Source organism: Cheilinus undulatus, linkage group 3, assembly GCF_018320785.1.
Source record: "Cheilinus undulatus linkage group 3, ASM1832078v1, whole genome shotgun sequence".
In the NCBI taxonomy this organism is placed as follows: Eukaryota; Metazoa; Chordata; class Actinopteri; order Labriformes; family Labridae; genus Cheilinus; species Cheilinus undulatus.
Window position 1 is genome coordinate 35240447 of NC_054867.1, and position 121744 is coordinate 35362190.

The 121744-nt window shown below is 39.3% G+C and overlaps 3 protein-coding genes across 4 annotated transcripts; all 3 read right to left on the reverse strand.

Moving 5' to 3' along the window:
* Positions 1-12992: 12992 nt before the first annotated feature.
* trim62.1 (tripartite motif containing 62, tandem duplicate 1) lies at positions 12993-70776 on the reverse strand. 2 transcript variants are annotated; one of them, XM_041783752.1, is made up of 6 exons: positions 70753-70776; positions 67981-68528; positions 32744-32839; positions 26884-27140; positions 24322-24437; positions 12993-15224 (listed from the first exon to the last, which is right to left on the reverse strand). In XM_041783752.1, exons 2-6 carry the CDS (start codon positions 68386-68388, stop codon positions 14674-14676), a joined length of 1428 nt encoding a protein of 475 aa, XP_041639686.1. In that variant the 5' UTR covers positions 68389-68528; positions 70753-70776; the 3' UTR covers positions 12993-14673. The 2 variants fall into 2 exon arrangements, with proteins under 2 accessions (XP_041639686.1, XP_041639685.1); XM_041783751.1 differs by having other exon boundaries at positions 67981-68532.
* A 1522-nt stretch (positions 70777-72298) lies between these two features.
* Positions 72299-85098, reverse strand: tnfrsf1b (tumor necrosis factor receptor superfamily, member 1B). The gene is made up of 9 exons (XM_041783894.1): positions 84911-85098; positions 83342-83447; positions 77714-77839; positions 76998-77156; positions 75358-75451; positions 74990-75276; positions 74814-74900; positions 74566-74624; positions 72299-74471 (listed from the first exon to the last, which is right to left on the reverse strand). The coding sequence occupies exons 1-9, from the start codon at positions 84959-84961 to the stop codon at positions 73962-73964; spliced, it is 1479 nt and encodes a 492-aa protein (XP_041639828.1). The 5' UTR covers positions 84962-85098; the 3' UTR covers positions 72299-73961.
* A 7836-nt stretch (positions 85099-92934) lies between these two features.
* Positions 92935-101109, reverse strand: LOC121504210 (migration and invasion inhibitory protein). The gene is made up of 9 exons (XM_041778890.1): positions 100769-101109; positions 99593-99795; positions 96492-96597; positions 96288-96399; positions 96124-96203; positions 95900-96026; positions 94578-94674; positions 94353-94460; positions 92935-93133 (listed from the first exon to the last, which is right to left on the reverse strand). The coding sequence occupies exons 1-9, from the start codon at positions 101001-101003 to the stop codon at positions 92999-93001; spliced, it is 1203 nt and encodes a 400-aa protein (XP_041634824.1). The 5' UTR covers positions 101004-101109; the 3' UTR covers positions 92935-92998.
* Positions 101110-121744: the final 20635 nt, after the last annotated feature.

A 121744-nucleotide genomic window follows, 5' to 3' on the forward strand; every position in this document is an offset into this window, starting at 1 on the left:
TAACTTTTTCCACTGAGTCCCACTTAAAGAAACACAATACACTTCACCTTCAAGATATTGATGTCAAAACTAATCCAATGTAAGTTAAGACATGCTTAGTGATTGGCAATCTAATGGCTGACAAGGCAAATACCCAATCATTTTAAGGATTTGGGGTAGGCTAATCAGCATGGAGGCCCTGGTTGGCCCCGGCCATTACTGCCTCCACCCCTGTCCTTGACATAAGAAAATACTGTTGCCATTTCTCTGTGACTAGGGATGCCTAATGTAAAATTTTTGCGGGTGTCCAAAATTTACAAATTAATTCTACCAGATTACGATTGTTAAATGTAGTTCAGGCTTTAGCCGTTACTAGTCCTTAATACACGCGATGTGAAGTTTTCTCAAAACAAACTTTAAAGTGTAAGGTTTGATGATTATGAAGAAAAAGACTTGGGCTGATGTATGTCTATTAGTTCAGCTTAAAACTCTACTAACTCATTTGTTTGTCCGACCAATATTTATGGCTGATTGTGGCAGATTTTTTGCAGCCAAAATATCTGTTGTAAATATCTGCAGCAATGTTCATATCTGCCAATACCAATATCCTGCTGATAATTTGTCCCGGGTCTTAACCGAGCTGCTGACGCTGGAGGAGGGGTTCATGTCTTTGGAGTGTTCAATGAAGCAGTAGTTGGCTCTGTAGTACATTCAGATGTCTGTTAATCAACATAGTGGAGCAACTGTATGTGTGTGTAAGCATACAGAAAGTTCTGTAGCAAGTCTAGTTAGGGCAAGCTTGGCTATGTCCGCCATTGCCATGGGACCAAAGTCAGTGCATTGCCCACCAGTGACATAAAACAAAGGAGAAACTGGTGCACTGTTTGACGTTCCAGGCTAAATCTCACTTTCCACTTTCCCATTTACACTGAACACTGCAAACAGAGCTTCTAAAAGTTATCACCCTAGAGGGTGTGTTTTCAGTGACCTAAAAACCTGTTTTTTTTTTTTAATACCCACCTACTGGACAAGGCCTAAGACCAACATAAGCACAATAAGACTGGCACGGTTCTGGTTCTGGCTCTGTTCTGGAGCCTCAGAACCTTGGTGCTTTCTGGCAAACCAGCCAGCATTCACACCAGTTTAAGCGGAACCAGTGGGAGGATGTTACTCCACGTTAATCAGGCAGTTTCTTGAGTTTATTAAGTATTTGGGTGGACTCAGCCTTTGTTATCTCTTCCGCAAGTTCAGCCTATAACTTGCTTTTCCTTGTGCTATTCTCCAGCTTCACCTGAATTCTTTCCACGCACCGATTGCAACCAACCAAACATCTTGTCTCCTCAGAAGACCACACATTTTTGTGTTTTTAGGTTTCAGTTTAGGTTATAATGACCACAATGTATGTATAGGCCCACCTTGTTTACATAAAATAATCATTATAACAACAATAATATAAAAAGCTGATAGGCCTGAAGAAAGTGTCACAGTGCACATGACCAGTCTTTAAATTATTTTTTTGTTTTTGTTTTGATTGACCTTCAGAGGTGCTATTTCAACTTTACATGGTGTTTAAAGGTGCGCTTATGAAAAATGACATTTTACCATGAGCTCATACATGTGGGTTTGTGATAAAAATTTAAATTTCCCCTTGAAAATATGGTCACCCTGTGCACATGTCAACGTATTTTTAGAATTTGCTGTGGGCCAATCAAAAAAAGGCCACCTTTCTTTGTCTAGGGATTTTAACCTGCTGCCTAGCAACCAAACTGAACAGAGGAAGGTACTGCACCAGCTAAAATATCTAGCTCAGCAAACATATCTCCAAAACTGTCTTGTTCTTCTTAGTTTCCATTTGTTTATGTAACGTTTATATAAAAGTAATATAAGTTGTTTAAATGTATATTTAAGGGTGGTGCTTATAAAATTTGGGCAGAGACACTCATCAGTATTTGTCCTGAGGCATTCTAGCTGTCTGGTTTTAGCATTAGCTTGCTCCATTAGGCACAAATAGAGATTAATGTTAGTAGCTAATGTTCTAATGTCACTGAATTAAAGTTTAATCACTTTTGTCAAGTAAAATCTACAAATTCAATCTGTAACTTAAAACTAAAAATAATATATGTAGAGAACGGTTCTGTACTCAGGGACGGCAAATACCTCTGTTTTCACCTGAATAGGCCGCAGTTTGTGGATTTTTCCACAGATGGGCACATGTCACCACAAGAGGGCACTCTGGTACAACAACAACAAAGTAGAGCAACTGACACACTGGTAGGACCTTGAAGCAGCTGAACTGTAGTGGGTAAGATTAAGCAGAAGAATGCAGTGGATTGAGAAATCAAATGTTGTCATGTTTAGCTTATCTTACCTGCGTACATGTCTTCTAATGCAGACCTGTGTAGACTCAAACTTCTCAGAGATAAAATCAGAAGGCCATGCTCCTGTGAGTGTGTATTGATGCCATCTTTGGACACGTGGAGACATTGTTATAATCCTGATGTATTCAGAGGCAAATTATTGCTTCATAACTGTAAGACCTTTTCTCCTGAAATAGTGTGAAAAGACAAAAGGTTAATGGGTGTGCATGATGAAATTAAGAGGTAACATTTTAGTTACTGTAGGTTTCCTCAGTCGTCAAGTTGTCTCTTCGATGCAAGAATAATAGTCTGTAGGAAATATCAAGAAGCTGTATGATACAACGAGAGTAGAGATCATTTCTATCCTGAGTTTCATTTTATTTCTTTAACAGGACACCCACAAGTGATTTAGCTGCTCCCAGTCTGATGAGTAATCCTCTGATTCACCTCCATGTGAATGCTTTCTTCTCAGCCCTCTGATGCTGGATGAGTCCCATTTGGAGATCCAAAATCGCATTTGGGAGGTATTATCCATTCAGGAGGATTTCAGGTGCTCAAAATAAAAAGGCCAATAGATCATAAGTGGATATTTTTGCAATGATTTAAAAATTTGGGCATTTCAAAGAAGAAAAGGGAAAGAATGTCATTTGATATCTCAGCCATCACACTGTCAGGGCCCAGTTTGAATAGACTAGCAGTGCAAAGCTCTCTTTCACAGTAAACATAATAAATTATCCTTCAAGTTACAGTGGATAGTTTAAAATTTGGCAAAACCTAGAGAAGCAGTTAGTTACAGGAAAATGTATGACATCTCAAATGGACTTATATTTGCAGCCAGGCCTGCCCACAGATAAGGCTGGACCCCTGAAAAACCAAGAGAATGGGCCCACACAAGTAGTGATTAATGGACAGTCTGTTTATCATGCATGCATGCTGATTCAGTAGCATTGATGCTAGTCTTGGTGCCACTGTTGACCCCCCCCCCCCACCACCACATATTTTTTTACCTCTTTGAACCCATTTTTGCAACTTTTAATTCTATTAATCCACTTTTACTGCACATTTTTGTCTCTTTAAATCCAAATTTGTGAATTGTAACCCATTTTCACCACTTTTTACATCAGTTTTTGCCCACAATCAACCTATTGTTGCCTCTTTTTTGCCACTTTTAACCCGTTTGCACCAATCTTTATTCCCCTCTTTCGCTAATTTTGATCATGTTTGACTATTTTCATGGCCATTTTTGCCACTTTAAATCCATTTGCTACTTATTATCCCCTTCTTCCAGTTGTTCTGCCTGTTTTTCTAATTTTAGAACAATTTTTGCCACTTTCTTACTTTGTTGCTCCTGTTGTCTCATTTTTGCTCTTGAATTTTCCTTTTTGCCACTTTTTAATCCAAGTTTGCCTCTTTTTCTGCCTGTTTTAGCAACTTTTAACCAGTTGTTGCTTCTTTTCTCCCTAGTTTTCCCTCTTTTTTGCAAAGTTTAATCTCTCTTAATCACTTTTTCGCCCAATTTTTGCAACATTAACCCCCTTTATTGCCACTTTCAATCTATGCTTTACCTTTTTTATCCCATTATTGCAATTTTTACACTTAACAGCACTTTTTAATGTCATTGCACCACCTTTTCTGATCATGTTTGCAGTTTCAAACCAATTTTTGCCACTTTTCCAATTTTAACCAATTTTGCTGCTTTTAAACCATTTTAATTCTGCTTTGAGAAAAGGGGCTTACACTCTGAGGAAGGTTTCAGTGCTTTCAGAAAGTATTCAGACCCCCTTCACTTTTTTGCTTTTGTTATGTTATAGCATAATGCTACAGTTGAAAAAAAAAAACACATTTTTTTCTTATTAATCTACGCTCAGTGCCACATATGATGCAGTAAAAACAGATTTCTAATATTTGAACCTGAGCTAAAGTTCAATGGTTGTTGCAAAGGGTCTGAATACTCCAACCGCACAGTGAGAGGCAAACAGTGGACAAAGTTGAAGAGAAAATCTAGATCTTTATTTTTCAAAAATTAGATTTTCCAGAACACTGTTTATTAATTAAATGGATTTCCTGTCCTAAGATAGACAATGTGTTCATGCTACTGGCTACAGAGCTTGCTCATTAGTGTGCTTGATGGCAAAAGTGAGCCCTACTTTGTGCTTTTTACTCTCATAAGAGATTAAAACCTCACACTCTGGGCGTGCATACGGTTGAGGGGTTTATGGTGCACACCATGTACGTGGGCCGCCCGGGTTCAAATCCGGCCTGCGGCCCTTACTGCATGTCTCTCCCCACTCTCTTTCCCTGTTTCTGAGTCTATCCACTGTCCTCCTCTATCTATTAAAGGCACAGAAAGGCCCAAAAATAAAATCTTAAAAAAAAAAAAACAAAAACAAAAACCTCACACTCTGGCTCCAGGATGTCCACAAACGACTGGAATCAGATACGCGTCCCTCAAAGGACAGCTCAGTGACTTTTTAATGGAGACTTTCCCCTCATGTCTATAAAAGGGTGGACACCTTCTTGTGGGATAAAAATGTCTCTATCACCAGAGTGAGATTACAGACTGAAAGCTGAGGATATGAAGCCACGTGTCCTGAGGGTCTGCCGTGAACAGACAGCACTCTGCTTCAAACTGCATACTCCATGTTGTGAAACCGCTGAAATCATGATGCAACAAGACTCAATAGCTTTGGAGTGTAAAAGAATAAAGCAGCAGGGTAAAAAGTTGCACATAAAAAGCACAACTTTCTGGCTCTGTGACGCAGAGTTTGACTCAGATCTTAACTTGCAATCACGATTTCAAGCTGTATGACAAATTTCTTCTCTGCAGTTTAACAACCGCTCACTCAAAGGCGTCACAGATGGCAAACGAGGAGGACGATAAAAGGAACACCGAACCCATGCAGGCATTTTTTTATTCATCATATCACGTCTGCCTGAGCCAAAATAGGGAACGGTAATAAAAAGAGTTCACAACCTCCCACCTCCCTGCTGGAAGGCTCAGCCGTGCCGACAGCTTGGCACATTTCAACTGAAATGTCTGGCATGAAACTCTGACTGTAGCAGGTATTGACAAGCTGAGGAAAAGCCTGCCTACGTTTAAAGAAGATTAATCTGCCTTCCAGATATGTTTCATTTTGAGGGTTTCAATTACATCTGTAGATAGTCTTGCTTAAAGTACTGTGATGGGTCATGCTCGCTCTTTGAATGAAAACTAGAAACATTAAACCAGGTTTAGTATCAAATAAATTAACATGCATGACCTCTTTAGCTGCAGCTTTCAGCCCTTTAGCTAGTTACCCTTTAAAAATGAGGCAAATTAACCTTTGACTCTTAGAAAAGTTACATTTTCTATGAGTGGTGAGCACTTGGAACAACAGGGTTTAGCCAACCAAAAAAGTATGAGGATCCATTAACAAATCTGACTAAAATATCTCATTGACCACTGGATGGTCTATAATGAAGAAATGGTTCTTTGGAGATTGTTAAGTGCAACCAGAGGTCATAGTTTCCAGAACTTTTGACCTTGATTCTGCGCCTCTTCAGTGCTAATTGGCAAAGATTAGCATGGCATCACAATGAATTAATGTGCATATCAATATGGCCTTTAACATTAGCGGGTGGTATGTGAGGTATCACATTTTATAGTGAACTAACCAGCCTTGAAAAAACATGACCATTGTTTTATTGAATAGTGCTGCGTATAGAGATGTGCTTCCCACTCTGTACATCCCTGGACGCCTTAGGGATCGTGGTTTTTCATCTACCGAAATCTGACATTAAACATGCTTTTATTCTATTTTCAGTGCAAATGCAGCAAGTAGCATTTGCATCTTAAATTCTGGAGTTACAAAACTAATTCACTGCACTCTAACAGTTAAGTTTAGAGCAAGATGTGGTTTAATAACTAGTTTTTATGAATTGGACGCAGTATTAGATAGGGGATTTGCAGTGTATCTGCTATTGATTTATGCTATGGTAGTATTTTTTGACAAGGCCAGAGGTCAGCATGCGATAAAGTTCCCCCTAGGACAACTTTCTGGTGACAAAATGCTCTCTATGATGCCATTTGATTGACAAAGTTACCTCTAGGAAGCCTTTCTTGTGACAAAGTGCCCCTTTTGACACCCTATCAGAGACAAAGTACCCTGTGAGGTGCCCTTCAAGTGACAAAGTGCTCTCTATGATGCCATTTGACTGGCAAAGGGCAGTCTATGGTGCTATTCGAGTGGCAAATTGCCCTCGTGGACATCACTTCACTGACAAAAAAGCCTTCTGTGGTGTGTTACAGGGACAAAGTGTCCTTTAGGGTGGACTTCCAGTGACATGATGCCCGTGAGGGTGCATTTAAAATGCCCTCTATGTGACTTTTTGAGTGGCAAATTGCTCTCTTAAGTGCCTTTTGGTGACAAAGGGTGATTTAGAGTGCCCTTCTGGTGATAAAGTGCCCTTCTAGTGTGCCCTTTCATTGACAAAGTGCCCTCTATGATGCCTTTTATTTGGCAGAGTGACCTCTAGGATGCCTTTCCAGGGACAAGGTGCCTTCTGGGGGTGTGCTTCCAGTGACTTCAAGGTTGCCCTTCAGACAAATTGCTCTCTCTGATGCCATATGAGTGGCAAAGTGACCTTTAGGATGCCTTTCCTGTGACCAAGTGCCCTCTTGGACACCCTTCCAGCAACAAACTGCCCCGTTGGGTGTCCTTCCAATGAGAAATTGCCCTTTAGGATGCCCTGCCAGTTGCCAAGTCACTTTTTAATACCATTTGAGTGGTAAATGACCTCTAGGATGCCTTTCCTGTGAGAAAATGCCTTCTTTGACACCCCATCAGGAACAGTGCCCTGTAGGGTGTAGGAATAATCAGAGTTTTTATCTCCTTTCTCTTTTTCCAACTACAAACAGAACATGTGTAATAACATCATTACTCTCTCTTTTGGCCCCTTTCAGGATACTAAAGGTCACCTTGAAAAAAAAACAACAAAAGCAGCTCAATATCACAACCTAAATAAATAATATGCTATAGAAGGCAACCATATACAGTATAATAAAAGAGAGAATGAACTGCAATAAAATGGCAGAAAAGGGATGGTTACAGGCAATCCTAAGAGTAGAAAGAGTCAGAGACATGGATGGCTTGTGGGAGAGAGTTCCAGAGACAGGGGGCTGCAGATCAGAGAGGTATAGAGGTGATAGGTTATAGAGAGCCTTGAATTTATAAAGGTGACTTATGCAGCCTCCCCCAAAGTTAAGAATGCCCTGGCCCAGTTCGAAACCTGAAAATCTTCTGGGGCCCACCAAAACCTTCATCCCACCTTAAGATGTCACCTAAAGCATTCTTATTTCATAAACTAAGAATTTCACTGCGAATGCTTAACATTACAAGTTAAGTGTTTGCAAAGACGAGCCACCGTGGATTATTTTGTTTGGATCAGGCATCTACAGAGCCACCTATACTGTACATGCTTCTCTAATAATCATGTACTTTAAATGTACTTTGTGACTCTTTCCTGTTGACAGTGTATCAGAGGAAAGAAGCAATGTAATTAATGTTTCATTAGTTAATTTAACACCAATTAAACTATGACACTGGTTCTCTAAAACAGATATGATTGAAAAGGGATATTTAAGTTAAATGTTCTGGCTGTGTTTTGTTTGTTCTGAGACTTTAATTGAAGAACTGTACATATGAACATGTATTAACTACAATTTATGGGTTTTATTTTCTGTAGATGACCTCTTGTGGCCCACCTGGATGCTGCAGCCCACACTTTGCCTGTTACAGTCAGTGCACTATTTGACAGTGAAGCTGTTGGAGGACAAGGGTGATGTGTTTAATGGAAGAGTGATGGTTATGAGCCTGCAGCTGAAACTCATGGAGGAGCCTGTGAGGGACAGCAGAGAAGAGTGTTACAGTGAGTATTGGTAAGAAGTATTGGCTTACTGGTGATGACTATCATGAAGTATTTTCAAACTAGTTCCACCCCTTTAAATACACAGACATCCAGGTTTGAAACCATGGATGCAACAATCTAAGCTTATCAGTATCGAGCACCATCCCAGGTCTTATTGAAATGGTGGCCATGACATCACCCCATCTACTTTAAATACTATACTATAAGATAATTTCATTTCTATCAACTTTGCACAAAAAGAAAGGAAATTTGTGTTTGGTAGATTATTTCTTTGTTGTAACAATATACCATAGGAAAGCCTGTTTATTTCCCTTTTTAAATGGCGCCACATTTGTAAGGAACATGCATTTGTGGGATGAGCAGCAGAGCTAAGCTGATCTGCATAGGGCCTGTGCGATAGGGCAACTTCAAGCTGGTGTTCCACAAAACCAAGCTGCAGCAATATTTGGAGTAAGCCCCAATATCTTGCCACAAAGCAGGCCTTCCAGGAAGACAACACCCCAAGAGGACCATTTCTTCACCCTGTCAGCAGTTAGGAACCGTAGGCTGTCTTCTACAATTTTGCAGGAGGTCGCCATGACTGCCTTTCATCGGTGAAGTCAATGTCAGAATAAGCTGTTTGGCATTGGCATGGAAGATTTGACAAATTTTTCATGGGTGCAAATCACATACTCAGCTCTGCTGCTCATCCCACAATTGCATATTCTTTACAAATGTGGCACCATTTAAAAGGGAAAGAGACAGGCTTTTCCCTGGTATAAGATTTATTTCCAAGGAGCATTGTTACAACAAAGAAGTTTTTGACCAAAACAAAAATTTCCCAACTTTGCTCTTTTACACTGCAGGTGTAAAACTCATTCACAGACAGATGGCTGCTATCTGAAGTGTCTATCAGTAACTAATCCAATTCATTCTCATTTGCACAGTTAGCTTAAAGCATCGGGAGCAATTTAGGGTGAGAAATCTTGCCCAAGAGCCCTTCCACAGGTGGCATCAACCCCTGACCTTGTGATTGAAGGATAAGCAACCCTTCCCCTAAATTTCTAGCCCACGTTATTAACATAAAATGGTTCCAGTCATCTACACACAGAGTGATGTACAGTTTCAATTTGAAGAAACAGTGCAGTAATTAGTAAGTCTGAATCTGGGTTTGATATTGGCATGTGGCACAGAGTAAAAGAGAGCAGCTGATTTTTGCAGTGTTTTATTGTACATTAAAACATTTTTCACAAACCTCCAGCAGCAAAAGCACACAGGAAGTGTGTTCACACAATGATGGGTGCACAGCTGCTATCACCAAAGGACACAATCATCATTATAACCATTAAAAGTGTCGTAGTTATCATCGTTATATTCATTTAAACCATTAGCATCATTACCACCACCATCAGGAACCCAACACCACATCACAATAATCTCCTTAAGATTCAAACAGGCACAGACTCCACTGAAGTCTGCAACAAAGCAAACTGGGGTCAAATGTAGAGATGTTTAACCTGCATGAAGCACCTGCTCAGGGAGATTTTTTTCCTCAGGGAAACTTTAGATAAAGGGTAAATAAAACACAGTTGTGATTGTCTAAACCTTAGACATTATTATATTTCAGTACAACTGTAAAAAACTCATTTCACAAGGATAGTTTTTAAGAAAGTTCCAGGACTTATCCTGCATCATTTAGCAAACTTCTGCCCCACGTAGGTCTATTCTGGTTTAAACAAAGCTCATGAATAACTCACAGGTGTCACAATTTGACCCCAGTTTGCATCATACTGCAAATACCGGAATTATATCCTACAAAAACAAGGGCACTGCCCCGATTTTCTTTTAAATCGACACAGACAACACTCATACAAATGCAAAGAAGTACAGTGGCAAATGAAGGGTGTGGTGACTGTTTTTGTTTTGTTTTGTGGTTGAAGACTAACCCAAAGAAATCCCTGTCAAGTTAAACCCAAAGTATTTTGTAATAAACACTTTTGGCTGCTGCTTGGGTGTGCCTGGATGGCCAGATGGACTTTATTGAGCAGCACTAAAGCTGGATTTAAAATTATAGCTGCACAAACACACCCGCCCACCCACGCAGACACACACACACTGTATCTTAGTATGCTGGACTTGGCTGAGCGACAGGAGCCGATTCTCCAGGACTTGTGTACAACTGCTGATAAACAAGAGCACTTGAGGCACGTGTGGGTGAAGATACACATGGGAGCAGCCTCAGGGGAATTATCTGTGATTTTGTTATTACATAACACAGCAACAGCCTCGGGAGTCCCACTGTCCCACAGGGATAGCACATAAGTGCTAATCAGTCCATGTTTTCATCAGGATTCATATTATAATTGCCATTTACCGAGATGCAAAGCTTGACTTAACGTACATGTACGATGTGATTTAAAGAAAAAGAAAAAAGGTGGTTTTTGTGACACCTCTTACATCTTTAGATTTTAAATATGATAAGTTAAATATTAACACTGTGAGGTCTAAGCCTCAGGATGTGATCAACTTTGACAAAAATATTCAATGATCTTTTTATTATAAGACAAAATGATCAAACAACATGACCGGAAGCAGAAATATCCTTAGTTGTACTTAAAAGAGCCCCAAAAGGCCAGCATACTTAATAACTGAATGAGACTTTCTCTTTAACCCTTGATTCTATAAATAAACACATCCAGGTTCTTATCCCTCGGTAGCAGCATATTTCCATGCAATCTGACTCAAAACAGACTTCCTAGCACATGTGCAGGACCTGGAAGTGGACAGGATTGGCATCCTATGATCTAGTGTTTTCTGTGTCATAGATAATCGCTGGTGCACAAACAACAGCTTTTCTCACAAAGGTGAAGACTGAACTCACACATGTGGATGAGACCTGCAGAAGGAACCAAAATAGCAATCAAACACAGAAGTAAAACGGACTTGACAAGTTCAGGGTGGCTAAACACAAGCAGAAAAAGGGAGCCGAGTGCCGTCAGTCACATTCCACACACGAAGCAAAGCCAGCTGTACAGCACAGAGGAGACAAGTGACCAGTCTGCAGCGTTCACTGAGAGACAAAGAGAGAGAGAGAGAACGTCCACTCTGACAGGCCTGGAGCTTGACGAGGAGAGCAGTGCCCCCTGGGAGTGTGCAAGGTGGGCCTGGGACAGTCACTTAAACAGGGGAGATAACATTATTTTACATCACTGCCACAGACCCCAGAGGAGCCCAGGGGTCCCTCTGTCTCCGTTTAGTGTCATCTTTTCAGTTTAAGATGCAGGACGAGGCTCAAGTGCAGGCCATTATTGTACTGTCATTTCAAGTCACATAAACAGCACATTTGAAGAGCAACATCAAGCAAGACTCAGAACTGATATGAAATAAATCAACATTTCAAACATCCTGGTGAAAGGTTCATTTGGAATTTTTAAAGTGAGATTGTTGGTGTATGAGGTAACAATAACCAGCCAGAGTAAAGCAGAGTAGATGGTGACCAGCACTGCACCTCCTCCTGGAGGTCGTCTGTAGTGCAGACACAGAAGCTTTGCACTGCTGTACTCAGGGCTGTAGCAAAGCATTCTTACACACTCAAAAAAAACACTAAGCTCTACATGAAAATGGTATTATGTTAAGCGTAAGATATAAACTTAAAGCAAGAAGTTAGGCAATTTGTCTTTGGTACATTATTTCTTTGTTGTAACAATGTTGTAACAAATCTTATACCATTGGAAAGCCTGTTTATTACCCTTTTAAATGATGCCACATTTGTAAGGATCATGCATTTGTGGGATGGGCAGCAGAGCTGAGTATGTGGGTTGCGCCCATGAAAAATGTGCCAGATCTTCTCTGCCAATGCCAAAAAGCTTATTTTGCTGTTGCTACTGACTATTGTTTTGAGCTTCTGGTACCCCCAGGTGCTGCCAATCAGGTGCCTGATTGGCTGCACCTGAAAGCATGGGCCCTGCTACAGTGGTCAGTAGATGTCTGCTTCAAGAATCGGCATGCCACATTTGACTGATCTGGAAAGGGCCCGTCAGTTGGGCAACTGCAAGCTGGTGTTCCGCAAAACCAAGTTGCAACATTGAAGTGAACCCTTGTACCATCTCCAAACTGTACGCCAAGTTCCAAAAAACGGGGAATGTCAAAGACAGGCTGCGAAGTGGGCGTCCCAAGAAAAGAACACCCCAATAATACTGTTTTCTCACCCTGTCAGCAAGCAGAACTCTATCCTCCAAGATGACAATGCTCACCCCCCACAGAGCAGGGTTCATCAGAGACTACCTCCAGAATTTGGGAGTGGAGAGGATGGAATGGCCTGCCAGCAGTCCTGACCTTAACCCCATTGAACACTTGTGGGATCAGCTTAGGCATGCTGTTTGTGCCAGAGTGACCAACACAACCACGTTGGCTGACTTGCGACAAATGCTGGTTGAAGAATGGCATGCCATCTCACAGCAGTGTGTGACCAGGCTGGTGACCAGCATGAGGAGGAGGTGCCAGGCTGTTGTGGCTGTGTATGGTTCTTCCACACACTACTGAGGCTTCAGTTTGTTAAATGAATAAATTGTTAAATTGTCAATATGTCTTGTTTCTTCAAACTTCAATGATCCAACCCACCAAACACGAGTCAATAGCAAGAGCAAAATAAGCTTTTTGGCAGTGGCAGAGAAGATCTGACACATTTCTCATGGGCGCAACCCATATACTCAGCTCTGCTGCTCATCCCACAAATGCATGACCCGTACAAATGTGGCATCATTTAAAAGGGTAATAAACAGGCTTTCCAATGGTATAAAATATATTACAAAGAAGCGCTGTTACAACAAAGACATACTGTACCAAACACAAATTGCCTTACCTTTTGTTTTAAGTTTATTTTTGCCCTTTGCAATTGATCTAGGACAATCATGTCTTTTGGCACTATGTTTTCTCATACAGCAGCACTTTTTTTCTACTAATGCAGTGCATGGAAATTAAACAGCTGCTGGGGTTGGCATTTATAGAAAACAACGAAAAATGGAAAAAAACAGTGATGGAAACAGTCATCGCGTGCTTGTTTGATCCCCAAATTTCAGTTCCCATACAATTAAATGCAAATCATGACTGTGTCATCTAGCTGTCTAGTCAAAAGTCAACTAAATACATTTTGTTAAACTTCACGCTGTAACAATGGTAGTTGGTTTACAGGATATGGTTAATCATAGCAGTGCTAGCGCTGCCCGCCTTCAGTCGTCTTTGCAGGTTAATGTCCACATTCCTGAGCTGAATGTCATCACTCGATGCTTCAGTTGTGAGTATAACCTGACACAGCCTCTAAACAACTTTATTCTCTTTTTCTAAATCATAATAGAGCTAAACCGTGCCGTCCTATGATGTACTATTGGTGCTGTCGGTTAGCAGATTGCAGAGATTTGTGGCAGCAAGGCAGAAATCATTAGGAACAACTACAGTGGCTACTAGTGACGGGCAGCTGCATTACAGTTAATTTATTTTTTGGGCATTTTTGTCTTTATTTGAGAGATTGGACAGTGATTACAACCAGAAACAGGGACGAGAGTGGTGGTAAAAGAGCCACAGACCGGATGGGAACCCAGGCCGCCTGAGTACATGAGGCAGAATGTAACCACCAGGACATCTGTGCCCCAGCACTACGGTTCAGATTGAACATTTGACCAGGATTACGGGTCTGAACTGATAAAAAAGCTAGTTTATCCAACTCATTATTAAGGAGTCAACTACAAAGGAATCCAAATTCAATCATTTCACTGGCTAATTTTCAAGCATCCCTACTCTGTACAGTGTTCAAGAACGGTTCACTTCCCTGGGACGGATGCACAAAGTGAACATGAGGTCAAATTGATGTGACTGCTCCACTAGACAATGATTTCATATAAGGACATGGTACTAGATATGTTTTGGATTTTTTTATGCCTTTTATAGAGAGGAGGCAAGTGGATAGAGTCTGAGTGAGATGTGGTAAAAGAGCCACAGGCTTAACTTGAACCCGGGTCACCCCAGTAAATGGGGCGCAACCTATATGCTAGGCCATCTGCCCTAGTAATGACAGACTATTAGAAGGCCATATCTGGCCAAAATGTTCAAAAAAGTAAAATAAAGAGTAAAATTACCATCATTTTGTCTGTAGCAGGGTACTGGGGAGGGGAGACAATCACGCCTAAGCACAGCAGGGACAAACTGAGCTGTTGTTAGAGTGCCGTTGATAGTGTTTTTCTACAGCCATGTCCAGAGAGAAGTAAAGCATGCTGACCATCATCCAGTGCAGATATTACACTGTCTAATTATAAATACCTCATACATCCCAACAACAAAATCAAAGCTATCTCTTTAAGCATTTTTTAAATTAATTTGTTGAACATCTTAATGAGTCATCTGAATTCGCCATCATATCATCTGTCAGGGCATCCACGACCACAGATGTACGTAGCTCTTAAAGGCGTACAGTATTGATCCTCAGAGGCTGCACGTTCTTGCCGTTGGCGTGGCTCTGACCTGGGCTGAAGTAGGGGAAGAGCTTGGCAGGGAATTTCTCCCTGTAGGTGTAGAGCCAGGACATGTCGTCTGCATTGTAGAAGATGAGCAGACCTCTGGGGTAGTCTAGGTAGACCCCCACCTTCTCCAGCTTGCTCTTAACGTTCAGGCGGGTCCAGGGCTCGGTGCAGGCGCTGTACTGGTTTCCGTCATGCATGACGATGCAGTAGAAGCCACGGCTGGGCTGGATCTGGATGCTGCCCTTGCGGTTGACAGTCTCATTAGCTACCCCAATCATCCACTGGGTCTTCTCAGACACCATCACCTCCCAGTAGTGCACGCCCGACACAAAGCCCTCTGCACCTAGGACAGAAACCTCAACGTCAAAGCGGCGCGGGGAGTCCTGCAGCGGCTGCGGATGGAGATTCCCATAGGCCACTATGGTACAGTCGTCCGAGAGGATCAGTCTTTGGTGGGCTGTGATGGGGTCAAGGGTCAATGCTGCTGGGACTGGGGGGAAGAGAAGAGAGACAAGTCAGCATTTATTTCAAAGAGATTTACCACTGTGGAGAGAAAACAGAAAAAAACTGCCTGAATCAGGGCAGTCATGGATATGAGCAAGAAAAGAAAAACACAAAAAACAAACAGGCAAACACATGAGTATGTTATGACTCAGCTTGGCCAAACAGTAGAGAGCTGCAGTGTCACTCTCAGAGCCTTGTTTTTCTTTATCATACAGACACTGTGTGAAGCTAAAACAGAGTAAATACATCCAAGCAGCTCGGCCTCTTACAGGAGAGGTGAGGTCAAGGTTTTGAACTATTTTTTTCTCTAAACGGTCTCAGAGGAGAGACTCACCACAGGCAGTGGATTAAAAACAAAACAAAAACATTTTGTTTTGACCAAGAGGTTACTGTAAATGGTTTGTTTCCCCCCTTAGGATTTCACAGTGATAACTGAAGTTTCCTGCCTTCACTGTAAATAGGGAAACCCACTCAAAAGTGTTTTTGACGTCCATCACTTGTGACTCATGGAACAGATGCAGTTCTTTCTTACCGAGGGCGTTGATACTGGCTTCCTGGGAAATAAATGAAAGAATAATGATGCTGCTTTCTTCCTGTCTACTCCTTGTAGAGTCTACCTGGGAACTATTTTTGTCCACTAAATTCTGCTGTCAGTTAGCTGTCCTGTCCAGGACTGCAGGAGCTGTAGTGCTCAGATAAAGCATCAGCGTTCCAGTCAAATGTGTACAAGGAATACCAAAAACCATGAGTCAACTGATCATCTTGGTGGAATACTGGGGCTGATATTCTGAATATGCATTTTATTTTACTGTTCTGTGATTAAAGCAAGGTTAAAATAAATTTAGATTTGTTATTAGTTTTTATTTTCATTTTATTTTTTCGTTCTAAATTTCAGTTTAGTTTTTATTTGGTTTTTCTTCTGATTTGTTCATTTAGTCTAGTTTTTATTCTACAAAAATGCTTCGTTTTATTATAGTTTTTATTAGTTAGAGACCCAAAAGGGCTCTTCACTTTTCTCTTTATTTATTAAACTTTAATGTTTGTATACAACTCAAGACCAAAAATTACCACTGTATAAAGTATTTCCAATCAAAATCAGATGATTCAACAGTCCAGCCTTGGGTGTCCATGTCAGTCAGTCCGCTGCTGTCAAAGACTAAAACTAAACAGACTTTGTCTTTAATTTAATTTAATTTTAGTTCGTTTTCTCAGCACATAACCTAAGTTTCTAATAACTTTGGTATCAAGCAACAACATTTATCCTGTTAAAGCAGTCAAATAAAGCTCCGGCTAAGTATCAGCTACCTTTAAGTTAATGAGAGCAAATTACTTATTATTAAAACAATATGTTGACTTTAGGAGGGACATGAAGAATAGTAGCTAGACAAGAACTGAGTCATAGATAATATGTTCTTTCAATATTTATTTATTGCACTTCATTTTGTCATACAAATATTGACTACAGTAATCATACATCATATAAATTCATTATTTCATGCAGGCTCAATCTGTGCATTCAAAGACATACTGTTTTTATTAGTTTTATTGTCAATAAAGTAGCTCATAAAGAGGCATCAGGCATGATATCACTCCCTTTCATAACCCAGGGCTTTCCACAGACTTTCAGGGTGTTTATACACCTGAAAGTCCAGACTAAGTTTCAGACCAAGGTGTGTGTTTTTGTTACATTGTATATATTTGGTTTGACTGGTTTTGGTTTCACTCTGTAATCACTGCAAAAGAACTAACAGACTTAATCTGTCAGTCGTCAACTACTTTGGCTGTGTGTCTCTATAGCTTACATTGGGTTGGTTAAATTTCCAGGAGGCGTCTGACATCAGCATGTTGAATAATGTGAGTAGCTTTTATGTGGGAAAAAAAAAGAATAAAATAATCCTTTCTACCTTCATATTATTGTTGATTTTACTACTACCAACAGCGCAAGCTCGAAGAGCAGTACATAAGGCCAGCCAATTACGAGCTTCCTCATTAGACGATAACTTTATCATCATGGAGAGGAGAGAAGACCATATGCAATCCTGTGAGCCATGGCAATGCTTACTTGGAAGTGATTTCTTGGAAGCATCACCTTTTCACAGAGTATTGTGTACCTTTATGAACTGCTGCCACAGTTTCTTCATCTCCAGGTGGCACTGTTCTCCTGTCCTCTCCTACCTTCTTTTTCATTCTCTCAGAAAACAGTAGGAAAGTTTCTGTAATTTTATGTTTTTCCCATTTGGCTTCTAATAACATTGTACAACACTTAGACATTAATACAGAGATCGGAACCTTTCAAAATAAAGCTTTCACATTGGGAATTTATCCAGACTGTGGTTCAGTTTTGTTTGGACTGAGACTGACACTTTTGGTTGGACTAAGGTCTGGCTGTTTGGGGCAGGGAGGTTCAAACCTGTCATGGAGATTTGGCTCAAACTGAAAAGACTGGTTGAAAAATTGAGAACTCTGAGAACTTTTATTTTCTTCAATGGATATTAAGTTTATACTATTAATATAATACTGGTAACTGGCTGTTTAGTAGGAAAAACTACAGCAGATTTCAAGAACATCTGTCATTTTTACTCTCCAAATCTCCACCAGAGAATGTTGAGTGTCAAACTTCTGTCCTCTGCGCTATTCTCCTTTAAACTGTATGTTGGAAATGTCTTCATATGTGTCTAAAATTAATCAAAATATCTGTTTAAATAATAGATGACTTATATTTCGTGCATGAAGCTCACATTTAGACAACTGTAATGTCTGATGTCTAATATTAGAAGCAAAAAAATCACTGTTTAGTTGAATTCTCTTTGACTCCTAAGTGATCAGTTACAGACTTTTATCCTTTTGTCTCTGTTTCTCACTGCCTCAGTGAACTGATTCAAAGTTTCAGAGTTTCTCTCGTCTTTTATATCTGTTAATTATCGATATATAGCAAATCATAATACTAAGGTATCTAAGGTTTTAATAAGGTTTCGATTATGCGCACATTTGCGGAGGTTTTATCATTTAGATCACCCTCAACAAAGAAAGAATATAAATGGAGTATTAATCGAACAATATTCAGACACACTGCCTGCCCTGGCTCGCACAAGCGACAGAGACACACAGCAGGAGCACACACACAAATGGCATGGACGCGCTGATCCTCCATGGACAGACAGGCACTTTAGAGCAGAAGGAGAAAGTTCAGGTCTGAGTTTATCCTCAACATTCTGAAACATTTTCCCTAAACAGATAGAAACCTTCAGTCTACATTACCAGCACATTAGCGTGTGCGTGTGTGTCAGTAAATCTGTGAGTGTTGCATTTGTGTGTGTCATACAGCATCAAAGCCCTTGTCGCTGGGAAAAAACGCACGAATGGATGAAGAGACCAGCCACTTTCCAGGTATTCTGGAGGGAAATTTGAGCCTTTATGTGCCGAACGGCCTCTGTAACAAACCTAAATCACAATGGCTAACAGACAAGCATGGTCAGAGTGAAGCATTAGTTGAGACACTGATAAATTCAACTCGCCATCGTGGCGGTTAGAGTCATGCTGCTACCCGCCATGGCCGAAATCCACCCGCATTTGGCTAGTTGGCGGGTGTTAATGTCACGCCCTTTAAACAATGTAGGTGCGAAAGCACACCTAGAGGTCTTCAATTATTTTAAGTTGATACACTGTTGTAATGAATAAAAAATGTACAGAAAAACAACTTAATCTATTGTAATTTAATTTGTATGTCATGAAGTGAGTAGTTGGCTCTTTGGCTGACAGCTGCTGCTAATGGAAAACCCTGATTATGTGTAAAAAAGCTCTTCACATGAGTTAAAAAGAGGCCCTTTTAATTCCATCAGTCTTCTTTTTTGGGTTATTTTCCATAAAAGACACAGATACAGGAATAGTGTGGAAAAGAGGTGGAGAAATTGAGGAGGGTCACTCAGAAACGGTCTTTTGCAAGATTTGTATTAGGGTTGAAATGGTTTGATTAAGTGCGCCTTACACCGGTAGACCACAGGCTGCAAAGCCTATTAGTATCTTTTAAGAAGCACTCATGATGAGCCTTGTTCCAAGGGGAATATTGCTTATGAAGGGAAATGAAGTTGTATTCAACAGGATAACAATCTGTTTTCCCTCTCTTAGTGTGGAGCATTAAGTCTAGAGGATGAAAGTCAGATGTCTCCAAAGCTGAATAAATTAAACCAAACTATTTCATACCAGAGGTAAGTGTGTCTCAGTAAAATGGGAAAAATTGACCCCAAAAGACTAACACCTTGGTGAAGACATGACAGTTTATATTGTAGATCATCCTGCCAGAGTCTGAGGAGATGATCAGAGCGATGCCCTGAGGTTAAAGATGACTGATGGCTTGTTATTTCACCATGAACCTCACTGCTGCTCCACTCTCTGCTTCAGGAAGATGCAACATTGAGTTGTGCAACCAGTGTAACTGTGTACACCACCATAAATATTTTAAAATGTGTTTTTACCTTCATGCATAAACTATAGTCTTTGAATCTCCAGACAGAGTCTGTTTGGGTAGCTCAATTTGAGCAACATCATACTGTGCTGGAAGTGCAAACAATACAGTGAGGCAGTCGTGGCGATGGTGGAGCTGCTCCAGCTCTCTCCACATGCTCCATGTCTGTAGGAGGCTGTTTTCGCTGTACAGTTATGTGGTTTTGGGGCGGGTGAATCTGCAAACATGTCTGCTTATTAGGGAACCATATCAGGCTGAAGAATAACAGATTGTTCTCTTGGCTCTCTGTCACAAAAAGCAGACTCAGGAAACAGTGGGAAAGGCAGCTTTCCAGCTCCTCTGTGTTATATCAGCTGGGATAAATGGAGGTGAAATATCTGGCGTCTAGCCAGTGGCCGGGACACTGCATCCTCTAGTCAATGACATCGTCAGTGTTTGTTACAATCAAGTCATTAAAATTTCATAACCTTAGTGCCTCTTTGTATCACAGATAGAAAGCTGCAATCATCCACACATCAGCCAAGGAACTATTTTTCCTGCCGAGTATGAGAGGGGGAGAGAACAGCATGGCGTCTGGTAGTTAGTCCCGCTAACCAATCAGTGGCAGTATGGGATGAGGGATAAGGGATGATGGGAGGAATGTCTTTATTTTGTCTCTGGCAACTGCTGGTGATGGATCGTAACCAATTGTTCCATTTGGCAGCCAGTCAAGGGAGGCCAGAAAACTGCCTGGCCTCCCTGCAGCAGGCTGAAATGAGAGAATTGATTGAGGGAGGAAGAAATTCCTCAGCACATTATTTTAAATAATCTCCAGTGTGTGAGTGATGGCTGTAGGGCAGAGGGAGTGGAGCTTCTCTCAGCACTGTCAAACAGAAGGGCATTGCTGCCCTGCAGGCCCGACCACCATTTCTCATCTGAGGAGGAAAAAAAGGCTCAAAGCATCTGAGAAATCCTTATGAAAGGAAGGACTAGTTTCACTTTTCATGTTTCTGAGTCAAACACTCAGCTACCAAACAAAAAAATACACCATTCATTCTGTTACATGTTTGAAAAGATGACTTATCCCTGCCCACAGACAATGCTAGCATGGCTTAGCTTAGAGAAACAAGTGCCTGCATGTTATCCAAAGGTCACAGACTGTCCTTGACAGCCCTTTTATCACTTGCTTATTAACACATTACATCTCACATTTAAAGCCTATACAAAAAAGTAAACAGGTCAGTCACGCACTACTCCTGGTGTAAGCACACACAAAAAACAGATGCATTTGACATAACTCCCTAATTAGTAAGCTTAGATAAAGGGGACTCTGTTAGTGTCTGACAGAAATAGGTGAGCTTTTCCAGCATTCATGCTAAGCTCAGCTAACCGGCTATACAACAAAGACTCATATTTCTCCTTTTTATCTTATGCTTAGAAAAAAGAAACACAAGTAAACCACTTGTTTAACACTTGCAGAGCCCTACACAAGATGAAAACCCCAACTGAAACTACAAATAAAAGTCTTACTTTTATTATGAATGTTATAAAGCTCATTTAAATCTTACAGCTACTCAACTTTGACAGCTACAATACTGTCAGTCCTGCCCTGAATATTATCACTATAATTGCATGCTTATCTGAGACCTGCTAACCTTAACTACTGTAAATATTAGGATCAGTAGTTGTCATTACTTTGCTGTTCCTGATAATAATTACATCAGTCTTTACAAGGATTATTGGCCACATTTTAGCCATTATCTGCTTTGTTACTGCTGCTGCCCTGTTTGTTTCTATCCACTCTCCCTCTCTTCTCCTTTCCTAACCCACAAACGGCCAACATAGTCACAGCAGCTCACTGTTTAATTTGAATCTGGTTCTGCTTGAGGGTTCTGCCTGTTAAAAGGCATTTTTTCATGCTGCTGTAATTTTGCTCAGCTGTGCCAAGTGCTGGCTCATGTCAGGTTTTTGTAAATAGTATATTAGAAAGTATAGTACAAAACCAGCTCTTATGTGATGTGTCAAACAGTGCTGTCAAGTGGTTTAAAATAATGTAATCAGTTAGGGGTGGTGTTACCGGAGATGCACGTCTGGCTAGGGCTGTTCCATTATGGAAAAAATCATAATCATGACTATTTTAATTGGTACTGAGATCATGATTATGAAACATGATTACAAGGATTCCTTCACATGTTCAAATTTAATTTAAGACTTCTCAGAGCTGAACTGAGAAAAATTTAGACCACTTTTTGCACAGTAAATGGACATGTGATTTCTTGGTACACCAGACAAGGGACTAAACTTTCTGATTTAATGTATTATACATAGCATGTCAAATGGTGCAGGGCAAAATATATCTTTTGTTTTAAAGGCCCAAATTGGAAGATTTCTGGTACATTTAATGCTTCTTTTATGTCAATGTGTCATTCACTGATATTTATCATAACACATATTTGCAGGTGTGCTGAGCTGGTTCTAAACAAATCTAAACAGTGAATGAAATTAAAGCTTGATTAATTAACAAGCCCTATGTATGGCTAAAACAAAAACAAAGCTACTCATCACAAAAACAACACCATATCTGCAGCATGATGGTGGCAGCATCATGCTTTAAGGCTGCTTTTGTTCACCTGGAACCTGGGTTTTACTTAAGGTTGAGGTAATTAAGAGTTGTTTAAAATACCAGTCAGTTTTGGCACAAAACCTTCAGCTATCTGCTAGAAAGCTGAAAGAAGACAAATTTCACCTTCCAGTGTGACCTGAAGCAGTGGTTCTCAACTGGTGGGTCGGGACCCAAAAGTGGGTTGCAAAGCTTTTTTCAGTGGGTCGCGGATGTGTGCCTGGGAAAAAAATTGCGCCAAATTGTCTATGAGACTATAAAACATGCATGATTTGTCCTATTTCATTGTTTTGTTGCACCTTTTGTACAGTCCTAGGTCCAAGCTCTAGTATTTTTTAATAAAATGCATCTGATTGACCAAAAAAATCTCCAAAATTTGGTTCACAATTCTCCTTGAGAAGTTGATGGTGGGTCCCGTGACTCAACCAGTTGGGAACATCTGGCCTAAAGTATACACCCAAATCTACAAAAGAAAGGCTTCATCAGAAGAGAATAGAAGTTCTGGGACAATTCAGCAAGAGCCAAGACCTGAATCCTGCAGAAAATCTGTGGGGTGACCTGTGCACAGGAAATGATCTTATAATCTGACAGATTTTTCATAGAAGGGATAGGTTATGCTAATAGACTCCTTCCAAAAATGACCAACTGCTGTAAGAAAATCAAACGGTTCTTCAAAGAAGTATTGGTCTAGGAGTATGCATATTTATACAGAAGTGTTTTCTGTTACTCTTTATTTTTCACGAATTTCTCCTGAAAGATTTTGGTTATTCTAAATTTAGTTGAACTGTAGTTGTTAAAAGTTATATTACGGGTGGAAAAAGTTCTAAAATGATTTATCTTTACATTATTCTCTTACACTATAGAAATGCAGCACTTTAACAGGGGTTTGTAGACTTTTTATAGCCACTGTAGATACTGTTCAGATGTATGAATGTGTGCTTGTACAACTGTCTGGGTACAGTCTTTAGTGTATGAGTTTTTATTGAATATGTGCATGATGGCAAGTCTTCAAACTACCTCTAAATAACAACTGAACATTACACATAGATTAATTTTATGCAATTACACTCTATATATATCTTATACAAGGATACTTCAGGGACAGGCACTGGAAATTTGCAATTATGTGATAACTGAATAGTAATAGCTATTAGCTTTAAAAGCTGAAGGGCAGTGCATTAGGGTAAAGCTCAGTTCTCTAGTTATGCTGCATCTATCCCCGCCTAATAAACTAGTGCTGATTACCCATAGCAGCTGTAAGTTCAATAACGATCAATAAAGTTTTATATGACCTTTTTTTTAATAACACCAGAACCTGTGACAGGCTTTGAAACAGTAACAGGTGTAGACTTACATGAGGAAAGGTTGTCCCTTAATGGATGCATTTATTCTTGTTAGGATGCACCCGAGCAAACCTTTATTTGTCATTTTTGGTTAATACATTTGGGATTTTCACATCATGTGCAGGGAGGGGACATATTTAGGGATTTTCAGAGATCTTTCTCTCAGGAAAGGATCAGAATCTTCTAAAGATTTTCAGTGGATTCTTTCTTTCCTTCACAGGCAAATCCTTGGAAGAAACTGGAGCTCACAAGTAAATTTTTGCAATTTAATAAGGTGCAAAAGACAAACGTTTTGATGCACACCGTCTTCATCAAAGTCAAACCAGATGAAGATAGTGCAGTGCGCAGTGAAACGTTAATCCTTTGCACTTTATTTAACTGCAGAAAGTGACTTGTGTGTTCCAGTTTCTTCTTTAGATTCACCTTTAAGAAATAACACATTGAAAATCTCTAAACAGTTTCTGTGTACATTTGTATAGGTGAAGTTTGATGTAGGAATGCTATTATTCTTTTTTCTTACTAACACCTTTTTTTCTGTGATTGATTGAAATTATCCTGTTTCTTTGATATTCTTAGTCTTGACATAATGTTTACCAAAAATAAATATTGGCTGATAATTTATTGAGTGAATAAACACTGTATATTTAAAAACAAGCATCATCCATCTCATCTTACATACCTGGCGAGATGTCCTGGAAAAGCAGCTTCCATATCGTGTACTGTAAGGGCCCCATATACTTGGATGTCGGGAAGTCCTCATACGTCAGATTGGTCTCATGTATCTTCCCTTTAATCCTGGCACAGAAAAAAAAATAGATCAATAACAGTATAAATCTAATTTGCTTCTTTTTCCAAATAATAAAGTAGCTTATTCAAGCCACAGCGTTGATTCTTAAAGTAATTATTCTTGTTTGTGTCTCTGAAATGGGCCTTTATTGATATATAACAGCTGACAAACTGCTTCATGGATCTCCAGCAGCAGAGATGAATGTATCAGTGAGACGGAGGAGGGTTTGGCTGTAATGCCATTACATTATGATTCAATATGAACCTCCGCATGAATCACTCAGAGCACTCCTACATGTGGTCAACAGGTCAGGAAAGAAACTGTGTGGGTTACTTATCAAATTTAATATTTGAAATACCAGCATGTTGACAAATGAACCTTTTTATTTGAGCAGAAATTTCAGGTTATTCAGAGTGTATTGTCTGAGGAGTGGCTCAGCTCACTTTTTTATTTAGTGGTAAAAAATGCGATTTTCAGTCCTTTTACAACCTCATTAAAATACACATGTTAACATCAATAACAGTGTGCTGCAGACAGACAGAGAGCAGAGGAGAGACAGCCACATCTCCTGGTCCCTGGAAGTTTGTTTTCAAGCCCTGACCTGCTGATTTATCATCAGTTCACCACAGTAAATACACAAAATATGGGCTAAAGTATTTGGTCACACCTATTAATCATTTAATAGGTGTTTCAATCAGACCTGTTGCCCCAAGAGTATAAAATCAAGCACCTAGCCACGCAGTCTCCATTTGTGATAAAAATGGAAGGATGCTACCTTTGCAATAAGACAGTTCATTAAATTTCATCCCTGCTGGATATTCAATTGAAGTGATATTCTTAGAAAGTGGAAGTGTTCAGGAACAACAGCAACTCAGCCAAGAAGCAGAATACCACGTAAAATTACAGAGTGAGGACTGCTGAAGTGCTCTGTGCTGAAGCTGGCATTATGTAAGCACAAGAACTGTGCAGAGGGAGCTTCTGGAATGGGTTTCCATGGTTGAGCTGCTCCATGCAAGCCCCACATCAACAAGTCCAATGCCAAGCACTGACACTGGACTGTGGGGCAGTGGAAATGGCAATCAAATGGTAACGTCTGGGTTTGGTGGAGAACATCATGTACCTGACTGTACTGTACCAGCTATGAAGTTTGGTGGAGGAGAGGTAACGGTATGGGGCTGTTTTTCAGGGTTTGGTCTAGACCCCTTATCTCCAGTGAGAGTCAAACTTAATGCTTCAGCATACCAAGACAGTTTGAACAATGCTATGCTTACAACTTTGTCACACCAGTTCGGGGAAGATCCTTTTCTATTACAACATGACTGTGTCCCAGTGCACAAAGCAAGGACTATAAAGACATGGCTTTGTGAGTTCTGTGTGGAAAAACTTGGCTGCCCCACACAGAGCAATGACCTCAACCCCATCAAGCATCTTTGGGATGAACTGGAACCGAGATTGCAAGTCAGGCCTTCTCGTCCAACGTCAGTGCTGGACCTAATAAATGTTTTACAGAATGAATGAGCACAGAAACACTCAAAATCTTGTGGAAAGCCTTCCAAGAAGAGGGTAGGATGTAATAGCTGCAAATGGTGGGCAATTTAAGGCAAGTTTTTTTTTTTTTGTTTTTTGTTTTTTGTTGACTTCAAGCCTAAAAGAAACTGTCCAATCATTCAATACAATATACAGATGGTGTGAAATGATGCTCAATAAAATGTAATAAAGACATCAGAAGTTTATACAGGCTCCTAATTATTGAAAAATACGTGCATAAATAATTGCTTCTTCTGTGTACAGCCACAATCCAATATCAGATATCTTATTTAATGTGTATTTAATGATTAACTAACTTATACTTGAACAAAAAAGATGTTGCTATATTAATGTTGTAGTATTTCATTAAAGATGAAATACTGCCTGATTTGTCACTGTCACTTCTTCATTAATCTACTCTTAGGTATCAAACTGTTCAATTAAATTGCCCTTAATCCTCCCTGCCAAGATCAAAAATTGCAGCTGCTTTCTTCCAGGCCTAATGCACCATCTGTTCAAGGATTAGATAATGCTGTTGCTCAAATCTTTCTCTTTTTTCAAAATTCAAGCAACCTTTACTGAATGAAAAGTGAGATTATCGTCAGTAAGCAGCGCTGTAAACAGCCGTGGGACTACATGTTATTGGCTGTTCACAGAAGTTTGAAGGAAGCATAGAAAAATTTGCAGGACTGCAGGGAATTTATGGATTTCAGGCAGTTTCACAAACCTGAGACTCTTGGCAGTGACGCCTCAGACCCTTACATTTCAGCATTAAAAAAAATGCTGCCAGGATTATTTTAACAGTTTTTACAGCAAACACAAATATTTTACTTTATGACTTTTTGAAATGTCTTTGATTTTTGTATACTTATTTTAACTATACTGAGGATATAGCAGCTATGTGAGCAAACAGTGCAGGTGAATCACCTCTCAGACGTGACTGCCACTCCCTCCAGGAAGTCATGTCTTCCTGTCTCGTTGAGGCGCTCCTGCAGGATCTGGATGCCCTCCTTGACATCGCGCAGCTGCTGGCTGTAGCGCTGGATCTTATGCTCGATGTCGGCCAGCTTGCGGGCTGTGTCCATCTCCAGCTCCTCCAGCATGCTCTTCTGACGCTCACGTAGGAAGCGGTGAAGGCGCTCGAATGCATCGCCGATGGTTGCACGCAGACTCTTGGCAGAGGACTGAGAACAGAAGAAAAAAAAAAAAAAAAAAAGAAGGTGATTTAGTTAAGAAATCCCTCAGCTGGGATATTTATAACTGGCAATAGGGGGCCGTGGAGTAGACTTTTTACTGTAGTTAGCTGGGTTTGTGGAGTGTTTTGATCCCAGAGGCCTGACTCTTAATTAGACGTGGGTCAGTAATTCAAGGGCTTATGAAGAGCTCTAAATTGTGTTAATATTACATTAACATTCATTCATTGATTCAGCTTGTGCATGCATTGATTTCAAGTGGCCCTGTGAGAAGAGCAGCCTTCCACTGAGAAAATGAAGCAGCTTCTGCTGAGGTAGAACAAAGAAGATTCATCTGCAAACATTAATAAATTACTTGATGAAATTAAATCCCTGAAGATGCGCAAATTGGTTGGTTCTATCAACTTAAATGTAAGATATGCTGCTTGTATTTAAGAAAAATCTTAGTCGTCTGAAATTGTTTGTTGGTCAAAGGAAGCTATGTGAAGATGTTACTTTGGGATGTGGAGAATAATTCTAAGTTGTAGACATAAAAGAAGAGTTCCCTTGGACTGTAGTAAAGCAGATAAAACAGACTGAGAGGAGGTGTCAAAGGACACCCTGACCTGTGTGAGGACATCTGATAACAAGTCAAGCATGAGAGCTGAAGCTATTACAGACAGACAAGCAGTTTGCAGGAGATGGCAGATTGGGAGATGGAGAGTTTTAAGAAAAAGATTTGTAGCTGAAGAGCAAAGATGGGAAGCTGGACTTCAAAGGGAATGAATCATCTGAACATTAGCAGTCATCAGAGGCGTAGAACAAAGGAATGTGATGTGAAAAGCCTGCAAAACTCGCAAAGAGAAGCAAGGGGAGCCTTCTAATTTGTCGTTCTAGAGAGAAACAAAGACTGGACCAAATTCGGACATTTTTTTTTCCTGTCTGACCATAAAAATCACGACTAAGTACTCAATAAATCCAAACACCTAGCAATCAAAGCTCCAGAGGAGAAAATGTATAATGACCGACTCTTTGAAAATTTGGAATAAAACTTGTTTATTTTCTCTGTTGGGAATTCAAACCAGGTCTCTGATCTTTTCAGGAGGAGCTGCATTTAAGATGTGATGTGAGGTTTAATTACACAGCAGGAATGTTCCTCTTGTTCATCCACAAAATCTCACTCTGCCTGTGGGAACATATTCTGACAACAATTTCTCTGCAAGTATGAGAGCTATGACATTAAGGTGGGCCCTCCTGCCTGCCTCGAACACTGATGGTATGGAGGAGGAGGAGGAGGAAGATTGCAGCAGCTGAAATATCATTCTTTCAGTGACGTGTCTGCCGCTTTGACCCAGCAGGCTGCGATGGCACTGAGAGGCAGACTGCAGCCCTTGGAGACAGGAGGCTGGCTACCTATCAGGGAGGCATGCGATTATGAAGTGAATCCCCCGGTGGGCATATGAAAGGGACACAATGTTTATCCTTCAGGAGGAGAAACACGCGATGCCAAAGGACTCAAATTGGAGTGCAAGGCAGGTGCATTCACTCAGAGTGGGAATGAGAGCCGGGCTACCGCAGTGATCACTCCTCAAGAACTAACACAGAGCGAAGTCTGTTTACTGTTTACATACAGAGGGGGCTGCAAGAAATTTGACAAATAATCTAGAGTGATGCCGCTTGAGTCAACACTGGTTGGGACTGAAGAGTATAACTTTTAAAGGGAACAGATCAGGAGCTGCCATTAAAAGTATCTAAACTCTGCCTCATCTTTTCTGAATATCTGCTATGGGCAAAATACCCCTATAATTTTACAGGTTTAACCTCCTGAGACCTGAGATTTTGTTTGGAATGCACTTATAGTTTCAACCACTTAAGTCAACACGTTCTGATAAAAGACTTCCCAAAAATTCTAATAACAAGAGTCCCCAATTCTCTAGGCCAATTCCCAAAATTTATTTTAAAATTTCCCAGAATTTACAGATATATTCCAAAAAATTACATGACAAATTACAAAAAAAGGTCAAAGCAAATTCCCTGAAATTTCCATGAAAATTCTTTAAAATTGAAAGCAAATTTCCCCAAAACTTCCAATGAAACTCTCAAAAATATGCAAACAGATCAACAAATTGTCCATGTAAATACTTGAAAATTCAAAAACATATTACAGCCAAATTTCCCAAATTCCCATGAATAAGCAAAAAAAAAAAAAAATCATGAAAAATTTCAGCTAAGCTCTTGAAGTATACAAACACATCCCCTAACTTTCCCTTAAAATACTTAAAAATTCCAAACTAAATTCCCAAAAAATTACACAAAATATTCCCAAATTTTCATGAAAATGACCCCCTAATTTTTTTTTCTTTCACAGACAAATTCCCATAAAAAGGCAAAAAATAAGGCAAATTTCACAAAAAAAAAAATCAACCAAGCTCTAAAAAATATACAAAACATAGCTCTTAAATTTCCATATAAATTCCTAAAAATTCACATGCAAATTCACCGTAATTTCCAAATGGCAAATTCTCCAAACATTTCAAGAAAATTACTAAAACATCAGTGGACATTCTGGACTATTATTAAAAAATTTCTAACATCAGAATTGGTTTCTATGTTGCAGGAAAGCCAAAGTGTAATGTCCTCATATGTACATGCTGGGTCTTAGGAGGTTAAACACGGACTTCTAAAAAGCAATGTATCAAACCCAGCTGGCTTTACAGATGTGTTTGTCTCTGTAAAATGACAGGCATGATGTGGAGAATTATGGACTTGGTTTGTCAGTCTTTCAAAACTTTCAGCCGTTGTTGTCTCTGCTGCTGTGATGACTGTCACACCCCTCTTTCCACTGCCTCTGTATATATGCACATATGTGCCATGTTAATTTTTGAGGACATCCAACACGTTGAACTAACACAAAGGGTGCATGCAACAGCCACACATGTCCAGCCTGAGGCACTTCCAGGCCAGATGGGATATACTGTCTCTACAGTGAGCTTTGGGTCTACCATGGGGTCTCCTCTCAGCTCGATGTGGCTAAAAAAGCTCCAAAGGCAGGCATGGGGTGGCAGTAGCTCAGCCTTGAAGTAGTTCGGCTGGAAGGAATTGGGCCGCAGAGCATAAGGTCGCTGGTTCAAGTCCCGGTGGGAGCAGCGCCTGACCTTGGCCTGGTAGCTGGAGATGTTCCATCATGTCCTGAGCACTGCCGAAGTGCCCTTGAGCAAGGCACTGAACCCCCCAACAGCTCACGGCAACACTTAGCAATGAGCAGCAAGGCCATCACTGTATATGTGTGTAATATGTAAAAGCAACTAAACAGTGTAAACTATGAATTTCCCCTTCGGGGATGAATTTACTTTATTTAAAAGGCATCCTTATCCTTAGCACAAACAACCTCCACTGCATCCTTCTTTTGATATGAAGGAATAGCAGCTCTGCTTCAGGCTTCTTCATCTGAGCTCTTTAACCTCTCTTAGGCTGAGACCTTCAGACAAAAATCATTTCAGCCACCTATCCATGACCTGATTCTTTCAGTCACTACCCAAAGCTCATAACCCATGGAAAATAAAAAAGCTGTTATTTTAAGTTTTGCTGCATTGTGTTTTTCAGTGTCTATAAGTTCAACATTGTTATGGTCTTGCAAAGCTTCTATGTCGGTGCACTTTTCTTTCCTTAAAAAAGTATGATGCAGAGAATAACGCCAGGCCAACTCAAGTTAAGTGAAATGACGAGATACAGGGAGACATTTCATTGTCAGCTATCTAAATGCATCAGAGATCAATGAGGTCACAGCGTGGCTCTCTTCCAGTCAAAGCACTCTGTGCAAATGGATGTAAATCTAATGAGATCAGCCCATTTCCACGAGGAGCTGGGGCGGCTGAAAGGCCTATATCTAGCAGGCAGAGTGAGTCGATACACAGCCTGAAATGGACAGCGAAGGGTGCTGCAGTGTAGGGAGTACAAAGAAAAATGAGTGATGCTGGGACATCAGACAGCAGGTACAAAAACAGGAGAAAGGAGACCGTGTCCCCCAGATGACAAATAACGCTGACGGCTGCGACATCGTCCCTGCCAAAGACCCCTCCCTACTCGATAGACGTGACGGGGGAGAGAGGAGAGGGGTGTGTGGGGATGTGGGAGGGAGGTTCAGGGACTGGCATATCGAGTAGATGTTCATGGTTTGCTGATTAAAACAAGGTGTCGAGATTGCACAGCTCAATAAACCAATTTACTTGTCAGGGTTGTTAGACATTTGACATTTTTGAAATGACTTGGCGTACTAAATGACTATCATTGTCAATAACTGGCTGTTTAAGATGCAAACAAGGACGTCTTGTTTCAGCAAAGATGTTCACAGTCTGTTATGAAAAACTTTTAATGCCTTTGTTTGTATATAATTATTCATATTCACTGCTTAAATCAGACTACACGTCCTCATGCTAATCATGATATCTTTATATTTACTTTTGCTAAACTTGGATATGATCAGACTGAATTTATCATAGTGTATTTACAAGAATGACGTAGCCAGTTATTTAGGATTATTGATGTCTGGCTACTTTGTTTTCATTTGGCATCATTTTACATCTTCTAATTTTGACTAACACACTCGATGGCTCAACACTTTGGAGCCTGAATGGTACAATATATATTATATTATTGTTAGGGCTATCAATAGATAAACAACTAAAATAAATCAGATTTTGATGGTTTGCCAGCTTATTAAGGACAGCAGCGATTCAGGTTTGGATAAGGTTTAACCAGAATCAGTAGTACTTACTAATTTCCTATTGCAGCATCTTGGTTGACTGTTTTTTTTTTTTTTTTTTAAATTTGGCGTTTATTTACAGTTCCAATTGATCATTTTAGTAAGTTATGTTTTCTCCAAATACTTTCACTTTCAAGCAGGAGCTGAGTGGGGATGGGAGAGGGGTAAATGGAGACGTGATCAGACCAGCTAACAGTCAAAAGTCAATATAAAAGGTCAGCGCAGCTGTAGAGGTGGTTCATAGTGGATGTAAATAAATGAATAAATCATAATGGCCCAAAAGTGCGTCAGTCCACCAGGAAATTCCCGGTATGCTAGATAGCGAGCCCATCCCTCCTTCCAGAGTTGTCTAAGCATCTCCGCTGTAAACACTCCGGCATGGCTAAGGGGGTGGCTCTCCACATTAGCGGTGTGCTCACAGAGCTATAATAACTTCAGTTTTATCTGACATGGTCTGAAAGCTGAACCTGCAAAAGTCTCTGTCCTGTATCAATTTCTACTCGCTTGCACTGCATCCCGACGCCGCAGCTTCCTGATCTCGCAAACTACAGGATGGGTCGAGGGTCACACAGAGTGCGCAATGCCTTAATCATGTGACAAAAAAAATAGTGGCGTGAAGTAATTTGAGTAATTGCAACATTAACACGTTAACTATGACAGCCCTAATTATTGTAAGCACAATATGTTTATATTGTTCCTCTAAAAGAGCATCACTTCCCTGTTTGATGTGATGTGTTTAGGCTTTTAATTACATCAACTAGAAGTCTGTTACTTGCACTTTTCAGGTTGATTTCTGCAGGTTGAGCTTTAAATAGGAGAAAACTTGCTTTATCATTGTTTTAAGTTACGTTACCTTGGTCTCAGTAAGCTGTCTCTGCAGGAGCTGCAGGGCCTCAGTGTGTCCCTTCTCACTGTCCTGCAGGGTGGCCAGCTGCTCCTTCATCTCCCTCTGCAACACAACAACACAAAAAGCATGCAGTTATTAGGGAGAAAATGTAACACAAATATAGAAAACACTCATATATGTATGTGATCCTCTAGTGTAAAACTCCCTGTGTATGAACACTATATAACACCTTCTAAACTGCATAAAAAAGGAAACGTACTCAGGTACAAAGATATGTTTGCATGCCTTCACATTAGTCTAATTGTTTTATCTGCTCTCTGGTTGTGCATGAAGCAGCAAAGATTTCGGCCTTGGCTATAAAACAAGCAGGGCAGATGGAGAGTGAAATAAAATAGAAATAAAATAAAATCTCTGGAGATGTTGAGCTGTGTCAGAGAAAAACTGGGTCTCATCTCTCGTCAGGCACACGCTGGCAGAACCTGCACCACTCAGCCACCTCTGAGTCTCCCTACGGCAGCAGAGAGGCTCTGTGGGAGCTGACTGGGGTGGCTGCTGTCACGAATAGTGCAGTTTTTATGCTGGTCTCAAGTGCCAACAACACCGGCGCACTCAGATTAAGCTTTTAGGACAGAAGTGGTTCAGCAGACGTCCTCCCTGAAGTAGAGGCTTATGTATTCAAATGTACAAAGACGGCATGGTACAGTTCTGCAGTTTATTCATCTGTACCTACTGTTAGTTTCCATGAAAGTTTAATGAATGAACAAAGGTAGAATCAGCACTCCTACTTTCTTTCTGTACAGGATTTTTGTCAAGATGAGGTTCTGGCAGAGTGATTGTTTGGGGTGTGTGTAATTTTGCTGCCCTTATATCTGTGGGTTGAGAATCGAAGGACCCTAAGGTTTAAAACATAAAGCCCTGTTTGCAGGAAATGGCTAACCTGACACGTCAGATTGACTCATATCCATTGCATGAATATATGTGACATTCATCTGGGAATGTTCCCATATGGGGCTTTTCCATTACAAGGCATGGCTCAGCTCTACTTGGTTTGATTCGGCACGGGAGAGAAAATCTATATCTATTTCATAACACAGTTTTCCTGCAGTTTTTTGGTTCACACAACCATGCCATGACCACTAAAATTCTGCCATAACAGCAGTATTACACACTACTGCTTTGCTCTTACTCGAAACACTACATGCATGCATACTCAAAATCCCCATGCTTTAGGGGTGATTTGTAGCAAGTATGGTGCTCATCAACTAAATTTAGCATTCTTGTCACTGAATGGACAGCAGTTTTATCTGTTTTGCGAGTATTAAAAGTAAAGAATTACAGCACTCTAACGTTTGAAAGCACTGGTTTACTTACTTTTTAAAAGTTTTTGCCAATATTGACAGGGTAAGCTAGAAAGGAGAGCGTGGGCGATGGCAGCAGAGGGCTGAGGGTCAGAGTTGAGCCCTAGGCTGCTGGGTTGAGATTCATGTCGTTATGAAAGTTGGAGATATAAACCGATTTCAGCAAAAGACACTGAAGGCTATGGAGCAAAGTAGAGATACATCTGATTGGCCAAAGATAATTCCCTGTTGAAAAAACTCATTTGTGGATCAAGCCACAGCAGAAGAGTCTGAAAAACTCACACAAATGGAGTAAAGTTCATGACACTAAACAACAACATCCAAAAAATCTTTTGATGCACATTGCCAATATTTATAATTTCCTTTATAAACACAAGAAATATTCTAATTTTGCTGCTTTACACCCATTTTTGCCAGTTCTACAAGCCACTTGTTGATCTTTTTTTTCTACTTTTTGCCAATTTTACCACTTTTATCATAATTTAGTTGCATGTTCCCCATTTCTTCCCCCATTTATTGGCACCATTTTTGATATTTGTTGCCAATTTTGCCAACCCCAACCCCCTCATTTTTGTAACTTTTTGATGTTTCATGCCACTCTTACCCCATTTCGGTGGTTTTTGGCCATTTTTGCTTTTTTTTTTGTTTCTTTTTCGAAATTTATTTTTCAAGCTTTTGCCCATACTTGTCACTTTTTTTTACATTTTCCCCCACTTTTGCCACTTCTTTTTGCCACTTTTGCCCATTTCTACTGATTTTGTCCATTTTGCCACTTCTTTTTGCTACTTTTGCCCATTTCTACCACTTTTAACCCATTTTGCCCTGCAGTTGCCAATTTTTGCCTGACCAATTTTTGCCAGACATCGCCACCTCCTTCTACTACTAGTTAACCATTTTTTTCTGCTTTTTGCCATTTTATGCCACCTTGAAACCCAAATGGTTCTTTTCCCCATTATTGCCACATTTTTGCCACTTCTTTTTGCTACTTCTTTTTGCCACTTCTTTTTGTCCACATTTGAATCATTGTTCTAGGCGGTCGACACTGCAGCTGTGGGTGACAGTGGACCTCAGTCATGTTGGCACACTTGGAAAAGCCGCTCTGTTTATCGCTGTGAACATAAAATGGCATTTAAAGCTCTGGATCAATGATGACCCCACTTTATCAGGTGCTTTTCCAATGTATATTTAGGCAAATAGTGCAAATCAGATAATATGTTTGTGAATCCTTTTCATGTGCATTTATTCTTTGAACACATATGACAGGAAACCAGGTGTAAACTTTAGCAAATAAAACATGGTGTGGGACGAGCTGTGCAATACATTTAACTGTCGGACCTGACCCACTAAAATCTCACAACTATGACCTCAGATTATTATGTAGCATGCTCTGTTGATGGGTTTGGTTAAATAACGTTTAACAAAGCAAGCATAAGAGTGGTTTCTCTGTTTTTATAATGCAGTAAAAGCGAGCAGAAATGGATACAGGACAGACTTTTGAAAGGCAGGTTCAACTTTCAGACCATGTCAGATAAAACTGAAGTTATTTGCTCCTACTGTCGACATGAACTGAGTTACCAGGAGTTTGTAGAGTCTTAAATAGCTCTATGGGCAAATTTAAATTTAAAAATATTAAAAAAAAAAAAAAACAATCAAGATGCTGCAAAAGTGTAAAAGACTCTGCAGTCCCTATAGGAGACGGTCTGACGCTGGTTAATATACAGCTGCATCATGAGGAGGAGGAGGAGACAGAGCAGGTGAGCAGAGGTGTTACAGGTGAGCCTGAAAGTGAAGCATTGAATGAGCTCTGCAGAGTACCATAATATAAGCTATAAAGCATTATTTGACTGTGGGTCCCCTTTATTTATGAAGAAAAAATGGTTTAAGATTAAATCTGTAGCTCTTCTATGATCTGAAGAATGAAAAGATAGTTAAGTCCTCTTACTACACCTTGAAAGTTCTCCATTGAGACTTCTTTTACTTTGTGTGTTCATGAGTTTTGAAAAGCAGCTTCAAATGTGTGTTTATTAACATTACTCCAGTAAATCTACTGGACCGATGGCAGTAATTTGTTACTGTCAGCATTTATTTTACAATTGGGCACTTTTTAGTTTTAAAATAAAAAAATGATAAATAATAGCAGACATTTTTTTTAAATAATTACTTGCTTTTTCTCTTGAGTGGGCAGATGTGTCCACTTTACTCACCTTTGACCACATCAGAACAGTGAAATACCATTAGATGTGTCTGTGCCTTACTGCTGAGCTCTCAGTGGAGACTTGACTTCTCTCCCGGTAATCTGTACTGTAATTCTCTAAATGTATTGAGTGTCTTCATTTTTATATCATCCTCTTGTGAGTCCTCTTGGTGGTAAAGGGATGTTTCTGTGAGCCTATATTTCCCCCATGTGAGGCTGAAATTCTCTGCTTTAGTGTGAAGGATCAGGAATGAGTTTTAAGTGGTTTTCACTTCACTGACCATGTTCCCTAACCCTAACCAAAGTAAGGTTTATGCCACAGCTGCCCTAAATTAACAGCATTGGTAATTACCAAAATCAGTTTTTATGTTTCTGCAATGGTTAATACACCAATATGTAGAAGCTCTTTAACCCAAATGATATTTTTAATGCTCAAATATAATTATTATTGTTTTCCATGAATTTTCAAATTTACTGATTTACAAAAAAACTGAAGAAATAGTAAAGCACATTAATATTTCTTGATTAAAATGTCAAATTATAGTTATTTACTTGCATTCCTGAACAGAAAAATTAGTTTTAGTGGTTGAATGTTATGCTTGATTAATTTCAGAGAAGCCCAGTGAGCCAGCTCAAATTTGGGTGAATTCAGTTTGAAATTCCTCATTCCTGTTCAAAATGGTAAAATGTGGAGAGCTCACTGAAAATGAAAGAGTCCGCATTAAAGCACTTCATGATGCTGGATGGTCTTTGAGGCAAATATGACAGGTGGTCTAATAAATTTGTAAAGCACTGTACATCTGCCATGATGAGATCTGCTTCTCTGTGTTAAGAGAAGTCTAAAGTTTGACTCTACATCATGGTATTATTCAGTAATGCATTAAGGTCAGTATCTCCATCTGTTGTCCTTGTTGGTCTTGAGTTTACCATGTTATGCTCTCAGCAGATTTTTGGAGCATTCAGTATCTTTGAGCTTAATCTAGAGAATTTTTGGACATTATCTGTCATTGTTGTTGGTTGTTGAAATGAACAGACATTTGCATAAAGAAAGCATTTTTGTCCACTTGTGTTGATAAGGTTATTCAAATCTTGATAATCTTGATAATCCTGTATGGTATTCAGAACACATTTAAAAAAGTGTAATTGATTTGCGATTAATCTCAAGTAAACTATAAAATCTGTGAGATTATTTGCGATTAAAAATTTTAATCTATTGACAGCCCTAGTTTATTTCTGAGTCATCTATCGCTTTCAGTCTTATTTATGTCTTTTCTCATTCCTATTTGTATGTATAAGAGCAACTGTGGGTCCAAATTTCCTTCATGAAAGTACTAAGTACTACTGATTTTGGTTAAACCTCATCCAAACCTGAATCACTGCTGTCCTTAATAAGCTGGCAAACTATCAAAATCTGATTTATTTTAGTTGTTGATAAAAAGAGAAGCTTTCACATTTCATGAACAAATAAAAAATCCCAAAATATAAACTGTTATATACAACACAGCTTCAAATTAAACAGAAAACGAGAACTGGACAAAACCTCAGACTAAAAATGAGAATATATCGCACATGTAGCAGGAAAAATTTGCCTTCCTCTGTCCTTTCATTTCCTTGGATTCAGAGGAAAATGAAAAATTGAATCAAAGGGAACAACATGGCACAAGCCTAATTTATTTCAAACCCCCTGTTAAGCCACCCCTACTGCTGGTCTCTCTTCTCATATAACCTGCGTGTCACCTTCTCTGAACACCAGCAGAAATTCGACAAATGGAGCTGTCAGCTTAGCGGGCAGAGAAAACAACCATCACTCTGCTGCGGGGCTGAAATAAAAATGAGAGCAGATCTCCAGTGACACGAATGTATAATAATTCAACCACCTATTAAATGTGGGAAAAAGGGTTACTATACCGCCAAGCCATGCACTAGTTTGTGATGTAGGTTATATGAAAAACTTTGACCTTGATTATTAGCTGCTTAAATCTAAAAAGAGGAGGAACTGTGGGCTGTTGTAGATGAAGCTTGTTTCTTCTCAAGGGCAGAAACAGTGGAAAACAATGACTGGTGCAGAGGGAGAGCGTGACTCTCCATGCTAATGATAAAGAGTGCGGCAGGCTCGGCAGCCTCATCACTACGCGCTCGTCTGCAGCAGGTCAAAGGCTGCTCCCACACACTGAGACAGACCAACACTGACAGACTGGCAGAGAAAACATGCTCCTCCACTCTCCCCTGCTGCACACAGCCTGACCAACCAGGCAAACAAGGGCAACTGTTAGTGCTCTCACGCCAACCTCTGCAGAAGGTTTCCTTTAATAAACACAAAGTTCACTACAACTTTTGCATGGTCTTTTTCAATACAATAGAGTAAAAAGGTACATTTTCAGCAAGTTGTGGTCACATAGAGCTCGTCGCTAACACTGAATGGAGATTGTGTGCATGCAGGGCTTAAGAAGGCAAAGCTGCGTTTTAGAAAACAGCAAAAAACAAGTCTGGTGAAATCATCTTTATACACTCCAAGGCCCTAAAAGCTCCTCCATAACGTGCAATTACATAATCCTCTTTAATCTTCCTGGAAGCAAAAAGCGTCCTTTGAGCATCCTACAGATGGAGATTTGTGCTGAAACAGAGAAAAAGGCACAGCTGTAGTGTCAGTTACCACACATGAGCGAGGAATTATAGATCAGAATTTGATTCAACTCCCTTCAGAGAAAACATGATGGCGAGAAAACAATTTGAAATGACAGCAGAGGGAAAAACTGCAGGTGAATGAATGCTGGTATCAGCAGGGACTCTGACACGGAGGTTTTGCGTGTGCACACAGCATGTGAGTGTGTTTCTGTGTCATGTGTGGAGGTGTCTCTCCTGCCCATCTCATCTGGCCAACACAAGTGACATGACATTTCCCCAGGACGTCAAAACGCAGGAAATGGGGGTCACGGCTGGGGGATTATAAATCTAAAACTCATTTCATCCTGCTGTCATTCCCCTCTTCTTCCTTTCCTGCCATGTTAGCAGCTCTGGCAGATATTTACAAGCAAATAAATGGATCAAATCATAGAATACTAGTCTTATTTTTTTTTTTTGTGTGTACGAAAATGTGCTCATGGCTCGAAATCTCTCGTACTTTGTCTAAAAAATGTGAGCTCGATTACATTCAGCAGCTTTTTCAGGATTTAAAGAGAGTTATTGGCTTCAAACTGTCAGCTCAATGAAGTGGCGAACAAAACAAAATGCGGTGTCACAGCATGAATAATAAAAAGCCTACAGGGTGGATAACTTCCACTCACACACAAAGAGAAGACTAGCTTTCTGTGATTTCATTCAACTGCACCAAAAAAAGGACAAAACAAAAAAAAAAAAACGGGGTAACTGTAGCAGAATGATCCACAGTATTCAGAGCCAACATGCTGCATAGACTTACCATGACAGTGGGATTTTATCATCTGTTTATAATTTCAGTCTAACTGTAGTCCACAAAAACTCAAATCATTAGCAGTCATTACTGTTAGTCAAAATGTTTCCACAATTTAAACTGAATTAACAGCTAAATGGAAAAATTAACATAATTGAATGTGACTCATATTGACCCAGTGAGGGTGCTGGGGCTATGTTGTGGCTTTTGGGGTAATTTTTGTTTTCTTTTTATTATTTTGACTGTGTTAATGCAAACAACATACATTTTGGAGGGTTATTTTTTCAATGAACTTCTGAAATTTTAATATCAGAACCTGTAATGGGTTAATAATAAGTGCTGCATACTTTTTGAATACACTTAGGGTGCTCTTGACTAAAAAAAGCCCCATTGAATCCCATTAAAAACACCAATTTCTGATCCCAAAAATCAACCAAAAAAATAATTAAATGATGTTAGGCTTTCATTCTCCATGCTCTTCTTCAAATTTGCAGTTTTACCTGTTCATCACAAAATTGTATTTTCTCGTATTTGGCATGAGGGGAAATTGCATGCTTTTTTCCTGGTTACATAGGGGCGCTATTGTAACAATTTATTAAAATCTTTAAATGAAAAAAAAAAAACATACTAATGCTTAATAAAAATCAGATTTTTTTTTTCTCAGTATTAACATATTCAAGGCGTTAATAATCCCCTTCAAGAGAATGTAGCACAGGGTATATGAAAAATATTTCATTTTTGGTATTTTGCATTGCATAAATTGATACGTATGATCAAGTTTGATCTTGATTTACAATTATAGAAAAAATGGAACTTTCTTAAAGATTTTTTTTTTTACTGTTTTTTTATGTACAATGTCCTTAGTCCTGTACTTAGTGTAACAATTTATATTAAAAAAAGTATAAAATCACAGTTTCTGCTCATATTAACATATTCAAGGCTGTGATAATCCCCTTCAAGGAAATACAATTTGTTTTGCAGTCTACTGGTGTATGAAAAAATATTTGTTTTACATTTCAAAATACAGCATTTTTTGCACTTAAATTGGAATTTTAAGTATCAAAAAACATCAATATAAATATGATCAAGTGTGATCTTACTTAAAAATGTATGCAAAAAAAATAGACATTTTTAAAGGCAATTTTTTAAATGCTTTTTATGTGTGGCTTCCAATTTTGGTCACCTGAACCCTTAGTGCAATTAATCAATGCAAAAAAGTGGACCTTTCTTAAATGCAAAGAACTTTTTTGCTGTTTATTATGTATAGTGTCCATTTTTGGTCACTTACCCGCGTAGTGTGACAATTTATTTCAAAAGAAAGCATAAAAATCAAAGTTGTTGTAAGTTTTAACATATTTAAGGCAATTTGCATGTCACCATGTTTGTGTTTTTTACATTAAAAACATCAGGGTTTTCTACTTAAAGCTGGCATTTAAAGGATTAAATTCCCATTAAATAATTAAAATCTTATATCTATGGTTAGGTCTGATCTTGGTGAGAAAAAAAAAACTAATGCCAAAGTAGTTGGAAAAATATCAATGTTTGATATTTTTATTGTTATGCATGTACAGTGCACCAATTGAGCTGAGGGTTAATCACAATTAAAACTTAAATCCATTTGGAATTTATTTATTAATTATACTAAACTATATACTATACTATACTATACACTGAATGATCAAACCAATCAAAAAAGATGTCTACTTTTAGGAGGACTTTCTTTTTCTTTATGTTATAAGACCACAAGAGAGTTAAATCAGGCTCAAAACAAAGGTTTTCAGTTATTTCTATACTTGGATAATCTTAAATCATTCAAAAACACAGGACATGTCTTGCATAGTGTCATTAAACTAACAGCTTAGAGAATGAGCAAAATTAGATTTTAGATTTCATTAGATTTTACCAGTATCATATCTAACTTTAAAATTCTATCACTGTGTAAACCCTAGTTTATCTACAGAAACTTTAAACAGAGTATTACTGTATTTATGTGGTAATTGGTGCACAGCCTATGAGCACACTTGTGTGTTGCTTCCTTTGTAATATATTAGCAGAAATCCTTGAACTGACAGTGTGTTGTTGCCCTCTGTAACTCGGTACCTGGGTGTGGACAACATATTTCAGACCCTTCCCACATTAAATGAGAACAAACTCATAAAAGTCACCGTCCTGCTGTAAGGGCTGCAGCGTGTTCTCCGCTTTGTTGTTGCTGGTGTTGCAGATTCTGTCGAACAGATGGGGTCGATTTAGTCAACAGAAAATAAAATGAAAAGTGTTAATCAAAGACCTTTTACCCATGACAAGATGATAACAAGCTCTTATTTCTAGGTATTTGCATCTGGATCTGATACACAACTTAGAAGACAGCATTATTTCTAACAGAGCACATTTTAGGTGAGCAAAAGTAGTGGAACAGATACACTTAAAATACATTGACTTGAATTAGACTTAATATCTGGTTACAAATTGTTTGCTTGCAATAACTGAATCAAGCATTTGACCCACTGACATCACTAAACTTTTACATTACTCTTTTGTGATGCTTTTCCAAGTTTTCACTGCTGCTTCATTTTGTTGTTGTTTGTTTTGGGGGGTTACTCCCTTCAGTCTTCTCTCTAGCAGGTAAAATGCTAAAGGTTTAAGTCTAGAGATTGACTTGGCCAGTGAAAAACCTTCCACTTCCTGCCTCTGGTAAACTCCTCTGTTGTATTGTCAGTGTGTTTTGGGTCATTATCTTGCTGCATGATGAAAGATCTCCCAATCAGTTTGGTTGCATCTTTCTTGAATTTGTCAAAAAAATGTCTCTGTAGATTTCTGAGTTCATTTCTGCTGCCATCATGTGTTACATCATCAGTGAAGAATAATGGGCCTGTCCCAGAAGAAGCCATGCAAGCCCAAGCCATGTAATTACCTCCACTGTGTTTCACAGATGAGCTTGTATGTTTGGTATCATAAGTAGAGCCTTTTTTCTCCAAACTTTAGCCTTTTCATCACTTTGATAAAGGTTCATCTTTGTCTCATCAGTCCATAAAACTTTTTGGAAAATTCCAACCTGGTCTTCCTATTCTTCTTGCTAATGAGTGGTTTGCATCTTCTGGTGTAGCCTCTGTACTTTAGTTCATGAAGTCTTCTGTGAAGAGTTAACCTTGTAAAGCAGATGGATACGCCCATTTCCTTGTTTTTTAATGGCGAATCCATCTTGTTAAGCTCCCATCTAAACCGTTTGGGCCTGGTTACAAAGTGACAGGAACAATCAGCGACGAGAGGCAGTACCTTCAGGCACAGCAGAGTCATGACGTAAACAAGCAGCAGCAAGAGGCTGGTGCAAATATGGCGGAAGAGCTTAGCATGGATGCTGCTAAAGCGTACGTTTTATCAGAACTTGACAACATTGCTTGTTAAAAGAAGAACAAAGAACAGCAATGAGTTGTTTTCTTTTCAAAATGACAAAATTCGAGTACTTACATGTCTATAGTCGCCATGTTTCACATTGTTCCTAGTGATATTGATTGATAGCTGCTACGTCATGTGTTTTGTTGCTGTTATTGGCCCGTAGAGATGTGACAGACAGAAAATTCATCCAATCACACTCTGAGTTTTTTTCAAAGCCTCTGCCTTTTCTCAAACATTTCCTATTGAAGCTTTCCCAGATCGATGTGTGAAACAAATCCATCCGGCGTGTCAGGTTAGTGAACAGTAGATGGCGATACCTTCACTCCTGCCCTCTGGAGGTTGTTGCTGATGTTACTAACAGTTGTTTTAGGGTCTTTCTTTACAGCTCTCACAATGTTTCTGTCGTCAACTGATGCTGTTTTCCCTGGTCTACTCATTCACAACTGTTACTGAGTACACCAGTGGTTTCTTTCTTCTTCAGGACATTCCAAATGGTTGTGTTGGCTATGGCCAATGTTTGTGCAATGATTTTCCATTCTCTCTCAGCTTTACTGTTGCATGTGTTCCACCCACAGACAGTTCTCTGGTTTTCATGTTGCTTACACCTCTAACTATAAATACTGTCTGCACAGACAAAACCCAAATCTGAAACTGAGAGTAGACATTCAGCGCTATTTATTGTGTGAATAATCAACATAATGGGACACACCTGGGCAACAAAACACACCTGTCAGTCACAATGTCCAATATTTTTGCTCACATGATAAAATAGGTGGGTTCAAACAAAAGGTGCTATCTTCTAAGTTTTGTATCAGATCCAGATGTAAAAACCTGGAAATAAAAGCAGAAATATGGATTTCATGTCTCTCATATTCATCTTTTAATGTCAAACCCAAATGTTTTCAGTCTACAGCAAAAATAAAGGAATATTTTGGAGGACTTTTATTATTGCCTTTACAGCATTGTACATTTAAGCAGCTATTTTAAATTTGGTGTTTAGATATAAACTTATTTAATGGATTTAATTATCACATTAATCTAAATGCAAAACTATCATATCTATTCATTACCAATGCCTATATTGATTTAAAATACACAAATGAGAATACTCATATATCTACCTTCTATGCACAGTGGAGAAATGTTATGGATTTTAAATTTCCAACAGTGTAGCCCATTTAGCCTCCTTGAAAAAACACTAAACTTACTTTTATCAGAGTTTTTATCATAGATTTATTTTTAGCTCGTCTTAGTCTCATCTTCCCCATGGACAAATGTAAAATTTCTGCTCATAATCACATCTTTCAATGATGGTGTCTTTGTGATACCAGCTGACAAAAACAGGGTTTAAACATTTAAATCAAAGGAATTTTAAGTTCCTTATGCAGATATATCTAGACTGTGAGAGATTCTACCATGACATCCTTACAGCAACTATAAATAAAACTTCAAAACTAAGCTTACAGAAATCCTTTTTTAGCTGCAGAGTAATATTCTATTTATTCTACCTGTACATTTTCCTTTCCGTGGCTCCTCTCCCAGACTCTTTTATACCAACATCATTAGCCAACAAGTGTTTGTCAAAAAGACAGCCTGGCATGTTTCTAAAGCATTAACAAAATCCACAGTTTCTTTTCTACGTCCATTCTGAGACGCTAGGAGACAACAAAACTATGACAGAGTGATGTTTTCATTCCAGATCTGAAAAGATTTGTCTCTCAGGAGTTATTGTTTGGATGACCGTGCACTGTGCAGGCTGTCTCTCTGAGATGTGATGAAAAGAGACTTCACTGCCAAACTGAGTACAGCCTGAAGACGCTGACAGTGAAGGAGCTAACAGCAAAGCTCCACAAGCTAGCGGCTACCAGTGATGTCAAAACCACAGAAAAACCTGCTGTGATATTTTGTGTTTTTCCACTCTGACACCGTGTTCTTAAAGAAGTGCCATTCAGAGAAATATCAACCTGCAGAACAAAGACCTCTGGGAATACAACACATTCTCTAATCAGGCAGCTCTTCAAAACATGCCTCTATGTATCATACAAGTCATGCTGATTTATTTCAGCAAAGTTATGACAAGCTGCAGGCCAAAGGATCATAAAAATGTTTCACCCGTCTGTCTGGTGTGACGGCTGACCCCTCCCCTCGCCTTTCCTCCCCTGCAACCAAAACAAAAACTTGTGAAAGCAAACAAAAAAAAGCAGAGCAACAGAAAAATGCTGTCTCAGGCCTAAAGCTCTGGTAGAAATGTTCCAAGACATCAAACTGAGCTCTAGCTGTGCTTTACATCCCTGAGCCTTGTTTCCTCCAGCATCAGCAGAGCTCGCAGCCTCTCTGGGGGTGCAGCACGTCCCCGCAGCCTGAGCTCAGCCAGCGGAGCAGACAGAGGCCAGCTGAGCTGACTGTGCACGGCCCGCTCATAAAGCTGCGGGACAGAGACACACTATTCCTCTCCAACATCTGTCCTAGTGAGACAGAGACAGAGAGAAGCAGGAACAGTCTGTACAGGAGGGGCTGTGTGAGCGAATGCACAGGACAGTGGGAGTACTGCTGAACAGATGATGCTATTCTACAGACTGAATGTCACTCAGCCCTCTGTTAGAAGAGATAGCTTTGTTCAGTGACAGTTTATAGACTGTAATGAGACATAAATTTAAAGGGCAGCTAAAGATAATCTCAATTCTAAAACCCAGTTTGACTTTTTAGCTTAAAGTAAAAGTTAAAAGAGAACAAGCAATACAAAACAGGCTATAAAGGTTGATGGACAAATACTCAGCTTGTTTTATTATTAGTTGATTGCTTTATGGTGATTTCAAGAAAAAATGCTTATACTGATTGCATCTTTTCAAAACATAAAAACTGCAGTGTCTGAAGGTTTGTATAAAAATATTATTTGAAATATAAACAAGAATACATTAGGACTTTTGACCACAGAATAGGCCCACATCAGTAACAGATTCTTAAACTTCAAACAACACTGCTAACAATTGGATTTCACAGCAACAAAAATACAAGTCATGGGCATCCATTTAGGGTATTTCTTTGGTTTAGAGGGATATTTCTGTATTTTTTAAATTGAACTGAACAAGGTACTTGGCAACCGGATGTGCTTGGGGAAGCTGGGCTATAGGATAAGAGATACTTACACATTCTCCATGCAATTTAGTGAGTTTTATATAAAAATGGGGCAAAAACATTTTTTACTGGTGCAAATGACAGTTTATAGTTAAATGTTCACCCTTTTAGGCTCTCAGGCTGGACCTAAATTCAGAATCCGGCCCCTGCTGTGATTGAGTTTGACACCCCTGTTCCAGAGGGTTCAATGTTACACCCATCCTTGTGTATTTGCGCTGGGTCCCTGTCTAGTTTTATAGTTTAGTAGTAGACTACTTTAGCCTATTTTGAGGTTCTAAAGCCTGCTGGACTCATAGATCTTCTGATTAGGGTTCCTCCCTTGTGGGGAGGAACTGTCTCCCAATGGAGCTATAGACACAGTGGACATTTCTGAAAGACACTGAAGACCCAACTGTTGAGAATTGCCTTGCTCAACCTTTCTATATTTTGTTTGGAAGCCATTGACTGTCTGCTCTTAAAAGTTGCTGTATAGACTTTATATACTATCGAATGTATTTATGTTGTTTGGACAGTGTGCTCTCTCCTACTAAAGGTCATGCTTAAAAGGTTAAAAACATGACTCTTATTACTCTTACTTTTACTCTTGATCATTGGTAGAAGACAGAGTTTTCTTTTTAGAAGCCCCTAGTATTAAAAGAATCAATAATCTTGACAACATTACAATAGACCAAATTTAGTCTGAGCAGTATCCAATAAAGTCTGTCTGAAAATGGCTTTCCTTCAAACAAACTGACAATTGGGATGATAATGTGCAAAGGAATACCTAAAAGATTTTTAAAAAGATACAGCAACGGGGCTGAGGCTTGTATCCTCAATGGTGACAACCTCCATCTGCTCTAATGTTGCTAATGTTGAGTAAAAACTGTTAGCATTACTGAAGCTTTCAGCTAATAAAATCATCAATCAGCTTGTGCAAAAGTAGAAAAGAATCAAACATTATTCTTTCACCAGCCCTTACATTAATTTGTACACTAATTAGAAAATAAGAGAGGATTTGAAGTGAAACCATCAAAGGTGATGTTGCACACCCTGTAAGTTTCACCACAGGCTAGTATAAATGTGCTCAAGATGTGTTAAAATCTGTGATTATGACACCCAACAGCTGTGGTCAGGTGTCTTTATAGGAAGCCTGATGTCGCTCTGGATCCATCATCTATGGAGTCCCTTATGATCTGGGAAGCAGCAAAATTACAGTTTATCAGATGCTGTATGACTTATAATCAAAAAAACATTAACTACTGTAACAAAGACAAGAAGGGGGGGAAATGTGACTATTATCTAATTTGCAAAGCATAAATTTTAAAAAATCCTCTGGATAAAGTGAACCTAAAGAAATCTGCATTTTTGTAGTATTTGGATGACATTCAGATTACTTAAATCAGCATTAATTAATGCAATTAAAACAAGGCTATGGTTATCAAAAATGTCTGACTGCAATTCAAGCAGACTCGCCCTAATTGTCTAATATTTGAGGGAAATTTCCACATAACAGCCTCCTTTACAGATGAAAAAATGTCTGCTGTGACTGATCACGCTTCACAGAATCAGATCACAAATGACCCTCGAGTGTAAAACTTCAATTTTACAAGAAACATTTGGTTAAAGCAGAGGGGCTGTGTGGAAGTGCTGATGCTGGCGGGCCTCTCTTCTCCTGTGAATATAGGCCACGTCATGTAAATGATGAATGCTCAGAGGCTGCTGCTCCACTTCCTGGAGCAAGGAAGGGCACAGAGTATGCAAATGTATTATCCCAGTGTGGAAGCACAACACTGCACGTCAGTTTTAATAACTTTATCCTCAAAATGAAAAAGATTCATGATGTTTGAATAGCTGAGGAGGGTTGGCAGAGCCTACACACTGAGCTGAGGGAGCGGTGAGCAAAGAATGTGTGGCAGGAAAGCAGCGGAAGGTTTTTAGAAAGACAAACAGGTCTCTAAGCTATCAGTGTTTTCGTCTGATAATCTACACAGTGCAGGACGAGCCGTTTAAGAGGAACAGGGAGTTTGTCTTTGGCACTGAAGTGGAAATCTGAGAAGTGCAGAACGATAAGAGCAAGCCTGCTGCTTGACAGAAGCCGCTCAGTGCTTCACAATCAGTCCTGAGGCTGTTATACTTCTGCTGCCTGCTAAGCAAAACTAGCTTCCAGAGCTATTTCAACAAGCAATCCAGGATATATTCACAATTTTCACAGCTGAAGTCTGAATCTTGGTTGACAGACAGATGGTTTAAATGCTTTCTGCCCCTTGTATGAAATATTCTCCCTACAGCAACCAGTTTCAGCCAATCTCTGAAGAGCTATCAATCAGCTCTGCCAAGAGCAAGATGCTAATCTCGGAGAGGGCTATACATCATCTCTACAGGCAGCTGATGAAAAAAAGAAGCCATTACCAATGGAAAAAATTTACTTCCTGCAGGCCTGTGAGATTGCATACAATCCCAAAACAAGCCACAAGCTACCATGAATCACCAACAACAGCTACAATCATTTCCAAAGATAGGAATCACTGGTAAATTGGTCTGAAGCTAGATGCTGCATGTGAAGCTCCGCCTGGCTGCTAAATTCTCAGACATTTCCAATTTTTTAATGTTTTTGTGTAGCGAAGAAATGTAAAACTAGAATTCTTGTTTCTGTTTAAGATTTTCTAAAGATATTTCAGGGGTTTTAGCCTTTAGATTGATGAACAGAGAGTGAATAGAGAAAAAAAAATCAGGGAGCAAGGGAGAGGAATGACATGCAGGAAAGGGACATGTAACCTTGCAAAGCAGATAAACTACCCTGATTCCATGTCTGAAACAAGCCCTATCTGAAACAATTATACCTGGTTTGAGAAAGGACGGACCGGTGAGCATCACTGGTGGAGACTGAGGCTGGGTTTAGCTTTATTGCAAGCCTGTAAACACAGTGGCCAGCATAGCAGTTAACTTGGATGTAACTATAGTGGCAGTTTTTATCAGGATTTGACCACATTTCTTTATCACAAGAAAAGCAAAGAATGGTACTGACAGAGACAAAAGACGATATTGCTCTACTCATGACCGGCCTCAGCATAAGGTTCTTTCGTCAACAGGCTCCACTAAAAGGTCAAAAATAGTGGCTATTATTAATGTCTTATTAATCCGATTGGCCCATATGTGACAGACAGAATGTTTGACCAATCACCCACTAAGATTTTTTCAAAGGTTCTCTCCTCCCCAAATGCAGACTATGGGCTCTTGCCCAGATGGATGTGAGACAAATCCCATGCAATGGACATGTGGAACAAGGAACCACAGATTGGATTTGTACCCGGGCTGCCCACTCACAGGACTTTAGTCTCTAGGGATGCACTGATAGCATGTTTTTTCAGACCAAGTACAAGTATTACATCTGAATACTCACCAACACTGAGTACAAACATGAGTACTTTATAATACCATTAAGTTCTTACTTCATTTTCTTTCTATCAGATGTCCTTCATCCCACCTCTTGACAGCTTATCAGTGCATCATTTTCATTTTCTTCTACTTTGTCATCCTCATTTATGCTAAATATCACAAAACTGCAGACATAGCTCCCATGTTGACTAAATACCAGCATAATGAGAGACTAACAACACGCTTTAAGATGATAGCGATTACAGAATCTGTAATTCTTTATGAGTACTTAGGCTTGGTATCAGCATCAATACCAGGTAGTATAGGTATCTGTGCATCCCTACTAGCCTGTAGATGAGGTGTGACCCAACGAGTAAGACACCTGAACGCCTTTTCAAGAAATCCTAACAAAAAATTCAAAAAATATTCAAAAGAAGAATAGACATAATTTTGTGATTTTCCCAATTTTTTTCAGATTAAATGGGATTACTGATGAATTAGTCTATACAATTTATAGATCATTTCTGTTATCCACTGGCCTTAAAGGAATATATACAATTTCCAAGGATTCAGACCACCATAGAGGTGGCGTAAAAAAACTGATTCACGTCAGAATTGCATAGACTAATTTCTATGATTCTGAATCAATTCAAAATTTACAAGAATCAATATTTTTTTATTTACTTTATCACCCCCTGAGTGCATTTTTGTCATTAGAAACACTGCTGGTAATTTCCTGTTTGCTGTCTCAGCTGCAGGAGGATGTGTGCCTCTATGCTGCACTGTCCAATTTCAACAAGAAGAGTTTTAAGACTCACAGTAGATTCTATAATCCCAGGTAAGAAGAAGTCTGACCTGATGTGTTTTCTAAAAGTACTAAACTTGTGTAGATTTTTCAGGAACGGTTTATAAAGCAGAGATCACATCATACAGACACATTCACCCAGAGTAAAAAAAAATCACAACAACAGCCAACACCTGCTTACTAGCACGGCTATAAAAGTAGCCATGTTCTCTTTTTTGACCGGTGTTATGGTTTAATGAGTGACCATGTTAATTGGGGACTACATGTCAAAAGCGCCTGTAAACCACTAAGCTATCCAACAAGTCCAGTTGATGAATCATTGGCCTCAATTAATGGTATCTGGATAAAAAATAAACAGTGTTTTAAACAGATACCCCAGCCAATTTGACTTTCTTTGTCACTACTTAAGTAGTCCTCACAGTGGCCCTTACAATGTTACAATGTCATTCAGGAGACGCTTTTTTCCAAAGCGTTTGGGACAGGTGTTTAGGACCTTGCCCAAGGGCCCACACTGGATGCTCAATGTACCCTGACCAGGGTTATAACCCCCAAACTCATTACAAAGTCAATGATGTAACCACTGAGCTATCCAGACACTTGATGACATGAATGAGGGTGATATAAATAAAAGTTAACTGGCTGAAGGAGAAGAAGATGAGCGATGGAAGAAACAGAAGTCAAAGAAGAAGAACTGAAAAGAAAAAGGCATAGCCAAAGACGAAGATGACGAAGAAGACCACAGTGGGAGAATGTCAGACAGCAGTGAAGAGAAGATAAAGGATGAAGCCTGATAACATTGGTTATAAATATATAATTCAGCGCAGAATGGTGTATCAGGATATTATTGGTATCACTGACCATCTATTGAACATCATATTGTGTTGCATCATATGAGATTGTGTCATGTTGTGCTGTATTGTATCATATCTTTAGTTACTCTACATTTGCCACCCTCAGACCATCAGGGGTTAAGGAACGTGGCTTGAAGGAAGAGGTCAATCGTGGTGTTGAGCTCCGGCATGTTCTGGACAGCTGTTTTGACACACAGCTAAAGAACAATAGATAAACAACTTCAGACTTGTGTTAACAGCTACATTTAGAAGTTCCACCTGACTGATGAAGGCATAAAACCCCCCTCACAGGGACTTCCCTCTGAGGTCCCACTGGGTAAACACACCCTGGAAATGACCCTTGGATACATCTGACTGCCAGCAGATTTTCTCCACAGCCAAATGCATGCTCGTGTCATCTTTTAGAAAAAAGCCTCTTAGGATTAGCAAAACCTCTAATAGTCAGCATGTTGTTAATATAAAAGCGTGTAGTATGTGTCAGGAAAATAAATCTTGTGCAAAAACATGATGCGGTTGCATGCAAGCCAAAAGCATGGCACGGACCCGACAGGAATAACAAAACTGATGTTATCCTGTGCTTCATCTTTCAGGCATGGCTGCAGCTTTAAGCTATTCTGCTGGAGCTGGTGCGCGTGAACTACACAGACTGCTGCACCTCACCTGCAACTTAAATCGAACAAGCAGATGGATTGTGTGTCTGCTGATTTTTTAATCAATCCTCTGACATGGAAAAAATATTTGGGGTGTTTTCCTCTTTTGGCAAATCAAACTTCAAACTAACTGAATTTATCTGCAGACACTTGTAATACAGTTCCATGAATTTTAAGTATAGCCTTCAGTTAGGACTACATGTTACCAAATCCCTTATGATTTCCTCTGATCTACATATTATAGCCTAGATCATCAAAAATAAACAAACAAATGAATAAATAAAAATAAATTAAAATCTAAGGCTCTGTTTGAGCACAAAACAGGAAAAATTATCTGTTTGCATGTAATTTATGCATTTTTTAAACCAGTTTCCACCCACACAGGTCTTCATCAGGCTTCCTAAACTTTACAAAATGAATATGATTAAGATCAGTACACAGGGACACACTAGCTGTCACAAATTAATGCAAAAATACAGAGCAAAGTTATAATAACCCTCTCTAACACACACCCATTACTAAAGATGTGAGTCACATTTAAAAAAGAAACATTCAACCTGCTCTGGTCAGATTTACACAGTTGGGATCCCAAATCAGCTGAAACATGGAGTTGCTGTTAAGATTTAAGCATTAAGGAGAGATAACAGATGGGAGCTTTAGTTCTTCTGTGTGTTTAAATGATGAAGAATGATGATGCTCAGAAGTAATAACCACAGAAGAAGACACTAATTTAGATGGAAATGTGGACAGCAAATCTAAATCTCTCTGATTCAGCTTTTCAGACAAACTGACTAGGCAAACACCTCCAACACACTTGAAGAAGTTAGTCTTGAACAAAAGCCAACCAGAAACTACGCCAGCAATTCTCCCTTCAATCCCAATTCCCGAGAAAACCCTCATCTCTTATCAAACACAGCTGCTGAAATCTCTCATCCATCCATCCACTATCTTCCTCTTTTTATCACCAAGTTCCAATGGCAACAAGCTAAGCAGGTTGATCCAGATTTCCCTCTTCAGAGCAACATTTTTCAACTCCTCAAGGAGGATCCCAGGACTCCCCAGGCTAGATGTGATGTCTAATCTCTCTAGTCTGTTCTGGGTCTACCTGGGGTCTTTTAACTGTATGGTTTGCCCTGAAAACCTACAAAGGAAGATGCCCAGGAGGCATCCTGATAAGATTCTGTTCCGCTGCTGAAACTATATTATTCTGAAGTGAAACACTGTTTATATGTGATGGACTGTGGTATTTTCAGGTAATTTTGTCTGAGGATCTTTGGCTTCAGGTTAATGTCATGGCAATAAAAAAGTAGCTCAGTGTTGTCTGTGCCTATTCCTTTCAGTAAACAAAAAACATTCAATTTCAGAAGCTAGTGAGTAAAACTGAATTCATTCTGCTCCTGCTTTCTATGATAACCTTCAAACGCAGCTCAACTCATGCTGTAAAACCTAAATTAAAAGCCCTGGCTTTTATTTACTCCAGTCTTTAAATTATGCTGCCTTTATTTGGATTTGAGACATACTTCTCCTTCCTATGTCTTCATTCAACTAGGTCAGTGGATAGAGTCAGAGATGATTGGGAATAACATGCAGGAAAGGAGCCATGGGCTGGACTTGATCCCAAGCTACCCCCTTTGAGGATAACTGCTAAAGGTGCACCAAGACAGTAATTCAAATAAAACTTGTGCACAGCAAAGATGGGAAAGATCATAACATTGTAAATTTACACCACAAAGATGATATAATTTGGTATTAATGAAGGATATCAACAAACAAAAATATCAAATTAAAAATCTCTGCTGTTCTGGTTTTATAAGAAAACCCGGTGCCCTGTGGTGGAGAGATGAGACTAGGAATGCAGTGATTCTCTATTGAACCTTGGCACCCATGGGTCATAACACATGTATGAATTGCTTTTTCCCAGTTTTGCATTTAACTACCTTTCATTTATTACACATTTCTTTGACTTGGCTCTGTGAAAAACCCATTGCCATGGTTAAACACTCAAACCAGGGTCTGAACTTTACACCACTCAAGTGCCAAAGGAAGGAAGATTATTCAGTGGAGTATATGCCACATGGTGGGTGGATGTCCATACCAAAATACACTCAACAACAATATAAACGCACGAACCTAAAATGGTGAACAAAAATAGACTTAAATGAAATATGCTCAGATTTATGATGTATTTGTTTATTAATTGACTTGTTTTGCTCAAACCCAGTGGTCCAGTTTCACTTGGCCACTCCCAGTGACTGTAATCCCAGGTTGAGTTTTTTAACCTATGAGAGTCATGGAGCATGCCAGAGTGGTGGTTAATACGCGTGACCAGTACACAGACACTCCTTACGGTCTAGTCAATAAAAGGGCACACCAAAATGTGCATGTTTGTCACTTGTCAACATGCCACAGATGTCGCAAATGATGAGGGAGCGTGCCATTGGCATGCTCAATGCTGGGTTATCCTTTACAGCAGTGGCAGCACAACTAAATGTGCATCATTCAACTGTCAGCCGCCTGAAGACTCGCTTCAGAGAGACTGGTACCATAGTGAACGGCGCACATGCCCGCCGGCCACATGTGACCTCGCCCGCTCAGGACCGGTACATGCGGCTCCATCACCTACATGATTGGGTCCGCCCAGCAACCAGAACTGCTGATGAGACTGTCGGTCTTCACAACAGGCGAATTTCAGGCCAGACAGTCAGGAACCACCTGCACGAGGCTAATGGTGGACACGCGTTACTGACGTCTGTGAACTTGGACCATCGACCCCCAGTGTACTCTTGATGCCATTACGCTGGGACTATTGCTTTAAAATTGATTGCAATGCTCGCAAATGAAAGCTCATTTGTTAAGAAAAATGTACTGTTATTTTGGGATATATACTATTTCTTATGACAGAAAAATAACTAAAAATATTTTTTGTGCATTTATATTTTTGTTGAGTGTAGTCATGTATGAAAAATCTATGCTGAGTTTAAAGCACATTTGATGCTGCTCTATATCTGTTATCATAAGCCCCCCTCGTCTCTCATGCACTGTTGACGTTAACACGACAGAACCACACTCAAAATGCATGTATTAAATATATACATGTGCATTTAATGAATTTATTTTCTCCTTAACCTCTTTCTGCTCCTGCCAAATTCACCTAAAACACTTAAGAAAAACCTAAAAACACTCAGACGGCCCATGCCATTAGAACCAAACCAAACTTAAGTGACCAAAAAATAGAGGGATGTATTGAAACATGAGCTAGCAACCATTACTTACATTAGGCTCAGATGAAGGCAAAAGATGCTTTTTTTAACTACCTAGATCATTAAAAACACCAACAACTCTCCTGTTTGAAAGGTTGAATCAAGCTTTCAGAAGCCCATAATACACAGGAAAGGTTTACTTTTTGAGGATCAAACCAATGAATTCACTTGTCTGTTCCTTTTATTAAATCGGCTCAACTTTTCACAACCCTTTTAAACAACCTAAACAAGCTGACAGCTTAGACTTTCATGTTTGATGAATGCTCACTTGTTGTTTGACAGCTGCAGTTATTGTAAGTCACAGTGGCAAAGAGCTGCAGCTAAATGCCTAAACCATAAACAGCTGCTGGAGCAGGAAGCTCGTGTTAATGTGCAGACGGAGAGCGATGATGAGCAGAGGAAGCGGGGTGAGGACAGACTATACAGCTGGCTGCACCCTGCTGATTAGCCTGACCCCGGAGCACCCTGAATGCATTAAAGGAATAAAATCAAGCTGCAAGAATGCCTGGACAGAGAAAACTGGAACTGGCTATACATCACACTGACAAGGAATTTAGAAGTTGTGGTGTTTAAAATAGCTAATGAGGAAATCAATTAATACACAGGCTGGACCAGAGCGTCCATGCAAAACATTTAAATCCCTTTCAATGGGCTGTTTTTTTATTCCACACATTATCCCTAAATCTGATTATTTATTTAAAAGGCCTCTTTTTTCTTGCACACTGATGATCACACAATGTTTTGCAAAGAGCTGTTTTGTCAAAATCCTACAGCTCAGACTAGACTGAGCACGTGCAAGCTCTCTCCGCACACGTCAACCTATCAGTCAGCTCCTGTCCCTCAACACCCAGACTGTGGTGAGAGCTGCAGGTTTGTGGGTAAACAGCAAAACTTTCTCATTTAGACAAAAGAGGCATTAAAGTGGGTAAATATCCTCAGGCTTCTTTTCTCTCTCAGCCCTATCTGGCTCGCTCAGATAGGGGGTCATGTCTGAGTCTGGGGCTGATTGGAGGCTATGAAAGAGGACTTTTTTATCAGTGAAGAGTCTAATTAAATAATCTGCAGCAAATCAGAGACACAGGGCATTACAAGAGATTACAGCATGGTCCAGCCCTGTCCATACCCCTGAGAACAATGGTCTGTAATCTGTCTTAATTCCCCTGCTAATCAAGCAACGTAGGCTCATGGCTGCAGCCGTGTAGTATTTTATATCAAAGCAACCAAGACAAAAAGAGAGGAAAGCCTAAAAATCTGCTCTGCAATCATTCCACACAGGAATTTTTAACTTTCACCGAGATCTGCAATTTTCTCAGCTGAAAAACATCTCCCTCAAACTCTCGTTTCACATTTATCGCTTTTTAAAAAGATATTCTATTTCAGAGCAAGTCGGAGAAAAAGTACCCACTTATGCAACATTTCTCAGTGCCTGGTCTTTTTCATTTAATGAAATCTTTATGGCGGTGTCACCGGTGTGCAGCCTGCTCTCCCTGCTGATCTGCCTCACATTAGGGAGTCCCGGGCTCAGCATTAAGCCTCACTTTAAGCTGCAAAACTTTCAGGACAGCACATCCCCTTTCACTTGGTAAGATGGCCAGTAAATCCGTCCTTCTAGCTGATGATCCACTCTCTCCCTCTCTCTGCAGGTCCAGTTACAGCTTGCAGCTCAGTCTTGTCACCTCCATGACATATGCATGTTTAGACATAGTGATGCTGTATGTTGGATGCATTGATGTCAGATAAATCAGCAGGATATCTGGAGTCATAAAAGGGAGTTTGTGCATTGTCACAGACAATGATTTACTCTTTAAAGGAACAAAGCTGTCATAAAGTGGCTATTTTTGATCTTCTATGTTATTAAGCTCTACAAGTATACACTCAGCTTAAAGTTTACTCAGTAAATTACCTACTTCCCCTTGCAATAAATCCTACCTTTATGAGAGTGATGGTGTTGTTTATTTGGCTCTGTCCTAGTCTGAAGCCTCCTCCCTTATGAGAGGTGTTTCTAATATTTTTTGTATTGATTTTAGAAACACATCCTCACATAGTTTAGCAGTACTGTAAGTGCATCCGTCAAACTGATGTTTCATGGAATCAAGCATGTATTTAACTATCTAAGCTGAACCAGACCATCATAAATTTCTCAAAGGTGCAGAACTGCACCTTATTACCATGATATCTACTGATCATGCAGCAATGTTTAAGGCAACTTAAAGTGCATAGTTTTGCTATATTAGTATAATGCCTACTGTAAAGAAGGCAAATGGCAAAGCAACAAAAGCATCATGAATACAGAATAAAGTCTGACACAGAGTTTCACTAGCTAAAGCATTTATACAGAAGGCCAGAAAGATGATGACACATGATGGTGACATGCATTAACGGTCTGCTTGCAAGGTATAGTTGAGTTTCATAATCCCTTTTGTTGTGGAATACACACACAATCCACTCTTGTTCTACAAACCCCAATTCCAAAAAAGTTGGGATAGTGAGCAAAATGTGAGTAAAAACCAAATGCAGCAATTTGCAAATCATTTTCAGCTTAAAATCAATTGAATACAGCACAAAGACAAGATATTTAAGGTTCAAATGGAAAAAAGTTTATTTTTTATCTATACACAAGTATTCTGAATTTGATGCCTATATATGTTGCTTCAAAACTTGTATATACCTCTCTGTATTAATTGTGCCTTCACAGGTGTACAGGTCACCCAACATGGGCACTAATACACCCTGCATCACAGATGCTGACTTTTGAACTTTGGTCCTTTTCCTCTTTAGCCTGGAGGAGTCCACAACCCTCAGATCCATAACAATCTGAAATGTGGACTTATCAGATCATTTTTCTACTTTCCTTCAGTCCATCTCAGATTAGCTCTGGCCCAGAGAAGTCAGCAGCACTTCTGGATGTTGTTGATAAATGGCTTTCACTTAACATAGTAGAGAATGAACTTCCATTTGTAGATGCAGTGACGTGCAATATGGGGTTTTATATGCAGATTTCTCCAGACTCTCCAAATCTTTTGATGTTTTTATTGATTGTAGATGGTGAAATTTATAAAATCCTTACAACTGTGCAGCAAGGAGTGCTGTTCATCATATCCCTATCCTTTCGCTATCCTGACAACCCATCCTATCCTGTCCTATTGCATCATATCGTACCATATTGTATTGTATCGTATCATATAACATATCATATCGTATCATATCGTGTTGTATCCTTTCCTGTCATGTCCTATCCCATCCTTTCCTATCCTATCCTATCCTATCCTATCCCATCCTTTCCTGTCCTATCAACCCATCCTATCCTATCCTTTTCACATCATGTTCTGCCTCCTGGACACCAGGCTGCCCTCCACTCTAACAGATAAATTCTCACACTGGGATGTTCTTGTGGACTTGTAAGCCTGTAAGACTTAAGGGGGAGGCCTGTCCCTAAAGTTCTAGAAAAATTCAGATGCTGCTGGCAGCTGCAGTGCATTTGAAATAGCTTGCATTTATTTTGACAAATTTAAAGGAGTGTATTTGTGAAAAAAGGCTTTGCAAACTTAGTTTGGCTCCTCCAGCAGATACTTCCTGCAAAGCTCTTGATGCTTACAAACAAGCAGAGGGTACTTGTTAGCATACAACAGGTTCTAAAAGTATTTCCCCCAGGTAAAAAAAAACTCATTCGTATTAGTAAAATATATCTTACATTCATCTTATCCTCCAAATATTTTTGCTCTTGTAACTTTGTACCTTCAGATCTGTAAATATTTTTCACCAGCCGGTTTCCAGCCCTCCATTAAAACAAGCCAGACTGCCTTTTTTCCTGCTTGAAAACATATGGCAAATTAGAGTACAGCCTCCTCTGCGCAGAAGGCAGACATGAATACTACTAATGCACAACAGATGTAGAGTCATCTGACTCACTTAACTTAAGAGCTTGCTATAGTAATCATCAAAACCAGACAAAATGTACTGTGTGATTGACGTCCCACCAGCTCTGCTTTCTCCAATCATAGCAGCCCCTCATCTGTTAATCTGAAGTAAACATGCATCCCAAGCTCTGCTTGGCCTTCAGCAGCATCAGTGGGATCAGTAATGAGTGCAGGAGAGGCCACTGCTGCTCTCTGGATGAGGAGAATATGCCAGCACTCTACTAATAGAACATGACTGCTCTGTCTTACCCCATAGCTCCATTTCCGCATGAACGCAGCCTCTCTGCCACACTGCCCTGACTGACCGCCAAGCTGGACTAACTCATTTGTTTGAGATGGGTGGGTGGTGGGAAATTAGCAGGGCGGGTACTCAGGAACCAGCTTCTTCCGAAGAGTATGTTACCAATCAAGATGTGTGGCACTAAATAAAGCACATACCTTCAAAAACAAGGAGAAGATTACAGAGAAAGCACAGGAGGGAAAATACAAAGACAGAGAGGTGGAGCTGCTACAGGAAAAAGGAGAGCAGGCTGAGATGAGCCACAGGGGTGATGGCAGCCGTGGGTGCCCTTGAAATTGCCTGACTCATTACTGCAGCAGCACGGCCGTGCGTGGTGATGGCAGCTCAGAGAGAGAGCGAGCAAGTGAGAGATGAGGGAGAGAGAGCTCTCAACTTGGCTCTGACAGCAGGAGAGTGAAAGACAGGCCTGTTTTTAAACCATCAGAGAGACACTTCAAAGGCTGGTGTGCTCATTCTGTGCTACAAACAACACACACAAGAACCTTTCTGCGATTAAAAGAGCGTTAACTTGGTAAAAGAAAGGATTATCTAAGGACGGCACACAGGTGCGTCTGCAGACTTTGAGTGACAGGTTTGTGTGGGTGACTCACACCTAGTAATCATTTCATTCTTCAGCTGCATGGGCTTCAGTTGAACTCAGACCAGCATCGCTACACGGCCGCCTGCCACTTTACCATCTACAGGATCTATATGATGAGGAGCAAAATTAAGCGCCTAAATATGCATGATAACCAGGGGCTGCAGTTTTATTCCCTTCTTATCTGGTCTTACCGCACGGTCAACTAGAGCGGAAACACGTCCCCAGGGCGAGCAGACAGCAGGAAGAGTCTGCCCGCTGACAGCCCCCATCATCACAATTAAGACACAGTGGCTGCTGTGGCTTCAACTTTGTCCTCCATCGGAGTTTACTGCCAACTTCAGACCACAGCCGGGTTGTAATAAGTGCACAGCTTCGTCCCAGCTCCAATCAGGTCTGCAGCAATCCAGCCAACCTCTAATTCAAGATGGCGCCAAGTGTAGCTCAGCTGAGGGAGGGGACTGTAATCTCATCGCCATTAAACATGGAGCCTAAAATAAAAGGCATTAATTCACAGAACATAAAGCACACAGTTTACAAGCTGAGGGATGTGGCTCTGTAGAGAAGAATGACTGGCTTTATGGTTTTGACCTTGTTTAATTAGCTAAAGTAAGAAAAACACAACAGGATACTTGGTTTTTACTGGAAATGTAGAGATGTTCTGTGCTGATAGTGACTAACTTTAATGCTTATTTTAACAAGTTTGAGATGGTTTTGCAGTAGGAGTGCTTTCTGACAGGGATGCACTGATGCATCAGCATTAACCAGTGGTGCCCCTTTGACAAACATTATCTTGCTGGCAAAGTATGAGGCATAAACGGATGTAAGGGGGTAATGTCTATCTGTTGTGTCATGTCATTTTAATGCAGGCAGCTAGTAAACCTTACTAGTGATTCAGAGAAGAGGTTTTATCCTGGGCAGAGGAAGCCATCTTTTGGGCCAACGCTGGACTGAATTAACAACCAAAGTGAGGGAAAAATTATGCATTAGCTCTGTTGGTGGAGTAGGAACTCATATGAGGTCATATTTCCTGTCTCTTTTCAACTGTACAATCAAATAAAGGTAACCCACCCCCAAAAATAATATTTAAAAACCTCTGTATTGGTCCTGATTTTCAAAACTGGCACATACCTACTATTTGCTTTTGGACATTCTGTTTAAACAGGGTTATGGCAATGTGCCTTTTTTAATACTGTTTAAAACAAAACCAAAGAAAAATTACTTCTAATTTGGGACGTCAACATGTCAGTGCTTTCTGAATTTCATCGACGACTGCTCTTTGGATTTTAGATTACTACTAGCACTGTCAACATGTTTGATTAATCACAATCACACGGGTAAAAAACTGGATTAAAAATGTATCCTGATAAATCATACTCTGATGCCATCACACAACCAGATGAAGTAGCGTTGCAACTTCTATTGGAATACATGTAAAAATTCAGTGTTCTTATTGTTTTTTTAAGTTTCATGGATAAAATCCATATCCTACACATAACACCATCCTAGATTGACTTGTAAGTGGACAATCTTGCATTGGGCTCCACGTTTTCTGTTTCAAAAGCTAGTGAAAAGTTTTCGTGCCATTCAGAAACATTTTCTTCTGATTGTTTAGTTTCCAGTAAAGCAATCTTTCTCAAATTATTGACATGCAATTAATTGCGATTAATTACAAAGCTAAAATTAATTTGACTAGTTTTTCAAATGACTGACAAAACAACTTGCCAACCATTCCTCGTATCTTTCATCTTAATGCTAAGTTTCCTTGAACTTGCTTTTCCCATCTAACCTTCCTGCACAGATGGATTCGCTAGTCTGTCATCAGGTAAATCCATCTTGCAAAGGTCCAGTCCACACAGTTTGTGCTGCACCAAACACGGTTGGGACCAATCAGCGTCATTTGAGGAGAACGAGGCAGTAGCTGTTAGGGTTTAGCTGCCCTGACAGCAGACAGCAATGGCTTCTTCTTAATTTAGCAATCAGCTCAGATGTATGTTATGTCCATGCACCCCTTAAAGAGAGGGTGTAGTCCTAAACCCAGATGGCCCGGGTTCCAGTCTGGCTTGTGGCTCCTGTCCCACATTTCATTCTTCACTCTCTCTCTCCCCAGTTACCGACTATCCACTGTTTTATCCTCTAAATAAAGGATATCCTAAAAATGCAAACAAAACAGTCCCTATAAAATCACAGCTTCCTGCATTGCTGCAGACAAATCCTCCTCCATCCCACCTTCATGTCTTTTGTGTTGAGGAAGCAATTATGTGTTTGAAGAATGCTTGCCTGATGTATGTACGTCACCCTGCTAAATGTGTTTGTGCACTTCAGATTTGGCTGCAGGAGCGTTTCACAGAGGAGGGGGAGCGAGGATGCAAATCAGCAGGAGGTAAAGCTCTCGCCGTAGCAACAGGACTCTGGGCCTGAGGTCAGCGCAGCAACATGCCAGGCTAAGGAGATTATAGCCGGCCACAGACCGACCACAGGCTGCCCTCATCAGCAGACACCAGCCCGCTAAACACGCTGTCAACACAGAGCGACAGGGCGGTGGTGTCGTGACATAACAGGAGTGTGATGCTGATCTGAACCCTCTGGGGATGATGAGTGTTTGAGAATATTTGAAGACTGAAATGTGATGTAACACCAAGTTAAGGCTTGTGGAAGTGTTCTCGTGAGATTATGTTTACACAGTGCAAGCACTCCTTATTACATGTGGCACCAAAATTAGGGTTTATTTATTCACAGAGTCTCTTTAAGATTCAGATCTATTTGAAAAGAGAGACCTAACAGCGAACTCACGCAGCAGATTCTGTGTCGACAGACTGTTTTTCATGTTTTTGGGTTTCAGAGTGTCTGCTGTAGATGTAAATTCTGCTCTGATTGTGAAACACAAATCATGAGAGCGTTGTTGGTCTTGCAGACAGCTGGGTTGACAATAACAAGGTGATGGAGGGCATGTGTGTGTCTGTGTCATCCTGCTGACACAGACGCAGATGAGATGAGGATGACGTAACCAAAAAGTAAACACCGCTGAGAAAATAGGGAGCAATAATGAACCATCAGTAAGGTTTTGTTTTGTTTTTTGCTGAGAATAATATCACGACTTTGCACTGTATTTATGGTCACGCACGTTCTCCACCCCCTCTCCAACCACACAAATGATGAGTTATGTCACACCAGGAGGAGTGACTAGCAGAGAAACAAAAGCATGAGCAGTTCAAGCTAAATCCCAAATCACATGTGCCAAAGTGTTGAACAATTCAACACAAAAAGGCCAAGCTCTGGCTCTCGACCTACCAAATCCTTTCCCCTTTTCTTCAAACTTTCCCACAAAAAAACGAGGTTTATTTTAAAGAGGCCACTGAGCTGGCACGACACAGGAGCTGATTGCGGCTTCGCCTTAACACATCCTCAGCATGTTGTTTTGGCACTCAAGTTAAGCATTGTTGAGCCTCATGCTAAAAGTGAAGTTTGTGGCTGCAGGCAGAGCTCTGCACATTTATTTGTATCAGAAACATAGCTCCTGCTTTCTCACTGGAAGGACAAATAAACCACAAGTAAAGCTGTAAGCTACATGTCAAACCAGGCAAACCATACTCGTAATAAAATCTTTTCATGATCTTAAAAGGAGTGTTTGCATGAGAAGGATGACACATTAAGACGTAAATCAGCCCACTTGTAGTTCTTAAAAGGTGAGCATGCCAAACTCATCATCGAACGTGGCTGTTTTGCAAGGGGGCCTCTGTGTACTCATGCTCTTGTTCTGCATTGTAGATCTGGGAAGCCTCCAAAGCTCCTGGCAGAATACAAAATGCCAGATCGCCTCCTTGAAAAGAGCTCCAAGCAGAGGGACAAGTTGGTGTCCAAGAAAAGAGAAACATCTTGTGCTGGGCCTAATTACTTCTGCTCCAAGATTACACAGTTTTGACCTTTCTCAGGCTTCCAGGGTAGAGGCTGATTGGAGACGAAAGAAGACAGTGTTGATGTTGGTAATTCAGTTTAATGCTGAACACAGCAGACCACAGCTGTACAGCTCTGTTTTTATTTGAGCCATTAATTTAATCATTGTACTTGCCTTATAGTTCATGTTTTAATACTTAACTGTCTCCGCTCAGCTGTCTCAGTGGAGATAATTTTTTATCATCCTATTAAAACTTTCAGGGTTTTAATCCCTTAAACTGATGAAAATTTAAAGAAACACATAACGAGCCTTAATTAGGCTGAATGCTGCCTTTTCCTTCGGTTGGTGGGTATTATTTTACTCTATCAGAATCAGTTTTTATTTATAAAGTATACATCTGTAAGGGATCTCTTTCCCTGACAGAAGATTCAGAAAAGATAATAAAGGAATAAAGCACCAATAATGTGGAAAACAAGACTAGACTAGACTAGAATTTAAAAAAAAATAGAACAACTTGTTGCAAATGTGATTTGATTTAAAATTGGTTCAATTATGAGTATTTTTATAAAAACCTTTGTGGCTGTGAGACCACATCCAAATTTCCCTACTTTGCTACTTCTAGCAAGAGATGCACAGATCATAGCTATCAAGCTAATAGAGATGTTTAAAATAACAATTTAGCTGTTTGCCAATTCATAGCTCTCAGTCACGTGACTGGCATGGAAGCCTAGAGGGGAAAAAGCTTAGGACATTTAGTCACTTCCATCAAACACAATGTGAAACTGCAGCATTAGCCGTTTTATTCTCCATGTCCTCAAAATGACATATTTGTGCATCACCTGTCAACTACAGAAAAACAGAGGTATCCGTTTTTAACTGTCAGTTCCTGTCATTTTGGACTCATACACTGCATCAGGGATACTGTTTAAATTAAAGCAGTCCTAGCCAGAACTTTACCTCTGTGATGTTTACATACCAACACCTATAGATGTGGAGAGTCCATCTCCATCACAGCCACCTTGAAAGTCTGTAAAAGTGCAAACAGCTTTATGCATTTTTGATGAGCCTTGGTCAATAATGCTGTAGGGAAGTGGAGGGCAAAAAAAAAATCTTCATAAGCAAATGCTATTTAGCTAACAGTAGCTGGTTAGTTACTAATATTATTAGGATAACTGTCAGCGGCCAGTCAGTGTTCTGGGATGGCCAAGTGTTTTCTGTGCAAAGAGAGGCTGGGTCAAATGGAGATAGGAGAGGAACGTCTGGTAGTTGGTTTATAGTTGGGGCTTCATTCATGGCTCACATTAGGATTTGTGAGACCCTTGACAACTGTCTAGACCTGATGGTACATTTGTACATTTTACTGATATTTAAGGTCGATATACTCCCAACAAGGTATAGTTGATGTATCGGCAGAAATTTTCATCTATGCCACCACCAACATTACGCTGATAGTTAATCTTGCTGAACAGACTGGGCCCTGTAAGAAAGTAACAGGACCAATCAGGAGTAAGAGGCCATACTTCCGGGCGCGGCGGAGACGTGATGTAAGCAAGCTGCGACAAGAGGGCGGAAGAGATTAGCGAGGATGCTGCTATAGCGTCAGTTTTATCAGAACTTGATGACATTTCTCCACTGCATCCAAAAGCAGAAGAGAGAACAGTATTGAGTTCTTTTCTTTGCAGAAACGATGGTTTTGCCCTTCTCCTAAACAGATTCGGCAAGAGTCTAATCGTCACGTGTTTTGTTGCTCTGATTGGCCCATAAAGATGTGACAGACAGAACGGTCATCCAATTACCTTCCATGTTTTTTTTTCAAAGGCTCTGCCTTTTCCCAAGCACCATCTATGGGAGGTTTTCCAGATGGATGTGTGAAAAAAATCCATTTGGCATGTCACGGTAGCTGATAATACCATGCATCCCTAAAAAACACTTCTTCTCAGAATTAGCAGTTAGGTATACAAATTTGCATTCAGCATTAAACGGATACAATGTAACACATAAATATCAGCCTCTGACATCAGTTCATGCCATATTATGTGCCAGTGTCTTTCACTGAAGTTAAACTGATACATCAGTCCATCTCTATTTTTTCCCATTATAGGTGACATCAAATTAACTTCAGAGATTATGTCAGCTTTAACATCTTTATCCAGGTTTATAGATATGATACAACCTTAACGCTACAACATTAAGTGCAGAAGTAGTAAATATTATCCGATAATCTTTATTTGGTTAAAAATATATATTCACGTATACGGCTTTAATATAGTCTTGTTTGTCAATGCATCTATGAGGGGACCACATAATTAATTCTAATTTAATTCGTAATTTGAGAATTTTCAATACAAACATTGCAGAAGTCTGAGTTTTTGCAATAAGTAAGGAAATAATTTTTATGCAAAACAAAATGCTTTCCCACTCATGTTTCAAAATTTGCCTGTTGGATGTAGGCCGGGATATAATGGCTGGACTTTCAAATCATAGTACAGCAGACTGATGAAGCTCAAACTCGCTATCAGCTGCATTCAGATTAACTGGTGCCAACTTAGTGAAGAAAAAAATGCTTTTTGGTTGATATTTTAGCTTCAGGAAAAACATTTTGCATACGAAAACACAAATACTGCTAAAATATGAAGAACAGCAGCTAGACATAGAAATAGCGAGATAAAGATAATACTTACTCTCTACTTTTATTGCACCTCAAATCATTATTACACATATTATTTTCACATATCCCAAAGGTCTATACTGTGCTGGCATTTCTGCCTAAACAACATTTCAGGTTCAATGTTTGATTTGTACATATCCTTAGGTATTTTCTAAATGTGGATTCAAACATACTGATATAAAGGACTGGTATTGTTTTTCATCAACTCTGACTCATTTTTCTCGACCAGATGGAGTTTATCATTCAGCCTGTGCAGAAATCTGCTCACAGATTCAGAGCAGTGTGGGCAAAATAAGCCCTCCAGTGTCAAAGATAAACTCTCAGAACAGTGTTATATGTCAGTGTAATGAATAGTCAAAAGGCTGAGGCCATCTCATTGATACTGTCTGCAGCAAGGAAGAACTCTGGATAATAGAATAACACTCAAAGGTGCATGGTCTTTGGCATTTTCAAGCAGGTACACAGTTAAAGTGTAGAATTACTCAATGTTATGAATCACAAAAACAGCCAGACAACAATTCTGATTATGTAAGTGTGACATCCAGCTGCTCCCAGCCAAGTCTATTTCTTATAAGAGTGTGCATGCTGATGTCTGCCAATAAATCGACAAAACCAAATGTTTTCATGTTGTTTTGAGCAGATCTCTGCATCTTCATCAGTAACAGCAGACGTAAGGTATTAGACAGACTACATGAAATTACCCTGGAATGTGTTTCTGTGCATTCTTGGGCAAAGAGGGAACAGGATTAGGAGCTTTGTTTCACAGTTATTGGATTTTGGCTCTGTGGGAATGGAATAATCCAAACAGAAAGAGCCAAGCAAACACTGTACCGCTCCTGTTAATGTGGAAAATCTGACACAACGCTAGAGCACATGACACATTATCACAAACTTTGTGAGGAAGCTAAACGTCACCATCAGGAAACTTACTTTTAATGTCTAACTGGGGTTTGTTCCTAGATTGAAAAAAAAAATCATTATATTCTAAGACATTCAAATGTATCTAAAACATTATGACACAAATGAATCCTCAAAACAGTCAGTTATTACTATCAGCAATACATTTTGATAGAAAAATTCAAAGTAATTCAATGTTTTCATTAAAAGGCATAGCAGGTCCTACAAAGGCATGTTAGACTTTTAAATGAGAGCAAAAACTTCAGTTCAAAAGGAATGACACCTCGCTGAACTCACAGATGAGCCAGGTAATGAGGGCATCAGTGAGGGCAAATTAAATTAGATACATTTCATTCCTCAGTAACTTCTGTACTCATGAGCAAAGTGCTAAATCCCCAAACCGCCTGAGTGGAGCGGCTCTGTGGGAGCAGAGGTCTGAGGCTGAACTGTCTGGGCAGCTCCCACGGGGTTGAAAGAGTGCAACGGCCTGAATGTGGAGCACAGTGCTGATGGGTTTTAAAGGAAAAGTCAGCCTCACCCTTGCTAATGAGCTGTCAGAGTGTGTGTGCCTTAACTGACCTGTATTTCCTCGTACGCCTCGTCGATAGTGGTTACTTGGTGCTGCTCGTGTAGCGCCGGCTCGTCGCAGAAGAAGCACACCAGACTTTTATCAGTGAGGCAGAACAGCTTGACCTTCTCGTGGTCCTTGCAGGGGTAGGAGCTCCGCTGAGCGTTGAGGATGGCGTCCAGCGGGAAGGCTGAGTAGCGCTCCACAATGTTGGATAACTTGAGACTGGGTGAAAGGAGAGGGTCAGCGAAGGTCCGGCGGCACTCAGGACAGTCTCTTGTTCCGTGAGGCTCCTGTCTGCTCCAGTGCTCGGTGATACACTTCCTGCAGAAGTAGTGCTCACAGCCAAAGCTGACGGGATCTTGGTAGATGCTGAGGCAGATGGAACAGAGGAGCTCGTCCTTCAGACAGCAAGCCATTTGCAGAGACGGAGACTGAGCGGCATCTAAGAGGGCAATGCTCTGGTGTGGAGTGCACTTAGTTTAATACTGAAGTGAGCGGTTCACTGCCATGTGGGAGGTGCCAGTATCTTCAGATGTCTTTTTTCCCTTTTTGTTGGCTGTCTTGGGATAAAGAAAACAGCAAAATAGATGCCAGTTAGTTTTATTGTTCATTTAGTGCACAGTAATGCATTTATCACAAAGCAATCATTAACAGGGGTAGATTCTTTTGGTTGCACATTAACAAAACTGACTTCCATGTAAGACAATTAACAGATTCTCTTAATCAGAGATTTCACTGAACTGCTAAAGCTGGCTTTAACGTCTAAATCTGACTTAACATTGCTTTCAGAGAACAACTGAAATTATTAAATTAGTAAAAACATTACCAGGACAGCAACTAAGTGTTGAAATATAAAAAAGTCAGGAAAATTGTGGCTTTAACTTCTAAAACTGCACTATTTTGGGGTCTTCTTACCTAAACGTTGATAAATAAACTTTGCACAAAAGGTGAGGAAAGTTGTGTTTGGTAGATTATTTCTTTGTTATAACAATGCTTCTTGGCAATAAATCTTATACCGTTGGAAAGCCTGTTTATATCCCTTTTAAATGATGCCACATTTGTAAGGAACATGCATTTGTGGGATGAGCAGCAGAGCTGAGTATGTGGGTTGCACCCATGTAAAATTTACCCAATCTTTTCTGCCATTGACAAACAGCTTATTCTGCCATTGACTCTTGTTTGATGTTTGGTGGATTGGATGATTGAAGTTTGAAGAAACAAGACATATTGGCAATTTAACAATTTATTCATTTAACAAACAGGAACCTCAGGAGCGTGTGGAAGCACTGTACACTGCCACAACAGCCTGGCACCTCCTCCTCATGCTGGTCACCAGCCTGGTCACACACTGCGGATGGCATCCCATTCTTCAACCAGCATTTGTAACAAGTCAACCAACGTGGTCCTGTTGGACACACCAGCGTAAAGGGGGCTGACGGTAAAGGGCAGACATGGCAGGCCTCCTGGCAGCCCTATGAGACCGAACATTGGGTGCGTGCAGTGAATTCCAGATTGTCTGGACAGAGAGTCGTCGGCCATATCGTCCTGCAAACCTTGACTTCAAATCTGTAGAAGACCGCCTACGGTACTTCTACGCCTACGTCTTCTTGGGACGCCCACTTTGCGGCTTGTCTCTGACATCCCCCGTTATATGGATTGGCAGAAAAGATTTGGCAAATTTGTCATGGGTGCAACCCACATACTCAGCTCTGCTGCTCATCCCACAAATGCATGTTCCTTGCAAATGTGGCATCATTTAAAATGGTAATAGACAGGCTTTCCAACGGTATAAGATTTTTTGCCAAGAAACATTGTTACAACAAAGAAATAATCTACCAAACACAACTTTCCTTACTTTTGTGCAAAGTTTATTTTGGTTTTGGAGTGCTAGTCTAAAACAGAACACTCTAGATTTCTGAATGTTTTATATCTAACAACTGAAGAAAATAAACAGTAGATTAATGGAAGATAAAATAGCTGTAGCTATGTTCAAAAATACTTTTTCTCTGAGATTTTTTGTGACAGTCAGTAAAGTCCCTTTTAACATCAGTAATATTTTAAATAATGGCACAGCATACAGCTAGCAACAGGTCCAAGATCGCTTTTAAACCTTATACTGTCTTAAATAAAACACTAATTCATATTTTAATGTCACTCACTTAGCATTCACAAGGAAATGTTTAATATTATTATATAATTTATCAGGTGGCACTTTGTAAGCTTCCTCCTTACCTTGGAATACACTAGAATATGGTGATGCTTTAAATAAAATTATTTCCACCTTCCTGCATCCCTGTCTCTTCTTAACGTGGATTATTTGTTGGTTTCCACAGCCAACAGCCTGCACCAACCAACCGGGGAACAAGGAAGCACCTGCAGCGGTATTATCTCCACTGCTGTCTTCCTCCCACCCCGGTGTGGGAAGCTTCCTTCTCAAGAGGGAAGCTACAGGCTGGACTAAGGTTTATAATCATTACCAGCTTAACACGAGCCGTCCAGTCAATATTTGATGTGCCTTGACACACATGCTATCTCACTGACTTATTCTACCTTCCTCTAAGCTGGATTTGTAAACACAACCGAACCAGGTCCACGACACCAGCAAGCACAGCGTGAGGATGAGAGACGCACAGAGACATTAGAAAAGGGGGAAACACTGATTTAAAAAGCAATGTTTTCAACCGCTGGGATACAGGGAGGCATAAAATGAATATAGGTGTAAAAATATGACATTTAATTGAGGAAAGAATGGATATACGTGGATAAAAGCTTCCACTCACCAGGTTGAGCTTGGCGACATCAGCAGCTCCAATGCAAGTGCCTTTCAGGAAGGAGAGCAACACACAGCGGCAACAGACCATACCAACTGTCTTGAAAGATGGGGGGAGTTATCTAGCATAATGTAATAATCTATCGGAAGCTCGGTTAAAAAATAAAAAATCTCAGGAATAAAAGCAAAGCTCGTTTAAATCCAGTTTATGAATTTGTGAGTGAATAAGAGGCGTAACATGGCTAGATTTGTGAAGTTTCATCACCCGCTGCAAATGGAATGGCTCAGACTTCCTCTCCCCCGTTTTACCGGTTAGCATCGCTGGTTAGCTACTTTGATTACCACCGACAAACACGTTAAAGTTATACAAAATTGTGCAAGAGACGTTTAGTGAGCGTCACGTAAAATAAACAAAACAGAAATTTGAGTCAAAACTGACTGTCATCGTTCACAGGTACGTCTTAAAAAGCCCATCAAGAGAGGGTCTCATAGCCTGCAGTGCCCGCCTTCAACCAGCAAGTGGCAGGAGCGTCCACAAAACATACAATAGACCTCCTAGTTCAGGTGTGTGGTGAGTAAGAAATCGTCAGTTAGTTTTATCCATCATACTCATCTTCAAACGATTGCGTGATATTTTTCAGGGGTAACAGGCTAGTTTATCTTGTAAAAATCTGCAGTGTTGCTCTATTGTTCAGTCTGCCTCCTGTGAGTTACCCAACTTTATGACAGTGCAGAAAGACATCACTGACAAAAATGCAGGTCTACAATATTTAGATCGGATTTACTCCCATGGGCAACATAATTTGTTTACAAAATTGACGTCAGAATCTCCTTTACATATCCACGTAAGTATTTGCCAAACCTGTGCTTTGTTTGACTTGAAGTATTCCCATTTATGACTCCAAATTGTATTTATTATATTTATAGTTGTCTACATGTCAATTTACCACAGTTATATGCAAACCTGAAGAAGTACAAATATACCTAGTTATAAATTAAAATCCAAAATTGCTTACACAGAAAAAACGTCTGTTTGTAAGGGTATTATTTTGTTGATAAAAACCTTTTTATATCCTCCTGAGACCTGAGCTTTTATTATGAATGCATTTATAGTTTCTACCAGTTTTTTGAATAAGTAGGACCTACTAAGTTAGAATATCAGCCTTGTCTGAGAACCGGGAATTATTAAGAAGAATTGGAAATATCCCTTTACAAATCCACCAGTTCTCCAAAATTACAAAGAAATTATCTGAAATTGTGGTGCATGTTCTTGATTATTGTTATTTTTTTTCATGATAGGTACCTCAACATTTTTCAGATTGTCCCCAATAAGTCTGTAAAACTTTATCACAAAGTCTAAACATAAAAAAAAAAATCCATGTAATTCCTGAAAATTTCAATAAATTTGAAAGCAAAATCCCCTAAAACTTTTTGGTAATTTAAGAAAAAGACAAATACATTCCCTCAAAATTCTATGAAAATAATGAAAACCCCACACAAATTATCTGACATTTCCAGTACAATTCTTGAAAGATTTTCAGTACCCTTCCCCCAAATATCAATCAAACTCTATAAAATTTAAAAATGAAAGTCCCAAACATCCATGAAAATGCCCCAAATTTCCAAACACACGAAACACATGAAAATTTCCAAGAAATTTCCCTGAAAGATGCAAATAGCAAGTTCTCTCAACATTTAAAACAAATTACTTAAACTCCAGTTGACATTCTGGACACAAATTCTAATGGCAGGAATTATCACTAAGGTGTAGGAAAGCCAAAACGTCCTCATAAGAACACGCAGGGTCTTAGAAAAATAAAGCACTTTTTAAATTCCAAGTTATCAGGTGCTTCACAAAGGCAGCAAAATAAAACTGACAGGCCATCAAATCTTAAGGGAATGTAAGGTTTAGGTGATAAAGGTTCAAAAGACAAAACATGGTTTAAAGATCTCAAAGACAGTATCAATTTAAATTTTATTTAGAAAAGTTACATTCAAATAAAAAGTTAAATTCAAGTCAAACCAGAGAGGACTAACTGATAAAAGTATGCCTACAGATATGTCTACAATGGTCTTTTACTTTTGATGATATAGATACTCCATACACATGTGCACTGTTATATTAGATTATAAATGCAGAACATCAGTAGAGCATTCTTTGCATTTGAGATCAGTTAAAGAGTATAACTCTTCCACCATCTACATACTGTGCAAACAGAGTTATGTATTTTGTTATGTATTAACTGTCAGCAGTTTGCAGCCCTAATTGCCTAATAATTTTATAGTAACATTTTTAGTTGTCTTGTAATTTCTCAATAATGAGGTGGTAATTACCTTGTTACAAGTAGGTCTTTTACCTACCAATGACTGCAAAATGAAGGAAGTATTCATCCAGTATAAATGTATTGGTTAAGAAATTCTTTGTTGTTGTTTTTTTTTTGTGATAATTCTCTGGTAATTAGGTGTTTTTTTACCCTAACCTTCTAACCCTGACCCCCACTCTTGTGTTATTGTGGAAATTCTCTGATAATTAGGTGGTAAGTTATTTCTAATAAATAAGCTGATAATTTTCTAGAAAAAGATCTTGACAATTCCCCGGTTATTTCTTTGTTTTGAGCACTAAATTAAAGTGTGTCCTTCCTGGATAATTTTCAAGTAATTTGTAGGGCTAGGGTGTTAGGGTAGGGGAGGTTTAGGGGCAAAATACCCCCCAATTATCAGAGGATTGCCACAATTAAACAAAGCTTAGGGTTAGGGGTTAGAGTAAGGGTTAGGCGGTTAGGATAGGGTTCAGGGTTAGGTGTAAGGAAATACTTCCTTTTTATTACCATATTCCCTAGGTATTACTTGGTAAAATGTCCGCTTATTACAATTTAATCCTTAAGACATTACTAGATAATTAAACTTATCACTATAAAATTACTAGGTTATTATGGCCCTCTAAAATAAAGTGTTACTGCATTATGATATAGGTTAAATTTAATATTGCAAAGTAAGACTTGGTGCTGTATCTACATCACTGAAGAAAACACAATATTTACACCTTTATTTACAATAATTTTTACATTTTGTACACAAACTGTCAGGTGATAACTGAGAAATGAAACAGACTAAAGGTAAGCCTCTTGTGCTTGTTGAAGCATGCCATAAACCTGTAAGTGCTTCCATTGTCAGATTGTTTTCTATGTAGTTTGAGCATGAGGAGAAAGAAGGAAGTTTTCATAAACTGTAGCTTTCACTCTCCTGTACAGACGTCAGTGTTGTTTTTCCATCCTCTTGTTGAGGTATGCTAAACGACTCCTCTTCCTCTCCATAGGGCAGTTTACAGTCGGCCTGTATGAAGTCTGTGGGCATGACACACGGTGTCCCAGTGGAGCCATTCCCTATGTTGAAGGTGATGTTGACATTGACTTGGGGACTTGTGGTCACCGTGGGCTGTAAGGAGCCCTGAGAAGGGATGCTGATCTGTGATGTGTCCGGCTCTGTGTTTGAAAGTAAAGGCAAGGGCTCGGAAAGGGTTGAGTGTGGACTGTTGAGACATACTGTGGGCTGAGGAGGGCCGATGGACTCTTCACTGCTGCAGCCATCCGTCCTGGTCAAACTTTCAGAGTTGCTACTGCTCTGACTCTGGTCACTGCAGTCTTCCCTTTTCTCCAGCAGACACTGTTGTTCTGGTGACACCACTGTGAATGAAGTCAGCTGGGTTTCCCCTAAATAACCTTCTTTATTCTAGTGTGGAAAGACAAAAAAATGTTAATTTTATTCTGTATGCTTACAGCTTTATTTGACTAGTATTCAAAAAGAAAAGTAAAGGAAGGCTTACTTCATCAACAGCCTCACAGTTTCCATTTGCATCTACTTTAGGATAAAAACTTTCGGCACCTGTGTGAAAAAGCAGCGTGAACATGCTGTGTGGATGAGTAATGCAAGCTACAGTTCCAGGTAATGACTGTCATTTTTCATCATTATTATGGAGTATGGAAAATATTGGAAATATTCTAGATAAAACCACAACTTGACAACAAAACAACATTTATGATTAATGCTCTTTTATTTGCAGGGAAGTGCTACCTTTCTTTTTGACTGCTCTGCAAAGGCACACCAGCATTATGGTGATGAAAAGCAGAATAAATCCAGTGACAGAGGCAATGACTGCAACTAACAGAGAGGTAAAACACAGAACAGATGGACACATTAAATTATGTCTTATTATGACTGCTTAGAAAAGAACAAATAAGGTCCCCTACCCAGTGTACTGTCAGGGGCTTTTGGCAGGCTTTTTGTTGACTGGTTGAACACTTTTTTTGAATCAGACAGGGCTGTAGACGTTGTGGAGTCTGTCTTCCCACGTGGAGCCTTGAGATCTGTGGTTGCAACAGTCATGTGCATCGTTGTACTTGCAGTTGTTGTAAACACAATTTTAGTGTGAGTCTTTGTTGTCGAGATGTGTGGCCCTCTGGAGATAGGAGCCTCAGGTGCACACACAGTGTCTGCGGTAGCATTACCTTTCAGAATAACAGCTCTCCCATGACAGCTGGAGAGACACGAAGAGAGACTAGAGTCAAAGAGCTGAGCTCTAAACAGCTGCGTACAGATGTAACTTTCCTACACTCACTTTGTATGAGGCTGACATGAGTCTGTGTAGGAGTCTGTATTAGAGAATGTCCCACGTGGGCAGGGTTCACACCTCACGTTTGAGGTAGCCGTCCCTAAAAACAAACACGATGCCATTTAAAAACATTTTACTATCAGTCACTCAATTTAACTCTGAAGTTTTTTTAATGTGACATATGACTCATATGGAATAGCATCTTTGGACAAGACTAAAATCAAGTTTGACTGTGTATTTGGTTTATATTCAGACAGGTGTAAGCGTCATCCTTATTCAAAGGGATGAATATGATGCAGTTAATGAACTGTGATTTCAATCATAGGTGGAAAAAGCACAGACCTATATTACTCAAGTAAAATACAGTTACCCTGGTTAGAATTTACTTAGGTACAAGCAAAAGAACTGGTCTATAAATCGACTCAAGTGAAAGTAAAAAGTGTTTATTTTAAGTTTACTTACTGACTAGCTACTGAGGAGTTATAGTGTAAAATATGATCTTTTTTTAGAACAACAAGAGAAAAGATCTCCAGCCAGATTGTTCCAGTAAAACCGTGCCTCTGTGATAGAATTAAATGCACTGTAAAAGTGACAGTGTTAGTGAAATTAAACTACTGTTAAATGTAACACTTTACCAAAACCTTCTATGATAATTTTTTTATCAAATGTACAAATGTACTTCTAACCAATGAAAAATTTTTTGGAACGGAACTGGAATCTGTTTTTTAAATATTGTTGGTTTCTCTAACCGCTCTAAAATTGGGTGCAGAATGGGCAGACATTTTTGAAGATCTATGCCAAAATTCATTTTCTACTAGTCATGAGTTTAAGCTGACTTTGCTTCCATCCATCCATCCATCCATCTCCTAGAAGCTCAGTGTTTTGCCAAATGACCTTGACTTTATCCAAAGCTGCCCTGCTGACAGCCAGAGGCGTAGCTAAGGATTTTTGGCCCCCAGAGAGAATAATACACAGGGCCCCCCTTCACTGGCTTGCCAAGCAACAAATGTTGCATCATCTAATGTGTTTTTGAATCATAATTTCCCCATTTATGAGCAATAATTTTACTTTTATTAAATTGAATTTACTTGCATTGTTTTGCAGTGCTATTTGGACATTTTTAAGGGAGGAGCAGGGCCCTCCAAGTATTTGATATAAATTTCAGTCTGTTGACTGATTCATTTAGTCGCTTTTGATTCAATAATGACACTTATTACTAAAAAATAAATAAAAACACAATTTTCATTGCAGGCTTCTCAAGGGCCCCTCCCTATTTTGGACCCGGGTAATCAGTACCTTTTGTCCCCCTGTGTTACGCCCAAGCTCACAGCCTTTCTATTGAATACTCTACTAGCCCTAAAAGAACACAGAGATTTTCCTTTGACACATTCCATAAACATAAGTTAGGAGTAGACATCATGAATTAATGTATCAGATGTGATTTGAAGTCTCAAACATGAGAATAACAAAAACGAAGAAGCTCATTCTCACAAGAAGCTTTGCTATGTCAAGAAAATAGCAAAACTAACTTTTTATCCTGAAGTAATATCAGTAATATAGACATTTTTGTGCAGTTGTTCCAGATGTCTGTAGTTATCCAATAAAGGTAGAAATAAATTGCAGTATTTAGAATATGAGGTGCATACCTGGCTTAGACACTCCAGAGCCAGCCTTGCATACCCTGTAGAGTCTACATTCTTCACAGAAGGACTCAACATATCCCATGCTGCAGTACTTCCCAGGCTGGCACTCACACTTGGCATTTTCAACTGCAGAGCAGGTCTGTGCATACTGTAGACCTTTTTCTGTTGTGTTTTTTAGGGGGAAAATGTTTTGCTTACAAGGTGGGTTATGTGTCTAAAATTGAATAGATACAGATCATAGATACAGGTGCATCTAAAGAATCTGCTTTTATTTAATTTAAAAACTTATGTTCCCATATATTCTGGATTCATCTCATACATAGTGAAATATTTCACTATGAAATATTCTTCCAGAAGACAATCACTGGCACCCTTCACAAGGAGGGTAAGGCACAGAAAGCCATTGCTGAAAGGGCAGGCTATTCTCAGAGGCTGTATCAAAGCATTTTCATGGAAAGTTAACTGGAAAAGGAAAATGTAAGAAAAGGAGCACAGGCAACATGAATGAGCTCAGCCTTCAGAGGGTAGTCAAACATTATCAACAACATTTAAAAAAAAAGTCTTTAAATGTTTCATTTTGTTTGAGATGAATGTAGAATGTATAGAAGTTTAGCTTCTTTCAATTAAATCACAACAAAAAATGAACTTTTTCATGATATTCTATGTTTTAGATGCTCCTGTATGTTTTCCAAACAGAAGCTTGAAGGAAAACTTCTTACCTTTTCTGCATTTGGTGCAGCTTCGGCAGTTAGGAGAGTAGTTTTGACCGTCCATGTACTGGTCTTTTGGACATGGCTCACACACTGTGTCGTTAGTTGTAGAGCATTCGTGTTTCAGCTTCTGTCCTGTTGTAAAATAGAAATCAGCATTAATCCAAAGGCTAGTCACTTTAAATACACATTGTTTATTTGGGCCCAGTGATATGGACACAAAAGTTACAGAGCAGTTTGTTTTTTGGCGTCAGCATAACTATCAATATAAACAATACTGTCCTGCCTTATATTTTGTAGGAAATGTGTTGATATATCTGCAAGACTTGATATATTTCCCAGCCCTGATGTCTGTTATGGGTATGTCTCATTTAGGGTGCTGCAGCCAGTGGAGTGCTCATTTAAAGGCTGATTACGCTACGATCATATGTACAATCATAGAGGATCCATCTGGTCAATCTTTAATCACCCATCATTTCTCAGTATTCATTGTTCGCCATCTATTCATTTCATTTCATCTTGTTTTGTTGATCTTTATTTATAACCACAGTCTTATGTTACAATTATGAACTGGCTTACAGTACTGAAATACAAAATTAGCACAAGTATATGACAATGAAAGAGGGGAGATGGAAAAGAAGCCAGTAGTCCAATCATGAATCACAAATATTCAGTCAGTTACAAGGAGAAGATGGGGGAGTGAAATTATTCCCGTAGTATTAACCCACAGATGGTGTAAAATAAATTGTAACACTAAGGGTGTTTGTGACCAAAAATGGCAGCATACATAAATAACAAAAACATTTTTAAAACTTTTTTTTAATTACTTTTTTGCATTCATTTTTAAATGACGATAAAAGCTTATCATAAATATCAAATATAAATGATTTTTTTAGGAATTAATCCTTTAAATGCCAGTTTAAGTGCAAAACCCTAATGTTTCTAATATGAAAAACACAAAAAAAATTGAAATATTTCTGTTTTCTCAATGTGAAAAAAATGTCATTGAAGGGATTTATCACAGGCTTGAATAAATTAATAATGAGCAGCAACTTGGATTTTTATGCTTTTTTCAAGATTTTAATAAATCGTTACACTCAGGGTGTAAGTGGCCAAAATTAACACCATAAATAACTGCAATAAATATTCTATGCTTTAAAAAGCATTTAAGCCTAACAGTGCCGGTTTACAGTGGGTTACACAAAGTTCTGAATTAAAGGATTAGATATACTTTTGTGTGAGAGATTCTACTGATGAACAGAGAGAAAGAAGAAAAAGAAATTCAGACAAAGTAAGATAGACTTCTTGACACGTAGACAGTCATACATACCATCAAAACGGAGCCCTGTAAATGAGCTGTGTACTACTGTGTAATTTTATTTATTTGTTTATTTTACCGTTGCCTGGTCCATTAGCTTGAAGCTATCAGGCTAATGTTAGCTGAAGAATGTATCGTCTCAGTTTAACTGGGGAAAGTTTACACTTAAGCAACCATAGAAACTTCACATGAAAGTGGAAAATTTACTACTGGTTAGTTGTCATGTTAAAAGCCTTTCCTCCTGTAATAATGAAAGAGAAACTGCTGTTCAGAAGTATAAAGAAGCAGGCTTAGTATGCTAGCTTAGCAGCCAAACATGGATTCATTAGAACAAAGTCACAGACACGCATGTTTCTGAGGATACTGGAGCAACAAGCTGAGCTCTAAAAAAGAATTTCCTCTTCTTTCACAATAGTCAGCAATCAGCAGGGCATGATAAGGTCAGCCAGAGTTTTAATGCCTGTTCACTGTAGGTTATTTCAATAGTTTTGATTCTTGATACTTGTCTGTCTTCACACTAAGTAAAACTGCAGGATTTCAACTTGGAGCACAATTTAGCAAACTGTTTTTCGTCCTATCTGTTTTTGCCTGCTGTTTTATTGAAGATAAAGATGAGATAACTTCCTCCAACAGTGTTCTTTGGTACATCAAGTAGCCTTCAAAATAGACCGACTGGTTCTTCAACCTCATCAAATCTATTTCGGCATTTCCAGAATGCAACCTTGCAGTATTTATTGCTTATACAACAGACACTGTATAGAACAAGCAACGGTCTGCTGTTGGTTTTATATTGATGTGCTAGTGAAATATTATAATCATGTAGGGGCTTTTTGTCAACCTTCGCACCTTCACGCCCAAGCTTTTACCAACATGTTTTACACCTTTTGTCATCAGCTCATGTAAATCTTTCACTGAAACAGCTTCCTCTTTCAGAAGATGAGCTCCATGTTAAAGCTCCTGTGAGAGGATTTTGGGGGCACTGAAACCGACTGATATTTATATTGGTGCCTCTCTACGAGCTGCAGAACCAAACTAGATCATCAGCATAAAGACGTATTTTTGTAAATTGAGTTTCATTGCCAGAAACTGCTGTGGTGGGATAACTGTCATGTTTACTGCAGAGACATATTTTTTCTTTTATATTTTCCAACATTTTACTGTTAACTGTTTGTTCACAACAAAACAAAAAACATGGATTTCAAATGTATAGAGCAGTGGTTCTCAAATGGTGTGCCGAGGCACACTAGTCTAGGTGTGCCGTGGGAATTTGTACCATACGTCATTACTACAACTTTATGGCAAGAACTGTAACCAGGCCTGCCCACAGATCTGGCTGGACCCCTGAAAACCCCAGATAATGGGACCACCCCAGTTGGGATTTATTGATGATATCAGTGTATGTGCGTTGTATCAGTAGTATTGGTGCTAGCACCCGGGCTAACAGTTACCTCACTAAGAGCTAAGAAGCATGGCAAGCTATTATTGGGTTGAATTAGTGCAAAAGTTATTAATTCGTGCTATTTTGAACCAAGTTAAACAATTTTTCTACCCATTTTCCACTTCTTATTACTAGTTTTGACCCATTTTTGCCACTTTTTTGGAACTTTTTGCCACATTGAACTCATTTTTACTACCTTTTTGCCACTTTTTGCTCACTTTTGCCCCCTTTTCTTATCACTTTTATCCCATTTTTACCACCTTTTTACAGAGTTAATCCCTTTAGGCCAATTATAACCCATTTTTGCCACTATTTTGACACTTTCAACAAGTTTTGGCCAATTTCAACCCATTGGTTGGCCACTTTTTTACCAATTTTCACCCATTTCTGACTTTGTTTAGCTGCTTTTTGCCCAATTTTGCTATGTTTTATCATCACCTTTAATCCATTTTTGCCATCTTTTGCCACCTCCATGATCCCCCAGTTGGCTGGGCCCCAGAAAGCTCTCCCCTTTATTTCCCCTTATAGGCCACCTTGACTGTAACATTATTTAAAAAGTCTATTTTGTATCGATTTAAATATGGTGTGCCTTGAGATTCTGGCTTAACCTTAGGTGTGCCTTGGGTGAAAAAAGTTTGAAAACCACTGGTATAGAGGACAAAATCAGCTAAAAAGTGCCACACATAAAGATTTATTAAATCTACAAAATTTGATTCAATGTGAGGGACCCCACACACAGCAACAAACAATGACTGATTTTACAGTGTTGTTTTTGTAATGTGTGATGTGAAATGAAAGAATCAACTCAGGATACCACACGCCAGCAGATTCTATTCACTAACTACGAGAGTCTTAGCCTGGTCTCGTCTCTCAAAATGCCAGATCTTATGTCGTCAAACGTGACTTTAGAGTGAAGAAGACACTGTGGTTACTTTTTGACTGTAACTGTTAGCCACATGCTATTGCTGTTGCATTTTCAGTCCAGCTCCCTACCTTGTCAGTTCATCTGCAGGATGTTTTAGAGCCGGGATTCCCAAACTTTTCTGCCCGTGACCCCAGAAATAATGGTGTCAGAGATCGGGGCCCCCACCTGCCCTTAAGGGGATAAAGTGCATGATGCTGCACAAAGCATCATGTACAAAACTTGTATTTTAGGTAGTAACTGTTACGTTTAAGCACAATTATCACTTGATAAGTATGTTTTTATTTGAAATTGAATTCTTTTTAACAATATTTTTATAGTAATATATAAAATGTGGGATTATGAAACATATTAAATTTCTCCTCTCTCTCTCCGTTTTTTGGAAAGCATCTCGCGACACCCTTTAACTGCCTCGCGACCCCCCTGGGGATCCCGACCCCCACTTTGGGAACCTCTTTTTTACAGTACACCTTGTTAAGCTTTCCTTTTGATATAACAAATCAACAATTTGCTCATCCATTTCTAGCATCCATCTAACTTTATGCTTCTCGTTTACTAGCATTGTCATGGCTGTGTTTTTCTTTTGCTTCCTCTTTTAACCAGCTTGCTTCTTGATTGGCTATTCCTCTGTTCGACGTTACAGTTCTGCTCGTGTCTGCTCAGCTGTTCTCAGTACCCACTGCACACAACAGGATTTCTGGTTGTGAATACTGAACATGCGTGATATTTACAATCCTGGGTCACCTCAGATCAGGTCAGAGAGAGAAATCTACACTCGTAACACACTACAGGATAATCTGGCAAGAAAATCTTAAGAACCATCCAATGACAGGGCCTTCCCTGACTTTTGTTAGTAGGACGGATTCAGCATGATCATCATGTAGTGCCCGCTTTAGTGATGAGGTTTCACTCTGTCCAGAGTCGGTGCCATTACTTTCACAAACCAAAAGTTCCTCCCAAGAACCTTCAGTAGACTGACACAAGGCCAAGTTTCTTAAGCACAATTGTCCCTCTCCCCAGACACCTGCGGGTACTTCTATTAAGTTCTGCTTATTGTCAAAGCACTTTGTAAACCTCTGTTTTTAAAGGTACTCTACAAGGTATTATTATTAGATTAACCTTGCAATGAAAATGGATTGGCCAGATTCCATGTCTTTCAGCAGGCAGATCCATCTTGCAAAGCTTCAAGCTGAACAACCAGTGAAGAGAGCCATTAGTGTGGCAGACAGAATGTCTGTCCTGTCGCCGTCCAATATTTTATTGTTTGAATGATTCTGCCCTGGCCAAACACCGAACTATGGAGTGTACGTAGATAGATATTACAAAAAAAAACATGCTATGGATGTATGAAACAGTCTTTCTGGCTGCCATTGCTCCAGGCCCAACCAAGTCTGAACATGTTATTTCTTTTACATGCAGTATGTCATCATGTCGTAATTTGGCACCCTTATGGTTTTGTTTACAAGAAGTAGAGTCTTAGAGCAAACACAATGGAGAGCACAGAGGACATGACTGCTCAGTTTGTGGATTATATTGAGCTGTTTTATTAGATATGGCCCTCTGACATTTCGGTTTTCTAAATTATGCAAAGCTAAGCTTCGATTTGCATCCTTTATACACCATTGGGGCCTTTCCACTGTGACTTTTGCGCCAATCCAAACCAAGCACAGCAGTCTGTTATCATTTTAGGATGCCTCGTAGCTATAGACACATCTTCAAACAGGTATCTGTTGTGGTGAAAAGCAGATCTCCTGCCACTGCGGTGCCGACTCAAACCAAGGAGAGCCAAGCTGCTCACATATCGTACCTGTGCATGTGCTCTTATGTGGGCATTCGTACCTGTGCCAGTGCCAAGGATGGATACCATGCTTGGTAAAACTAGCTAACTGGATTATGGGGGTCAGTGTGAATATGTTTTTCAAAAAGCAGTCCTTGTTATCGTTAGAGGACAGAACTTACCAGGGGGGCATCTCTTGCAGCACAGGTTAGACTTATCTGACACGTAGTCTCCGTCTGGGTCACGACAGTTCCCTTCTTCGTCTGGTGGATAGGGCTGAGAGTAAACCTTTGGAGAAGAGAGATGAAACTGACATTCAGCTGTTCTGGTAAGATAATGATACACCTGTTTTATGGCGTGTTTATACTGTTTATGGCTTCATTTATACTGCTGGGGGGGTGCTTTAAGCTAACTAAATCATTTTAAAATAACTTAGGTTGCTTCCCACTTTTGTATAAGCCAGAAATTTACCTTCTTGTAGGTAAATTATAAGCCTTCACGTTAGTCAGCCAATATGTAACGATGTAATTTTAAATTCAAGGATGTATTGATAGGCTGACATCACCTCTTCACCTCATTATACAGGAGCTCAAAGTAGAACCAGACCACCCACACCTGCGCCCACCTTTTCCCCTTCGGTACTGCTGCTGTCCTGAGCTGAGACCTTGTCAAACAGGCAGCCATTGTTCTGTGTTTAGGTAGGTGGATTTCACCTCTGCAATATCTCGACTTTCTGTCTGGCTCTTTTTCTAAAGCCTTCAGGCTGCAGGCTCTGCACACATGCAACATGCACTGGCTCAGGTACAACCCCTCCCTCACATACCTAAATCTGTAACTACAGCTGCTAGAACCACAGCATTTTTTGTTTTTTATGATGTTGTGACACAAGGCATGTTGCTGACACACACCTGCCCCATGCAGAAGTGTTTCACCGCAGAGATACTTGCTGTAATTGCCCTCCGATTACAAGCAAAACTTAGAATATGCTGACTGTAGCGGTGTGTTTCTCGTACAACAGGAAGCAGAGGCGGCGACCTAGAAGCCCTTGGTTGTGAATGCACTGTTCTTTTGTGGCAGGACCCCTGGCAAGATGTGATGTGATGAGAAAGTAAAGGTTTTTTTTTTCATTTACTAACTGTTATCTTCTCCTGCGTGCATACCCAGCCTACCCATCTTTTTTATCAGAAATGCAAAGTGATACTGGAAGAAGGTAGAAAGCGTTCACTCATTACTTCATAACCGAGAGTCTGAACAATGAGACATTCATTCTGAAACTGTTTGATATCAAGCAACTGAAACCAAATATTCATACAGATCACCTCACCACAGCTTCGTGACTAATCTACAGTAAGGCTACTGTATTTTAACTCTTAAGACATTGTCTAGTCCAGATCTGATGCAGAAAAGTTATAAGAAAAATAATTTTCTGTATCTGTTGTTTATATGACAAGTGCCATTTTGCCCTACTTAAAATGTTTTTAAAAGACTGATATTTTAATGTAAAGATACAAAAATAATTCCCCAAACTTAAATTTCCTCTTAAAACTATTTAATCATACACTTAAATACTCCTTATACTCCCTTGAATCAAACAGTGTAAGTGAAACTTTAAACAACCATCTTTCTTCTCCATTTATGCAGAGTTAAAACATAGGATAAATCTCAGTGCTGGCTGCTATCCAAGCTGACCACGGACCCTGATAAACACTGCAAATATGCACGACCAGCTGAAAGACAGATACAGAACATACCATGGTAGTTTGGGCGCTCAGCAGAAGCAGCAGTACAAGTAGGTCCTTCATTGCCTCTTTAAACCGTTGAGGATACAGCTCCTAATGTGTGCACTGTACCGATCATCTTAAAAAGGCGGTCCAGCGGTCTGTGAAAACAGGAGCGATTTCCTTTAACTGAGTCGAGTGTTTGAAGGAAGGAAATGAGCACGCAGGCTTCAGACACACTCTCAGCTCTGATGTGAAAAAAAATTTCTCTGTGAGGTTAGACTGAGTCAAGGTGAGGCCAGGGACTGATGCTGTACTTTCACTGGTAAAAAACTCATGTAACACTTCTACAGTACAGAGCTTAAAATACCTGTTAACAAGCTTCTCATCAGTGAATCAAAGGTAATCTTGAAGAAACACTTTCAATATGATAAAAAAGTTTTAAAAATAAAAGTATTAAAGTAATACTGTTCCCTATTGCATACTAAGCAATAACCCTCTTCGAATTCCTAATCGAATTATTAGTAACTTGTTGTTTTAAGGTGAGTGAATACTTTATTGTAGCTCATCTGTGTGAAGTTAGTTTGGAAGTTTTGGTGAGTAAGTTTTGCAAACTGAATATAATGCAGAAATTCCGTAAGTCTTGTGCCAAAACCCCGATCCCAATTAAGACTGTAAACTTTTGAAATGACAGTCTCTTTACTTTGACTAGAGGCTGAGATCAACTGCAGACTTAGACTCACACATGGGGCGATGGGTTTGCTGAGCAAGACAGTGTGGCATTCAGGTATCTGAGCGTGCAGACAAAAGTCACAGTCTTTCAGCCCTTCCAGTCATACACTGACTGCCAGAGGCGCTGACTGGACTCCTTTGTGGCAGCTTCTCTTCTTGTTTTTGGCAAGACCGTGTATCTAATGCAGACGTGCTCAGGAGAGTGAGGATGGGAAGAGCTTTTACGGGCAACTGCTGCGCTTGCCCAGGCCTGATCCAGCTCACCGCATACTGGGCGTCCAGGACCTAGTGGGCTGATCCAGAAGCTGTGGAGGTGTCAGCTGAGACATTACCTGGAGAGATGGGGCATGGGCCTGGTGCAGGCCTGAAGGATGGCCATCAGGAGGCCAAAGCAGTCCAGGACGAAGGCTGAAGCAGCAAAGTGCCAAACTGGCAAATGCTCCTAAACCTGAACTGACCTTACTTTTATGATCACTACTATCAAAAACTACTGAAGCTTTGGATCTTTGTTGTCTTAACTGCACAAATACATTGCATTGTGTGAGTCAAACTTTGTCAAATACACTTCATTATCAGAATATTGCCACTGTGTTGCACAGTTTAGAAAGTGTGCAGGAGTTTGCATGCTATTTTTGGGAATCAAAAACAATAATTCCCCAATAGAGATTAGCAACTGATGTCATTTTGCAGTGCATTATGGGCATTCTTTGTGTCAGAACCAGTTGGAACCGCCATATTGGTGTCAGCAGTTGTACCCAACTATCTAAATATGTTTTTCTAATAATGCTGAAAAAATAGTTTATAAAAAAGTGGTAGAGTTGACCAATGACTGGAGACATGACGTCAACATTCAGGTATCATTTTAGTTTACACTTCTTCAAACAACTCATTACCTGACCCTTTGTAGGTAAAATACTGGAACATGCAAGGTCTTTCCTTTAAAAAAAACTTTATTTATCATGAACTTACAGTCCACTCTGATTATAGACTACTGGGAAATGATATACTGTCATGAGGTTACAATCTAAATAAAGCACACTATCATTTCAATGTGCCACATTAAAATAGATCTGTAAATCTGTTTTCATGCAACATCTAGAAAATATGCAGGCAAAATTTCCCCCACAAAACCATGCTAGGTACATTGAATATTGATATTCACAGAAACTTACAGTCATGGACAAAAATATTGGCACCTGTGGAACTTTTCCAGAAAATACACCATTTCTCCTAGAAATTGTCGCAATTACAAATGTTTTTGGTATACACGTTTATTTCCTTTATGTGCATTGGAACAACACAAAAAAGCAGAAGAAAAAAGCCAAAATTGACATAATTTTACACAAAACTGTTGGCACCCTCAACTTGATATTTGGTTGCACACCCTTGGGAACAAAATAACTGAAACCAATCGCTTCCAATAACCATCAACAAGCTTCTTACACCTCTTAACTGGAATTTTGGACCACTCTTCTTTTGCAAACTGCAAACTCAGGTCTCTCAGATTTGAAGGGTGGTTCTTGCAACAGCAGTTTTGAGATCTCTCCATAGGTGTTCAATGGGATTTAGATCCGGACTCATTGCAGGCCACTTCAGAACTCTCCAGCGCTTTGTCTCCAACCATTTCTTGGTGCTTTTTGAGGTATCTTTCAGGTTATTGTCCTGCTGGATCACCCATGACCTCTGACACAGACCCAGCTTTCTGACACTGGGGCCAACATTGCGGCCCAAAATCTTTTGATAGTCTCCAGATTGCGTGATACCTTGCACACAGTCAAGACACCCAGCAAACAACCCCAAAATATCTTTGAACCTCCACCATGTTTGACTGTAGGTGCTGTGTTCTTTACTTTGTAGGGCTCATTCCATTTTCTGTAAACAGTAGAATGATGTGCTTTTCCAAAAAGCTCTACCTTAGTCTCATCTGTCCACAAAATGTTCTCCCAGAAGGATTGAGGCTTACTCAGGTACATTTTCGCAAACTCCAGTCTGGCTTTTTTATGTCTCTTTGTCAGCAGTGGGGTTCTCCTCAGTCTCCTGCCATAGCACCTCATCTCATTCAGATGACGACGTATGGTCAGAGATGACACTTTAGCATCCTGAGTCTGTGGGACAGCCAACTCTCCTGTGTTGCGTTCTTTTGTCAATTTTCTCTTCCGTCCACATCCATGGAGATTAGCTACAGTTCCATGGGTTATAAACTTCTTGATTATATTACACATGGTGGACAAAGAAATTTCAAGATCTCTGGAGATGGTCTTGTAACCTTGAGATTGTTTATATTTTTCTACAATTTTGCCTCTTAAGTCCTCAGACAATTCTCAGCCCTCCTTCTCTTGTCCATGCTTGGTGTGACACACACAGGCACACAACACAAAGGTTGAGTCAAATTTTATACATTCTAACTGGTTTCAGGTGTGATGTCTATATTGCCAGCACCTGTTACTTCCCACAGGTGAGTTTAAATGAGCATCACATGCTCATAAAATGATTTACCCACAGTTTTGAAAGGGCGTCAACTATTTTGTCCGGCCCATCTTTGAGTTTTTTGTAAAATTAATTTTGGCTTTTTTCTTCTTTTTTTTTTTTTTTTTGTTTGTTTTTTTTGTTCCAATGCACATAAATGAAATAAACGTGTGTATTGCAACAATTTCTGGGAGAAATGGTGTATTTTCTGGAAAATTCCAGGGGCATTCGCAGATGGACTTAATTTTCTTCATAATAGCAATAACAAGTTTGATTTCAGGTGAACCATGCTGATTTAATTTTGCGATATGTCAGTAATTTCATACTGTAATGTTCTGAAATCCAGTTCAAACAGGTGTGATTTTAGGTGTGTCTGCTTGTAATTTGTGCATCCTTTTGTTTTGGAAGCTGACTTGGGAAATCTCGTTTCCTCACGTATTGTATTTTGGGTTCCCTTTCCTTTTCCAAAAAGTATTAATTATTACTAATGTGGAGTGTGGTGGGGGCTACAGTGAAGTGTTTAATCCAGCCATAGTGTAGGAAAATCTGCGTTTGTTGACCAAACACAGGGTACCCAATTGTTTTAGATCTGCCCAAGCCAAAATGATTGATACCTGTCAGGTGAGAAGCAGAGGTGTTAACCCCGTGGCTCATAGGGTTTTGTGGATGGCTTTGGATCATATGTGGGATAACATTCGATCATTTCTACTCCAGCTGACAAAAGCTTTATTTTTCTAAATGTATCTATTGTTGGGGACTGTGATCCACTGCTCACTCATTCAAACATTTTAGCTGAAAAAGATTTGAAATGGGTCTTGTTTCGGGTGTTAATATGTTTGTAAAGGTGTTTGGATTTTGTTGCAGGAGCCGGGATATCAAGTATTACATCAGAGTCTAAAGTACTGGTATGTATGGTGACAGCCAATGTCCTATTAAATAGAATAAGCTCCAAAAACAAACATGATTTTTCCTTTGGTCTGTCATAATTAGACTTCAAGTATTCAATGTGAAAACAAGCTATCTTCTTAGCAGCGTTGTCTCTGTGTGCTTTGTACTATCCGTGTTATTTAGCTGATGTTCTGCACAAAATATGAAGTCACTTACAAAACAGGAAGTGGACTCAATTCTATTCTTGTTCATAAACAGAACAATTTCTGATGTAATGCATGTTAAAAGTAAAAGTGCAGCTATCTTTTCAAGTTGCTTTGGTAAACTCTAAAGCAGGACAGTACTAGAATTTAAAGTGTTTTTGGAAAAAGGGGTGTATTTCTCTGCTCTCTTTGGCCTCCTGTGATGTGGCAGGATACTGTAGAAAATAGATAACAAAGGTGTTGTTGCTCCACATTCCTGACTCGCAGTCAAGGTTTGGCTCCGTTGAATAAAAAAAAAAAAAAAAGAAAGAAAAAAAGAAAAACATTTACTGGAAAGTTTTTCAAGTCAAAAATTGTTGTGTTGCAGCCAAGCAGCAATCTCCGGTGTTATAAGATAAGAATGCAGAAGTGCAGATAAAAAAACCCTGCAGTTCCTTGAGTGTCCACTGGAGATGGCACCAAAAGCCAAAAAAAAAAAAAACCCACAAACATCAGAGTGTGTCTTAAAGAAAAGTACAAGTTTATGGCATGGTACAAAAATGTCTATATTAGTGGTTTCTGTTTTTTTTAAACTGTCCAAAATGTTACTTTTTTTCCTCTTTTTTTTGTGGAAATCATTCATTTGGTTGAATTAAGACTAGGAATCATGCATAATTAAGTCCATGGCTGATCTAACTGACAGATGAGTGTTGGAGCTGCATGTTCAACACAGTGGTAGCCATCATTAGTCTTTAAAATGCCTCTTCAGAAACCAAACGATGACATTTTGAGACCACTACCTCCCTTAACACAGTATAGTAGCTTAGCACAGCACTTGCAGTTTTTCATGGCTTTTTGTCTCTCTCAACACAAAAATCCAGACAACATAATTACCCCGTGTCTATGTACAATAAGTATTAAACTGGGCAGTGTCAGCCTTCTCTAAATGTATAGACCTTGTAGAGTTATTCAGCAGTTGTTAGTGGAGTTGTCAAATCTTTGTTCTTTCATTTCCTGTGCAGTACTGTACATACCGGCCCAATAAATGTCTCTATGCTTGCCTTTGTTTGTTCCTGCATGAGTCGTTGACATTTCACAATAGATTTTCCCCTCCCACATCCTCAGCATTGCTGTGCTTGTCACAGCAGTAGTTCTGATGTTGTCCATTGTGTATTCTTATGTATGTGCGTAGATTAGTTTGATAAAACAAATCAGATGATTTTGAAAGATTTTTTAGTCTGTTTCTAAAGAACCATGACTCCTTAAAGTAGGCATTCTTGTATTATTGCTTGTTTTTTTAGGATTTGTCCTACTTTCATATTTGATGGTGGATTCTGCTGAGTAATTTCCAAAAGTACAGCATAATAGTTGCATAAATCAGAATTTTTACACTTGTGTGTACTTTTATCAAAATTACAAAGACCTAAAGTAGACTGTTCTTAAAAAGGCTACCAGCAGTGATGTCTCTTTGGACTTTACCAAGTTTCAGATCCTCTTTATTGTTACATTGCAACTACTGGGGTTGAAATAATACATTGTGATTTGGGAAAAATGGTGGGAAGTTTGCTAAACAGTGGACTGAATAAAAGCTGCATTTCCATAAAGCTCTCTGGTCCTACTTTTTTGTACTCTTCTATTGGTACACCATGTATATCTACCTGACCCTAGAGAGTGTAGCTAGACTCACTGAAGTCCGTAGATTAGTGTAAAGATGCTGCACATACACCCGTCAATCTCATGCTCCCTTTTACCCCCACTAATGAACAAGACCCCTTGATACTTGAACTCCTTCACCTGAGGAAAACACCCACTCCCCTTTGTCTTCTGGTGGTGCAGACTGAGTGTTGGCACGCTCAGACAAATATAACTAGTGGCTAAATATTTATAAATATTCACCATTGGGTATAATGATGAGAATTTAAGCTTGTTTTAGTAATCTGTATCATTTGACTCTGCTAAGTAAGAGTTGGTTCTTTCATCTTCCAAACAATTCTTCATCTAGCAGGCTATTATTTTAGCTTTTAATAAGTCAGCCAAATTTAGCTTTGATCCATGACTGATGTATGTGCATTTGTTTTACTGAAATTATTAATTACAATAAAACCAAACCATAGACTTCCCAGAATAAAACTATTACACCACAGGACAGTAGCCTTGCTGTGCATGATGCCAGACAATGTGGAGATCATTCCTCTTTTCTGTTGTAGGCCTATTGGCTATAACTGGGGGGAAAATGTCTCTGATGGGTTTGCACAAAAGAGTCGGCTCTTAAAACCAACTCATCCACAAACAGCACATCATTACTACCTTATATCTTCTGCTTGTTCTTTTTTTATAGACGGGGAATGCACATAAGACATGTCTTCCTCACACACTGCATTTAATAAACATAAAAAGACCAATACAGCACAGACGGAAAACAAATTTGGGAGTTGAAAGACCAGCTCTTGTTACTGGGACAAATGATCCAGATCTCTAAAGGAGCTGGAATTTCCATCACTGCGTGTGAGGCTGTAAAAACTGTGACAACCCAAGCAACCTCAGGGTTTACAGTAAATAAAGCAAAACTAAAACTGAATTTATCAAATTCAGACTAAGATATTTACAACTGTCTTATGTAGTTTATCTGGCTTTGATTAAGACCAAGCAGGGGGCTTCTCCCTGATACATATCACAGTTTGACTTGTACATCTGATCACTAAAAAGTCTTCCGTTTCTTCTTCACAATTTATCAACCCAATTCTCACAGTAGGATTTCATGATACAAGTTTACAATTAATAAAAAGCAGAGAACAAAAGCATACGATCTACTTGAGGATATGACGACAGAATACGCTTCAAAGGCACATTTTCCTGTAAAATCTGTTTGCAGTTATATCAAGTCTAGTATCACAAAACCTCATCTCACACAAAGCTTTCATCTTGTGTCAAAGCATTCGAGTTTAATGATAAAGATCAACATTGTGCCGAACAGAGGACAGCAAATGACTGAAGTCTGGCTTTGAAACTGGGCCATCTGAGCTGCGGAAGAACAAGGTAATAAAGCTTCAACTTACAAAAAGACAACATGAAATTTAAAAAAAGATAAATCATAACAAAATGGCAACACAATTACATTTTATTTTCTTCACTGCACTTGTAAATTTGTGTCTAATTTCTTCTGTATGACACAGTAACACACAAAGTGGAAAAGTGAAGTGTCATAGGTGGGACTGCTTAAGCGTGTTACACAGAGCTCTTTGTGGTTTCCTGTGAAATGAAACCTCTGTGCTGACAGCAGCCTCAGAGGCTGGCTCCACACAGTGCTGAGTGGTTTTTTTTTAAGGAAGCGTCAAAGGAAGTAGAAAAGAGAAGTATGTGTGAATTTAGGAGCCAAAGCAAACAGCTGGAAAGGGAAACATGAACTTCTGTTTGAGTAACTAAGATGATTCAAAGCTACTTCCTTAATTCTGAATTTAAGTCATGGAAGATCTTTCCTTTCCACTGTGGCGTAACTGATTTTCTTGCTTCACATCCATAAGGCTGCAGACAATCACGTGTGGTGTCTGAAACTTTTAATAATTGGACTAAAAGTATATTTAATTCTCTACTGATTTCACATAATCTCATTTTTAAAATCCTTCATTTAAGACCAGGCACTCAAAAATGTCAATACAGCCTGACTATCTCTATTCAAATCATGGTGTATTTCACAAAAGACTGCTTAAAGCATTCAGATTTTGAAGTTATTACATATAGTCAAACATTTACCAAAAATACTAAAAAAAAAAAAAACCCATAGGAAGCAAATGAGCATCCTGTGAAGGCTCACAAGAACCACTTTAATCCATTAAAACCACACTTAAATGACTTGTCAGTGCAGAAGGTAGGATGTGCTTCCCAGTTTTCTTTTAGGAGAGAAATGTTGGAATTTGTGACGGGCCAAGCGGGATACATCTGAGATCTGGTCATTGAGCTGGTTACTGGACTTCATGGGTGCAGAGAGATCCTGAGGAATATAAACAATCATATCACAGATCTGTTTAAACATTTTAAGGTATTTGAAAAAAGAAAAAGCAAAAAAGAGATGATGGGGAAAACCTGCAAAACAGGTATAAAACAAAAATAATAGAAAAAATTAAAGCAGTTTCAAGAGGGTCCTCGCACCCTTGTTTTTCTGGCCCTAGTCAAACAGCACTGAGAAAGAAGTACATGGACAGAGAGGGTACTCGGGTGCTTGTTTCAAGGGTAAGTACATTTTGAGAGTCAGTTTGGGTCCAGAGACTTAACATTTTTAATATAAATAACAATGGGCTGCCATCTTTTTGAGAAAAAAATAGCCTGTCACAGAGTATGTGGTATGCCTAGTGGTAGAGAAAAAAATCTAATCAGTCAGCTAGGCCATTGGTTAGGGAGCCCCCCTTGAGGGGGCACCAAAGGTCTCAGGGGTGCAAGGCTTTGTCTCCAGAGGTTTTAAAAATGAGGTGGCTAAAATCATCACAAATTAATTCCTAAATTGTTTGTATCAAGAGATTTTGATAAGAAAAACATGGGTTGGTCTATTTTGCTTAGGTTTTTTAATCAATTAAACAATTAAAATTGATATTGATGATTTGTCACTTTTTTGTCCTGTGTAGATATAAGCAGAGGGGCTCCAAGAAAAAAGAATGGGAACCACTGAGCTAGGCTGTTTGTCAGTAATTAGGGCTTTTTCACTGTAACAGTATGCATCTACAAGAGAGCGGAGGTACCAAAATCAAAAATCTTTGCAGACTTGCAGTTTCTGCAACTCTAACTTTGCTCCATGTAATTTAGGTAATTTTGAGCAAAACTGAGCCAGATCCCAGGCACTTAAGCCACGTTGTTTCAGCACTTATTCAACACATACCTGTTCCTCTGCCTTTAGCTCTGAGTAGCTCTAGTATAGCGCACCTGCACTCTAGCCAATCTCTCATTAAAGGGGCCATGCTAACTAGCACTTCTTGTGATAAGTATAATCTAACCACCAAACAAACGCTTTATAACCCTACTTCAACAATGCAGCTATATCACCTCCTGTAAGGAGGTTTTAGTTTGTGCTAATCTTGGCGCCTTTCCTAACTGCATGTAAACATGCTGAATGTTGCCACTTTTATTCCTGCCATTGCTTTTCTTTCAACAGCAAGTCAAATAGTGAGCTGTAGCAAACAAATGTCAATATTTTATCTATAAAGTGTGCAGTGTCTCACCTCTAGCAACTCATCTGAGCTCTTTTTGTGTAGACTGCTCCTCAGGTCAAGGCTGCTGGGTGGAGGCAGAGTGCTCTGACCTTTGCTTGACCAACCAGAGAGACAGTGCTGGAGCACAAAGAGAAATAAATACATTTTCTATTAAAACAAAGAAGTTTTTATTTCAATATATAACAATGAAGTGAGTGAAGTTTCAGTCACTGATTTTCTCATAGTGGAACTCACAGATGGTAATCCTAGTCGGTCAGAAGGGTCAAAACTGCTGCGCCGATGAGCTTTGTATTTGTAAGGTGGCAAGATTGTTGAGCGAGGGATGCTGACCCTTAGAAAAGAAGAAGTCAAGTCAATTTTATTTATGTAGCACATTTAAATCAAGCAGGGCTGACCAAAGTGCCTAACACAATAAAAGGCAAGACATGAAACAAGAATACATCATCATAAAATAGTATTAAAATAGTATAATCAATTAAAATAGAACATCATCGAATTATAGTAAAAGTAGCTGTAAAATCTATCAAATCTGTTGTGATAAAAATTGTAATGTTAAAATGAAAGCCAAAGAGAAGAGATGCATTTTCAACAAAGATTTAAAACTTTAAGGAGTCGGGCAGTTCTTATACAAAGGGGCAGGCTGTCCCACAGGTTCAGGGCAGCTACTGCAAAAGCCTAACCACCCCAGGTTCTGAGCCTGTCTTAGATCCAGAAGCAGCTGGTTGGCAGACCTCAGTGCTCTGGCTGGAGCATGAATCTGAATCAGTTCACATAAATAAGGTGGTGCCAAACCATGAAGAACAGGAAGGCAATGGAGGGACAGCAACACTGGGGTAATGTGGTCCCTCTTTTCTGTGCCTGTTAGGAGTCAGCAGCTGCATTTTGAACCAGCAGCAAGCGCCGGGTGGTTGAATAGCCTAAACTCATATACAAACAACTGCAGTTTAGTCAGGAACACTCGTAATACATTTTACTGCAAAATACAGTAGATATACAGTTTTATTTGGTGGAGGAGGCTACGCTCAAAAGATGCTCCCCAGTTTAGTCAAGCAGGATGCTTTGACTTGCCAGGAAGTGCATATGGATGAATGGATACATTTATGAAGATGCATACTGAATACAATAAAATGAGTTCAAAAGCAACTAATCCATAGTAGCATGAATCTCAATATGAGGGTGCAACAGGTTGTATGCTATAGAGGAGGAGGCTGGGGTGGAGGAGGTTAAGCTTTGCCAGCAGCAGCAGTGTGGTTAATCAACATTAATGCAAGTTGATAATTAGGATCAGCTGGCCACCAGTTGATCTCAGCTGGGCGTATGACTACCATGCCCTGCATGAACTAACACGAACTTCATTAGTCAAGATGTTATAAATGCATGTATCTCCCTTTCTGGGTAGTCAAATAATGGCTGCAGTGTACCTCTACTCTTAAAACCCAGAGATATGTAGATTTCTACATCATCAACAAAGCAGAACTACTGAACATAATAAAAAATGTCTGTAGCCTAGTGTGGCTCTTTTGTTCATCACTAGTCATAAAATGCATTTTTATTACCTGATGAGAGCTGGTTCAGCAGTAGTGTGTGGGTGAGAGGACTTGTGCTTTTTGCACACTGGGCAGCTCTCCTGATAGTGAAGAGGCACCGGGAACAGCCTGCTGTTGATCCTGTAGAAGAACATGCCTGGACAAAAAGCAAGCAAGCAGACATCAGAGTTACTTCAACTGTCATAGAAAAGATAAAATACAAGTAGTCTGTTAAATTAAGTGACCCCTCTTACACTGATGAGTGTCTACATTAGCCTCTGGGTCATCCCTGTCTGTTAGTGGTGGCAGGACTGATTGACTATCATCAGTAAACCTGTGAGAAGAGACCCATAATCAATCACCAAAGAATCTAAGATGCATACTCAGTCTGAAGTGCAATCAGCTGTGCAGCACTTACTCCGTTTGTGGGCTGTGGACACACTCGTCTCTATTAAGCAATCGAAACACGTGCAGGTCATTGAAGAACTCGTCAGAGCGCTCAATCAAGGAGTCTTCAGCATCCAGGACTCCTTTGAGCGTGCAAACATCACATGTTAGAGCTTCAAGAGATGACTGTGTGTATAACCAAAGAAAAAAAAAAGGAAACAAACAATAAACATACCTGCTATCCAGTCATAGCCCAGTAAAGGCTGCAAATGATGCCTGTCTGAAACAGATATCTCTTCACATTCATCTGACTGAGATATGACCTGATTCTGCTCCTCCCTCTGTAAACAAACAGTGCAGAATATTAGTGATAACTTGAATCATTTCCCTTAAATGTTCCCTGATAAGCTGATTAGTCAAGGATGGAAAATCATAGCTGTCATCCCTCTTCATTACAGGCAGTGGTCTACTCACCCCTACCCATCTCTGACTTAAAAGACAGAAATGTAGTTGTCTCTCATTCAGTAAAAATCTGGTCTCAGATAAGAAAACATTTTGGTTGGGAGAAAGGCTCCGTGTTGACTCTGCTGATAAATAATCATACACTCAGGCCATCTTTCACTGACCCAACATTTATCCAATGGTACCATAAAGGAATACGTTCCATAAAAGATTTATATATTAGTAAGATTTTTCCCACATTCCACAGTTGCAGGAGAAATTTCATTCACGGCATAGAGACTTTTTCAAATATTTACAAGTCCGTAGCTTTGTTAAGAGAACATTTCCGTCCTTTCCTTGTCAGCCCCCTGAATCCATCATGGAAACAGTACTCCAGTCTGCCCCATTAAAAACAGGATCTATATCCAAGATACATGACACTGTTTCAAATAGACTGTACAGCCGCACTGGATCATCTAAGAGAAGACTGGCGGGAGGATCTAGGAGTGGAAATCTTGGACAACCAATGGTCAAAGGCCCAGGACAACGTGCACTCCTTATCTGTATGCATAAGACTAGGACTTCTGCAATTTAAAATACTACACAGACTGCACTTGTCCAAACTGAAACTCTCCAAAATCTTTTCTTCAGTGAGTCCATCCTGTGACAAGTGTGGACAAGGTCCAGCTTCATTAGCACATACAGTGCTTAACAAATTTATTAGACCACCCTAACCCTAACCAAAGTAAGGTTTATGCTACAGCTGCCCTAAATTAACAGCATTGGTAATTACCAAAATCATTTTTTATGTTTCTGCAATGGTTAATACACCAACATGTAGAAGCTCTTTAACCCAAATGATATTTTTAATGCTAAAATATAATTATTATTGTTATCCATGAGTTTTCAAATTTACTGATTTACAAAAAGACTAAAAAATTGTAAAGCACATTAATATTTCTTGATTAATATGTCAAATTATAGTTATTTACTTGCATTCCTAAACAGCAAAATGAGTTTTAGTGGTTGAATGTTATGCTTGATTAATTTCTGACTTCTCAGAGAAGCCATAGAGAACATAAATAACGATTTTGGTAATTACCAATGCTGTTAATTTAGGGCAGCTGTGGCATAAACTTTACTTGGGGTGGTGGTCTAATAAATTTGTTAAGCACTGTATATATATATATATATATATATTCCCTATGTTCCCATATATATGCTTTCCTTTCATCCTGATAAGATTTTTGTAATCCTTTCTTGTCTTGCGTGTTACATCAGAGTCTACATAAACTACAGCTAGAATAAAATGCAACAGCCAACAGACTCCTCACAAAAACAAGAAAGGGAGACCATATCACTGCTATTTCAGCCTCCCATCTTTTGCTCCCAGTTCATTTTAGAATTGATTTAAAAATTTGAATGATTACTTTTACATCACTGATCTCCCCCCCTTATGATCCTGGTCAGACTCTGAAGTACTCAGTCAAGGGCCCGCTAACTGTTCCACCATCCAGGCTGAGGACCAGGCGAGACCGAGCCTTTTCAGTCAGGGCCCCCACTCTCTAGAACAACCTGGCTGAGGAGATCAGACTGGTGAGTTCCCTATCCTCTTTTCTGTCCTTCTTAAAAAAACATTTTTATAGTGCACTTCCACTGGGTCTGAGTTTTAACCCAGTTTATCTTATTAAGTGATTTTTAACTAGGCTTAGGCTTGTTATAGCTGCAAAGGGTGGACTGACATCACATCAAACCCTATGGATTAAGAATAGGATGTCATTTAAGTTTATATGCGAGTCAAGGCAGGTAAGTAAATACTTTTGGCAATATAAATATATATTTATCCCCAAATAAAAAATGCCAGTGAAAAATATCATGCAGCCACAGCTGCTCAAAATCAACTAGATCATTTTAAGATTAAAATAAGTTATTCCTTAGCGCCCTCTTTTGTTCACAATGAGAATAATTTTGGACTTCTGTCACCTCTGCATGCTCCTCACTGACTGGAGCTTCCTCATTAATGCAATTAATTTTTTTATCAAAGCAAATCCTATTATATAACAACTGCAGAATACTTCTGTGTATATAACTCCTTAAACAGTTGCAAAAGTTCACTGTTTAGTCTCTATTAAAATCTAATAAAGGATTATTTGGGACTTCTGGGTCACGAGGTCATAATCTCTGAGCTCTAAGGCCAGTCCCCATTTTTCCCTTTTGAAAGATCTTAGGGTTTCTCTTAAGGTCACATCTGCTCTGAGATCGCCAAAATAGATTGCACAAATTAACTGAAACCATAATAAAATACCTTTAAGGAACATTATACTATATTACAGTATTAACTTCTATATAACAAAGTAGTTTATACTATATTAATATTAAACCTTCTAAGGTCCTATGATGAGAAAAAAATTGTGGTGTAGGCCTAATTTCTTAGGTCTCCATGTAGGTTCTCATTTATTCAGGTCAGGGTTATTCAAATTATTGAGGGGGCAACTAGACTTGATTCAAGTTCTTGGAAACGTCTTCAGGGACCTCAGCCAAGTCCAGTTAACCTAGTTTCTTAGGGTTTTATCAATGAAACAAGTAAAATCTAAGATTGATTTTTGACAACAATGTATTACTTATTAATTTTTTATTTTTCATGAGGGCTATGGGGGGGGGGGGGGGGGGCAAGTAGGTACAAGGTAAAAGTAGGGGGTTCTCCAAGGACAAAAAGGTTGGGAACCACTGCTTAAAAGCAACGTTGTTTTTTTTTTTTTTTTTTTCCAATTGTCACTGACAGTTTTTTCATGTAATAATTGAGATTAAGGGAACAAGGCTTGGGTAGTTTTGATGTTCTGCTTTGCATAAATGAACATACATTTATGCTGTCATTAGTCAGTTCATTTTTCTTACCTGCTCCTTGCTTTTACTTGCTAAACAGGACTTGATTCTAGCGGTCTGTGAATCCTGCAGTCTGTTATGGACCTGAGGATAGCCATCGCTGTCTTCGAACTGGTCTGATGCCGAGGTGTGTTCAGTTCTCCCACTGCTGTGATTGGAGGTCAAAGATGGTGTTGATCTATTGTGGTGGATTCCTGTTTGCCTCTCACATTCATCTGAATGTGACACAGAGGAAGACATTCTTTCTCAAAAATTATTTTACATTCCAGATCACATGCAAACTGAACGAAATGTAAATTAAAAAGAATTTCAACAGAACTAAAAAAAGTGTATGCAAGATTAAAATACCGGCAGAAATCACAGTAAAATCGGCTAAAAACATCATTAAAATATTATAAAGTTAGTTTAAGAAGACAAGTACAATTATATCCCTTAAGGAGTACATTTATTTTCTTTCAACCACTTGTACTTGCTTAAAACTTAACTTTTCCTGTCAGGTGAATTAAGTAAGCTTTACTCTTTCTGAGATGGAGATGAAAGCTTGGGGAAAAGCTTGTGAAAGTGGGACCTGGATTAAAGAATGCATGATATTAGACTTCTGATAATATCAGATATGTTAGATATGGATATTTTAGTTCAAGCCTAAAACTTTAGTCATTAAAATACACTTTTGAATGTAAGGAATGATGAGAAATAAAGAAAAAGACTTCAGCTGACATATACTGTTTGTTCGTCTAGCCTAAAATTCAACAAACTTATTCATTCGTAGAATCAATGAAAATCAGAGGCAGATTTTAAAGCTAAAATACCAGTAGTATATCAGCAGAAATTTCCCTATCTGCTGATACCAATAATTCTTGTTCTAAGCTCGAACCTGCTGATACCAATCGTTCATTCTTAATTGGGTCGCCTACTGCTTACAAACTAATCAGCAAATTATGTAGAATTGTTTTCTTATTTGTTACGTGCATTTCGCGGACTTAAACCGTATGAAATCACGCATGAAACCAAATATTGATAAACTGTGTCCAAGATTCCTGTTTGTGTTGGTGCAGACATTTTAAAATCTTGGTCGCCAACTACGACGTAAAAAAGCCCTGATTTGAGATAAGCAACCGGAAAACTAAGCAAACTAACAGACTGATCTGATGTGTGGTTTCATTTGATGTTACATGCACAGTTCTTTACCCGCAAATCTCACAGTAGGTTTGGAGAGGGCTGCCCGGGCTGGACCGCCGTCATCTCCGATCAGGGTCAGGACCTCTGCGGGCTCTCTATCCTCCTCGGCCCCGTCCTCTCTCTCCCTCTTGCGACTCTGACCGCAGCCGCAGAGCTGCTGTAGTTTCTCTCTCTGCTGCTTTAACTGGTTTATTAAATCTTTATTACGCTCTCTCAGAGCCCCCAGCCTGTCTAAAGACGCCATACCCAGAATTTAAACCAAGGTAAAGATAAAATGCATCATGTTTACATAGAAGAAAGAAGCGGAAGTTTCTCCTACGATTCAAACCAGACTCCACCAGCTCCATAACAACGAGTTGACAACAATGATTTGATTGGCTGTGCACCGTCTACCCAGCATGCCTTGTGGGCAGCCGAGGTTTTTCTTAAAGGAACAGGCACACATTTTGTTTAAGCTAAAGGACATGATGTTGACAACAGAGGGCGCCATTTACTCAAAGTAACTTTGCCACAGCTGACGATGGTCAGTAAAGAAAGCACTAATTTTATTTGACAAGGTGCCACAAAGAACCTAAAATTACATACATTTTGATCTTTCATTTTGTTTTTTTATATATATAAAAATAATATTTCCACTCTTAATCTCCCATTAAATCCCTATTATCAAAAGCATCAGGTAAATATTTAAAATTGTACAGTATATTTTAAAATTGCTTTGATGTATCAATTAGCTCAGTTAGCCTTTTAAAATATGGATTGTTGATTTGTGGAAATTTTCAATTGTAACTAATGTGTTCAAGTATAAGATGCATTAAGATGTTTATCATCCTTAATGTAGGGTTAGTTAAATTAATTCAGGAACTATTCTGTTATTCATTCAATCACATTTTTTTATTTAAGACTGTAAGCTATTAAACTCCATCTGTTAATGAATGCACTGAGGTAAAAAGCGTTGTTTTTATTGAATTTGATGATGTAGTAACGAGGATCAGGTGCCTCACAATCCTTGCTCTGTCCTGGTCCTTGATTTGAGGTAACTTAGACTTTTGATAACTTTCCATTATTAATTAAAAAAAATAGAACCCAAACACAGTGCTGTGAAAAGGTATTTTTTTCCCACAAACCTTGGCAGAATCATTTTAATTCAGACACATTTGATATTTTTCAAGCATGATGGCCTGTTAAAGGTCATAGCACAGCATCTCAACTAGATTTAAGTCTGGACTTTGACTAGGCCACTCCAAAACCTTCATTTTTTTTAAGCAATTCAGACATTGACTTGCTGGTATGTTTTAGATCATTGTCCTGCTTTAACTGATGAACTGATGGCCAGACATTTTCTTTCATGTCTTTCTGGTAGAGAGCAGAATTCATGGTTCCATCAATTACTGTAAGTTATCCAGGTCCTGAAGCAGGAAAGCAGCCCCAGACCATCACACTACCTCCACCATGTTTGACTTTTGTTAGGATGTTCTGTTTATGAAATGCTCTCAGTTTTATGCCAGAAGAAATGGGACGCACAACTTCTCAAAGAATTCAACCTTTTTCTCAACAGTCCACTGAATATTTTCTCAGCAGTCTTTAGGGATCATCAGATGTTTTTGGAAAATACGAGACAGACCTTTGTGTTCTTTTTAATGAGCAGTGGTTTTGGTCTTGGAACTCTCCCATGGATGTCATTTTTTTGCCCAGTCTCCAGTCTCTTTTATTGTTGAATCAGGAACACTGACCTTAGCTGAAACAAATGAGGCCTGCAAGTCTTTAGATGCTGATCTTGGTTCTTTTGTGACCTCCTGGATGAGTTGTCAATGTGGTCTAAGAGTACTTTTGGTAGATGGCCTCTCCTGGGGAGGTTCACCACTGTTCCAAGTTTTCTCCATTTGTGTATAATGGCTGTCACTGTGGTTCTCTGGGGTCCCAAAGCCTTAAGCCCAAAACACACTGGTTCTGTCCGACCTGCATCCAAACAATCAAGTTTTTCACATAGGGCTAGGTTATGTTGTTTGAATGGCTTTATTCCCTTAATGAATAAATTATCATTTAAAAACTCAATTTTTAAATTTGACAAATATGCACAAAAATAAGAGATCTGGAAAGGTGCAAATGCTTATTCACAGCACTGTACATCCCCTTAAAAGATGAATTCATGATAAATACCAGAGGAAATAAATCAAAGCAGCCTCTTGAAGAAACACCAAACTATTCCAGCTTTGTTTGACTTGAACGGTTTAACATCTCCGGAGACAGGACAGCAAAATTCCAGGAAACAATTTTAATACAAAGAAGAATGAAACCTTAGATGAGTGGTTTAAGGAGAAACCTCCTCCAAGGACAGCTGCAAGAAGTGAAAGGAAAAAATAATGGGCCAAAGAGTAACATGAAAGCATGAAGAGGTGAATTACTAAAATATATATATTTACAATATTAACTGCATTTTGCTCAATTACATTAGAAACTATACTTCAAGAGGCTGATCTCCCTGGTGTACAAAGTTTACTTTATCCAGTTGTGCTTTGCTCCTATGAGGAGACAAATGTACATACACTCACTAGTTACTTTATATCTGATTAACTGGTTAGCACAAATACTTAATCAGACAATCACAGGTTAATTTGCAAGAAAAATTCCAAGGACACGTAGTTTAGGGGAGTGGTCTTCAACCTTTACTTGCCTAAGACACACCTAACATCAAGACAAAATCTCAGTGCTCCCCATATTCATATCTATACAAAATAAATTTTAATCTTTAAAACATGTTATGGTAAACTATCATATAGGGTTACTTCAGGCAGGCCACAGAATCGAGGGTTGCTATATAATTGAGATTAGTTGATCTCACACAAGTCCTCATCAACTCATAGCTAGCTGATTCGCTTCTAAGCACTCTATTGGCTAATCGCTGCCATATTCAAACTGTTGTAGCCAGGCAATGTTTCGCTGCTCCCTCTGCAAGCTTTTTACAACTCCCCTCCACCCCAGCTCCTCCTTCATTCAGCCTCTGACTATATCAGTGTCATTCTGTTGTCATTGATGCTTGCTCTGCAGTTTTTGCTGCTTCTCTCCCTGCCTCAGGGTTTCCTTATAGGCACAGTAAAGGCAGGAACGTGCGGTGTTTCTGCTTGATACTTTCATGTAGGCTCCCGGAAGGGCAGGGTGATCCCAGAACAGTCAAGTATGAATAACAGAAGTAAGTGCAAATGTATAACTACTAACAAAGACAACCGATTTATAACCACAAATCATGCGTGTTTCTTGACTAAGTGGTCCTGAATGAACTTAAGTTCATATATAGTTGTAGTAATTATGTGTGGTTGTACAAATTCCTACGACAAGAGAACCACTGGTTTAGGGCATAATGTTAGCTTTCTACCTGTAACTTATGAAAGGGTGTCAGAGATCTCCCTTCAGAAAATCTTGATGTGTGGGCAGTTCTATAGACAAAGAAAGAGTATGCCTTTCATTCCACATTTAACACAAACATCAGGGATTGTGATCAATTAAAATGGACATTTGTGGAGTGTGTTTGTGGTTTTAAAATGTTCTTCTGTGGTTTCTTAAATTTTCTTACATTGTTTAAATCTTCAAACCATGCCAATATTTTTCTGAGGAGAATTAGGAGCCGTCCATAATTATTCCATAAGACAAGACACCAGACCCCACTAAAAGTGGTATTTTATTGCTATTTTTTTTGCAGAGGTAAGATTAGGCAGGATAAAGACTTGAGAGTTTAGTATATAAAGCCTATAATCAGTAGAAATTTACTATTATTATTATTATTTTGTTGAATGTCATATTTTTGTCTCAGATCATCCAAAGACATGAGAACACTATTATGTAATAGATCTGCTATTTTTCATGAGCTTTTATCGGCCCAAATTTGAAAACCCCTATCCCTCTTACCAGGTCTGAAGAAATTGTTGCTCCAGATTGGAGAGAACTGGGATAGCATTACACTTCTGAAAACTTAAAGTGGTCATAATAAGCTCATTAGAACTGTTCTGCTAGATTGCACTGGATTTATTAGTTTGTTGGTTCCCAACCTTACGTCAGGGCCCCATAAGGTGTCACCAGATTTATCAGACGAGATGCAGGTCTAAGTCTTTTCTGAGGCTGTCAAAATTTGATTTGCACATTTTGAGTAAAAACATGATAACACACTCTGGACAGTTCATACAAACTATTTTTGATTGGAGCAAGTGTTTGTAGGTCTGTCTTAAAGTTACAGTATCTTTTAGCAGGCGCTTTTGTCCATAGCAACGTACATCTGGTACAGATGTTCATGGCATTAGGGACCTTGCCCAAGGGTCCACACTGGATACTCATTGTGCTCTGACTGGGGTTTGAACCCCCAATCTCCTGTGACAAAGTCAGCGATGTAAAGGTTAAGGTGTTGTTAGTTTTTTAACCAAAAAGGAACCTTGTTTGTATTTCATGTTGGTCCTTGTGAGGTTCAACTTTCCTTAAGCGGGGCGTACACTGTGCTAATTTCATCTGATTCAGCCATGGATTTTGAGTCAAACGACTCCCTGGAAAGTTGCACCAACTTTCAGCAGGATTGCACCTCCGTTGTTGTGCAGTGTACAGGGGGATACAATGGCTGACCATGACCTGACTATGGCCCAACCAGCTGCTCCAAACTGGTTGGATGGTATTTTTGGTTGTACAACTCCAGACACTCCCACAGTGAGAGCAGGATCACGAGCAGAATCCTCAACTTTGGGGTATTTTTTCCTCCGAAAATGGTCGGACATCTTAAATCATCATGACAACAGCAGAAATGGCTCTCTAATGCCCTGCCCCTAGACAGAAGTAGTAGATACTGGGGTGATGCAAGGAAAAAAGACTTAGAATCACTGGCATAAGTTTGCATTATTTCTCAAATCTGATATTTAAACATCATAGTAGAATGTCAGTGTTGTAAACCACCATTGCTGCAATAGTGTGAACAACATTCAGCTACTGTAACATCCACCAGATATGTGACCAAAGCTGGTAAAAAGTCCTGCAAGTCGTCCAAGGTCATTTTTGAGTTTTTTACACATTATAAAAGCGTAGATTCCAAGCTTTCAAATGGTGTATCATACACCTTAATCTGATCATATTTTACAAAGATATGCTCATTTGAATGTTAACTTCTAGTTCCTGTTTGTTCTGAGAAAAACAGGCTCAAAGTTTCAGGACTTCTCCTACCTTCAGGCAGGCTGGGAGATGGATGTGAACAATAGGGCCACATTTACATAAAGTGCACCCAAACCAAGCTTCTGAATCGGACTGGTGATGCTCATCCAAATATTCCCACAGGAAATCCGCCGTCATCAAACTTTCCCTGTCGAATGATCTTGAAGTTGTCCGAAGTCTGTTGATAATCCTTGCTGCTTCTTCATCGTCTCTTCTACTTTTCTTCACCGCAGGTTGCATCTTGAGGCTCGTTGTTAAAGGTGATAACTAGAAACAGCTGTAGTTACGTGCTGCGGTTACCATGCGGTGTTTGTTATTGTCCATCTCAATGGGCGAAACTGGGAACAATGGCAGACTGAGCGGCCAATTATCACCTTGCAGTTTCGCTTTCCCCTCCCCTCAATATCCTTGCAGCAACTGCGAGAATAGGCCATTTCAAAACACAAAATTAACGCTTTTAAATATCACATTTGTGTTACTTTTTTCATCGAATGAGTAGTTTAAATGTCGGACTTGCATAAAATGAGAAAAAACGAAAAATGATCATTTTGAAGAAAACGACTTTGTATCCATTTTTCTCAACCACCGGAATGCCGACTTGCAGGAACTTTATCTGGCTTCGGTCACATATGGCATCATTTAGATGGAGTACAATGGTTTTTGTAAGTCAAATACTTAGCTAATTTTTTCATTATGTTTTGGCCTCACCCCACCCTCGGTAATTTTCTGTCTCTTTAGCGGTTTAGATCTCTCTTTAGATTTCTCTTGCTTGGAAGTTGATGTTGGTGGGATTTGGTGAGTAATATTTGAGTGAGAATGAAAACTGCTCCAGTGAAGTTTCACGCCATTAAAACTCAAAAATCGAGCTAAAGGATGCTAGTAGACTCTGCAAAACTGGGTGAACACTAAAGGAGGGTAATATTTTCTTCCTGGCATATACCCTTGCCCTTTTCAACAGATTTGAATGTGATATCACCGTTCAAAAAATGTGTATATATATTTGTGGCTCATATTTCCAAATCTACATATTTTAATGGTCTGGTCAAAGCAGTGTTGTTTATATAAATAGTAATATTTATTGTAAACATACAGTTTGTTGACCGATAGTTGCTGGAGTTACATGTTGATTTTTCTCCATGGCTCTTAAAGGACAGCTTCCTCCTTTGCGGTTTGATGACATTAGTTTATTTACACTAAACCTGCCCATCCGTGGTGGCAATAATGACAGTCTTGCAGGTGGTGCAGGGTCACAGGCGTAATCGTGTGCCTGATCCCCTGCGGAGCTGATGGCGTGGAACCGCGTGGGTGAGCGGCTGTTCAGTATTCCAGTCATGGCTCGTTTGCATGGAGAGCTGTCCAGGCTGGTCCAGTATGATTAGCCGACCACAGTAGTGCGGAGTTGAACCCCATTATCATTAAACGGTGCCAGTCATGAAGTCATACACTCCTCCCTGTCTCTCTAATTACACCCCCACTGCTGGGCTCACAGTAATTACGGCCTGCCGCCAGAAGGCTTCATCGTTCATTAGGCACAGATAACGGACACATCAACAACAACAACAGATCAAAAGCAGAATTATTCAAATTTCGGACAACATCATATCGTCTTTGAACATTTATTTTGATGTCAGTATTTGGAGGAAACTCAAGTTGTGTTTTGGAGTAAGATGGTACCACTGTAAATCACAAAAACAGGAGAAACATTAAGCTTTGTCGTTGAAAGTTAAGAAAGGGGGTGTCATGTGTCTTTGAGTCCTTTCCAGACTTACACAAAGACAACTCCTCATTAATTATGACCCAGTATTGTACATTTATTCTTATTCAGCATAAAAGTATAGTTTTATTACATAAAAAGTGAAAAGCCTGCTCTGTTTTGCTGGAAAGGACATACAAATGACTTAAAACTGCAGTCTGGCAGAAGAAGGTTTCAGTTTTAATCCTAGTGCTAAGTTAATATTCAATAGCTATATAATAGCTAAGTCAATAGCAGTTTATCTGTATTTCTTCAAAAATGAACAAGATGTTACACTGTAAAACAGAACAAGTTGAAAATGCTCAGAGTATTTGTTGTAACTGATTACGTAAAATATTTTAAATAGTGGAAATACATTTTTTAGTATGCATCAAGTTAACATAAGTTACAAGTTTTTCTTTCACAGCAATTTTCTCTTATGTCATTCACATCGTTTCATTTTGAACAATCATGACACCTATGGTATTATGATTTCAGAACATCATCTTTGGCATGTTGAAGTTGTCCCCCATAGACGGGACTTGTCTAACTGAGAGGGTAGCTTCACTTATGGAGCAAGAAGGCCTGATGCGCAAAGGCATTCTGGGAAAACTAAAAATGTGTTCTCTCAACTAAGAAAAACAGAGCTGAAAGAGCTTGTTTGGATTTTTAAGTGATCACAAATCAATTTTTAACAAACTCACACTGTTCGGTCAGTTTAAATTCCAAAGTTAAGGAAAAGTTATAGTCGGCTGTTGTCAAGTAAAACAATAGCACATTTGATACAAAGGGCTACACAGTGGGATTCACATTCAGTAAATCAATCAATGTTTTGAATTTCTTGGAATGAATGTATGGAGAAATGGCTGGATAGATAGAGAAATAGATTCTATAAAGTCATAAATTCATAACTTTATACAGCTGAAATTCTCAAGTTTTCAAGTTCTATATGTATGACATTTTAAACTTTGTTTTTTCTGGTAATATTTTGACTTTCAAGACTCAAATTCTGAATGTGGTTTCTTGTAAATTTCCAACTCAATAAAATTTGAGTTGTTTCTCTCAAACATTTACAGACCCTTTTTATTATTATTTTTAGGGTGGCTGTAATATAATTTTATACATATTCTTATATATAAGTATAAATTATTATATATCAATCACACTGTTATATTTTCAGGGTGAAAATTGGGAATTTCAGCAACATTTAACAGTCAGATTATAGATTGTGAAGCTCACTTCTGGTGGTCATCTTGGCAACCAGTAGAATAATAAAAAACATTTTTCATATTCAAAAATCCAAGAAATCTGCTAAATGATACAATGTGCAGGTCACAACTTGTCCATGAGAGTATTTCGGAGTTGTTGGATTGTGTATTTGATGAGTTTGATGAGGGAAAGCTGGAATACCGTCTGCTTACATTGATGTTGGCACAGCAGGTCCGAACTTGGCAGCGGCTGATCTAAAAACAGCTTGCACTGACAGCTAAAGGTAACGAACCTTTTACTAAGACTATAGGAATTATGGCAATGGGCGAATTTGCCAAAATGTTGAAGTATCCCTTTAATATCCAGACTAAACTCACACACTGAGTCGTGACTCCATGACTGGACCCCAGGGAGACTAGGGCCTCATTCACATAGAGAAAAATTCAGGAGTATACGCAAACATTTTTTGTCTTATTGGCGTTACATCCACACGGAAACAGCATTTTGAGAGGCCGTAAACTAAACTTTTTGAAACTGGGTCCCAGAATAAACAAATCTGTAAACGCCTACCATTTGGTCTCCGTGTGGACCGCCAACCGCATCTTTCTTGAAATGATTACATCATGCATAGCATAGCCCACTTAAGCCACATGCAAGGGTCAAACTAAAACAACAATGGTGGATTACAGGGTTGTGTTCGTGCTGCAGATGCTACCGAGCTTATTATGGCTTTTACAGCAAGATCTGATGCTCCTTTACCACACAGCATACAGCAGATGTTCTTAAGTCCACTGTAGAGAACAACTAGAAGGGTAACCAGGAGAAAGTTTTTGGCAGCTTTCTGTAATCTTCTTCTCTATTTTGGTGCATTTTTGTGGCAGCGTTATAGCACCACCTACAGGCTTGGCATATATACTACAGCGTTTTCAGTCGTTTTCAGTGCTTCTGTGCTTATGCTGACATTTCCTGAAATATTTTTGTCTCCGTGTGGAAAAGGCCTAGCTGTGCTGCAGGGTACAGCTAATGGGGATCCAAATTAAATAAACAAATAGTAGCACTTCTGAAAAAATGACAGCAAGAAAATGTGAGACCATGGGCTATCGTATCGTATTGTATCGTATCATGACAAATTGGATTGTATTATATTGTACCATACTGTATTGTATGTTATTGTATCGTATTTTATCGTATTATGTCATATTGTATTGTAAAGTATCATATCATATTTTACTGCATGGTGTAGAGTTGTGTTATGTCATGTCATAATTAATTGTTTCATATAACAAGTAACCCTGTGATTACCACTCTTATTGAACGTGAAATTGGTCCGTTTCTGTCATAGGGCTTTTTTTTTTTAGCTCAGTATAATTATGTTTAGGCAGAGTCATTAGTTTCTTATCTACTCTAAGTCAACCAGCTGCTGGATTAAATCAGCCTTCATCTGAGTAAATATTGTTTCAAAGTTAAGCCCTCTTAGATTAATTGTGTATATATGTGGAACAAAAATAAAGTCTGACATGATTTCTAAAAGCATGCCCATTCAGATATTATCTCTGCACTTATCTGGAGTTTTTTGGGTGTCCAGGGGAAACCAGAGTTTTTGGTTACACAAGCAGCTCTGTGTGAGGCCTTTGAAAAAAGAAAACCTGGTATTACCACACGGTCCGCTGCTTGTAGATATCTCTGCTATTTTATCTGATCTGAAAGGTCTCCCTTGGCTCTCTTGTTGCAGAGTGAACATTGTCACAGTGGGAATTCGAGGAGGCAAAGAAAATAACCTCCATACAAAGTACACACACTCTCGGTTTACTCTGCGAGGTTATGGTTTCGTGGAACACATTTGTCCTTTTTCAACGATGGCTCCGAACAAGCTTTTGATATTTTCCAAGAATCAGACATCTACAATGATGGGCTCTTATGTGAGATGAAGTAATATCAGAGAGTGAAAGAGCCACCGAGGAGCCTGATGGAGCGGGTGGGGGTCTGACAGGAGAGTGCGACTTAACAGGATGGTGAGGGAGGTGGTTTTTGCTGATAAAGAATGGAAAAGGGTCGATTGTCCCCGTCGCTGTGGCGATAGCGCTGGATGCCATTAAGATAAGGAGGATTAGAGCTGCCACATGGCTGTCCGAGCTGCTTCAACCTGAGGGACAGGTGGGGAGGAGAAAGACCCCTTCCTGGAGGGTTTTTTGTCACCTCGCCTTTTAGTGAGCAAAGGGACTGATTCATGTGGGGATGAAGATTAAATAGGGTGTTGTTTGGATTTAGAAAAATCAAAGAAGGTTTGTCACAGACACGCAGAGTTTGAGATCTTAATGTTTTTGAACACTTAATTTTTTTACTTTATGCTTTACTGATAGGACAGTGGATAGTGTAGGAGGTGAGAGAGTAGGGAGTGACATGTGGGAAAAGAGCTGCAGGCCAAGCATGAATCCAAGGCGCCTGCTTAGAGGAATTATGCCTGCAAAGATGGGGTGTAAAGCCTGATTTATGCTTCTGTGTCGCATTGACGGCATAGCTACGCGTAGCCCTCTGCGTCGACGCAGACCTCTACGCCATAGCCTGACGTGCACCTCCAAAAAATCCTAACTACGCGTCATGGCGATGCGGACCACAAGGGGTGTGATTTAATTGTTTACTGTGACTGGAAAATAAACACGGATTCAAATGAGACCCCTCTGAAACCACACACACACAGCCACACCTCCCCTAGCGGCATGGTGGTGAATTGCAGAGTGATGCATTTCCTTGACACAGAACTTTAAATGGTCAACGACGGCATTGCGGTATACATACACCATCAATGCAATGCAGAATCATAAGTCAGGCTTGAAGCACACTGCCACTGGACTGTGGGGCAGTTGAAACGTGTTCTGTGGAGGGATGGGGGAGTCTTGATTTGGCTGATGCCAGGAGAACGTTACCTGCCTGACTGCATTGTGCTAACTGTGACGTTTGATAGAGGGATAATAGTATAAGGCTGTTTTGGGAGGCATTGTGGTTTTGGATCGCCATCCATGTGAACAAGATATCTCAGGAATGCTTTGAGGGATTTTCTTCAAACTTTCCAGAGATACCCATTCTGACCCAAAGATTTACTGATTAGATTTTGGAGACTTCAGGTCAAAGGTCAAGGTCTTTGGGCCTCATGTTCTTCCATTGCTTGTGAATGTAACATCTCAAGAAGGCACTGAGAGATTTTCTTCAGACTTTGTGTAAACGCCCACTCTGATTTTAACTAGGAACTGGTTAGATATGTGATATCTTAGTTCAAACATCAAGGTCACTGGGAATCATGTTCATCTTTTGCGCATGGATGAGAGATATCAAGAATACTATGACATTATAGAAATAAGATATCTACCTGTCACACCACCCCAGCCTTTCTTCTTGAGCTCTGTGTGCCTCACAGAGGCATTTAAATGCAAGGCAGTAGCTCTAGTTTGAAGCTTAGTTCGTTTCTTTTCATGATAAAAACTACATTAAAAACACCCAAGAAAATTCACTGACAATAAAGCCTCTCAGTCTTTTGTTAATTGACTGAGTTTGTTAAGAAGTGTTTCAGTATATAAACTCATAACTATAAATTCAAAAGAATGGAGATCAGAATTGTAAAAAATTGCACTAATGTCCATTTTTTCTTCCACATAAACATTAACATACACAAATGATGATGACACCCATTTGCAACTGTGTGGTCCAGTCTTCCTTTATGAAAACTATGGACTTTGACTTGTTTGTCACAGATCTTAAGCCATTTTTTCCATGGTAGAAGGTTGATTTTGCATCCAGCAGATGGTTTGCATTTTCCTAAAGAATGTGTATATCAGTGTGGCCCTGCAATCACTGGTTTCATTCCACTCTAGCACAGCAAATGTCCTACTCTATTCTCTTTTGCTATCTAAATGAAGGCACAAAAGCCCCAAACTAGATTAAAAAAATATATGTCAAATAAAATATTAAGTATCAAACACAGAGAAGGAAAATAAGCATTATAAAGGCTTTAAAAAGAAAGGAGAGTAAATTTGAGACCCACAGTCGACAGCCTGTTATACACTCAGTGGATGAGGTGAGGCCAGGTCTCCTTTTTAGACTTGTCTAGACTCAGTGCCTTATTGAGCCCTGCTACAGGATCATGAGCATTGATCAGGTTCAAATGGAGTCAGCAGATTAAAGACAAGAGCCTGACAAACTAAAGTTTAAAAAACAAGAGTTAAACCATAAAATCCCCTCTAAACTCACAGGTAACCTCTAAGGAAGTGAGGATTTGTTTGATCAGAAAGCCCTGAAAGCGCTGGCAGCAGGGTTTTGTTAAAGTGTCAGTTCCTAGATGTTTGGCTGAAAAGACCAAAGTCAAACGTGTTGCATAATTTGAGTCTGGGGCAGATAAAAGCATGGCTGACCTTTAAAAACATCCACAAAGGAATAAAATGATCTAAGTTAAATGTCTCAGTTTCTGTAACATTGTTGGCTCAGACAAGAGGAGAGTTTTTAAGTGATGCTACTGAAAGGGTGATTTTAATTATTTCTTATTCAGTGTCATTAAACTTGAGGAAAGGTTTGGATGTCCAACGCCATGCCATCAAGGTTGGGCATAACCTATAATGTCAGTGGTACCAGGCTTTAAAGGGCCACACAGTATGGGGTTAACTTTGCATGCAGCAGAAGTAAATCAAATGTCAAATTTGAGTTAAAATATAAGCGAGGAGTTTTAGCTGGTTATAAAGCAGACTTGAATTAATACAATGCTTCTCTGTTACCCATTTGTTTTTTTCTTTATAAGCCCATATTATAAAGCCTACAATTTGATCCCAGTAGCATGTTTCAGAAAAGTTGGACAGAATCTGGGTTTACATTACAGTTTTTCGCAAAACAAAAAGCGATATTTCTTAAATTTCGACTAAATACAATCACGCTTTGAATGTGTTTCCATTGAGGGGAGTTTGGGCATGAGCCTCATAATTGTTGGAAAATCTCATCTTACAAAACTCCACTGCAAGGAAGCTGGACACTGAAAACCTGCTTCATGTTGATTACATCTACAACGGTTACCATGATCATTTTGAAGAAAATACGAAGGCAATGGATGATAGTTCAGAGGTAAAGCCCATATGAGGGTATAAGAATGATGTTAAGAAAAGTCTCTGTCTCCTCCTCTGTCCACACGTTCTGCACCATGTTTTCTCGGAGTGAACTGGTCATGTGACACTGTATGTCATGTTCTGTGACTTGTAAATGCGGAAAAAGTTGTTCCATTGCACTTTTGCAATATATATATTTCTATATTGAAATGTCTGTAAAACCTCCTCATGAGAGCGTAAAAACATTTTAGCGATATTTTAGAGGTTTTTTCAAATTCAGGTGTTTTCATTACCAGTTTTTTATTGCGCTATTTAGATTTTGTGCATTTCTAAGGGTAATGGAAACGCAGCTAGAGTCTTGTTCAACATTTTTACAGCACTTTCTAAGATTTAGGGACGTAAGGAGGCCAGTTTCTCTAACTTTGGTATATATGGTTGAAATTAGAGGAACGAAACACCGCCTCTTGTGCTACTAGTGATGGGTCATTCATGAACAAGCCGGCTCTTTTATGTGAATGAGAAGACCCAGCTCCTGTTTGAGAGCTGTTTTATGACAATATTCTTTAATTTTATGTATGTTGTTTGTGTTATATGTAATTGATGAGCAGGAATGATCTTTTCTACATACACTTCCACAAGCACATCTTGCATTAGGGACACAAGCTTGATGGCACAACATTAATTATATCCGGTGTGTCATACAGCCCAGCCAGTGAGCAGATTTCATTTGACCCACAAGAGGTTTTAGGGGGGACAGTAAAGTATATTTAAACAAAAATAACAGCATGATATTTTCATCAATTCAAAAAACTGAGCACAACTGGACTAAAATACCAGCACAAATATCAATCATATGTCATTACATTGCTAAATCTGGCTGTCAGATGAGCATAACTGGCACCCAAATGAAGAGCTGTTTGGGAGCCTTTATCCTCAGAAAAAAGCATCATTTTGTTCCCCTTTGACAGCCAAAGGCATGACACCTACCCTGTGGCAGCAGTTACACACTTCAGTATAGAAGAATCAAATTTGACCTAGATGCTCTTGTTTGCTTTGTAGGTAATAAAGACAAATCCTTATTAATTAAATCTGTCTCATAACCTTATAAAACTATCAAAGGACCTTGAAGGAAAACATAAAGAAACTTTGAGTTATATAGTTCTTAAAGCAGTAAGTGGAATGAGAGAGTAGGAAAAATGTATGAAATGAAACTGTGCAGAAGGAAAAACTGACATTATTGATGTGTTGCAGGCCCCTGCTTTATTACATAACTCTATCTTTTGTTAAGGCTTTTTCCCCCCGTCTTATAGAGAATTATGCCTGAACACGCTCCGGTTTTGCCTGAGTGAGTGAGAAGAGATGCACCAGTGAAAGCCTCCCCAGTGATCCCAGCAGCAGTCGCCTGTAGTTTAGGCACTGCACCTGCAAACGGTGATCTAATGGACACTGATTTACAAGACGAGCGCAGACACCTTGAGGTGAGTTAGTCAGCATTGGGACCTCATATTGGGGCTTTAATGCCACTGCTGTGCTTAATGTCCTGTGTGCTGCTCTGAGGCCTATTAAACACACACATAAATCAGCAGAGGTGGAACATACCAGTTAATCACCAGCAGACGGAGGACGATGAATCTCCCTGAACTGACAGAGAGTGTGTTCAGACAAGTTGCACCGTCACGTAAGACGGCGTCAAACAACAATCAATGGCAATATTTCATCCAGGCTCCACCGCAGAGTTACATAATCAAGACTGTGGCATTGTTAGAGCTGGGGACAAATGTAAGATAGTATCACCTCATCAGAAAGTCACAATAAATAGGCTTCTCGCTCAAAAGCACTGCAATTAAAAACTGAAATAATCTGCTCTGGTTTAAGCTGACTTCTGGTTTAATCCGACAGCATTTAACATGGATTGTAATTAAAACGGAGAGGGGAATGTAAAGCAGTGATTATGAATACTGTCAAACTGCAAGCTAGAAGAATGATTTTAGGACTTAAAAAAGGAGAAACATACATTAAATGCGGATTAATTAATCTGGTAGGGAAGAAGAACATGCACTTTCACCGTCTTGTACTGGAACCAGAGAAATAACATGTTACACAACCAGCCATTTGAGAACGTTTGTAGTTATGAGACGTTTTCTTTTTTTTAACATAAACCATCATCCTGCAGAAACACAGCAACCTTCTCTCCTTTCTCTGAGAGAATGCATTTCATCTTCTGCCACAGGCTTTTAGCAAAGTTGAGCAGCCTTCTCCATCAAATACGTACAGTAGCATTCATCATCAAAACCCTAATTAAAAAGCTTTCAAGCTTGTTTTTCAGATCCACTAATCACAGAGACACAACAGTATTTGTTTGCGGCCTGTGTGGGAACAAGCGTACAGTGCCTTACTGCGAAATTAATCACAAATAATATAATTTGAAGCTCCCAGCTTTGGTATAATTACTTGCAAAAACCAGAAATATAGTCTGCAATTGAGTCTATAACATGCAGGATCCAGAGTGCAGGAAAAGTCAAGATTTGATGTGTGCAAACAGCTTGTTGGTTTATGATCATGGATACTAGTTCACACTCCAGAAGCAACCCTCACAAAAGCACTGATGTTCATTTACTTTGAATGGAAGCTCAAATGATTAAAAGTACATCAGTCAGAACAGAGGCTCCTTCTGCTAGAGATAGAGCAGCTTTCTTTAATTTCATGGCTTTTTTCAGCAGTCGGTCACATGTAGGTCGATGTATGAGCCTCCTTTTGTGTAGAACCTACCTCCACAGGATGAAGTCATAGTTCAGAGGGACGGGGAAGAAACACTTTAATGTCTGATTACATCTCTCCTCTTGGCCTTTTCTGATAGCTGAGAGTAAAATTTCTGCGTCTGCCTGCAGGAGTAACATTAAGACCTTCAACAGTCACTGAAGTTGGTACTCATATTAGTAGACCTTAGTTTTATATAGGTAAGTTAAAGTCATGAAGAATTGGGGCTGAAGGCTTGTTCCATGGTGAGCTGATATATGAAGTCATATGGGCGTGGTAGGTTTATCTTCAGTCTCAAGTTTACTGGGACACATCCATTTCTTTGCAAAGGGAGGTCTGAGGCTCCTCACCCAAGACATTCTGAGGTTTAACACTTTATTTCCTTTATCCTAACGTATTTTTGTTCGTTGTTTGCTCGTTCTGTAATAGTCTTTCTTTTTGTGAATAAACATACAAAAACGATCATATCGTCTAAAGGCCAGCCCCATTGTCCACATCTTAGCCCTTCCCCTTGACTTTGCGCATTCATGTCAGTTGAAGGGGTATCCCAGTACTCCCAATACTAGGACTAAGGGCCATGGGCTGTATAGCCCTTGAAACAAAAATTTTTCAGGACCACACTTGAAAAGGGGTATGATGATTTTTCCACCATGCACCGCGTGCACTTGTGAAATGGCACAACAAAGTACAAAGTAGCTACATAAATGTAAGTATTCTCAGCATTTAGAACTGATTATAGAAAATATGACTGTTTTGTTTTGTTTTCTCATAATATTCGATCTTTAGCTACTAGGGATGTGAGTTTATTATTTATTTATTTATTTTTACGTATGTACACATGTAAACAGACAAGATATGGAGAAGATCAACGTGGACAGCCGTATGAAAGAGATCGTCCAAACTTTATTTAACACATTTGATGAAGTCTGTGAACTTTTATCACGTCTGACGACGCAGCTATTTATCTGCAATGAATGATGAGGTAACATCGATCAAGTGGCATCTCATTTCTTACAGAAATGTTTTCACTCCTACCCCTAACCACTCTGTTGTGAGGGCTAAGAAGTACAAATAGGATTGGCCCTCAATGCCTGACTTTCACCTGCCACATTAATTTTCTTTCATATTAGTGCCGTCATTCACACTCTAATAATGCCCATGCAAATATGAAAAGGATTGAAAAATGTAGCACAGTGGAGAATATTTTGTACTCAAATCTCTGTTGTTTTCCCTTTTTCTTGTTCTCATGTAAGCAAAAAATGGTTAAAAATGCCCTATTTTGGTCTTTACTACTACTACTATTACTACTTCTTGCTTCCACCACCCTACAGAAATCCAAGACAGTCTGGCTACACACTGCAGATCTCAGACATGCCTCTTGCAGGCCACTTCAGAGACTGTAACGATTGAAATATATGATGTTTGAAATAAAATCCAAATAAACTTCTAGTTAGGGAAGAGTTAAGATAAGGGTTAGGATACAAGAAGTAAAAAGTCAAAAACCTTAGCTACAAAACCTGATTACAAAATGTCTAATAAAGCAAAGTAAACTGCTGCTAACCGGAGCAGTCTAAAAGTTTGTCCTAAATGAAAACACTGTTACGTAGCAGCAAATGTAGCCAAGGCCAGTGCTAACAAAGCTATGTTAGCTACGTAGATCATGTAGCTGATGTAGCCATCAAAGCTAAATCTAAAGCTAACAAAGCCACGTTGGCTATGTAGATAATGTGTCCAACATAGCTTAATCTAAAGCTAATGAAGCTAATGAAGCTAAATTAGCTATGCAGATAACATAGCTACTTTAATAATGTAGTTAAAGCTTAAGCAAATGATGAACATTAGATCATGCTACATTTGTTAAAGCAGGACCATTTTTAAAAGTAGTTTTGCTACATTAGCTACATAAGAAACAAAGCTATGATAGCTGTAGCTAGAGCTAAAAAAACTAAAGTAAGCCACGATTCGTGTAGCTATCTCAAAATCAGGTCTACACATGATTTAATCCTGGATTAGATGTTGGATTTTTTTCTATTTTATTTCTGAAATGTTGTTTAGTCTGTAAAGTTTTCAGTGTGGTTATTTCATGGGTTTTACTGTGAGACTTTGTTTGAGAATAAAGTTTAATTAAAAAAATACTAAAATACTTAAATGTTGTCTGTACAGGGGTCACCAAAGAAAGACATTTTGCAACATGTCTTAAAGAACCTCAATCAAGTCCAGTTGCCCCCTTGATAAATATTTAGATTTCTAAAACATTGTACCAGCAAATCACCTCAATTTTATTCTGACAGAGGTGGTGTCTCAAAGTTTTCTGCAAAAGGGGGCATCTGTGGTCTGCAGCCAGATTCTTCTCCAGAAATCCTGCTTATAGGAACTTTAACCTATCACAGATTTTGACCTTAAAAAATCCATTAATAATCAATATTATAATACCTATTAAACACCTAGGTATATATTTGCTTTGAAACATGCAATCACAATGTAACAAGACACAAGGGTGCTGAATATTATATATAAATACACAAAATATCTTTTCTTACTTATTCATCTCTTCATCTAGCCTTAGTCTAAGGTTTTAAATTACTTCAAGACACCCAAAAGCAACACGTTCAGCAGCTACTTTGCCTTACATTAGTTTCAAACTGTCCTGAAAAGCACGTAAACTTAGTTTAGCCAGAACCATCACAGTCATTAAGATTTTTTGGGTGGAATGGGCACATGACATCTAAAAACAGAGACAGCCAGTCTCCAAGTATCCTCCTCTCTTAACACTTGGTGTTTTACTCGACAGTCACAAGCAAGCATAACAACTCTAATCTGTCAGGTTGTGTTATCTGGGACCCAAAAAACAGAAACAGATGGTTATGGCCCAAGTAATTTATTAAGTAATTGGCAGAGATGAATGACAAAAAGGTTCATGGAAGTTGACGTGAATGACAGGAGCTGAGGGCTTGGCAGGGCAAGATAATCAGTCTTGGAGTAATGATTCTAAAACACGGAGACCAAAGGTTAGTTAAATGACCTGAGATTAACAAAAAAATCCAAAATTTCAAAAATTTCTAGAGCAAACAGCCCAGTGCCACAAGGTAGACTGAACATTCAGGTGAGGACTGTTGTAGAGTGTTGGGGATACAGTGCATTCAGAAAGTATTCAGACCCTCTCACTTTTCTCAATTTCCTTATGTTGCAGACTAATGCTATCGTTTAAATTCATGTTTTCCCTTATTAATGTAGCGCCTTGAAGCACCTTTGGCAGTAATTACAGCCTCAAGTCTTTTTTTATTATAATGCAACAAGCTTTGCACACATGGATTGGGGGATTTTCTACCTTTCTCCTTCACAAATCCTCTCAAACCCAGTCAGATTGGATTGTGACCGTCAGTCAAGTTTTCAGATCTCTCCAGAGATGAACGATAGGGTTCAAGTCAGGACTGGGCTGCTCTAGGCCACTCCTGTGTTGTCTTGGCTGTGTGTATAGAGTCATTGTCATGTTGGTAGGTAAACCTTCAGCCTAGTCATAATCTAAAAGTAAACCTACAGAACAGGTTTTCATTGAGGATATCGCTGCTGCTGCTGAAAAACACCCCCACAGCATGATGCTGCCACCACCATGCTACAGTGATGGGATGCTAGTGGTGCCTGGTTTCCTTCAGACATAACGTTTAGAATTGAGGCCAAACAGTTCAATCTTAGTTTCATCAGACAAGAGAATCTTGTTCATCACAGTCCGAGAGACATTGTGACCACGTGTTTGCTCTGAGAAAAGGCTTCTGTCTGGCTACTCTGATATAAAACCCAGATCAGTGCAGGGCTGCAGTGATGGACGTCCTTTTGGAACTCCAAACAGGATCTCTGGAGCTCAGTAAGAGTGACCATCGCGTTCTTGGTCCCCTCCCTTTTCCTCCCGATAGCTCAGTCTGGCCAGGCAACCAGTTCCTGGAAGATTCCTGGTTATGCCAAACTACCCCCATTTCAGAATTATAGAGGTAAATGAGACAGTGTGGATATTTTTGCAAAGTTGTAAGAAAATCTCTTAAAGGGTTCTTATCACATCCACAAGAATTGCCAAGAAAGGCGTGCAACCCAAAAACATCTTGCCTCAGTTGTAGCTGGCAAGGAGGTATAATAAAAACAAAACTTAGCGGCAAAACGTAAAGCAGTCAACTAAATACAAGCCCCATGACATAAAATCCCACCATTTACTGTTTATCATAACATTTAAAGATTCAGAGAAACTGGATAAATCTCTGTGTACAAGGGACTAGGCTGAAGGTCAGTAGTGGGTGCTTGTGATCTTTGGGCCCTCAGGCAGCACTGAATTAGAAACAGACATGAGTCTGTACTTGAAATCACTGCATGAGCACAGTAACACTTCCGGAAATCACTGACTGTCACTTCACTGTGCCATCACCAAATGCATGTTAAAGCTGTATTATGCAAATAAGAAGTCATATGTAAACACGATCCAGAAACCCTGCTGTCTTCTCTGGGCCAAAACTCGTTTAAAACAGACTGAGACAAAATGAAAAACTGTTCTGTGGTCAGATGAACCAATGGTAAATTGTTTTAGGAAACTAAAGAGGTGAGGGACCATCCAGCTTGTTATCAGCACACAGTTCAAAAGCCTGCATCTCTGATGCTATGGGGTTGCATTAGTGCCTATGGCATGGGCAGCATACACATCTGGAAAGCCACTATTAATGCTGAAAAGTGTAGAGAGATTTTAGAGCAACACATGCTCCCATTTAGAGATCTCTGTCAGTGAAGACCTTGTATATTTCAGCAAGACAATGCAAAACCACGTATCACATGCATCCCAACAGCATACCTTTGCTGTAGGAGAGTCTAAGTGCTGAACTGGCCTAACTGCAGTCTACACCTTTCATTTATTTGAGTGCATTTGAAGCATAATAAAATAAAAAAAAATCTGCAAAAAAGAGAAGAGTGGTACAAAGATCCTCTGAAAAAAACATGCCCCTGCCAGGACTTTTTTGAGACGCATTGCTACCATCAAATTCAAAATGACCT

What these genes read in the sequence shown, in the direction of transcription:
- trim62.1 (XM_041783752.1), bottom strand. Translation starts at nt 68,388, where the DNA reads ATGGCTTGCTGTCTGAAGGACGAGCTCCTCTGTTCCATCTGCCTCAGC. An exon ending in GACAGCTTACTGAGACCAAG is followed by an intron (nt 27,141 to 32,743) that starts GTAACGTAACTT and finishes TTCTGTTCTCAG; the next exon opens with TCCTCTGCCAAGAGTCTGCG. An exon ending in TTTCCAGGACATCTCGCCAG is followed by an intron (nt 15,225 to 24,321) that starts GTATGTAAGATG and finishes TCTTCCCCCCAG; the next exon opens with TCCCAGCAGCATTGACCCTT.
- LOC121504210 (XM_041778890.1), bottom strand. Translation starts at nt 101,003, where the DNA reads ATGGCGTCTTTAGACAGGCTGGGGGCTCTGAGAGAGCGTAATAAAGAT. An exon ending in ACCTACTGTGAGATTTGCGG is followed by an intron (nt 99,796 to 100,768) that starts GTAAAGAACTGT and finishes TGTCACATTCAG; the next exon opens with ATGAATGTGAGAGGCAAACA. An exon ending in GCTCAGATGAGTTGCTAGAG is followed by an intron (nt 93,134 to 94,352) that starts GTGAGACACTGC and finishes TATATTCCTCAG; the next exon opens with GATCTCTCTGCACCCATGAA.
- tnfrsf1b (XM_041783894.1), bottom strand. Translation starts at nt 84,961, where the DNA reads ATGAAGGACCTACTTGTACTGCTGCTTCTGCTGAGCGCCCAAACTACC. An exon ending in TCATGTCAGCCTCATACAAA is followed by an intron (nt 75,277 to 75,357) that starts GTGAGTGTAGGA and finishes GTGTCTCTCCAG; the next exon opens with CTGTCATGGGAGAGCTGTTA. An exon ending in AGCCCCTGACAGTACACTGG is followed by an intron (nt 74,901 to 74,989) that starts GTAGGGGACCTT and finishes CCTCTCTGTTAG; the next exon opens with TTGCAGTCATTGCCTCTGTC.